The sequence below is a fragment of the Myotis nattereri genome, assembly GCF_964212035.1.
Source record: "Myotis nattereri genome assembly, chromosome: 15".
In the NCBI taxonomy this organism is placed as follows: Eukaryota; Metazoa; Chordata; class Mammalia; order Chiroptera; family Vespertilionidae; genus Myotis; species Myotis nattereri.
This window is the reverse complement of record NC_138090.1, coordinates 2,744,517-2,885,698: the sequence shown is the minus strand read 5'-3', so window position 1 is coordinate 2,885,698 and position 141,182 is coordinate 2,744,517. Positions and strand designations below refer to the sequence as shown.

Here is a 141,182-nt window from a genome sequence, read left to right as displayed (position 1 = left end):
CCTGCCCTCCGGAGCCAGGCTGGCTGGGCACGCACAGTGCCTTGATGGAGTCTCAGGCCACAGCATCCCCACCCCCGCCCCCCGCAAACCCGAGCCTCCCTGGGGTAGTCCACCAGGCTCCCCGCACCTGCCCAGGACCCCAAGAACACCCAGCCCCGTCCTGCTCACCCCCTGGCCAGGAACCTCCAGCTGGGCTCCCCGAGGCCTCCTTCGGGGCTGCATGATTTGACTGATTTCGGTTCCCCAAACAAGCCCCGCCCTCCGGCCTCCTGCAGCCTGAAAGCACTGCCTCCTCCCCACCCCTGGCGCCCTCTGCCTGGCAGACTCCTGCCCGCCCTTCCGTGCCCGCTCAGCTGCCACCTCCTCCGGGAGGGCCGCCGCGCCCACTTGATTTGGATGCACAGCCTGCCCTCCCCGGTCCAGCACAGGGCGCCTGGCCTGCCACTGCCGGGGAGGGACCCCTCTCCCCAGACAGGCCTGGCCACGCACTTCCAGCTCCCAGGGTGCAACCCCGCCAGCACGCAGGCGACACTCAGACCCCAAACTCCACGGCCCCGGCCGAATACAGCCGCACCCACCCCTGCGCCGGGTCCCGTGTGCCTGAGCTCTGGCGGGTCACGTCCCCCAGGACGCGGTATCTCCCCTGAGCCACGGGGATGAAAATGCCCCCACGCCAGCCTGTTCCGGCGTGACGTGACCTCGGGGCTATGAAAACCTCCTAAACGCAGGAGGAGGTCACCCAAGAGGAGCTGAGCCCACTCTGGCCAAAGCTCACCACCCGCCGCCACCACCGAGATGGGCGCGGGGACAGGGGCGCGGGCCCAGAAGGGGCTCCGCACCAGGTGTCGCCAGGGCTGGGCAAGGCCACGCCGTGACACGGACAGCTGAGAAATCCGTGGGCAGCGGCGGGTGGAGCCGGATGCCGATGGCTATCGGTGGGCACGCTGCCAGCTCCTTGGGGGACGGGGATGGCAGGAGCCACAGGTGGGCCACTGGGCCCCACGGGCCGGCAGGAGGCCTCCGGCCACGGCCAGGGAAGCCCCGGGGCCGGGCCTGCGGGTCTCAGATGCCTGGGACGTGCTTTTCATGCCTTTCACTCTCCCCCAAAACCTGCCCGGGCACTGCCACTCCGCAGGGGAGGAAACTGAGGAATGAGGATCGGCCCAGGGCCCCAGGCCGGCCGGGCAGGCGGAGCCGCACCCCAGCAGGACAGCCACGCAGCCGCCTCCCTGCTCAGCGGCTCCCGCCCAGGCCCAGCGCTGCACCTCCTCCCAGCACCGACCTGCGGGAGCCACAGAACCCAGCGCCCAGGTGCGAGCCGCCCAGCCCTGCTCCTCTCACGCTGCCGCTGCCCGGAGGGGGCCAGGGGGCCGGAGCCGCGGCTGCCACCAGTGTCACTGGCTCTGCCTGGAGGGGGCTGCACCCGGGACCCCCACACGACCCTGCTCCTCCAGCTGTTCAGATGCGGCATCTCGTTTGCTCCCGTGGCCCAGGCCACAGGAACTCCCAGCGCTCAGCTATGTACCTAAGTCTCATTTTTTTATTTAAAATGTTTATTTTTTTTATTGATTTCAGAGAGAGGAAGGGAGAGTGAAAGAGAGAGAAACATCAATGATGAGAGAGAATCATGGACCGGCTGCCTCCTGCACGCCCCCCGCACTGGGATCGAGCCTGCAACCCAGGCCTGTGCCCTGACCAGGAATCGAACCGAACCATGACCTCCTGGTTCTAAGTCGACGCTCAACCACTGAGCCACACCGGCCGGGCTACGTGGGACTTTTTAAGCAGAGTAAACGCTTCAAAGATCCTCCATCAGCACCTCCTCCCCGCCGAGACCCAACCCCCCCAAAGCCCCAACGGGGCTGTGACCACGCTGCCTGCTCCCGGAGGCCCCGAACTTCCCATTATCGTCCGACTGGGCCAAGCTGCCATCACGCAGTGAGAGTGCCCTGCCCCTCCCTCCCGGACAGGAGGGGGAGGTGAGGGACGGGGCAGCCACCAGACACCTCACCCTGACCCTGGGGTGGGGGATGGAAAGTCATGGAAAGTCCTGCCCGGCCGGCGAGGCTCAGTGGGTGAGCGTCGACCCGTGAACCAGGAGGTCACGGCTCCATTCCCGGTCAAGGGCACACGCCCGGGGTGCGGGCTCCGTCCCCAGTGTGGAGCGTGCAGGAGGCAGCTGATGGGTGATTCTCTCTCATCATTGATGTGTCTACTCACTATCCCTCTCCCTTCTTCAATAAAAATCAATAAAAACCTATTTTAAAAAAATAAAAGTTACGGAAAATTCAAAGGGCCGGTCACCTACCTCCCAGCTGAGGCCGGACTCGCGACTCGCACGCAGGGCCCTGACTCGGCCCCAGCCTCCTGGCACCCGGGAGGGGGGCGGGGGGATAGACCAGGGCCCAGCTCGAGCCCCCCCACACCCCCCTGCACCAGCCTCGCCACAGACAGGCACAGGGTCCTGCATGCAAACGTGACAGCTCCCGGGAGAGGTGGGGGTGGGGGTGGACACCCCTGAAGCCCACTCACGGGGTGACCAGGACAGGACAGTGCCCCCTGGCCCTCGGACTTCTCCCCTGTAAAGTGGGGACAGACGTCACCTACCACACTGCAGGGCAGAGGGGGGGCAGGGCTGGGTTAAAGCGATAGCGCCAGACTGGAAAGAGGGGTCCGCATCCCCAAAGCGACACCAAGCCGGACCTGTCTTCTCTTAAAAGCACCCCCCAAGCCTGTGTGGAGGCCCCACTCCTGCCCCATCCCACAGCGCGCTGCACCGAGGCCCTTCGAGCCCACCCCGCACCCGACACCCGGAAATGCCACTTCTCTCCCACAGAAAACCACTGCAGACCCCCCGCCCCCGCCCCGGCGTCCACACCTTCCCTCTCGGGCCGAGAATCCGGAACAATCGCGAGCCTCCCCTCCTCCACACCCGGGGCCACAGGAAAACCCCAGAAGCCCAGGGCCCGGCGGGAGGCGGGCGGACCTGCAGCCCCCCCCCCAGACGGCACCCCCAGACCCCGCACTTCCTGCTGGGTCCCCCGGGCCCCCCACACTTCCTCTCTAGCCTCCTCTTGTGGCATCTCAGTCTCTTCCTCAGCCTCGTCCAGGCAAAAGCACATCAGTGAAGTCACAGGATGGCTTCTTCCGAAACATACTCAATAGCTGACGACTGAACACGCGCATCCGCGGAGAGGCCGGGCCCACCGAGGCCACAGCAGGTGCCCCCGAGACAGGCCGGTCTGAGTCGCCCCTCACATCGCCCGGCTGTGCTCAGCGGCCGAGAGCCAGCGACAGCCCACGGTCACATGCCGTCCAGGCGGAGCGGCCGGACTCCGGCGGCCTGTCCAGGCCGTGGGCCAGGGGCCTGCGGCTCAGAGCCCAGCTGGCCCCCCGCCAGGGCTGCCCACAGAGGGAGCCCCCGGTGCCCGCTGTTCCCACCTCCCCGTGGCGACAGGGCAGAGGCGCTGCTCCCTGTGCGTGTCCATGTGTGCCCGTGTGCGGAGCGTGTGGGCGGAGAGTCCGGAAGGACCCATCGCCATGGTGCGCGCTGGCCCCGGGCCGGGGCCGGGAGGCCGGACAGAGGGAGCTGGCCCGCTCTGCAGGCCTCCGCTGTCTCGGCACGCATCCCTCCCAGGCTGGGTGTTTGTTTATTTTCTCAGCCTAATAAAATAATCCCGTGTTCCTTCCTCGCGCGTGTGCGGTCACTGAGCAAAGCAGGGTGTACTTGTCCGTGGAAAGTGACAGCCTGAGCGGAAGGCGGGCGAGTCTGTGGGTCACAGACTTCTCGGGGCGACGGGCCAGATGAACGACACCGCGGTGATACGGCACCTTCCCGTCGAGGCAAGGAGCCGGTGACAGGTTGTCTCTGGTCCTCTGTCCGGGGCCAGGCCACCCGGCTGTCTGCCCAGGAGGCCCGAGAGGCTCCTCCTCCCCCAGCCCAGACCCTGTCCATCCCCTGCCCAGCAGGCCCGCCTGCTGGGGCTGGTGTCTGGCGGTCCCCGTGGGCCGGGCCGTAGGACAGATGGCGCCCCGTCCCCACACCCCACGTTACCTGGCTCTCCTCTGGCGGCCCTGGGCAGCTGGGCCGGGGGCTGAGCCGGCTCGCGGGTGGCCGGGCCCTCGCCTGCCCCTGGCCGGCCGGCATCCAGGCTCCCACATGTGCAGGCTGCTTCCCCGACTACCTAATGCGGGTGAGTCACATCTGGGACCCACAACTTCCTGCTCGGCGGGGCCGCGGGGGCAGCGCAGCCTCAGCTCAGGGCCCCAGGGGTGCGTGGGGGCCCCCTCCCTGCCGCTGCCGAGCCCTCCGCCGGAGTGGGGGGAGCCGTCAGGCCCGGCTCCCGGCTCCAGTGACTTCATGGAAATTGGAAGCTTTAAGCTGGAACAATTTTCAACAAGTGAAAATAAAACACGCACCAAAAACCTCCATTAGGAGCCCCGAGACCGCGGTCGGAGGCAGGGAGCAAATGGATCCTTAACGAGCAATTAGAGGCGCGCAGCCTGGCACGCAGCCTCGCCCTGGCCCCGCCGCTCACACCCCGGCCCCGGCCTCAGTTTCCCCACCCCCATCCGGCTGCCTCTCCAAGCCCAGCTGCTCCCCCCCCCCCCACAAGTGGGGCCAGGCCAGGGCCCATGCCTGGAGTCCCCACGCCAAACTGCCAGAGCCTCAGAGAACCCCGGGCAGCCCTGGGCCCCCGGAGGCCAGGAATCAAACCTCACTCCCCTTCTGCGTTGCCAGGCCTCAGCTTCCCCACTGGGCTCCTGGGGGGCTCGGTGGTGAGGCAGCAGAGTAGGAGGGGCTGGGAAGCAGCGGGCAGAGGCCTCCTGAGATCGGGAAGGCCTTCTGAGCACGTGCCTGGGTGCTGGGGTCGCTGTCCACCTTTATCCTCAAGGAAACCCTTCTGCTTGGTCACCAAGCGGGGAGCGGAGCCTGGTGTTCCCAGCTGACACCTCCTGCCCTCGCCAGGCCCCCCTTCCGGCTCTTTGCCCAGAGGAGACAGTGGTCAGACTCTTTGCTGCCGACTGTGTGCACCCCCACCCCCCGCCCGGCCGCACCCCCCGCCCGGCCAGGCCTGGTACCAACTGGGCGCAGGCTAACTGGTTCTGCGGTCAGCACATAGGCACGGACCCATGGAGCGGGTCCTGCCCCCACCTCCCTTCTAGAGAAGAGGAGACTGAGGGTCAGAGAGGACACAGCACCCAGGACAGGCAGAGCCAGGATCCCAACTCAGGTCTGTCTGACTCTCAACCACACGGGCCACGACCCTCCCGGGAGCAAGGAAGGGCCTCCCTGGGGACCGGCTGCCTCGAATCCCACTCCGCCCTCGTCACAGGGAGTCCTGGGCCACTCTGTGCTCCCACACCTTCCGGACCAGCTTCCCCAAGGAGGGGCGGCCTGAGGCTCTCCGAGCACCGGACCGGGAAGACTGGTTTGGGCTCGCTCACGGTGCCAGGGCACAAAGCACAGGCCCGACCCTTCCCTGTCCCACTCGGCGGCACCCGGCCTCCTCCCTGTGGGCGGGACCCCCCGGGGTGCTGGGGATAGAAACGCGACTGGGACACAGCCGCTGAGATCCAAGCTCCCAGGTTGAGCCGTGGACCGATGGCACATCACAGAGATCTGGCGAGGCCCTGTGAAGGCCAGACACAGCCCGGAGCTCAGGGGACAGACCCCCCCACCCCCAGAGGAGGGGACCCAAGACGGGGTGTCCCAGGCCGAGAAGGGGGCCCGGACACTCCCTGGCTGGTGCGTGGGAGCCGAGGCGGCAGAGAGTGCACAGTGGGCGGGAAGGATGAGAGCACCAGCAGGAACAAGGCAGACAGGGTGGGCCGAGGGGCACCGCCGAGCAGGGAGCCAACAGCCTGGCCCCCTCGAGTGTCCGCCGAGCAGTGGGGGTGTGACTCAGCCGTGAGGGAGACGCAACCCTGGAGCTTCTGTTTCAACTACGTGGGGAGATGCTCTCGGTCATCAGGCTGGGGCGACGGGGCTGGGGGCGGGCACTGTGGTGCTCAGGCTCCAGGCGGCCCCCGGTGGCCTGGCCTCCTGCTGCTCACGCCCCTGCACAGTCACACAATCTCACACACACAACATAGTGCAGACACGCTGCGGGGTTTCTGAGGTCACGCGAGACGTCGCGCCTCCCCTCGCTACCTCCTGGACCAGCCGGTGGGGGAAGCCGGCCACCACGCGGCCTCCCGCCAAAGCCAGCACCAGCTTGCCACCCACGAGGTGGGTCCCCCGGCCCCGGTGCAGACTGGGCTGCCTCATGCTCACCGGCGCCGCCAGCTCAGAAGTGAGTGGGGGTCGCCTCTCCCCAAGACGCCCCCACGACATTCCTGCCAAACTGGTCCGCACCCAGATTCTCACAGCGGAAGCACAGCCCACTCTGTGCGGCCAGCAGCCTGCGTCCCTGCGCTCAGCCCGCCCCGGGCGTGTGTGGGTGTGGGGGGGGGGGGGGGTGACCTCGCTGAGGCAGGCTCAGCCTTGGGGTCCCAGACCAATGTTTCACAGAGGGGGTGGGAGGTGATTCCCACGCATCGCGTCACCGCGGCCTTCAGGGCTGTGGGATGTGCTGGGCCCCTGTGGAGGTGCTCAGGGACCCCCCTTCTCTTCACAGGCAGGAAGCAGGGTGTCCAGAGCGGAGCAGCTAGAACAGGGGCCTCCGGGCTCCTCACTGGAGGGGCTCAGGGTGGTGGGTTGAGCCGCAAAGCCACTGCGCATACGGTGTGTGCTAAGAAGTCAGCGCTGTGGCCTACGACCCCGCGCCCGGCGCCGCGGCCCCTCCTGTTAGAAAGAAACCTACGGGAAGCTGCCTGTCCCGGTCCCAGTGCCAGGGAGGAGAGAGGAGAGGGGACAGACCTACGGCCTGTTGGTGCAGCCAGGAGAGGGGACAGCCCTACGGCGTGTTGGTGCAGCCGGCCGGGGGCAGGGGCCAGCTCCCAGGGCCCCCAGGGTCCGGCTCGGCCAAGCCCGGGCGACGGGGCTGCGGCCAGGGAAGGGCAGCCCGGGTCAGGCCGTGTTGAGTCACAGCAGAGGATCCTAGAGGAGCAGATGTGAAAGCAACTGCTCTGCCAGCCCCGGCCTTGTTTCCTTTGAAAAACTTGGCAGCTGGGCGACACCCGCGGACGCCTGTCCGTCCCCCGCGATGGGAGCCCGGGGAGCGGGAGGAAGGCCCGCCCGCCCTGCGGATCCTGGGAGGGAAGAGCCGGGCCTGCGAACAGCAGCGGAGGGAAGGGCCCTCTCGCTTTCCTTCAACATCACAGGCATGTGTGTGAGTGTATGTGTGTGTGTGTGTGTGAGTGTGTGTGAGAGTGTGTGTGTGTGAGAGTGTGTGTGTGTGAGAGTGTGTGTGTGTGAGAGTGTGTGTGTGTGAGAGTGTGTGTGTGTGAGAGTGTGTGTGTGTGAGAGTGTGTGTGTGTGTGTGTGTGTGCGGGTGGTGTGTGTATGTGAGAGTGTGTGTGTGTGAGAGTGTGTGTGTGTGTGTGTGTGCGTGTGAGAGTGTGTGTGTGTGAGAGTGTGTGTGTGTGAGAGTGTGTGTGTGTGAGAGTGTGTGTGTGTGAGAGTGTGTGTGTGTGTGTGTGTGTGCGGGTGGTGTGTGTATGTGAGAGTGTGTGTATGTGAGAGTGTGTGTGAGAGTGTGTGTGTGCGAGTGTATGTGTGAGTGTGTGTGCGTGTGAGAGTGTGTGCGTGTGAGAGTGTGTGTGTGTGAGAGTGTGTGTGTGTGAGTGTGTGTGTGTGTGTGCGTGTGCGGGTGGTGTGTGTATGTATGCGAGTGTATGTGTGAGTGTGTGTGCGTGTGAGAGTGTGTGTGTGGTGTGTGTGTGTGCGTGTGAGAGTGTGTGTGTGCGAGTGTGCGTGTCCACATGTATATTTGCATGCAAAAAACATCTGGAAGCTGGGCCAGTGTGGCTCAGTGGCTGAGTGTCGACCCATGAACCAAGGTCACGGGTTCAATTCCCCATCAGGGCACAGGCCCAGCTGTGGACTGGATCCCCAGTAGGGGGCAGTCTATCGATGATTCTCTCATCATTGACGTTTCTATCTCTCCCTCTCCCTTCCTCGCTCTGAAATCAATAAAAACGTATTTTTTAAAAAAAACACATGGAGGGAGATGTTTAAACCATTGGCCATTTGGACACGGAAGGGACAGTTAGGAGGTAAGAGCAATATTTCAGGAGCCACGTCAGCAGGCTGGCGGGAGCCGGCGACCGCGGCGGCTGAGGGGGTGGGGGTCACGCTCCCTGTCCCCCTGCGTGTGTGACTCCTCCACAGGCAGCGCTGAAGCCTGGTCGCCGAGAGACGTGGCACCTGTCCTCTCATCTGAGACGCCCACCCGCCCGCCCGCCCGCCTGGGGCCTCGCAGCCCCTTCCTCCGGGAGGACTGTGCGGCCCTGCCAGGAGGCGACGCTCCAGGTGTCACAGCTGGTAACACCGCCACAGGGTCAGCCTGCTCCCCAAGGGAAGGGCGGGGGGAGCTTCCCATGCCCCATCCTCACCTGAACACCCATCACACTTGGCAGAGACAACCTCAGGCCCAGCCATCAACCTCCCAGCATGGAGCAAAGGCCTCCTCCTCCCCCTCCTTCCCCTCTTTCCCTTCTTCCTCCTCCTCCTCCTCTCTCTCTTCCTCCTCCCCCACTTCTCCTTCCCCTTCTCTCCTTCCTCCTCTTCCCACCTCCCCTCTCCTCCCACCACCTACACAGGAGCTTAATGGCTCCCAGCACCCGCCAGGCAGGCAGGCTTCTCACCCCCTCTCCTGGGAGCCTCCCTGTCTCATCTCATCCTCTGACCACAGAGCAGTTCACCGAAGGGGGCGGGGAGTGGGGCGCGCTTGGTGCCTGGGACCTCCACGCCCCCAGACGCGGCCTGACCACAAACGCGCGTCCAGCCTGCGGGCCCAGGAAGTGGAGAGAAGGACCCGCCGCAGGCACAGGCCGAGCCGCCGGCTCCAGGCGCAGTGCTCCGCCCGCACAGATACCGAGACGCCCAAGCGACCAGCACAGGGAACAGAGCCCAGCCAGCGACCCAGGCACCACAACCCCCGCGGCTCCACTCACAGAGCACGGGGGGCTTCCCTAGACGGCGGCGGGGAACACGGGTGCCCACGACGCTTCCTGATCGTGTGTCTTAAAGAGCCAGCTGGAAAGACGTGCGTCGTTACGGTAATGGCTGCTTCACAGAGTAGAGACTCCGGGGTCCCCCGACGGCTCAGGCTTCCTGGCTTTTCAATACGAAACGGGAACCATTTCTGTAACGAAGTGAAAGGCATTTCGAGAGAAGAAACCAGCTGTCTTTCTCCTCCTCCCCAGGAATGTCGCTCAGAGCCACGGCCCAGGAGGCAGGAGCTGCCTGGCGGTGGGACCCCCGAGCTCACACTGCCTCCTGGAGCCTCAGTTTCCCTATCTGTCAGACGCCACGCTGAGCTGCTCCCGCCGTCCTCGCGGTGAGGCCGGGACTAGCAGCCATGCCCACCAGGTCAGGTGAGGAGGCCTGGCCAGCCCGGCCCCGCCCCCACCACCTGTGCCCGTCGGCTCAGTCCGTGTCCCCCTGGGCACCCGCTGGCCCTGCACCCAGGCTGGTGCGGAACTAGGAGCACCCTGTCCTCCTCGCAGCCACGTGCAGAGCGCCCCCTGCTCAAGGCGGCCAGGCCACGCCCTCCTACCCTCCCACCACCCGGAGCAAGGAGGTGTGTCCCCGTTTTACAGGGGAAGGAGCCCGCCCACCCACATACACCAAACCCAGGCGGAGACTGCGGCCTGGGCCCCTCCGTGGGCCCCTCCTCCCCAGCCGTCAGCACACCACCCAGCACCCCTTCCGAAGGGCCAGCTGCCCCGCTGAGGGCTGCGGGCGGGGTCCCGGGAGGACGGGGTGCATCCATCCTGAGAAAAGGCCGCACGTAAACAGTCATCAAGTCAGTTAATATTGACACAACACTCCGACCGACAGTCCCCACCCAACGACGTCCTTCACCCCGAGTCCCACGCTGCCTCCGGCCTCCTCGGATCTGGACCTGTTCCTGGGCCTCTGGCATAAGCATCCTCAGCGTCTCCATTTCATACATGAGAAACGGAAGCTCAGAGAGGTTGACGCACTTGCCCGAAGTCACACAGCCAGGGAGCGCCCGGGGGTTCCCTCGGGAGCTCGAGTTCCGGTCCTCCAGACAGGAGGCCTCGCGAGTAATCGCCCCGTTAATGATTGCAGACAGCGCGCCCTCTGCAAACAGCTGGCCGCCAGGTGCTCACTAACCGCGGGAGTGCCTCCCGCACACGCCAGCTGGGCGGCCAGCTCCTGCACGGCCCCGCGCCCGCCCCCACCCCCACCCCCACCCACAGGGCCCCCACGAGCCCCTCTATACAGCCGGGGACAGGAGAGGACCCTGCAGGGCTGGGGCCAGCATCTCCTGCCTTTCTTTGTCCCCCTCTTCAAGTGGCCATCCGGGCCCAAGTGCCCATGTCCGAAAGCAGAGAAAGGCACCTGCCCCGGAGCCATGTCCCTGACCACGGACCCCGCGCTGAAGGGGACCCCTGAGGTCAGCTGCCCCAGGGGCTGAGCGTCTGAGGCCCACTGCACGCCCCCAGCGGAGGGGAGGGTTTACAGGAGGCAAGGGCTGGAGGGGGAGGGGAGGGAGCACTCACCCGGGGACACAAAGGACTCGGGACTCTGGGGGTCCCACAGCAGTACTGCAGAGAGGAGGAGAAGCCCGTCAGCTGATCCCCCAAACTCCACAGCGAGGGGGTCGTCCACTCCTCTCGGGACCCAGGCCAGGCACGCCAGCTTAGGAAGCCACCCTCTTTGTGGTTCCCAAATGGGGGTGCATCAGAGCCTGGAGGCTCCCGCCAGCCTTGCCGCCATCACCCCCAGCCTGGCCCCCTCTGGAGGCCGGCCACCATCACCCTGGCCCCCATCAACTAGCTCCCCGATGGCGGCCTCACGGCCAGATGCCAGCAGGCGCACAGGGAGAGAAGGGTGCCGCCGCGGCTCCTGGGCCCGAGGTCCAGCCGCCTGCTCGGGTTGGGGGCTAATTGGTACCGAAATGCCTCAGAACCCTGGCCTCCCGACCCCCGGGCCACCCTATTAAAATCAGAAGTTCGCACAGCCTCCCGACCCCCGGGCCACCCTATTAAAATCAGAAGTTTGCACAGCCTCCCGACCCCCGGGCAAACCCAGTGCCAAGTTTCTGACCAGCAGAGCTGCTCTTGAAACTTCTCCAGAACCAACAAAAGAGGAATAAAGTTTTGCTTTGCTTCCCGATCGCAGACAATTTTGAAAATACAGAAAGTGTAAACAAAGGAGCGAGGTATCAACAAAGTCCACACGGATATTTCCGCAGGGACGCCTGCAGTGCCCGCCGCCCTGGGGCCCCCTCTGCAGGTGTCTGGGGTCAGAGTGCAGCGCTCTGTGTCTCCCATCGGCCAGCGGGCGCGGGAGGCATGACTCGCCTCCCCAGTCCCGCCTCCCCCCAGGCCCCGGCCCCGGCCCAGGCCCACCACTCAGGCTCCCTTGCTGGACTCCACATAAGCCACTGTCACCCATCAGCAACCCCTTTGTGCCCAGCTACACAGAAAGGGGGCCTGAGAGGGGGTCAGCCTCAAAGCCCAGAGCACCCCGGGTTGGGCAGGACCAGGAGGAGGGGGGAGGTGGGCAGGGAGGTGGGCAGGCCGTGTGTTTTGCTCTTGTAGGATTTAACTTGAGACTCTGCCTGCCAAGGTAGGGTCAGCTCCCAATGGCCACTCAAACAGACCCCCCCGCCCCCCGCCCCAGAACCCCGGGAGGCCGGGCTCTGGTCCCAGCTCCAGGCCCGACCTTTGACGACCTCAGCTTTCTCACCTGTTAAGTGGGGCTCATCACTCCGGCTCTGACTCACAGGACCCCAGCATTCAAGGGGCGTCATGCCGTGGCTGTGTAAGCCACCTGCCTCATACGCTGGAGGGCGCCCCCTGCCCCCTCCCCCATAAGAGGCCAAGAGCACCCACTCTCAAAGCCGGAGGATCTGAGGAGAGAGGGCCCCACGTCCAGGCTCCGTCACCACCTCTGCCCGTTTCCTTCATGCAAAAGGTTAGGTTTGGGGTCCCCCCAGTGAGGATCCAAGTCAGGGGCCAGAGCCTGCCCACTGTCCCATCTGCCCCCTCCCCCTCGCTGGCAAGGGGCCTGCCCACTGCTGGCTCTGGGTGGATGGCTTCCCACCCCAAGCCCGGGCTTGCCCTCCCGGAGGCTTCTCCTAGGGGCTGTTTTCATAAATAGACACAGTGGACCCTTAAACAAGGGGGAGGGTGCTAGGGCTCCACCCCCACCCAGTGCAAACCCCACGGGTACCTCTGGCTCCCCCAGAACTTGACGACAGTTCCTGCTCTCTGGCATCCGTGGGACATTGGTTCCAGCCCCCCCCGCCCCCCAATACCCAACCCCAGGCGCCCAGGTCCCTCCTATGAAGTGGCCCTGAGGGCGTGGGGGCCGGAACAGAGCAGGCAGGCGGCTCCGCATGGGGATTCCCAGCCACAGGGTCGGAAGGACGCTCCGTCTGCGCGGCAAAACCTGGGGAGACCCTGGACTGCCCGTGTCTTCATTGAAAAAAAAAACCCGGACATGAGTGGACCCTGTTGTCCCAGGGCCAGCGATATGCCGACACTGCCCGTCCCCCCGTCCGTGTCTGGGACACGCACAAAGCTGCCCTCTGCCACCGTGAGCACAGGCCTCCCCACAGCAGGGAGCGGGTGCGGGCCTGGGGGGCAGCGGGGTGCCCTCTCCCTGGTCTGCCCTGTAGTGGGGGCAGTGGCACTGGGCCCTATCTGGGCACATTCTCCCTCCCCTTCCCCCCCCCCACCCCAACCCCGCAAGGGCCCTGGGTGGGGGACCGAGGGAGGGGACATGGGGAGACCATCCCCAGGCCCCAGCCAGACAGAGGCGTGGAGGGGAAGGGGGTTGGGGCCGAGGTCCCAGTGGGCCGGCATCCTCCCCCGCTGCCCCCCTCTCAGGCCTGGGAAGGCAGCCGGGGGAGGGGCCGGCTCAGCCCTCCACCCAGAGGAGCCCGCAGGCGCCCCGCACCCCACAGGCACCCCTATGGCGCAGGCTCGAGGGCCGGCGGGCGCATCCCCGCCCCTCCCCCACCCCGGGGCGCGCTCCAGCGCCGGCGGCACCTCCCCGCGGGCCCCGTGCTCACCTGCCCCGCGCACCTGCCCGCGCTCCTGCCCCGGCGCCGCCCGGGTCCCGCCGCCCGAGTGTCAGCGCCCCGGCCGCGGGCGGGACCGGCCGTGCGGGCTGGGGCGGCGATGTGGCCGCAGGCGCCCCCCGCTGGCGATCGGGGTCCCGCCCGGCCCGGCCCAGCCCAGCCGCGGGCGCAGGCGGCGAAGGGGGGCGCCCCGCTCGCTCCGGCCCCCATTCCGCCGCGCCCGCCGGGTCAGCGTGGGGGGGCCCGGGCGCCCTGGAACCCGGGCAGGAAACGAGCCCTTTCGAACCTGCTCTCCGGGGCGCGCACGTGTCTGGATCGGGACGCGCCGGGCGCTGCGGCCCCACCGGCAACACTTTCTAGCAAACTCCTCCCGGGCGCCCAGACCCGCCCCGCACCCCAGGAACGCCCCGTTTCTGGAAGGATCCCTCCTCCGCGGACTCATGCCCTCCCGCCAGGGGAGGAAGCTGGGGTGGCCACCTGCGGCCTCGCTCGGGCCTTGAACTCCGGGGCGGGTCCCGAGGTGGGATCCAAGCCCCCACCCCGCCCCTGCACACAGTAGGTCCACCTTTATCCACCTGTCTGTGCCGGCACCAGGAAGCCAAAGCCCGCCTGAGAGAGCAGGTGCCCTCGCCCTGGCCGGTGTGACTCAGTGGGTAGAGTGTCAGCCTGCGGACTGAAGGGTCCTGGGTTCGATTCCCGATCAGGGCACAGGCCTGGGTTGCTGGCTCCATCCCCAGCAGGGGGCGTGCAGGAGGCAGCTGATACATGATTCTCTCTCATCATTGATGTTTCTCTCTCCCTTTCTCTCTGGAATAAATTTATATATATGTATGGAAAGTAGGTGTCCTCACCCTGCCCGCGTGGCTGGAGGTTGCTGGTTGATTCCCAGTCAGGGCACACACCTGGTGGCAGGTTGGCGAGGCATCTGCAAGGGCAACCGGTGGGTATTGCTCTGTTTCTCTCCCCCTCCTTCTCTCTCTAAGCATGTCCTCGGGTGAGGACTTAAAACAACAATAAATAAATGGGGGAAAAAAAATAAAGTAGGTGTCACAACTCACCCCACTCGCTGCTTCCCACAAGCCAGGGCGGGCCCAGAGTGGGCGGCAAAAAAAAAAAAATCTGTCCCGTTTCTGCGGCACCCGGATGGGTGAGCAAGAGCCACTCCGCTCCCCTGAGTCACGGCTGGGAGGGCCAGGACGGGGGCTGAAGGGACCTGCAGGGCCAGCGGGCGGGTAGGACACAGGCCTGCGGAGTGTCTCCCTTCCGCTGCCCCGAGCGCCCTGGCGCCAGTGAGAACCCGGGTTCCCGCTGTGCTGAGAGGGGTCGCGGGCGCAGCTATTACGCCCATTTCTCAGGTCCAACCTCAGAGGCCCCGGCAGGAGCTCCACGGGAAGATTCTGGGGGGTCTACAGTTTAACAGGCACCCGGTGATCCTATGACCGCAGGTTGATAAAACCCTGGTCCACTGGGAACCCCGTGGAGGAATCCGGAGCCAGGGCCCCAGCTTACCTTAGCTTAGAGTGAACAGCCCCGCAGGGGCCTGGCTGAGGAACTGGGGTGGGGTGCTGGCAGGTGAAGATCTGCTTCCACTCCAGACGACGGGACACGGGGTCCCAGAGCCTCCGGATGGGGGCGCGGGGCCCTCTGGGCTGGAGCCGCGCCACTTTCCTGGCAAGGTCACCGCTGCGTCTGAGGGCTCACCCGGGAGATGTGAGCCGCGGGGACACCCGGTTCCAGAACTGGGCGCGATGGTAGGCACACCTGATGCTCATCACAGCCACAGCCCACGCCCGCACGAGGCCTCGCCCACCCTCCTCAGAACCACCTGCGGCTCCTGCTGGTGTCCTGCAGCCCAGGTCGACCCTGGAGAGGGAGGGGGCCCGGGCGGGGTGGGCCCTCTGGGCCCCCCAGAGTCCAGGAGCCCTCCCCCTCTGCAGGGAGCGATGCTGCGGCTTCCACCCACGTGTCACCTTTCCCCAGAGCTCTGACCAGCTCTCCCAACAGCAGACAGGAAACAGCGGGGGAGGGGGGTGTCCAACACACCTCCGCTCACCCTCCACTGCCCGGCAGCCCACCTGCGGGGGTACCTCAGGGCGCGGCCTGGTGGCAGGCTCCGTCCTCAGTGACTGCGAAGGGCCGATGTCGGAATCGTCCAGAGGCCTCATGAAGAAAAACGCACAACAAACACACACACCGCAGGCCCCACCCTGCTTCTGGTTGAGCAGGTCTGGCGTGGCTCCCAAGAATTGTACCTCCTCCGAGCTCCCAGCCGGCACGGATGCTGCTGGTCCCCGGGCAGCTGGGCTCTGAGACTCTGCTGTCCAAGCAGGGTGGGGGTCCCGGTCCCAGAGGGCCTGACCCCCAGGTCTGCGAGTTCTCGGGAAGGCTTCATCCAACACCCAGGTGGGCCTGGCCACGTGGCTCCGTGGCTGAGCCTGGACCTCTCAACCAGGAGGTCAGGGTTCCATTCCCAGTCCCGGGCACGTGCCCCGGTTGTGGGCTCCATCCCCAGTGTGGGGCGTGCAGGAGGCAGCCGATGGATGATTCTCTCCCATTAATGTTTCTATCTCCTTCTCCCTCTCCCTTCCTCTCTGACATCAATTTTAAAAAACCCAGGTGAGCTCAGTTAGCGACCAGATGGGCCGGATGGGCCTTCCGGGGAGAGAGGAGTGGCTGCCCCAGGTGGTGCTGGGTGAATTGGCCGCCGTTGGAGGAAAAGCTTTTGGATACCAGCTCCCACCGGACTACCACCACCACCACCACCACCAACAACAACAACAACCAACCAACAGAGGAAAGAGCCTTGTGTTTGAAAAGAAAACTTACACAGGAAGATGTTGTAGTCGTTCTGCTGGGAGAAGGCGGCAGAGGAGATCAAATCCACGCTGAAGGGCTGCCATTAAACGTGGACTGTCCCGCTCCAGGGGGAGGGGGCGTCTCCAAATGCCACAACCAGTGTGTTTGTTGCTCTCTTTTAAAAAAATATACTTGTTTTATTGCCAAAACTGGTTTGGCTCAGTGGATAGAGTGTCAGCCTGCGGACTGAAAGGTCCCAGGTTCGATTCCGGTCAAGGGCATGTACCTGGGTTGCGGGCACATCCCCAGTAGGAGATGTGCAGGAGGCAGCTGATCGATGTTTCTCTCTCATCAATGTTTCTAACTCTATCTCTCTCCCTTCCTCTCTGTAAAAAATCAATATATTTTAAAAAAATAAAATAAAAATAAAAAATATACTTGTTTTATTGATTTCAGAGAGGAAGGGAGAGAAATAGAAACATCAGTGATGAGAGAGAATAGTTGATCGGCTGCCTCCCACACACCCCCTACAGGGCATGGAGCCCACAACCCGGGCATGTGGCCTTGACTGGAATCGAACCCGGGACCCTTCAGTCCGCAGGCTGACGCTCTATCCACTGAACCAAACCAGCCAGGGCCTGTTTGTTGTTTTCATTACCCACTGTGGTGACAGCCCCAGAGAACACGTGCCCATTCGCCCTCCCAGGGGCCGCACCCACCAGGAGGACCAGAGCCCGCTCCCAGAGAGCGGTCAGCGTTTGCTGCCTGCCTGAGGCTCTCACACCCACACCCTTCTCCCGGCAACCCAACCCGACGCAGGGCACTGGCCGGAGGGGATGCTGGATGAACCCGCCATCTACTCCTGCTGCCTCCTCACACAGACTGTCAAAAAGAAAAGTCACGCCCTGGCTGGTGTGGCTCAGTGGATAGAGCATCTGCCTGCGGACTGAAGGGTCCCCAGTTCAATTCCAGTCAAGGGCACAGGCCCGGGTTGTGGGCTCCATCCCCAGTGTGGGGCGTGTGGGAGGCAGCCGGTCCATGATTCTCTCTCATCATGGACGTTTCTCTCTCTCTCCTTCCCCTTCCTCTCAGAAATCAATACAAATATAAAAAAGAACAGTCAGGATAGCTACCGGGCAGCTCAAGCACAGGCGTCCAGGGGGCGGAAAGGGAACACAGCTTCTGGCCACTACAGATCGAGGTGTTAGCAGACGTGTGTGACTCAGAGACATGGAGGTAAGTGAATAACACCCCCACACCCCCAAACCACCCACAGTTGGAAGTGGCGGCCTCGGGGGAGGGAGAAAGTGGGGAGCGGGTGGGAGGCCAACTGTTCGAACCCTTTGGCTTTAAACGATGACAAGCCTGCTCCTTGGCCCCGTCCCCCTGCTCCTCCCTGTCTTGGCAGGGCCTCCCCCCTCCCTCCCCGACCCCACCCCACCCCTGGGCCTTCATGTTTCTGTTTCCACAGGGGGTTGCCTTGTCCCCTCCCCTGCAGTCCTCCGGGTGACGCCTTGCCTGCCGTGTGAGAGCTGTTTTCCCCAAGTGGATTTTAGGAAAGCCCAGCGGTGTGATGGCACCACTGCCAACTGCCTTGCGTGCTGGTGCCAAAAAGTCACGCTGGGGACGCCGCCTGCTGAGCATCGAAGGGCAGAAACTCGGTTTGCAGCCGGAAGGGGGCAGGAGCGCGTCTGGGAATGGACACACCAACAGGCCACGGGTACCTTCAACAGCCCCTCCTTCCCTGTCCCCTGGATGTGGGCATTAAACATCGGCGTTTTAAAATCTCTAAGGGATCTCTCGTCGACAGCGTTTTAATCCCCTGTTTTCAAACAGGAGCTAGTTACTTGCTTTAGAAACATTCACATCTATTCACAAACTAACGCTCTTTCCAGAAGGATCCTGTGAGATCAGTCTGTTTGCGGTTTTAAATGGGTGTGTGTGTGTGTGTGTGTGTGTGTTGACAAGCAAGAAGGATAAAGCATTTTACTTACAAGGGGATAAATGGCCCCAATTTAAGTCAACGCCGTCGCATTCCTGAGCTCAGTGGGTAACACACAGGGCATCTCCTCACAGACTTCACTGGACAAGCACAGAGGAAAGTCTATAACCACGAAGTGAGCGCCTCACGTAGTGATTTCAAAGAAAATATCTCCCCCCAAAAAAATGGCAGCCCGGGGCTGCTAAGGTGTAGGGGCTCGCTGTGTGAATTCTCCCCCGGCTGCCCCGCACCCCTTTTCCAACCAAACTCTCCGGTGGATTTATCCCAACAAAATCCTGGCAGCCCTGCGTTCTCGGACCTGGAGCTGCACCCGACTTCTCACCAGCTTCCTCTTTGCTCGCCAGGCGGCCCCTCCTACTTTCAGACAGAGAATTATTTTTTTTTTATTTTTTTGGGGGGGGATGATAACTTATTTTTAGAGAGAGTTTTAGATTTAGTTGCTGCCATTACTGAAGGGTCTTTAAGGGATCGAGTTTGAGGTTGCAGGTGGTGGGGAGCTATCTGTATAACTGGGGTTTTTTTCCATCTGTTTTGTCCAGGGCAGCGTTTTCTAAACGCTGGAAATCGGGGAGAAGGGACCGGGTGGTTTCAGATGGCACGGGGCCTTTATGATCCTTCGATCCTCGCACGCACCTCGCAAGATGAGGCTTCTCGAGCAGCTCCTGAAAATGCACCTAAGACAAGATGAACCGGAGCCGTTTCTGTTTAGATCACTCGGGTTGGAAGAAAAGGGCCACCACGTGGCAATGCTGTGTAACAGCCCCGCTTGGGGGGAGCTGGGCCGCACCGGGCAGCCACGAAGGGGCATCTGACGTGTTCGTGCAGCAAAGCTACTCGCAAGCCAAAGTGTGCACCACAGAATGCATGGTGGGGAGCGGCAGAATCCGGCAGGGGATGCCTCCATGTAAAAGCAAAGGCCCCCGCAAAGTACATATGTGCAGACATGTTTATATATGTCAACGCATTTTGTTATTTATTGATTTAAAAGAGAGAGAAATTTGATCCACGTATTTACACATTCATTGGTTGATTCTTGCATGTGCCCTGACTGGGACTTGAACCCACAACCTTGGTGTATCGGAATGACTCTCTAACCAATGGCGCTGCCCAGCCAGGGCTGTAAATGCGTTTTTTAAATCTGGGCTACATCCCAAATCACCAAAGCGGCCGGCGTGCGGGAGCTCCGGGGGCCGAGGGGGCAGGGCAGCAGACCCGACCCAGGTGCCCCCATGTTGCCTGCGATCCTTCCCCGTGGAACTCACACTCTGGGGAGGTGGCTCGCTCACGCGCCAACTTCCCACGGGAGAGATGTATCTAACAGGATTATACTTTCTGCTTGTTTGTTCAGAGAGAATTGCTAGTGAATGTGTAAGAAGCGAGAACATACTTTCAACCATAAAGATTTTAAAAAATAATAATGAATGTGGGAGAAGCGAGCGGGCTGGAGCGGGCGGTTGTCTAGACTCCTGTTCACGCTGACTCAGCCCGGGACTCCGTGCGCTTTCCCGCTCGGGCGGTCCAGGCAGCCCCGGGGGCCCAGCCACGGCCACCAACTCCTCTGAGAGACGGTTTGGTGGCACGTGGCTACGGATCCTGCTTCCTCCGCTCTTGCGAGGAGCAAACCCTTTCGTGATTCTCACGGGCCGTGCGTTGGCGCATCCCCGCGTCGCTCAGGACCCCCTGCATTAAAGCAAAGGAGAAAGCCGGGTGGGCCCGTGTGAACGGGAGGCCGCTGCCGGCCTGGCGGTGGCCGGGGCCAGGCCAATGCCTGCCTTCGCCCAGGACCTGGCTGGGCAGGAGGGCACAGCAGCACCTGAAGGCACCCCACGCCACTCCCGGGGCACGAGGATGAACGCCCGCAGGAGGGCCCTCGCTGTCGGGGAAAAGCTCTCCTGCCCACGCGGGGGCTGTCTTGGGAATGACCAGACGAATGAGGGAAAAGCAGCCGTTCAGGCGTCACAGAAAGGCTCGGACCAGAGGCTGCGAAGGTGAAGGAGAGCAGAGCCTTTATTGAAGTGGGGTGATGAGGCGTGAGCCGGGGCGAGCCCTGGGGGGCAGCAGGGCGTAGAAATGCGATTTATAAAATTTTCAAGGCAAACGATGGGCATCTTTGAAGACATCGTCGTTAGCTAAAAAAAAAAAAAAAAAGCTCCCGGGATGCGATTCACTCATAGTTTCGATCACCGGTGCCTGCGGTGACGGGACCTCGGGACGTGTGGAGATTTCGTAAATCGTTTGTATCAAATCTCTTTTTTTTTTTCTGGTAAACTCCTTCGTGCTTCGGCAGCGGTAACTAGACAAGACTGGGGAGCTCTCGAGACGACTCAAACCTCCAGCACCTCCCAGGAGTCCGCGCTTCTGAGCACAGAAGGCAACGCTGATCGGAGGAAATAAACAAGAAGGTTATTACAGAGACACGGGCTCGCCACGCCTCTAACGCACCGCATCTACGTCCAGAGTCCGCTAGGAAGCCACCGCGCCTCCGTCCGGGACCCTGGGCGCCCCCCCCTCCGCCTCCCCCCCCCCCACCAGCAGGTGCGTGCGTGAGCCCGTGCTCTTACAGGGACCACGGAGACCTGGGGCGGGCCTTTGGGTCCCTTGGGGCGACAGGGCTTGCAAAAGACTCATGTTACCAAGGGACCCCTGGACGCCCTCTGTGGAAATCAGAGAGGGGGTCTTGAACCTCGGGGCTCAAGTGGAGGGACGAAGAGACGCCGCGGGCGAGCGTACCCAGAGGCACTACTGACGGGCCGTGGGAAAGCGAGTGCGTGGCACGGAACCCGGCCTGGATGGGGAAGGCAGCTACACGCAGGGAAGGCGCCGACCACCAAGCATCTCTCTCTCATCTCACAGGTGCCCCTGCCTCGTCCACGGGAGACAGGACCGAACAGCCTTCCCCAGGCCTCCCCCGACCCGCACCCACCGTCCAGGTAACGGCCAGTTTTACTCCACAGCCGCTCTTTACATCAGCACCTTTAGGATAAACCAAGACTCCAGCCCGGCCGGCGTGGCTCAGTGGTTGAGCATCGACCTATGAACCAGGAGGTCAGGGTTCAATTCCCCGTCAGGGCACGTGCCCAGGTTGCGGGCTCGATCCCCAGTGTGGGGTGTGCAGGAGGCAGTAGATTCATGATTCTCTCATCATTGATGTATCTCTCCCTCTCCCTTCCTCTCTGAAATCAATACAAATATATATTAAAAAAAAAAAAAAAGATAAACCAACACGCCTAGTGAATTCACCAGGCTGCCTGCCTGGCGGAGACCTCGCTGGCATCCGGCTGCTGTGGGAGAAGGAGCCATGGCCACAGGGAACTCACGGGCTTAAGTTAAACGAAAGAGGATGTGCAAATACCCAGCAACACTCGGCGAAACGCGCAGATGGCGGCCACCTGACTCCCTTGCTGTCTATCAGCTGCTCCTGCAACATCCCGGCATTTCTCCCATCAAACCAATAGGCGCCTTCAGTCCGTAACCCCCACAGGGGTGCACCACCTCCACCCCCTGGGCACCCTCTCTCCGCAGCGCCATCTCCTTCCGCTGGTGGGCGATGGGCCAGGTTCAACCTGACAGCACAGACTTCAGCCGCAAATGCAAAGGCCGAGAGCTTAAGAGAGAAAAAAATGTGCCAGGAAAGAGCAAGCCAAACACGAGCAACTTATCAACTCAGAACCGCGCTGGAGTAAATATTTGACTCTGGATAGCAAACAGGCCCGTTTCTAGGCAATTCTTCTGGTTAATAATTCTGTCAACATCCAATTCATTGAGCTCATTATCTCTGATGAAGAGAAGGGGCCTCAGGTGCAAAGTCAACACGCCTCACGAGGACACGCCTCACGAGGACACGGCCCACAGGACACGCCTCACGAGGACATGGCCCATGAGGACATGGCCCATGAGGACACGGCCCACGAGGACACGCCTCACGAAGACACGGCCCACGAGGACACGCCTCACGAGGACACGGCCCATGAGGACACGGCCGAGTTTCCGCGCCACGTGAGTGATGTCGCAGTAGGACCTGGCTTGTCGTGCTGAGCACCAAGCAGCATGCTAACGCGTTCATAAATGTGAACACGGATCCTGCCCATGTCCTGACAGAACGCAGGGCCTTGGCCGTGCAGTGTCGGGCCGGGAAGGCACCTGCGGGCACGCTCAGGCCTGTGGGTCTCCGCTGAACGCGGCTCCGTTCTCTAAGCGTCTCCCGTGAACCGCGCACGAGGGGAATCGGGAGGAAGCGTAGCTACGACAGGTAACGTTCCTCCTCGGGTAAGTGTCATCGAGCCGTTCAGCGGGCGCTTTGCTCACAGGGCGCCTCGGGGGAAGGCTGCCCCGGCCCCGGCGGGCAGGTCAGTAGGCGCAGGAGCCAGCAAGAGGATCAGCTCTCCCGGCCGTCATCGTGGGCCGTCAGTGTCGGTCCCGGCTGGACTGGCAGCGCCGTTTTCATAGCCAGCATCTACCTTCTGAAAAGTTAGCTGAGAGGCCATGCATTTCCCACCAGCATTCCTGATGAGTGACTAACACAATGAGAAACCAACAGCGTGCCCTGCCGGTGTGGCTCAGTGGATACAGCTTCAGCCTGTGGACTGAAGGGTCCTGGGTTCGATTCCAGTCAAGAGCACATGCCCGGGTTGTGGGCTTGATCCCCAGTGTGGGGTGTGCAGGAGGCAGCTGATCAATGGTTCTCTCTCACCACAGATGTTTCTCTCTCCCTCTCCTTTCCTCTCTGAAATCATTAAAAAATATATTGAAAGAAACAGCTCTACCACTTAAAAAAAAAACAACAACAGCAGCATGCTAGGATGGAAGGGACAAAACTCCAGATTACTATCAAAACTGACATGATGTCCTCATCACTGACAAAAATACTACCAAAGCTCTAGGGAGTTTTACAGAGTGACCTTGACAGCCACACCCCCTCACTGGGGAGGTCATGGCCGTGAGCACGTCACAGCCATACCGCATCCTGCCCGGCCAGTGTGGCTCAGCGGCTGAGCGTCAACCCATGAGCCAGGTCACCAGTTTGACTCCCGGTCAGGGCACATGCCCAGGTTGTGGGCTCAACCCCGTGTGGGGCGTGCAGTAGGCGGCCAATCCATGATTCTCTCTCATCATTGAGGTTTCTATCTCACTCTCCCTCTCCCTTCCTCTCTGAAATCAATAAAAATGTTTTTTAACATTGGGTCCTGCCGCTCACAGCGGTCATACTCTCCTAACCTGCCCACAGTCTGGAAACCCCAAAGCCTCGTCCACAGGGCACGGCAAACACAGCTCAAACGCAGCACTGCGTGGGGGAGGGGATGGGAAGAACACACGTGGGGATCCGAGGCGCCAAAGGGGGACTGTTAACACTTTCCCTGCCGCCCACGCTCTGTCTGAGCCCAAGCACAGAACCTAAATGTTAATGGAGGTTCCAGATGCGGGAGCAGTAAGACACACTTGCGACAGGACGGACGTACAGCGGGATCGGCTACGTGTGACGCCAGCCGGTCCCTGGTCCAAGCGAGAGCTGGAAGCCACGGGCCACCTCTCCGAGCGAGACACACGCTGAACCCAGCGCCTTCACGGACACCTCCAGCTGGGAGGGAGAACACCCAACCTTTCTCATCAACACAGAACCGCCGGGTCTGGGCCGACGCCTCTGACCACGGCACCTCCAACAACCAGCATGTACGTTTCTGATGATGCTTTAAGGAGCATCGACATGGACTGGGCACACACACATGCACACACATGGCCGCCGGCGGAATGGCCGGCAAAGGCAGGCCGTGGCTCGTGGATGCGGGCGGCTGTCTCCCTGAGGGACACGCACCTGGTGGGTCTGCCGAGTCTTTAGTATCAAGACTCGGAGGAGGGAAAAGGCGGGAGTCGCACGCACGGACGGGAGGCCGCAGAATAAATGAGCAGGCGAAGTGAGCGTCTGCAAAGTCTTTTACTTCGATTGAACAAGGAACGGCGCCGACGCCGTTCGCTGCAAGGTACACAGCATTCACGAGAACAGTGCTGGTCGCTGGCGGAAATGCACACGCCTCAGGTTCTCCTTCATGCTCTCTCTCTCTTTTAGAAAGATACTGTTTACCAAAAAGAAACGTCAGCAGTCCAGGAAAAACGATTTTCCCAATAAATGTACGAAAACCTAAGATTCCCAATGGAATCAAGATTATCTTCCCGCGATCACCACCTTGCAAACAATCACATGCTTGTGGGGCACGCCTGTCCGCACCCCAAGAGGACGTTCACGGTCGACAACGAGGGCGATTCCCTAAGAGAAACCAGTGCGGCCGACGGCACACGTGTCTCCGCAGGTACTGAGGGTCCGCAGTGGGCAGCTAACACTGAATTCCATTTTATTGTATAAATAATTGTTCCCTTAGCGGTAAACCGGAGTCTACACATTCGCAACAGTCCTAGGAAATAAATACTGTGATTATGCACACGACAGGTCATGACAAAACTAGTTTCGAAGAACAAACAGCAGCTCGACACCCTTGATAAAAACCCTGATCGGAATCAAATGGGCACCTTCAAATTTAAAACATTGTCAAGGTAACATCACATCGAAAGTCACATGGTTCGCACGACGTTGGAGTCTCCAGTTCTGGAACACGTTTTTCGGTTGTGAATTAAAATAAGGAACACGTTGGAAATGGTTGATTTCAGGGATGACATCGGTTCTGGTCTGACTTTCGCATTATTTTCTTTATAAAAAGTTGCACTCAGTGTCCATTCGTGGTCTGATTGGTCTTCAGTATTTCATTAGTGCGAATAAAAGAAACTCCTAAAAACCGACAGTACTTCATACGTGTGTATATATGTATACATAAAACAATCTCATCTCAGACATGGCTGTCATGGACAGAGCCACACACACTGATGCTAGACATGAGCGTTTCCACCTACAGACAGCGATTTCAAAATTTCACTTACATTCATTTGATCACAGTAAATATTCCCAAACTCAACGTGTGATGCGTGACAGAACATACATCTTGTTTGCACCCGAAGCTGACCACCACCGACATGTACAGTGTGATTGAAACAAGCCGATGTTTAAAAACGTTTTAATTCAAGATAACAATCCCATGGGAGGAGGCGGAAGACTGGGAGGACAAGAAGGATTTGGTCTTCGTGAGGCAATACAAAACAGACCATTATCAAAGACCACTTCGTTTGGAAAGATCGACAATACCAAAAGCATCAAGTGGATATAAGAAAATAGCTTTTGTCCGTGTGATTTACTTAAAGCTTTCAGGTAGGTATTCCCTCCCACGGGAGCATGAGCTTTAAAAAAGAGATGAGAGACAGGTGCAGAGCCCGGGCGGGAGGCGCCGCGTGCAGAGTCCGCAGCCGGGGCTCGCGCGGCAGGTGGGGGACGGACATGTGGCCTCTCACCCGATCACAAGTTAAAAAAAAACCGCAGAGGAAACAAACATGGAATCTCATACCTGCCCACTGCCCAGCCGACAGCACGATAGGGAGCGGGTGCCAGTTCACGTTCGGAGATGAGCGAGCTGTTCAGTGTTTACACGTAAGTACATAGTACGGATATATATTCGTTTGTACAAAATAAAATCAATGTCATTTGCCACCATAAAAACCTTTACTCAAGGGAGGAGACGTGCTCGCGGCGGCTGGTCCTGGGGGCCCCCCAAGGTCATTCAACACAGAGAGTCGAGTGCGAGAGCGAGTCACGTCCCTACGCGTGGGTGTTAGGATGACAATTCAGATTATTTTGCAAACTAATCCTGAGAAAAATCTGTTTACAATTTAAACAGTAATGTTATGTAAAAAGTCTTAACAAATCCACTATTACAAATATCGATTTCCTATGTGGTCATCTATATATACACACAGTAAAATGGTAAATATATGCAAAAATATTTAAAAAACACATGCACAGACCACTTCCCCCTGGGAATCTGGGCTTCCTCTGAGGCCTGGTCTCCGCCCCCACCCCCCGACTGCTCCCTGGCTCTGCACGAAGCCAGAGAAACAGACCTACTTTACATTCAGGCTTGGGACCCGAAACGACCCTGTTGTAGCAAATGACTGATCGAACGAGCAGCCGCCTCGCTGGCGTGCGTTTGGCTTTTGCCGCCGTCAGTCTTCATGATCCGTCCGTGACGAGCCGGGAAAACACAGTCGCTCAATCAACGCGTGGCTGGCGCCAGGCTCCTGAACGGTCCCGGAGGCCCCGGGCCGCTGTCCGGGCGTGAGGTCACTGCACACACAGGCGTCCGTGGCCCCGCCGACTACCTACAGAGGTCGGCGAGGGGGGCGTCCCTCTTGTGCTTCCTCCGCTTGCCGTGGAAGCACTGGTTAGTGGGTTTGCCTGGATGCGGCTTGTTTGCCACCAGGACACCATGGCTGGTAGGAGCTGTACCTGGGAAGCCTTTGCTGGAAGAACGGAAGAGCCGGGCGGGTCCGTGCTGCGGGAAGGAAGCGGGCAGAGACGTCAGTACCATGAGGCGCCCGCACGGCTCACCCCACCCCGGGAGCTCTCAAACCAGGGCTCCCCCCGAGCTCCGGAACCAGCGCTCTGTCCCTGGGGTGCCGAGCGCAGACCCTGCCCTCCCCCCAGAGCAGGTGGGCGCACTCCTCCCAGAAGCCTGTCAGCCAGGACGCCACGGAAGTGGACCCGGGGCTCCGACACCAGGTGCGCGGGGCTGGCCGCCCTCCTGCGTCACCTGCCACGTTCACTGCCCCTCGGGGTGATCCGATCGGGCCTGGGCCTGAGGCCAGGCCGGTGAAGGACCTGCAGGTCAGCGGGGACATGCGTGATGGGCACGCCCAGCGTGGGGAGAGGTGGGATGGCCTCAGGCCAGGCCGGGAGCAAATGGCTTCTCCCCATCAGGTGCAGTGCCCGTGATGATACAACTTCAGGCAACAAAACAGCTTAAAATAGAGGCGCTCTGAGGCCTTTATAAGTGAAAGCTGATGCCAAACACTGACCATTTCAGCCCAGGCACCTGCATCAGCCATGAACACATCCCAGGGCCTGCTATTCCCAGGAGTGCGCACGCGGCCACCAGTCACACCAAGCTGTCCCTGCAGAGACTTAGGTGCAAGGAGACCCTTTACAGCCGCTGCGGCCTCTCTGCTGAGTCTGGGATGAGGGCGGTGGGCCCGGCATCGCACCAGGACCAGGACGGGACGCCCGGAGGTCTGTGTCCCGGGCCCTGTCACTAGAAGCCCGTCGTGCAGCGCAACCTCTTAGAACTAAGCAGGTTTGCTCTTTAACCTGAGTCTCCTGCAAACCCACGCTGTACACATGTAACTGGCATGTAAGAAGCTGGACATGTGCTGCACTGAATGCTCGGTGACGCACACGTGTAACTGACGTGAGGAATGACAATGATGCACACGTGTAACGGACATGTAAGGGACAACATACCCTGCACTGCCTGTTCAGTGACACACACATGTAACTGGCATGTAAGAAGCTGGACATGTGCTGCACTAAACGCTCAGTGACGCACATGTGTAACTGACATGTGAGGAATGACAATGACACACACGTGTAACTGACATGTAAGGGACGACATGCTCCGCACTGGCTGCTCAGCGAGAAGCGTGCTCACCCACCTGTGACTTGCTGGCGCTGCTGGGTGTGGCGGGGGCCGGGGCGCTCTGCACCTTCCCCCCCGCCGGCGAGGCCTCCACGGCCACCTCCTGAGACCCCACTCGGCTCCCGGCGGACGGACGGCAGAGCAGCTGCTTCGGGGTTTTGCACGGCGTGGCGTCCGAGTCCTGACAGGTCGCACGGGTTACAACGTGGCATGTGAATGACTTAAGTCAACGTTCAAAAAGAAACCCATTTCGGCTAAGTGCTCCCGGGACCAATTTAAACATCTGGGAGCTGAAGGGCGCGCACAGAGGACTTTACGAAGAGCGGTGGTTAAGTTTTCCTCCGAACACTGAAAGTGGCTCATTTCCCCAGAGGGTGGCTGTTCGCTCCTCCCTCCCGGGCATGTCTGCCTCCGCCCCTGTGTCTGAGTCGCCTGGCTCGGCGTGGTCCTCCCAGCACCCAGGTCAGCTCTGCCCGTGAGGCCTTAGCCGCCCCCCCCCCCCCCCCCTACGCCGTGCAGGCGCTGTTGGCAGGGAAACGGCGTCCTTCCCGCATTCAAGCCCTCTGCCTCCCGCCTCCCCAGGCCAACATGCAGCACTGGGGGGCCGGCTCGGGTCTCAGTGCCGTAAACTCCATCAACCCGAGGGGAAGGGGAGCTGTGGGAGTGATCCCCAAAGTCCCCCGGGGAAAGGCGGAGAGCAGAGCAGGCTGCTGGGGTGGGAGGGGATGCCAGGGCCGCTGACAGGTCTGCGTGGGTGATGGGACTGTGTCGGGATCAGCTGGTGACGCTGCCCAGCACTGTGAGTGCACCGGAAGGAATCAGACGTTCTCAACGTGAACCTGATGTTACAGCCCAGCCGGTTAACACCCCACCAGGAGGCTCCGAAGCATCTGAGGGAGGGGCCTCGCAGAGCGACACACGCGCTCCACCTGAGGGTGCTGACAGCGGCGGCCACTGCCTTAGACACCCACGGGGACCCCCGGGTGGGGTGGGGGTGGAACTGGCTGACGGCGTCCCGGGGGACGCTCCCTCTCCCCCCTCTCATGAGGGCTGGGTTCTCGTGTGTACGCATTTGTAAAAACTCCGTGACTGTACGAGATTCCTCATGTGTCCATCTCATGTCAGAAGCAACACTGGGACCACCCTGTGCTCTGGCTAACGGGGGCATGCAGCACTCGGGGCGCCCACTGACCTCCCACGGGAGCCTGTCAGGGAAGCAGCAGGAATGGAGCCCCCCGTCGTACCCACTGCGTGCTGGAGGGGCAAGCGCCGTGTGCGCGGTGGAGCCCGGGCAGGGTCACTGACGTGCGTGCACGTGTGCGGTGAGCTTGTCGATTGTAACTCGACAGCGAGAAGCAGCGTGGACGTCTGAGATTCCCCAGTAACAACGCAGTGAGCGAGCCCCCCGCCCGCGCCCCGTACTCACGACGTCGCTGGAGCTGGACTGCGTGGTGGACGACGAGGACACGGGGCCCGACGAGGAGTTGGAAGAGTGTTTGCTGAGCGGCTCCGCAGTCTTGCCCCTGCATTTCCCGAGGGCGTCGCTCTCGCCCGAGAGGCTCCTGTGACATTTCTCCAGCTGCGGGGGCTCCACCATCAGGGTGACACCGTTTCCTGAGAGGGGGCGGAGAGTGGGAAACGTGTCTTCCCGCGAGTCACGCCCCGTGGGGACAGCGGGTGGCGACGGCGCGGGACTCACCGTTGCACGAGGGCTCGGGCCTGCTCGGCAAGCCCCACTGCTTGGAGATCCAGTCCCGGTAGGTGGCCACCTCGTCCGTCACCCTGATGATCCTGCCCAGGATGCTGCGGGCGAGAGGAGAGGGGGGTGAGCCTGAGGCCGGAACCGTCTGCTCGGGCGCCCGCCGAGGGGGGTATTACCTCTCCGTCTCGTTGTTGGGGTAGTGCTTGGCGATGGGCGACACGGCGTGGCTCAGCACCACGTAGGCATAGTCGAAGGCCTGCTTCACCTGCATGGCTCCATACGAGCTCCTCCCGACGTCATTGCCTGGGGAGAGGGGCAGGTCAGAGGGGCCACCACCGCCCCTCAGGGCTCTGCCTGCCACGCGGGCGATCGGGGCCCTGGCGTGGACGTCCCGACTGAGCAGTTAGAACAGGCGCTCGGGCCTCCACGTGCTCGGCCTGCCAGGCACCACCCCACAGGCTTCCTGCAAACAGGACCCGCCGGTTTCTCCTGCGAGAGCCCGGGCAACATGCTCCTGTCCTCCCAGCCTGTGAGCACCGCCCACGGGGCCAGGAGCTCCGCACAGCAAGGCCGTGGGGCCGACAGTCTTTCTGCAGAGCAGGTCCCATACACGGCTCCTCAAGGAGGAAGCACACGGGACTGTTCAGTCACGAGATGCCCAGGTGGCCGGCAAAGGCCGAGGCCACAACTTCCCTCCTGCCCACCTGTCAGAGCTCACGCCACGGCACAGGCGAGCGCCATGCTCGAGGCGACAGCGCAGGACGGCGGAGCTTCAGCCACACCGGGAGGCGCCGCTGCCCAGGGACCTCGGAGACGACGAGCACGCGGCCCCGGGGAGCACGGGGGGACCACCCTTCTTCCCTCCCACCGCTCGACGCTGGGGCTGCGCGCAGGCCACGCAGGACGGATGGGGAGAGGAAGCTCAAGGAAGACCAGCCGCCTCTCTGAACCCCTCGCTCGCTCCGCCCGGGAGTCTGTTACTGGGCCACGGCCCGAGGACCCGAGGCCTCGCGCTGAAGCCCGGGGAGGGGGGAGGCCGGAGCGGGTCAAGGGGTGATTGGTGATGGAAGGAGACGGCACCGGGGTGAACAGTGCCACGTGCAGTGACGGCCTGCAGAACTGTGCCCCCGAAACCCATGTAGCTGCTAACCATGTCACTGTCCATTAAACTAAAAAATAAAAGCCCTGGTTGGCAACAGCCTGGAATTGGGTGATGAGGACACGAGAAAGGAGACAAGTGGCTGTCAGAATGGAGACCAGACCCCCCCCCCCAGCCACACCCACTCCCACCCACACCACTCCCCTCGCCCAGGGTCTGCAGCGTGTTTTCTGGTGTGTGTGTGTGTGTGTGTGTGTGTGTGTTCTTGGGTTTCGCGGGTGTGTGCTGACTTCCATGTATCTGCACATGAGGTTTTCTGATGAACAGAGAATGTCCGCATTAGAAGCCGATCCTGAGTGTCTGTGGGAACAGCGCCAACTGCCACGCGGTGACCACGCCGCGCCCCTCCCCCGCCCGCCCACGGATTCCCTAACTCAGTACCTGGCTGTAAAGGGTCCTCGATGTAGAGCATCGACGGCCTGTAGCCATCCAGCATGTTCTTCTGAACTTCATCTTTGGCCACATATGAACCCCCATCCTTTATCCGGATGCCAGTCTTTAAATAATTGAAGTGCCGTCCATATAATTCAAAAAACTCTATTAAGAGAACACCATAGTTTGTGTTGGGGATGCAAGCATCTTCCCTGGGATGTAACTACAACCAGAAGGAGAAGAAAACAAGTTACGTTGCACGTCCTCCGACTTCCCGGGGGGTGACACATGACATCTGACTTCTACCCCCAGCACTGCCCGCTTCTGGTCTCGCGGCTGCTACACAACACCCCGCCTCCCGGGCAGAGCGCGGGGCCGCTGGGAGGCGGGGCGGACGGCGGCCCCAGGCTGGGCAGGGCTGGCCGACACGACGCCACGCCGAGTCCCGAGCAGGCCAGGCCGCTGGCAGCACTGGGCCCCATAAGCCCGCTCAGGGCAGCGGGACTTCCCCTCCCCTCGCCCCGCGGCAGGCCCAGCCCCGCGGGACTCAAGATGGGCGCTTAGAGGACATGGCTGTGCGGGGAGTTTCTACTGCTAGTCACCGTTACGGAAGCCACACCCCACCTTTAAAATGTGCAGTGAGAAATCTCAAAACAACAGAACACGTGGGATTAAAAACAAAGCAATATTCTTTCCCAGGGACTTTGAAATACTTGCTAAATTGCAAAAAGGTGAGAAGTGTGACAGGGAAGGTCGTAAGTGACCCGGGCAGCGGGCAGCGTCCCCCCGGGACTCCCTGTGGTGTCCCCGTCGCGCACACGGGCCTGCGAGCCGGGCTCACCTGCAGGAAGCTGACCGCCATGAGGAAGAGGCTGTAGGAGCCGATGCCGCCCGTGAACACTTCGTTCAGGTCCCTCTGCAGCAGGAACTGCTTCAGCACCAGGACCAGGTACGGCAGCACCGGGTACTTCTGCAGGGGAGCGAGGCGTCAGCGGCCCTGCGCGGGGAGCGCCGAGCGTGCTCTCGTCTGAGGCACGAACGGTCCCCCGTTCCCAACTGGCGGGCACCCTTCCCGCCCCATCTGAAGGGCGACTGTAAAAGCAGCCTCAGCCACGGGGGAGCACGGGACGTGCCCACGGCACACGGCGCCGGAGCCCGCGCTGCGCCCACGGCCGGCAACACCAAGCGCGTCTGATGACGGTCACTCCGGCCGCCACCGCGAGATGCTCAGTGGCAAACAGGTAAGAGAAGCAGCGCAGGGCAGCCCCAACGCCTCCAGCACCAAGTCAGCGGACGTCAGAGGGGCATTTCTCACGGGCAGCACCCCCAGGCAGACCAGGGGCCCCAAGACCAGAGCGGCCGGCCTGCGGCTCCCGGAGCGGGCGAGCCTTCCCCACGCAGAGGACGAGACCTGAGCCGGCGCCAGGGCAGTGCAGCCCACGCCCCTCGGGCACAGCCTCACTCAGCGCTCCCAGGAGCCAGGCCCCAGCTGTTCTCACGGCCCCCGCGGGGGTGGGTCGCCAGGGATGCCCAGTTCCTCCCTGGCGCTAAGAATGCAACGCTTCCATGAGAAAGAAAGAAGTGTGGACTCCTGCAAGTCATGTCCGAGCAAGCAAGCAGGAGAAGGAACAAGTACAGGAAGCAGCACTGTCCAGCGAGACGGAGGAAGTCAGAAATAGTCTCTTTAAATGAAGGAAGCCTGTCTGTGTGGGTAGGAAAAAAACCTCCAAAAATACTAAGTTCAAAAAAAGATAAGGGTGGCTCAGTTGGTTAGAGCGTCGTCCCAACAGGCAAAGGTTGCAGGTTCAATACCCGGTCAGGGCCATGCAAGAACCAACCAATGAACGCAATTTAAATGGAACAACAAATCAATCTCTCTCTCTAAAAACCCATACAAAATTTTTTAAAATTGTGGTTTTTTTAAAGTATAAGATAATGAGCGTACAGGGTGCCATTCCTTTTGTTAAAAATCCAAGAGGAGAATAAACAAGAAAAAAAAGTTGATGATATAAAGCCACTCTAAGCCTGTGGGGTGTAAGGTATCCTTTCACACCAGTAAATTTTTATTATTGCTATTAACTCAATTGGAAACATTTCTGGGAGAAGAAAATTTACGCACAGCCGGCACCTCCCACAGTGTGGGACTGGGGCTGGAATTCCTCTCTCTCTCTCCTATACTCCGAACGTGTACACAAGAATAAAGAAGTTAGCGTGCTGCTTATAAAACAGGGAAAGGCGAACCCGTAGAGCTGCTAAAAAAACTGTCAACGTCAGAAGAGATGTGGGCGTAACCACAGCAGCCAGACGCTTCTGCTCGGGTGTCCTGAGGGCGGGGCCCGCAAACTCTCCAGAAAATGGAGCAGTCGAGATGGCTTCAACCGCCCCCAACAGCGGGAGGAGTCTGGGGGGCCACCTTCAGGCGCCGGGGACGGAAACCCAGAGCAGTCAGTCACCTGGGAGGGCCCCAGGCTGAACTCTTATGATCAGAGCCCGGCCGGCGTGGTTGAGCGATGACCTACGACCCAGGTCACGGTTTGATTCCTGGTCGGGGCACAGGCCTGGGTTGTGGGCTCGATCCCCAGTAGGGAGCGTGCAGGAGGCAGCCGGTCCATGATTCTCTCCCATCACCAATGTTTCTCTCTCCCTCTCCCTCCCCCTTCCTCTCTGAAACCAGTAAAAATATATATTTAAAAGACGGACAGCTTCTGCCCCCAGCGTGGCTCCCGCCCTCCTCTCCCACAAGCAGAGCAGCTTTCTCAAGTGCGGCTCTCACTCGAAGCCACGTTGTAAGTGACTGATTCTTGGGGGGCTCCGGAGAGAAGCGCTCCCCGGCGATCGCATGCACCTCTCAGCGCCAGGACGGGCCCTCCCGCCACGCCCAGCGTGGCCGCCGCCTGGCGAGCGTGAGCCCTGACCTTGGTGAAGTCTTTGATCAGGTCCGCCGCCCGCACGCCGTTCTGCACGTTAAAGCTGATGTCCACCTTCACCTCCGTGAAGGAATCTGTTAACTTAATGATAGGCACCTGCACGGGGAGAAAGGGAGCATTAAAGCGCTTTGCCCGAACCAGAGGCAAGATCAGGGCGCAGGGTGAACGGCGTGAGGCCCCACCCCTCGGGACCTGAAACAGGAGGTCCTGAGGCCTGCGCGCCCCCCTCCCCGCCTTCCAGAAACTTCCCTCTGCGCAGCTGGCGCTTCCCCTCACCCCGCGTATCCTGTCGCTCCTACGGCTGAGTTTTGACACCCAGTGACAGAGCCCTTCCTGACGCCACGTCTGGGGAACAGCTTCCTACTCGCTGGCCGCCAAGCAGCCAGAGGGGCCGCGAGGCTGAGGCACCCACAGGCCCCTGCATCACGGTCAGTGTGGCCAGGAGCCCGGACAACCCAGCAGGAGGAGTGAAACGTCATTTCCCAAATGGAAAATGACGACAATTTTTACGAGACGTGTGGGATTCTTCATAAGAACAAGAAAAGCTCCGTGTGCACCACATGCGAGAAAACGCGGGCGGCACCCCGCAGTCCCAGCCACCCGCCGCCAGGCTTCCCGGGGCTGCCCAGGCCGCTGTGCCAGGACATCGCGTGCAGACGCCCGCGGCAGCTCCCCGACGGCCAGGCCAGGCTGGTGAGGACGGGGCACGACTTATAGAGCGTTACGGCCCGTGTCCCAGACACGGACTCGGACGGAGCAGAGCAGCCCCGGCTGGGCCGCTGAGAACGCCCGACAGACCCTGGGCTGGCTCTGCTCTCCACTGAACAAATCCCTGCAGGGCCCGCGGGCTGACGGTGCCCTCTGAAGGGAAGGTGTGACCGCAGGAGGCCATCTGTGTCACACACAGCCATGCGCCCGGCATGGTGCCCACTGACGGAGAGAAGGCACCGAGTGCCGGGCCCGACCGACCGACCCCACCCGGGCAGGCTGGGGCGTGAGGGCAGTGGGCGAGGGGGACTCACGGTGGCTTTGTCCAGGACTTTCACCGAATCCTCGTCGGCGACCTTGTGCTTCCGGAGAGCTTCCTCCAGGGTCCAGAGCGGGAGGTTCTCCCACTTCCCGAACACCACGAGGTCAATGTCACTGGGCAGAGCGAGAGGGGCCGTTCCCCTGAGCGCAAGGCCCGCCAGCCTGAGACCCTCACACCACCCACTCCCCCGGGCCCCGAGGAGGGCGCTGGTGACTTTAACAGCCGCCTCCTGAGTCATTTCACTCAGGCCAGGCCCCGGGAGACAGGCGACTGTGAAAGCAGAACCTCAAAAAGACCCGCAATGGTTCCTGTTCGTCCAGACTCTGGGGCTAGAATCTGAAGACTCTGGCTGTGCTGAGAGCTGTGCGTCAGTGAGAGCAAGACAAGGTGCCGCCACCGTGTAAACAAGGAGACACCCGCACGCGCGCCCTCTCCCACGCTCGGCCCGACCGCCGTCCGGAAGGAGACGCCAGGACTGCCCAGCGCCCTCCCGGGACAGAGGCTGTCCGGCCCTTCCCTGGGGTTATGTCTGTGCCCTTTCAGCTCGGAATGATGTGACAGCACCAACCACTCCGAGTGCAATGACACTGTTAGAAGAGCGACTCGGGATTCTGCGGGGCCCAGCCCCGAGACAGGGACGAGTGTTAGTGAACCCGAGTGGACGCTTACGGCCTTGGCTGGGCGGGGGGGGGTCGTCAGGACCCACCCACTGGGTCAGGTGCTGAACGCGGGGTCACGGTACAGCTCCTAGTGAAACGGCCCCCAGTAAACGCAGGTGCTTCGCCCAAAGGCCCCCCTGGCGTGTGAGTGGTTAGGGGACGGGCTGAGGCCTGCGGGGCCAGTGACAGCCCCATTGCTGGGCTGTGGGCAGGCGGCCAGAACCTTCGCCACCGCACAGAGAACCTGAGCTGCGCCCCAAACAGGCGCCCCGTCCACCCACCACGACAAGGCAGGCAGGACCTGTGCGCCTGCTGACAGCGGTCGGAGTGACATCCACCCCGGGGAACCCACATCGCATACAGAAATGTGAGTGTCTGCTTCATCATCCGCGTTGTTTCTACGCTTACAACCCAACAGGCAAAGCATGCACCCCAGGGACAGGCCCACCCCCGAAGGCGCCGTGCACTCACCTGGTGGGTAAGTACAGGCCCGTTTTGAAGCTCCCAAATATCTGGACCTGAAACAGAAACGACAGTAGGTTCCACGCCATCAGCTGAGCCACCAGCCACGGAGAAAGGCCGGTGTCTGCTGCCCTCTGCTGGCGCCTCTGAGCACTGCAGCGGGTTCTCCCCCCACACGCTCCAGGGAGCACAGGCAGTCCCTGCCCCCAAGACACAGTCCCTGCCCCCGGGACACTGGAGGGAGCGTGGCCGCAGGAGGAAGACGTGGAGCTCAGGTTGGGGTCGCGACCTCAGCATCCTGACATGTGGAGGTCATTCTTGGTGGGGGGGCTGTCCTGGGCACTGTGGGGTGTGAGCAGCACCCCTGGTCTGCGCCCACCATCTGCCAGGAGCACTCACCAGTCATGAGAATGAAAACTGTCTCCCACCCACAATGCCAAATGCCTCCCAGGGGGCACATGCCCCCCCCCCCCCCACAGAGAGCCACTGACTCAGGCCGACAGGAGAAGCCATGGGGCGGCAGCAGCTGCTCAGTGAAGTCTGCGTGTCCTCTCCTCTCCTCTCCTCTCCTCTCCTCTCCCACCACCTACAGCCCCTCATTTACCAATCGGAAAAACAAAAAACAAAAAAAAAGGCCCCTTCGCCACCCAGGACAGAGCCTAAGAAAAGCTACATAACACAGGAACGGAGCCTAACGCGGGCCCTTAGGACACACAATCGTACAACAGACCCTCAAGGGAGCCCTGAAAGTGCAGCTGACTCAGTGCGGGAACAAAAACCGCAATAAGCAGAGGCAGCCCTGGGCCTCGCTGTGCGCACTGGGGGGCTGTGCGGGGAGCCGGGTGGAGGTAGGAGCACAGAGAACAGCCTGCGGGGAGGGGGGGAGACAGACGCTGGCATCGGCCTGAGAACATGATCCCCAGACGACAGGAGCCGTTCCTCCGCCCTCCTTCCCTCTAAACGACACTGTTCATCTGCAGGCTGGAGCCACGTGGCGCTGACACGCCTCGGGCAGCAGAGCACACAGGCGTGCCCTCCTCACACCGCCTCCTGCGATGCCTCTGCCAGGCCCACCAGCCCGAGGGCCGGCCTGGAGCAGCCGACCCCATGACCCTGTGCTAACGACTCGGGAGCCCCGTGCTAAAGGCTGAAGGAAACTCCTGGCTGCAGATGCCGGCAGCTGCCCCGGAGGCCACGGTGACCAGCCCACACGTCCCCCGCCCCCGCCGGGCAGTGCTCACGTCAGCGCTGGGCCAGAGCTCCTTAATGACGCTCTCGATCCTGTTCACCACCTCCATCCGCATCTTCTCCTCCTCCGGCCTCGGCGACATGTACTCGTAGAAGTCGCTGATCTCCTCGTGCAGGCTGGGAAGAAAGGCAGACGGTCACACGGGCGGCCCAGCCTCAGGAAGCCACGGCCTTAAACAGCCTCATCTAATCAAGTCTGGTCACTCCGCTGATGACGTATCCTCAATCGCTACCTTAATTTTAACGCTGCAACTCATGCTGAGCTAAAATGGGAATGTATAGAACTTAATCAAAAATAGCAAAATAATTCCACAAAAGACGAAAGTCCAAGGAGTCCCGCTGGCATGCTGACAGCGGCAGCCGGAGACCCTGAGCAACCACTGCAGGAACCCGGAGGTCGGCCGGGCAGCCCTGACCCCGGGGAGGTCGGCCGGGCGGCCCTGACCCCGGGGAGGTCGGCCGGGCGGCCCTGACCCCGGGGAGGTCGGCCGGGCGGCCCTGACCGGGACAGAGAGGGACCCAAGCCCCGGACAGGACGTTTGGGACGCATGTGGCGGTTCTGCTCGCCTCGGGCTCGCCCTTCCTGGGGACACACCGATGGGCTGCCTGGAAGCGCCAGGCGACGTTCTGGAAGAGCACCTTAATCCGCCGGCACCTCCTCCGGGAGCCTGAGGCCGGAGTGCGGACTGGCCTCGTGTGCCGCCGGCCCGACGGTCGGGGCAGCACTGGCCCAGAGCAAGCCCAGTGCGCCTGAGTGACCTCTTCAGGAGGCCCTCCGCTGGGTTTTTACAAGGAAACTGGCCCATGCACACGCACACGCGCACACGCACACGCCTGCACTCCCGTGTTTCCTCTGCCAAGAGACCGCTCTGCCTCGGTGCCACTCAAACGCAGTGAGTCCCATCGAAAGGCCACGTCTTCTTCCCAACCCCGTTCCTTCTCCGGGGGCCCCCCTCCCGGGGTCACTGCTTCCCCTACATAATCTGCGGCGTTTCCCTGCGGCATCCTTCCTCATCCTCTGGAGCTAACGGGTCTCCAAATCCTATCCCCTCCCCCCACCCTCCAAAAACCCCAAACCCACTTCCAAACCAGGCCCTGCCCCCTTAGGGCTCCCATCCGCCTCCCTAGGCCAAGCCGGCAGCCCCACAGGGTCTCCGTGGGTGCCAATCTGGGCACCTGCCAACTCCCTCTCAGCATGCCTACCTGCGGCCTCCACCACAGTCCAGAGCAGCGCCCGCGCCCCTGCAGCCCTGGGCCCGGAACCCCTTCCCACGAGCCTTCCGCTCACACGTCCCCAGGGCTCCCGGGTACGACTCCGACGTCCCCAGGGCTCCTGGCCACTCCGCTGGCCCTCCTCCTGCCTAGCGGTCAGCACAGCCGACCGCGCGCTCACCGGCCTCCCCACTCAGACACCCCTCTCCTGGCTCAGCCCTGTCCCCAGCCCCAGCGCAGCCCAGGGACGCTCTCCCTCGTTCACCCGTGTGCCCACGCCCACGCCCACGTGGTCATACAGGAGACCGGCATACGTGTGCCTGGTCATACGGTGAGCTCGGCACCAGGGTCCAAGGAGATGGGGGCTCACACTGTGGGGGAACGACAGAACCGGAACGGAGGGCAGGGTGGCCCGAGGGCGACAGACGTCCTAGAAGGTGAGGACGCAACCACACTTCTCAGAAACACGTCTCCCCATGCACAGCACCGTGTGCACATGGAACTGGTCCACAGCCGAGGGGTGCAGGCCTTCCCAGGACGCAATGCCTCCTGTCTGCCTGGTGAAGTCGGCACATGTGCCAACGTCCTACAGCGCTGACCAGGAGCGTCAAAGCTAAAAAGAAAAGAAACGTACTTACCCTGCCCCCCCCCCCCCCAATTCTCACTATATCTTAAGATGTAAAAAACAAGGGAGAGAGAAGATGCGGCTGGCAGTGTACAGTGACGGAACAGGGAAAGGAGCCTCCATATCCGACTCCCGCAGCTGCTGGGCACTGGCAACCGTGGTCACGGCTGAAGAACGAATGTCACACTGTGTCCCCCTCCTGGGTGCGGGCCTGGCAGGAGGCACGGAGGATGAGTCCACGGGGTGAAGTTTTCCTTCCTTTTGCCTTTTAAGCGCGGCCCTCAGACCCGCTTTCCTGGAAATTAGAGCGTCCTTTACACGCCAGCGCCTCCATCCACGGACACGGATCCCTGGGTTTTGGGAGGACGGTTCTCGTTGGATTTCCGTCCCTCCCCCTCTCCTGCTATGAGAGAGCGGAACCTGCTGGCTTCTTCCCCCCGCGTCCTCCTTTGCCCCCTGACCCTGCCCCCACGTCTAAGCAACGGTGAGGTGACGGGAAAGAGAGAAGAGGCAAGAGGCTGTCCCTGGGAGCGCTTTCTCTAACTCGGTCATTAATGCTCTCCCTTCAGGAAAAACTCGAACTCCCCCAGCTCCCTGCGCGGATCTGACCAAATCTGGAAACAGTTGGGAATCTCAAGGAATAACCGACAGTTTTCCCTAAGACCAGCTCTCTCCAGAGAAAAGCTCAGTTAACAAACTCAGCCCCCAAGCGGGAGCCCTCAGCATTTGCAGAGGAAAAGCACAAATAAACACGGTGGCCCCTCTCCCGACCTCCAGGCCCAGGGCCACGGAGAAGGTCATTCACAGGAGCCTGCTCCATGCTGAGCTCTAACAACGAAGGCGCCTGTGTTCCACCCGCACAGTTCTAACACCAAATCTAACACCAAACAGGGTCCGTAATTTACGTTTCACCGACTTGTTTATCTCTGGGGGAGGCGGGGTTAAGACCAGCGAGGCTCTGGACATACACAAGTCACTGAATGCCTTCCCCGGCGGCCACGTGCTGGCGAAGGGGCCCAGAACCATCCGGCACCTCGCCTCCAGGCCCCGCCGCGCCCCCCGGGGAAGCCAGGTCCCGCAGGTCAGAAGTGACTCTGCTTAATAACCATGCACATCGGGGAAGGCAAACTCCCGACATGCACGTAGCATCTCCGGAGGCGGGAACCAGGAGCAAGGCCAACGGGGAGAGAGCTGTTGAGATCTCCTGGGCAAGTGCTGGTGTTGGCTGTGGAATCTTTAAAAGCTTCGGTGAAAAACGCAAGGACAGGCTGATTCACAACGAATTCACTCACAGATGCCACAAACATAACGCAAACAAACCCAGCGGACTTTACGAGGTCCTGTATCCCTTCAAAACTAACCACCACAAAACAAACTCCGAGAGAGATGGGAACCTGCAGCCGTTTGGAAAAGCGCGCAGGAACAGAGCAACCAAACACACCAGTCACCTGAGGCAGCGAGCAGCCGTGAGACCCCACGCCTGGCTCCGCCACTCCACCCCGAGGGCCCTTTCAATTAGCCACTGGGTGGAACTGAAGCATAAAGCCTACTGGGAATTCATTTAAAAAACATTTTAAAGTAAGTATTGTTTATTAAATTTATTGGATCAACATTAGTTAAGTTTTTATTCTTACTTTTTGTTGTGCTGGTCATTTTCTTTTTGGTTCACTGGCATTCTTTATATATTACTAGAGGCTTGGTGCCCGAATTCGTGCATAGGTGGGGTCCCTAGGCCTGGCCAGCGACCAGGGCCGATAGGGGCCTGCTGGCCTGGGGGAGGGACAGGGGAAGAGACGGGGGAGGTTGGCCAGCTGGTGGGAGGGACTATGGGAGGTTGGCCAGCCAGCTGGGTGGGGGGCAGGGGAGCAGGAGGGCAGGGGGGAGGGACCGCAGGAGATTGGCTGGCCATGGGAGGGACCAGAGGAGGTTGGCTGGCCATGGGAGGTTGGCTGTGGGAGCGCACTGACCACCAGGGGGCAGCTCCTACACTAAGCATCTGCTCCTGGTGGTCAGTGCACGACACAGCAACTGGTCGACCAGTCATTCCGGTCATTCGGTCGTAAGGTTGCTTAGGCTTTTATATATATAGATGGGTATTAACCTTTTGTCATAGAGACATATGGCAAATACCCTTTCCTGTTTGTCTTTCCATTTTGTGAGGTTTTTTCAATGCGTATAGACTGTTTATTTGCGTGGACTTATGCCTATGACTTTGCGAAAAGGAGCAGACGGCTGTGGTAAATGAATGTACTGGTAACAAGAAAGGGCAGCTCAGCTGCCCCTGCAGAGGGGGGTGCATTAGGGAGTGTGGGGGGCGGTACCTGCAAGGCCACGCCCACCTACAGGAGGCGCTGCCACTTAATGCCACCTGCGTCGGAATGGGCGCCCTGTGCTGCGCGCGCCCCCTTCCTCCTGTGGTATCATTTTTATTTTAAAATTCTGACATAAACGTCAAAAGATGAGCTGAACAAGAGAAACAGTACAGCAAACCGTCCTGTGCAGTTGTTAGCCATCAGCCCGCCGTCTCTGCGTTAGGTCTCCCTTTCCAGTTTCAAAGCTTTTCGCCCTGAGGTTAGGGAAGTATCTGACTATCAGAGAATGAGGAGACAAGCCGCAGCCTCGAGAAACTATCCACAAAACCCACAACCTGATAAGGAACAGGTATAGAAATATCCTCTCAACAAAACCACCCAAAAACTCGGCAAAAGACCTACACAGGCACCTCACACACACACTCACAAAAACAGATGGCAAACAAGCACATGAAAACATGCCTGGCATCACGTGTCACCAGGGAACTGCAATTAAACCACTGCACGCCTATCCCAACGGCCAAAACCCAGATCACTCCCTGACTGCCGGGAGCACGTGGAGCCGCAGGAGTCCACACACACACACACACACACACACACACACACACACACCCCGCGCGGGAGGGCAGCGTGGGCAGCCACGCGGGAGGGCGGCTGGCGGCTTCTTACAAAACTGAACACTCATATCGTCCGGTCCAGCAACCACGCTCCTGGGTGCTGACGAGTGAGCTGGGGACGTGTCCACACAGAACCCGCCGAGGTGACCACAGCTTTTCTCATCCTGCCAGGCCCTGAGCAGCCACGGGGTCCTTCAGCAGGTGGATCAACCGGCAGCCGGACAACGTGGACCAGCCGGTGCTGAGAAGGATGAGTGACCGGAGCCGGGGTGCACGGAGGCGCCTCACCTGCGTGTTACTAAACGCAGGAAGCTGACCGAAGAGGCTACACGGACGGTGCGACTCCAACTCATTCGGGAAAAGGCAAGACGATGCGGAGACGGTAAAGGGGTGAGTGTGCGCAGAGCTGGGGGGGAGGGGGCAGGGGCGCAGCGGGACTGCCCTGTAGACACACAGGGGTGCGTCGTCACACGTTATCCAACCCACGAGACGCACACCACCAGGAGCTCAGGACCCGGCAGCAAAGGTGGCCCCGTGGGAAGGGACGAGCCTCTCCATCTGCCACTCAACTTGCCGCGAACCTCAAACGGCTCAAAAACTAGAGTCTATTTACAAAATCCAACGTGTTTCTCTGGGGACTTTTCCTTTTATTGAGCTATCACTCACTCGTAACTTTTCAAACAGCTGCTCAGTGTCCAGCGCCCTTTATTTTTTTTTGAAAAGACATTTTATTATTATTTTACTATATAACATAGTAGTGAATATATCTGATTGCATTTTCTCACATGGCAAATGAGAACAGGACAGCATTTTACTGAAAACCTCAGTATCATCTGTCTTGTGGAGGACTCCGTTTCCTGCGACGCCTATGACACTGACCACAAGGACACCAACGGTGCGCAGTGGCAGAGAGCACCTTGCTAAGCCGTTCTATCGCGGGTCCGGCTCCAGGTGTTCATCTTTTCCTTCTAATCTGGTTCTCGGGATGTGATCCTGTTTCTCCATAATTCTGCACAGGGCCTGGCCGAGGGACAGGCTTGGTGTGTTCACACGGAATACCCACGGGAGGATGGTAGCAAACTTGCGTCCAGCCTTCAGATCTCAAAGCAAGTTCTACTTTGCAGTTACCGTCAGCTGGAAGAGAAGAGTACGTGGATTTATGACAAACACAGTATAAAGCTCCATTCTGGATTGGAAATAATGTTTCAAAATAGTTGTTCGATATCGCCCATTTCACTGCTGATACGGCCACGGTGAATCAAGATGCTTTATCAGGTGGGATGGAAAAACATTTGAAGAGAAAATGCTTTTAAAATTCGCTTCTAGGCAGACCTATTTTCACCCTGACGTCTGCTCACCGCGAGCCCGCCATCTTGCCTCCCAGCGCCCTTTACTGATGGAGAAAAGGGCGCTCCAGCCCGTCCCGTGGCCTGGCCCCTGGCCCCTCCCCCAGCACCTCTGTGGGGAGCCAGCCCTGTCCCTGCCGTCCGTCCGGTCCGTCCGGTGAGGTGCCGGGGAGGCTGCGGTTCTGGATGGAGCAGGCGTGGGACACCCCGTCGGTGTCACCCCATGGCCATGGCCCAGGGCGGGCACACGGCCCGCAGCCCGCGGGGCGGCTTCCTGAGGACGGCGCACCGACACTCCGCAAGGTCGTTCTCTTCTTTGGCCTCGAGCTGTACAAACAGAAGCGCGGGGTCTCCACAGCTGCACCCCCTTTTCCTCCAGCTGCAGGAGGGAAGCCCTGGCAACAGGGGAGGCGGGAGCCGGCCCGGGGAACGCGGCACGTCCAGGAGCCCCGGGTGCTGAGCCGCCCGGGAGCCGCTGCGCGACGGGCACCCCGGCACCGGGCAACATAAAGGCCTTCGCCTGGGTTTTGCTTAAACCAAGAGGATTTCCTTCCTCCTGCCCTTCAAAGCCCCGATTCACACGCAGCCTCGGTGCCGCATTCAACTCGGGGCGTGGGTCTGTCGCGGGCTTTCTTTTCGGATCTGCTGCCGTTCTGAATATTCTAGGGCTCAGGTCACCTGGCGAAATTCTTGTGTAAATCGATAAGCAGCTGATCATACAAAACCAGTCCTCCCCCGAACTCATCTCGAGCGTGTTTTCAAAAACGTCCTTGGCTGCTCCTGCCTGCTGACGCCTCTCCCTCAGAAGCAGGTTCACTGGTTTGTGAGGACGGCATTCCCACGCTGCTCCAGTCTTCCGTGCTCCCTGTGGCTTTCCTTCCTCTTCCCACGTCTGGCTTGCTTTTCAATCATTTGGGGGTTTTGATGCTCCAGTGAGTGAAACCCTGTTCCCTTCTTACACGTGTTCTGTCGTGTAGAAAAGCTGGTGGCGTTTGTGTGTGTTTATAACCAACCAGACAGGCTTCCAGCCCAACCATGACCAGGCCGACCAGCCGGCGCGCAGCCGCGTCCTGCCCGACGGGCACCGGGCGCTGCCAGCTTTGCGGTGCCCCGTGCACACTGGATGGCTGGCCACGCTTCATCAGGCGATGGGCGGGTCTGCACGGTCCTCGTCCGCTAGAGGCGGACGCTAACAGACATATGTCACGTAGGCTTGTCTCAGTCAAGTCACTGTCACCAGCATCTCTTCTGCTTTCGCCAGGACAAGGAACATGGTGGTTTCTTCCTTCCGTGGCGACAATGAGGACGAGGATGAGGATTAAAATAAAAGCGACAACTCAGAGGATGTGCCCCGTCTCCAGCTCCCACAAACAAGCCACGACGTTCATCGTGACAACAGAAAGGACGAAAGCCAAACAGCAGACCACCTTCATGTTAATCAACCGCCCCCTCCCCGCCCCCTGGTTCCAAACCGGAGAAGCTTTCCTCACAAACCACGAAGCAGAAACCACGCCTGACACTTCCACGGGGCAGCCACGCTGACCACAGAAAGACAGAGCACTTAGAGCATGGATTACACAACCCCCGGCCGCACATGTATGTTGTGTAAGCCTCAGACCAGATCGTTAGTAGTAAATGCCCGGCGCACCTGCCACTACCTTTCCCGTCTGCGTGCGCTGCGCGGAGGAGCCTCTGCCGACCCCCACGCAGGCGCCTGGCCCGGCTGCTCTTTCTAATGGGCTCCCACGCAGGCAGCCCCTGCTCACTCACCGACCGCTGCCGGCTCCACGCATTCAGCCCCAGCCCTGAGGCCAGGGAAAGCTGTGAAGCCCCGGGGACACACTAGGAGATCAGACAGCCCCCCAAATTAGTGTATACACACACACACACACTCACCCGGGAGCACCCCAGCCACCCCTTCTCCTCCGGCTGCGGGGGGAAGCCCTGGCAGTGAGATGCAGGCTACAGATCACCACTGAGGACGCCTGAGGCCTGCGCCCAGGGGAGCAGCGTGGAAAGCAGATGGCCGCGCCCCATGGAGGTGCCACAGGAAAGGGAAGGAGAAGCCCGTGGGCTCGCTGGCGCGGCGTGGCCGTCCAGGGCACCAAGGGCTGCCGGTCAGATCGCTGGTCACACAGCCGGTCACATGGCCGGTCACACAGCCAGTTACACGGCCGGTTACATGGCTGGTCACACGGCCGGTTACACTGCCAGTCACACCGCGGTGGGGGCACGAGAGGCGGCCAGTCTGTGTTCTGCTTGCACACTGGAGTTCCTCTCTCTCCCTCCCCCTCTCTCCATCTCCCTTCCTCTATCTCTAAAAATCAATAAAAATTATTTTTTTTAAAAGAAAAAACAAGCTCCTCCCCCCGAAACTGGAATGTCAGCATCTCCTTCGAATTGTTCCAACTGGACATCACAGGAACCAAGTCATGTGAGTCACACATGGAGCCGGGTCTCAGCGAAGTGGCGGACACATCCCAGCCCATCGTTCCCTGTGGGGACTTTCACATTGTGCTTTCATTTCAGTATCACCCCGAAAACACCCGCAGAAGCCTGTCCTGCTCACCCCGCGCCTCCCTGGGAAGGGGAGCCGCCCGGGATTCCCAGCCCCCGTGTCTGCTCCCGCCACACCACCGCCCAACGGGACCGGGACGGGTCTGCACTCCTCAGGCGCAGCCAGCCCTGACAGGTGCACAGCGCACACCCGCAAGTTCGGAGGGTTTCCGAGTGGAGGAGGTGGGGAGAGAACTGAGTGGGCACGTGGCGGAGCAAGAAAGGCACTTGGAATGCGCTCGCGACAGACACCACGGCTGGCATAGCGAGCTCACACTGGCAGCGGTTTGACTGGACTGAGTCATCTGTCCCTTAACACTCATTTCCACTTTTATTGGTTTTGTCATTTTATATGAATTTAACTTGTTAGTTCGTTTTGTTTTTATAGTCTTTGAGGATAAGCATGTTATACTTGTGTGCATTCTCACGTTCTATTAAGAACAATTTCAGCGACAGTGCTGAGAGCAGCCAAAGGGGAAGGACAACCTTGGACCAATGGGGCCGGGGAAACTGGACATCCACACAGAGCAATGACCCGGGACCCCTACCTCACACCACATACAGGACCCCTACCTCACACTACATACAGGACCCCTACCTCACACCACACACAGAAGTCAACCCAGGATGGAGCAAAGACCCAACCTTACCAACTAAAGCTGGAAACACGAAAAGAAACGCGGCGGAGTCGGCAGGGAACTTGGCATTTGGCAGGGCCGGATATGATATCACAAGCACAGGCAACAGCAACAAAAAAAGGTAGCTTGGACTTTGTCAAAATTGAAAACTTTCATGTCCCAAAGGACACTATCAATAAAGGGAAGATGAAACCAACAGAGTGGGAGAAAATACTTGCAAATCACATATCTGATAAAGGGTTACTATCCAAAATATCTGAAGAACTCCTACAATTTAACAACAACAACAAAATAATACACCACACAAAAATGGGCAAAAGAATTGACATTTCTCCAAAGAAGATACACAGATAACCAATATGTACAAGAAAAGATAGTCAACCTCGTTAGGCATCAGAGAAATGCCCATCAAAACCACGAGATGCCATTTCAACCCATTAGGACGGCTACGATTTTAAAAAAAAAGTGCTGGTGAGGATGCAGAAGGGCCAGCGCCCCCTGCCTCGCTGAGGGGATGTCAGATGATGTGGCCACAGCGGAACAGCTGGGCAGCCCTACAAAGGTTAAACAGTGTCACCATCTGACCCAGCAATGCCACCCCGAGGTGTAAACTCAAATTGCAACCAGAAATGCAGACACCTCTACACCAACACCCACAGCATTATTCACAACAGCCAGAAGGTGGCTACAACCCAAACTCCATCAGCAGGTAACTGCTGCCACCACAAAGCACAGTGAGAGGAGCAGGGGGGTCTGTAAGTCAGTCACAGGAAGACTGTGCAGCCAGGAAATGAATGACTTAGAAAAACCCAAACAAAGCAACTCGACACTTTAGTCATTTAGCACGTGGAGCAAGCTAACAAGCAAGTTGTTACCCTTTTAGAAAGACTGACAACAACCTTACCAGTGTGGCTCAATGGATAGAGCGTTGGCCTGAGGACTGAAGGGTCCCGGGTTCTGGTCAAGGGCACATGCCCTGGTGGCGGGCTCAATAACCACTAGGGGGCGTGCAAGAGACAGTTGATCAATGATTCTCTCTCATCATTGATGTTTCTATCCCTCCCTCTCCCTTCCCCTCTGAAATCAATAAAATATACTTTTTTTAAAAGAAATATTAAAACACTTATAGACCACATTCTGTTAGGACCCAAAGGGGACCTAGGAATCAAGGGTCACCACAACCTAGTCCGACAGTCCCAGTAGCTTCTCACATGTCACCAGGGGGTAAAATCTGCACAGCCCGTCCCAGCTCCCCGCCCCCCACCCCCCCCCCCCCGGGCACCGCTGGCTTCACAGGATGGTCTCCCAGCAGCCACAGGAGGTCACACACAAGCCCTTCCACCATCAACTTCCTCACCATGGGCACACGTGACCTGTCCTTCAGCTGCCCTTTGCCGAGGCCCTGCCTCGCTGCACAGCGGCACAGTCTGCACAGCGGCGGGCCGCCTCCGAGAAAACAGCCTCCCACTCGGCCGGCCGGCTGTGCACCTCGCCTTGCTGCTGGGCACGTGACTGACCCTCTGGCCAAGGACAAACACCAATGTCCTCACTCAATGTCACCAAGTCCACCGTTACCTCACCTTCAGATAAGGAAGTGATAAGCAGGAGGAGAGTTAGACACCAGCGCAGCAGTGCCACTCACAGGAGGACATTATGACTGACACATTTACACCCTCCGCACACACAGACACGCACCAACACACCCTCCGCACACACAGACACGCACCAACACACCCTCCGCACACACAGACACGCACCAACACACCCTCCGCACACACAGACACGCACCAACACACCCTCCGCACACACAGACACGCACCAACACACCCTCCGCACACACAGACACGCACCAACACACCCTCCGCACACACAGACACGCACCAACACACCCTCCGCACACAGAGACACGCACCAACACACCCTCCGCACACACAGACACGCACCAACACACCCTCCGCACACATAGACACGCACCAACACACCCAGGGGCAAACCTCACAGCCACTGCACCGAGACAACCATACGCACGGCGGTCAGACCTAACCTGCTGGGGGGGGGGGGGGGAGGGAGCGGAGAAGCCCTCAGCGAAGTTCCCCGCGTTCAGTGGTGACCATCAGGGTCTTTCCGGGAGCCTGGAAGAAGGGACCCTGCAATCCGGCGGGAAGGCCGCGCGGCCTGCTCCCGGCACGGGGTGCACAACAGAGACAGAAAGCCCCTCGGAGGCCCAGGGCAGGCAGCGCCGCGCAGGCCCTGGTGTTGGATGGAGGGAAGCGTATCTGCCCCTCCGATCGCTGCGCTTACCGGCCAGGCAGACCCGGGACAAGGCCGTGCAAAACGGCAGAAGCAGTGAGACCTCCCATGTGGATGGAAATTATTGTTTAAGGATCTTTTACAAAGACACAGACAAGAGTTGAGAGACTAACAAAGAGCTGACAGCTTATAATAAAGAGCTTCTCTGAAATGGCATGTTTGTGTTATTTTTGTAGTCAAGTTGATCAAAATTATAAGAAAAATGATTAAATGCACAACCTAAAGTTTCTAACACGATGACAGTAGGCAAGCACCAAGGAAATGCAGGACACATCACATTCTCTTGCTGTTTCTTGCTGTCTGACACAATTATTCTGGCAACCATTATCTGTTAATCATCCTCACATCACAAACCTAATTCAGCATTTCTGGCGAATGCGGCCCCGTCAGCACCCAGCACAGTGGCGCTGGGCAGCAGGCATTCAGGGGGCAAACCCAGAGCGGGCCCCGTCGCTGTGACGGTGACAAACAAAACCCGGACATGCGCTCTGCGATGCTGTGTTCCCACTCAATCATGTGCAAGTCCAGCAAATTCTCCCGAGCCCCCCTCCACCCACCACAGCTCGGAGGGGGTAACCTAGCATCCATCCCCACCCCGTGCCAGCGCTCACGGGGCCTGCGCACAGGAGGCACGTGCAGGCGTCCACGCGGTGCTGAGCAGGCCCACTGGAAACACCTTTGGGGTCTCTGATGGGAAATGGCTTAAAAAATGATGGTATGGCGCTGGCCGGTGTGGCTCAGTGGATAGAGCGATGGCCTGCAGTGATTCTCTCATCATTGATGTTTCTCTCTCTCTCCCCCTCTCTCCTCCTTTCTAAAATCAATGAAAATACATATTAATCTTTTTTTATTCTCCTCTCAGGAGGAAATAAATTCATGCCTTATTTACATAATTAAAATGAAGAAAAATGTCTGCATTGTAAACTGCCTGTGACTCACCTCATGTGCCATTAAGGAGTTCAAGTCCACACGCTCACAGGAATCTCACTGATGAAGGCCCGAAGACACACGGTCCTCGCGTTTAAACACAAACACGCTTCCCTCTCCAGCAATACAAACACTCCTCCTTGCTCACCAATAACAGATCCCTCACCACCCAAAAAACAAAACAAAAAAAGCACGTTCGGCACCAGACCACATTTCTAAAAAGTCTTAGACATAATCTCAAATTTCTTAATGAGCATTTTTACTTTTAATCCGCGCAGCTAGGGGATTCTGAACCTCTGCTTGAAAAGACCCTTTGAGCAGCACTTCTCAACCTGTGCTGCCTACGATTTTAAAAATATGATATGAGGGCCCCCCTCCCCCCCCCCAGACCTATAAGCCAGGATCTCAGGAGCAGCCGGGCTCCGGTCACTGGAGACTGCTTTTCACTCCCTCAGACGGAGACCCTGTTTGAAGTAACGGGCTGGAGAGATACCTGCCCAGCTCGCTAAGCAGAACACCACGACCTGCAGGGCTGTGGGGAGCAGGGCAGGCTGGGGGGCTGGGGGGAGCAGGGCAGGCTGGGGGCGCTGTGGGGAGCAGGGCAGGCTGGGGGGGCTGTGGGGAGCAGGGCAGGCTGGGGTGGGATGGACACCACCCCTGGGGTATCTGACACCCCAGGTGAGGCTGACAGGTACACAGGCCTATGAGAGACGAGCGCTAAGAACCTGCTTCCAGGTAAAGACAAAGTCACTTCACCAGCCATGACACGTGGTAAAGTCACTGAACCTGCCTGAGGTTCAAATTATCGATTAAAACAAATGGTGACGGCGCGTAGAGTCCCCAGAACTGACTTATGCTGCACAACTGGAGCTTGGCTCCACAACTTTGCAATTCTCCCCAAATGAAGCTCGCGCCCCCCCTAAACACTCCCATTCTCTAACCCTCCCCACCCCCACCCCACCCCCGCCCAGCCCCTGGCAACCACCAGTCTACTTCCTGTCTCTATGGCTTGGACTACTTCCGGGGACTCTCAGAAATACAATCATTCCACAGCTGTCTTTTGTGACTGGCTGTTTTTAACTCAGCAAGTCCTTAAGGTTTGTTCATGTTGTAGCATGTGTCGAATTTCCTTCCTTTTTAAGGCTGAGTAATATTCCACTATGTGTAGACACCGCATGGGTTGCTTCGTTCTGAATTTTTTAACCATATGTTATTTGGAAGTCACATTCAAGAGAGATATGTTTAAAAAAACACACCACACCACCCAGGCTGTGGCAGAGGCTTTTGCAGATGAATGCCCTGGCCCTTTGCAATCTACAATTACCTAACAAACTGCAGCTGGGTCAGAGAGACCCAGAACATCCAAAAGAAGGCCCAAGGCCCCACAGCAGCTTGCAGTGCTTCACAGCTGGGCCTCATCTCGGCACCTCCAAACCCCAAACAAAGAAGAGGAATCTGCAGATCTCTCCATGGCTCCTGCTGTGTAACCTCAGGCAGAGGCTAAATTAGCACCTCCTTAGAGATCCAGGAGCCAGTGTACCCAGTGGTCAGAGTGGGACCATCCAGATTACAACTCCTCAGATCCATAAAGGACACACTCAGGGAGCAGACTCAGTGAGCACCAAAGCCCCACTGAAGCAAGTCTTGCCCCAGAAGGGTGTCTCCAGCACAGAAGTTCTCCCACTGGAGACAGAGCTGATTCTCACAGCCAACTGGCCTGAAGGTCAATTCCTCCCAGTGATACCAACAACAATCAAGGCTTAACTACAACGAGACTGTGCACAAAGACCACAAGGGGGTGCACCAAGAGTGTCCTCCTCAGGTGATTGGGGAGGCTGAACCACTGGGCCCTAGAGGACACTTAGCACACAAAGCCACTCTACCAACACAGGGAAGCATAAAAAATGCGGAGACAAAGAAAAAGGACACAAATGACAGAAATGGAGGAAAGCAAACGACTGGATATAGAGTTCAAAACCACAGTTATAAGGTTTTTCAAGAATTTTCTAGAAACCACCGATAAATTTAGTGAGACCCTCAATAAGTCTAGTGAGACCCTCGAGGATATGAAAAAGGACCAACTAGAAATTAAGCACACACTGACTGAAATAAAGAATATTATACAGAGATCCAACAGCAGACTAGAGGATCACAAGAATCAAGTCAGCCCTAGCTGGTTTGGCTCCTGGATAGAGCATTGGCCTGGGGACTGAAGGGTCCCAGGTTCGATTCCAGTCAAGGGCATGTACCTTGGTTGTGGGCACATCCCCAGTAGGGGGTGTGCAGGAGGCAGCTGATCGACGCTTCTCTCTCATCAATGTTTCTAACTCTCTATCCCTCTCCCTTCCTCTCTGTAAAAAATCAATATATTTTTATAAAAAGAATCAAGTCAAAGATTTGAAGTACGAAGTAAAAAACACCCAACGGGAAAAGCAAAAAGAAAAAAGAATCCAAAAATATGAAGATAGTGTAAGGAGCCTATGGGACAACTTCAAGCGTACCAACATCTGAATTATGGGGGTGCCAGAAGAAGAGAGAGAGCAAGATATTGAAAACCTATTTGAAGAAATAACGACAGAAAACTTCCCCTACCTGGCAAAAGAAATAGACTTACAGGTCCAGGACGCGCAGAGAACCCCAAACAAAAGGAATCCAAAGAGGACCACACCAAGACACATCATAATTAAAATGCCAAGAGCAAAAGACAAAGAGAGAATCTTAAAAGCAGCAAGAGAAAGAAACTCAGTTACCTACAAGGGAGTACCCATACGACGGTCAGCTAATTTCTCAACTTTGCAGGCCAGAAGGGAGTGGCAAGAAATATTCAAAGTGATGAATGCCAAGAACCTACAACCAAGATTACTTTATCCAGCAAAGCTATCATTCAGAATTGAAGGTCAGATAAAGAGCTTCACAGATAAGAAAAAGCTAAAGGAGTTCATCACCACCAAACCAAGATTATATGAAATGCTGAAAGGTATCCTTTAAGAAGAGGAAGAAGAAGAAAAAGGTAAAGATCCAAATTATGAACAACAAATACACATCTATCAACAAGTGAATCTAAAAATCAAGTGAATAAATAATCTGATGAACAGAATAAACTGGTGATTATAATAGAATCAGGGGCATAGAAAGGGAGTGGACTGACTATTCTTGGGGGGAAAGGGGTGTGGGGGATGCGGGAAGAGACTGGACAAAAATCGTGCACCTAGGGATGAGGACAGTTGGGGGGATGGCAGAGGGTGGGGTGGGAACCGGGTGGAGGGGAGCTATGGGGGGAAAAAAGAGGAACTGTAATAATCTGAACAATAAAGATTTAAAAAAAACAACAAAAAAATCACATAAGCAGATTACAGTTCTACACCCTAACAAGACTAGACCTTAACAAATTTAAAAGAACAGAAACTATACAAAGTATGCTCTCAGAGCACAATAAGATTAAACTAGAAATTAGTAACAAAAAAGATAGCCAGGAAATCCCAAAATACAATATTTGGAGATTAATCACACAATACTTGGAGATTAAATAAAACATGGGCCCTAAACGAAGTCTCAAGAGATATTTCTAACTATATGAAAATGAAAATACAACTTATCAAAACTTAGGGGACACAGAGAAAGCAGAGGAAAATTTATAGTACTGAATGCAAACATTAGAAAAGAGAAGCCGAAGAAATCAATTATCGCCCTAGCCCAGTGGTTGGCAAACTCATTAGTCAATAGCCCCAATATCAACAGTACAACGATTAAAATTTCTTTTGAGAGCCAAATTTTTTAAACTTAAACCAGTGGTCGGCAAACCGCGGCTCTTTGGCCCCTTGAGTGTGGCTCTTCCACAAAATACCACGTGCGGGCGCACATACAGTGCGATTGAAACTTCGTGGCCCATGCGCAGAAGTCGGTTTTCGGTCTGGGCGAGTCTGTTTTGAAGAAGGGGCGTTAGAAGTGGGGGTGTCGGGAGACACGGCACAGGCGGGATCCGCAGCGTGGGGGAGGCGCTCCCGATTCACGCACGAGTTGAGGATGGGAGAGTTGGAAGGGGCCAACCTCAGCGAACGTACCTCAATCAGATTCAGGACGTTTTTAGCAAAGGCCAGCTTAGGAGTACCCTAATTAAGTTAATAACAATGTCCCTACCTATATAGTTTAAATCAGTGATCGGCAAACCCCGGCTCGCGAGCCAAATGTGGCTCTTTGGCCCCTTGAGTGTGGCTCTTCCACAAAATACCACGTGCGGGCGCGCATACAGTGGGATTGAAACTTCGTGGCCCATTGCACAGAAGTCGGTATTTTGTGGAAGAGCCACACTCAAGGGGCCAAAGAGCCGCATGTGGCTCGCGAGCCGCAGTTTGCCAACCACCGCCCTAGCCGGTTTGGCTTAGTGCAGCAGTTCTCAACCTGTGGGTCGCGACCCCTTTGGAGGTCGAACGGCCCTTTCACAGGGGTCGCCTAAGACCATCCTATATATCAGATATTTACATGACGATTCATAACAGCAGCAACATTACAGTTATGAAGTAGCAACGAAAATAATGTTATGGTTGGGTCACAACATGAGGAACTGTATTTAAAGGGCCAGAAGGTTGAGAACCATTGGCCTAGTGGATGGAGCATTAGCCTGTGGACTGAAGGGCCCAGGGTTCGATTCCGGTCAAGGGCACATGCCTGGGTTGCAGGCTCAGTCTCCAGTAAGGGGCATGCAGGAGGCAGCTGATCAATGATTCTCTCTCATCGTTGGTATTTCTACCTCTCCCTCTCCCTTCCTCTCTGAAATCAATAAAAAAATATATTTTTTAAAAATCAATTATCTAAGTTTCTACCTTAGGAAACTAAAAAAAGATGAACAAATTAAATTTAAAGTAGGACAAGTAAATAATTAAAATGAGAACAGAAATCAGTGAAAAGAAAAAATCAATAGAGAAAAATCAATGAAATTAAAAGCTGATTCCTTGAAAAGATCAATAAAATTGACAAACCTCTAGCCAAGATGAACTAAGAAAAAAAGGAAGGAGACACAAATTACTAATCTCAGAATGAAAGAAGGGCCATCACTCCTGAGCCCATGGACAGTCAGAGGACAATAAAGGCACATACGGGCGATTCTGTATGCCCACACAAACCCCTGCACACACGTCGATGGCAGCTTTAGTCATCGTTGTCCAAACTTAGAACAGTCAGGTCCTTCCGGAGGTGATGGGCTCATCCTTACACAGTACTCTCAGCATTTAGAAAAGCCCCTATGAAGCCAGGAAAGATACGAAGGAACCCTACATGCAGATCGCCTAGTGAAAATAGACAGTCTAAAAGGCCGCATGAACATTCTGGAAAATGCAGATGCTGGGACAGCTAGTTATTCACAAGCAAAAGAATGAAGATGGACGCCTACCTCACACCACACACAAAAATGAACTCAAAATGGGTCAATGATCGAATGTAAGAGCTAAAACTATAAAACTCTTAGAGGCAAACACGTGGATTAATTTCCGGGATCTTAGATTAGGCAATGGTATCTATGACATGACAGCTAAGGCACAAGCAACAGAAAAAAATAATAGGCGAACTGGAATCCGCTTACAGGAACTGCAATTTAGAGGAAAACAAGCAAACCTTCGTGCTTCAAAGGACACGCTCAGGAAAGTGGGGTGGAACGGGAGGGAATGTCTGCAAACCATCCATCTGGTACGGGGAGCATCATAGAAAGAACTCCTATAACTCAACAACGAAACTTTTAAAATGGTCCCAGGACTTCAATAGGTATTTCTCCAAAGATATACGTTTGCCCCTTACGCACAGGAAGATGGGCCGCCGTCATGAACGTCATGAGCCACAGGAAGATGCAGACAAAACCACACGGAGACTCCACTCCACACCCACGAGGGTGGCTGTCACCCAAAAGGCAGACAGTGAAAAGTGCGGGACGGGCGTGGAGGGCCTGGAGCCCTCGTCCACGGCGGGGAGGGGCGAAAAGTGTCACAGCCGCTGTCTGTGACCCAGCGATCCCACCCTCGGTATCCGCCCAACAGACATGGAAACACACGTCTACACAAAGACTTGCACACGAATGTGCGTAGCAGCATCAATAGCCAAAACGTAGAAACCCAAATGCCCATCACCTGTAAGTGGATAAGCGAAATGTGAGATATTCCTACAATGGAGTATCCGGCCATAAGGAGGATTAAGGACTGACACACGCTACCACATGCATGGACTTTGAAACGTTAAGTGAAAGAACTAGGCACAAAGGCTGTATATTATATGACTCAGTGTATATGAAATGTCCAGAACAGCAAATCTACAGAGACGACAAGTCTTTATGAGGCTGCCAAGGGCTAGGGAGTAGGGGCGGGGGTGATGAAACTGTTCTAGAATGAGATAGCTGTGTTGGTCACACAACCTTCTAAAACCACTTTAAAAGGGTGAATTGCAGCCCGGCCGGTGAACCAGGAGGTCACAGTTCAATTCCAGGTCAGGGCACATGCCCGGGTTGCATGCCACAGTTGGTCAGAGTTTGGTCCTGATACGCCAAGGCGGTGGGTTGGATCCCTGGGCAGGGCACACACAAGAACCAACCAATGAATGCATCAATAAGTGAAACAAAAAAATCAGTGTTTCTCTATCTCTTTCTAAATTCAATAAACTTTTTTAAAGTTTTTAATTCTTTCATCTTTTTTTAATTATTTAAGTTATTTTTTAATGGAGGTATAACTAACATATATCAGCTTCAGGTATATAACATATGGTTCCGTATTTGTCGATAGTGTGTTTTTCCATATGAACAACTGTAAACCCACTCTTGCCCAGCCCTGCACTGGGAAAAGATCCCCACAATAACTCCAGTGAACATCTGTCACCTACAGAGAGATTTCTTTTTCTTCTTATGAGAAATTGTAAGATTAACTCCCTTAGCCAATTTCAAATATGCAACAGAGTATGAGGTGCGGTCCCACGCTGTGCCCCACACCTCCAGGACTCATAACCAGAAGTCTGTACCTTTGGGCCCCCTTCACCCATTTCACCCCCCCAACTCCCACCACGCCCCACCCCTGGCAACCACTAATCTGCTGTCCGCATCTATACGGCACGCTGTCTGTGCTTAGATACCACATGAGTGAGGTCATGCAGGACTGACTCACTTCCCTCAGCATCACGCCCTCGAGGGCCACCGGGCTGTCACAAATGGCAGGCTGTCACTCTCTGTGGCTGGGCATCCTCCACTGCGTACGGCTTCACCACTCTATCCACTCACTCCCGCCAAGGCCCTCGCTGCTCAGGGCCATGTCTCAGCCACAATCAGCCGTATGCGGCGAACATGGGGGTGCAGATCCCTTCCAGTTAGTGTTTTCCTTCTCTTCAGATAAATACCCACGCGTGGGATTCGCTAAATAATATGGAAGTTTTATTTTTAAATTCTTGAGGACTCTCCATGCTGTTTTCCACAGTGGGTACACCAATCTACATTCCTGCCAACATGCACAAGCGTTCCATACGCTCCACAGCCTCACCCATAATTGCCATTTCTTGTCTTTTTTTATAATAGCCATTCCAACATGTGCGCGGTGGTATTTTAAAAAATTACTTAGCCCGGCAAGCGTGGCTCAGTGGTTGAGCATCGACCTTGGAACCAGGAGGTCATGGTTCGATTCCTGGTCAGGGCACGTGCCCGGGTTGTGGGCTGGATCCCCATTAGAGGGCGTGCGGGAGGCAGCCGATCCATGATTCTCTCTCATCGTTAATGTTTCTATCTTTCTCCCTCTCTCTTCCTCTCTGAAGTCAATAAGAATACATTTAAAAAAACATCATAAATATACCCACAGTAGGAATCCATATTGGCGAGAAGAACAAAGGATATAATGTATATATACATTGAAAAGTCTAAGAATACTGATACCAAAATGTTAATGGTAGTTATATCCTGGCCGTGGTATTATAGGGCCTATTTTTTCTTCCTTTGGTTTAGCTGTACTTTCTGGTTTCGGACAATGAGCATTTATTAGCGGCATGCGAGATACACGCTGACTTTAAAAACAAGCATATTCTAAGAAGCAGTGACTTCACACAAAGAAGAAAACGGAAGGTGAAGAGCTAACTCCCGGGACTGAAGACATGCAAACCCGACGCTCACCGCGGACCGAGCGCGGTGCTAAAGCCAAGCGATTGGAAAGGAGCTCTTACAGCTCCTCCACCCCAGCCCCAACGGACTCTCAGGCTCGTTTAAGCAGAAATTTGCAACACTCGACAGTGCCAAGCACAGTGTTATTTTGACAAAATCCAAGCAGTGACTGCACGGAGCTGCTCAGGGGGAAGCAAGAGCCCAGGGCCATCCCGGTGCAGAGAGCGCTCCCAGTGAAGTTTATTCTAGGACCGACCTGAAGATGGAAGCGTGTGCTCCACACGGTCTGGCAGCCTCGGTCAGATATAAACGTACAGAAAAGAGAACCACTCCCGCCGCCGAAAGCCACACGCCCCCGAGTCCACCCCCGAACAGAGGCGAGCCAGCAGACAGCGAAGTCTGCTCCGAGCCGGAGGACGGCCCCTCTGAAAGCAGCTCTGCAGTTCCCCGCTCACGTTTCCACTGGCAGCCACGCCCCGCTTCACACCAGCCACTGAAAAAGCGCCACGCAGAGAAACACTGTAAAATGCTTCACGGAAAAGAGAAAGAGTTAAAATGACTGTGAAGAGTCAAACCGAAATTTGGCCCTTTAAGTCCTGAGTTACACACACAACACAAATGGGTGCTTATAAAACTGGTGCAGTCGGGGTAAGGCTGTGGGTTGTAATGATGCCGATTTCCTGGTTCTGATATCAAACTGCAGTTATGTGAGATGTCACCATGGCACTAGGGGAGGGGAACATGGAATCTTGCTGTATATGTTTTATAAATTTGTGTGACTGTGTTTCAAAATAAAATGTAGCCCTAGCTGGTTTGGCTCAGTGGATATAACATCGACCTGCAGACCAAAGGGTCCCGGGTTCGATTCTGGTCAAGGGCACGTACCTCGGTTGCAGGCTCCTTCCCGGCCTGGGCCCTGGTTGGGGCTCGTGCAGGTTGCAACCCATCGATGTGTCTCTCTCACATCAATGTTTCTCTCTGTCTTTCCCTCTCTCGTCCACGCTCTCTAAAAATCAGTGGAAAACTACCCTTGAGTGAGGATAAAAGTAAGTAAGTAAATAAACAAACAAAATAAAATGTAAAAAATAAAACAAGTTGCCCTAACCCAGCCGTGGGCAAACTACGGCCCACGGGCCGGATCCAGCCCGTTTGAAATGAATAAAACTATTGAAAAAAAAGACCGTACCCTTTTATGTAATGATGTTTACTTTGAATTTATATTAGTTCACACAAACACTCCATCCATGCTTTTGTTCCAGCCCTCCGGTCCAGTTTAAGAACCCATTGTGGCCCTCGAGTCGAAAAGTTTGCCCACCCCTGCCCTAACCGCTTTGGCTCAGTGGATAGAGCTTCGGCATGCGGACTCAAGGGTCCCGGGTTCGATTCCGGTCAAGGGCATGTACCTTGGTTGCAGGCACATCCCCAGTAGGGGGTGTGCAGGAGGCAACTGATCGATGTTTCTCTCTCATCGATGTTTCTAACTCTCTATCTCTCTCCCTTCCTCTCTGTAAAAAATCAATAAAATATATTTTTTTAAATAATAAAAAACAATAAAACATGTAGTGAGCTATGCCTGAGAGTGTGAATGTCACACAGGGGGGTTTGCCGGCGCGGAGCCTAATGAAGGGGCGACATGGACGCCCTGAATCGCGCGCGCGGCTGGAGACACAGGGGTCTGCACACGGTCCCGGCCGCTTCCGCGGGCAGCAGGGCGCGAGTGGCGCCGAGGGAAGCTGCCAGAGCGGCAGGGCATCTCCCACGCACGCGGCCAGGACTGCTGCAGGCTTGAACGGGCAGGGTTTTCTTCAAAATCTGTACCTCCGATTTCCCTACGGCCTGCAGCCCCTTATGTCATCCGGGAACTTAGAGCACGGAAACAGGTGCAACGCCCGCTGCCTGGGTCCAAATGAATGAAAGCCTCGCTCAGAAGGCGCCCTCAACGCCAATCACTATGACCCCGGGAATGCACGATCCCGGGCCGCTTGTAAGACGGTAAGACGGTGCTGTGGCTGCAGCAGCTGGGCCCCTCGCAGGCATTCTGAGGGCGGCGGAACCTTCTGCTCTGCTCAGGGGCCGTGGTCCAGCCCGCTCTGCGGAAGGAGCAGACGGGATGCTCAGACCGGCGGCCGGGATCTGGGCCGAATGCTGCAAATCACCATCCTCACTGGCCGATAGCCCTTTCAACGTGACTCCACACCTATGTGCGCGTCGGTGATTCACACACACATCCCTGGCACCGTGGGTGTGATCCTGAAATAGCTGCCTCCACTCACTGCTACGCTAATGGATCCGGCCGACGGGAGGACAGAAAGCTGAGTGAAATCACGTACAACAGCTTGTTTTTCTATTTTCCATTAAAAAAAATGGCTCACACTTTTCTCTCCGCTCCAGCAGGTGTAAGAACATCTGATCGATCCAATACCAGCCACGGTGCCCAGAGTTTTCCTCCCGTGGGCCCCGGGGCCTCCTAACACCAGGGTTCACTGGAAGCTGGGATCCAAGGCACCCCGCACCCCGGACCAGAACTGCTCTCTCACATGCGCCCCCTCCCAGACCTAGACCCTCTAGTACCCCCTTTCTCATCCCTCCGTCCCTGCAATACACTAAACCTTCTGGCCCGGCCAGTGTGGCTCAGTGCTTGAGCATCGACCCATGAACCAGGAGGCCAGGGTTCGATTCCCAGTCAGGGCACAGGCCTGGGTTACGGGCTCGATCCCCAGTGGTGGGTGTGCAGGAGGCAGCCGATCCATGATTCTCTCTCATCGTTGATCTCTCTCTCTCTCTCTCTCTCTCTCTCTCTCTCCCCTCTATAAAATCAATTTAAAAAAAATGAAAATACACGCGCTACACCTTCTGTGTGAGCACAGGGTAGATGCCAACATCTAAACTTAACAACGGGCTGAAAGATCCCATGGCTGAAACGCCACTGATCCTGCCCCCACGGTGCTCGCCAGTCACGGATTTGGGTGGAAGATGAGCCGTGGCGGGAGTGCCGCTCAGCTGAACGCCGGCCACTGGGTGCTGGGCAGCCCCGGGGCTGAGTGCCACGTCCTGGTGGACTCTGCCCTGGTGAATACCGAGTGTCGTCGCGAAAGCGCGTTCCGGCGCCCAACGCCCAGAATGCAATGACCCGGAGGTTCCAGCCACGGAGGAGCCGCCGGGGCTCCCTCTGCACGCGCCCAGAAGTGATAAAATCATTCTGTGGGAGCAAGCACGAGGGACAAGGCCTCCGAGGTCCTCATCCCCAACCCGCGTGGGGCCGCCTGCCCGCCCGCCGTGGAGCCCAGCACTGACACCGAGCGCTGACCGCGCGGGGCAGCGGGGCAGGCGGCGGCCATGTCGCCAGTGCTGGAGAACAGCGGCCGCACCGTGGACTGTGACCGAGGGACCACGGCCCGGGAAAGACCCGGCCCCACTGCGCCAGGACCCCGACATCGCAGCCCCCAAATTCCCACTCCCTGCTGGACAGCTCCACCTCCGCATCACCCTCTTCTGCTCCAAACCAACAAGAAGACCAACATTTCCCCAGTCCCTCAAGGTCAAGACGGTAGCTGATGATTAAGTCCACATGGGTCCAAATCCTCTCCCTCCTCACCCTGAAGTTCCGCTCGCATTTCTTTGCTCTTCCTCCCATTCCCATCCATCACCCCGTCCCAGAGGTCATTCCTTACACCGAGGATTCCCACGGGGCCTTCTCAATGTCCCGCGGCCACATGTGCGCTCCAGAACATGGTGTTAGTCACCCAACCCTTGAAAAAAATCTCTTCGGTCCTGGCAGTGCGGCCAACTCAAACTTTGTATTGATTGATTTTTATTTTTACTGATCTTAGAGAGGAAGGGAGAGGGAGAAATAGAAACATCAATGATGAGAGAGAATCATGGATCGCCTGCCTCCTGCACGGCCCCTACCGGGAATCGAGCCCACAACCCAGGCCTGTGCCCTGACCCGGAATTGAACTGCGACCTCCTGGTTCACAGGTCCTGGTTCACAGGTAGATGTGCAGCCACTGAGCCAGGCCTTTTCCAATGGGCGGGAACGAGCATCAGGCACCTGACACAGGACGTTCCTGGGCACGGGGGCTCAGCCCAAGGACCCTGACTCCATAGGTTTCCTGTATTTGCACATTTCGTCCTCCCTTCTTTCTCCAGGGTGATCAACAATTAAATCTTTGACAAGAAAAGGGCTCATGGCTCTTTTTCATGGACAATCAGAGGAGGAGGTGGACTGCTTCCCACACCACAGCGAGCCTTGGAGGGACATGAACCCCCAGGAAAAAAAGCAAGTGAAAGCAACTTTCAAATGAAGACAAGGCGCCCGGCTGGTGTGGCTCGGGGGGTTGACGTGTCACCCCTAGACCCGTGGTTCTCAACCTTCCTGATGCCGCGACCCTTTAATACAGTTCCTCATGTTGTGGTGACCCCCGATTTCATTGTTACAAATTGGACATCATTAACGCACAGTGATTCATCACAAAAATAATATGTAATTATATATGTGTTTTCCGATGGTCTTAGGCGACCCCTGTGAAAGCGTCGTTCGACCCCCAAAGGGGCTGCAACCCACAGGTTGAGAACCGCTGCCCTAGACGAGAAGTTTGTAGGTTTGATCCGCAGTTGGGGCACGTATGGCGGGTCCATCAGTCAATGTTTCCACAGACCTATCCTCAGGTGAGGATTGAAAAAACAATTTTTTTTTTAAAAGAAGAAAAAAGAAGTGCACACACTCCCTGGGCCTGTGGGGACACGGGGAGGGCTGTGGTGAGCCAGGCAAACGTAACTGTTTGAAGCAGGACTATGAGAGCTTCAGGAGGAAGCCTAAGTAACTTACTCTACATTTAAGAAATGCCCATTCTAGCTAGTGGCCTAGCGGGTGAGGAGACACATACACATCAAAGAAAAAGTAGACAGGCAAGCTCTACCCTCAGCACGAAGCAAGTGCTTCAGGAGGTCAAGAGGGAACCAAAAGAATCCAGAGCGGGGCGACGGGCCAGTGGGATTTGAACCGGCCACAGAGGGTGCGGGCAGGAAGTCTACCCGCTCGGCTGAGGCAGAGAACGCTGAGACGGAGATGTGAGAGCGGCACCCAGCCACCCCACAGCCCCAGCCCCTGCCCTGTGCTCGGCTCTCCTGTCCCTCCCGCGGAGGCCGGGCCGCCACAACCGGCTCACCTATTAGCTCAACGTCAGCCGCGTACCGGGGCTCAGAATGCTGGTAACAGTTTTACTATATTTAATCTCAGAACAGCCTAACAATGCACTCTGAACTCAGATGTTTTAAACATCTGCATTCAAAACAGCAAAACTCCCCCAACAGTCAAGAAACTAGGATCCATAAATCAAACAAGAATCTTTAAGCACCCAGACACTCTAACAAAAACACTCTTAAATAAATAAAAAAAAATTAAAAAAAAATATGTTGAACTGCTGACCTCTCAAAGGAGGAAACAAATAAAGGGAAAATCTGATAAAGTGATAAGTAGTGTTAAAACAGGTTTATAACCAGTTTTTAAACAGTAATCCCTCCGGGAAATAGACGTTCCTCTCCTTAATCCCTGTGAGGACAACGTGCTACCTGAACAAGACCAGACTGCTTCAAGTTCAAATGCGACCCTCTCATAGCACCTTCAACAATCAATGGCCAGAAGCACCTTCAACAATCAATGGCCAGAAGCACCTTCAACAATCAATGGCCAGGAGAGGACAGGAGGAGGCAGCCAGCATTCTGCATGTCTAAGGGATCTTTGCTAGACACATACATAGAAGCTTCAGGAAATCAGAATTAGGGAACTTCAAGTTTTTCGTTGACTAGGATAACTTCACTGGCGCTTATTCCTGAACCGGCACCAAGAGAAGAAACCGCCAGAACCCCTCGGGTCCATGAGCGCGTCACGGAGCCGCAGGTGGACGCTCCGCCCGGCGACACTCGCAGGATGGAACCAGGGGCCTTTGAGGAGAGTGGACTACCGTGGAGCTCAGCAACGGAATCAACCCCCAAAGGGCTCCCCTGGGGAGGGGCAGTGAGGACAGGTCTGACATGCTCCCCAGCGCCAGCCCTGAAACGCTCGCTTGGCCGCATTTCCCTAAAAGGTGTGAGTGTAACAGTAGCGCCTGGCAGAGCCGGCCCACCAGAAGCAGACGGAACCCACCACCTCATTTCCCCAGGCCCGGCACACCCGCACGCCTGCCCAGGCCTGAACGGGTGAATCTAAGCGCAGGCTCCACCGGGAGGGCTGACGGTGCTTCCACTTGCCTGCTGCAGCCCCATAAGGCAGGACATCCTCCCCAGAGTGAAAGCAGTCTGAAAGCTCATTCTCCACACTCAAAGTAAATGCACGCATGCACACACACACACGCACACACACACTCACGCACACACACACTCTCACACACACACTCTCCATGACCTGTCCTACCCAGCAGAGGGCTTTTCCAGAGGGAACCTAGCTGAAAACTTTCCCTGCTCCTGTACATAATTTCACTAGGGGTCAGGGAAAGACTGCATTTTGTAACATTTTGTAACCAGCTGAACTTTAAACAGACTGGCATTCGTGGTGCAACATTCCCTCATTAGCATACAGTTACCCCTCGAATGAGAAGCCCTGGCAGTCCCTGGCCATGCCAGCCAGGAGCTGGGGCCAGAGGCCATGAACTCCTAGAAAGTTCTATGGGCGGCAGCAGAAGAGCTCCCCATCCCCACCAGCCTAAACTTAGCCCTCACCCCATTCCTCACTCCCCACAGCATCTGGCATCGCTAAAATGATACATTTTGAAAATTAAAAAAAAAAAAAAATGAACCGGATGGAGCAAAGGGCCAATAGCAGTCAAAGCCTCACTGGGCTGGCGATTCCTGTTTGGGATTGGGGGAGGGGGAGGAGCTTTCTGGATGATTCTATTCTTGGCAAGGAAATTAGCTCCGGGTCCTGTTCCACCAGAAGGTCCCAACGCAGGACCGTTCTGGGGGAATGAATGCTCTCCCCGTGCCAAGCGGCCTCACCCTGGGGAGTGAGGATGGGAGCCAGGTGGGGAGGGCTGCAGGGGGGAGTCGGGGAAGGTGTGTGTCACTGTTTGGGGGGTGGGGGGCGCCACGGGGAGGGGCGCTGTGAGGGCAGAATGAATGGATAAGGTCGGAGAAGATGTGGACAGTCTAGACTAGAGGGAGCGTGTGGATGACTAAGGGCGGTGCAGGGAGGGCGTGGATGGCTGAGGGGGAGAGGGGAGTGGTGCGGGCCGCTAAGGAGGGTTAGGGGAAGGTGTGCATGGTGGACAGATGAAGGGACGTCCATCAGGCCCCTGGGAGGCGGCGGTCAAGAAGGCCCAGCAGGGTGGCCTCGCCCGGGCTCCCCCCACCCCCCTCTGTGGGCGTGTGCCCCGCTGCGCGTGTGCAAGGGCCGGGCCGCCAGGCCGCAGGGCCACCACTCACCCCACGACTCCCTGGTTGTAGTTCCTCCGCTTCCAGGGGGTCCCGCTGTACGCGCCCCCGCCGCCGCCGTCCGCCCGGCAGCCCCCCGCGGGCCGCGCTCCGCTGGGCTGCAGCAGGCTGTAGTTGAGTCCGTAGGTGCTGGCCTTGTTGTCACGCTTCCGCTTGTTGCTGCTGCCCGAGGCCGGGTCCGTGGGCTCCGCGGCGGGGACGGCGGCCGAGTGCGGGGCCGGGGACGCCGACGGGGCCGGGGACGCCGAGGGACCCGCGGCTGCCCGGCGGGCCCAGGCCGCGGGCTGGTGGTGGTTGTTGTTGTTGTTGGTCGTCTCCAGGGGCAGGAAGTCCCGCTGCTCCGCGGGCAGCGCGGGGCCGCCCAGCAGGCGCTCCCCGGAGCGGTACATGCCGGCCGGGGCCGGGGCCGGGGCCGGGGCCGCGCCGCCGGGGCTGCCGCTGCCGCTGCCGCCGCCGCCGGTGGCCGTGCCGCCGCCGCCGCTCGCGCCGCCGCTGCTGTGACAGTGGTGGTTGAAGTAGAGGTTGCGCAGCCCCTGGGTCGTCTCCCAGATCTGCATCCACAGACTGTTGGACGGTCCGAGCTGCTCTGGCTGGAACCAGGCGATCCTCGGATCCATCAAACGGCGGCGGCCTCGGCCCCCGCCCCTCCCGGCCTCCCGCAGGGCCGCCCGCCGCCGCCGCGCCTCGGGCGCACGCCCGGCCTCGGCTGCTGCTGCCGCCGCCGCTGCTGCTGCTGCTGCTCCCGCTGCTCCCGCTGCTCCCGCTGCTGCCCGGGCTGCCGGCGGCGACGCGCCCGCCCTCGGGGACTCCGCGGGCCCTCCCCCCTCCCTCCGCCCCTCCGCTGAGCCTGTCACCGAGGTCCCCGTGCAAATGGCGGCCGCGGCGGCGGCTCCGGAGAAGGGTGAGCGGCGGCGGCGGCAGTGGCAGTGGCGGCGGCGGCGGCGGGATGCGCCTGCTCCGTAGCGTCCTCGCTTCTCCGGCCCCAGGGCGGGGCCTCGGCGGCTCCGCCCCGCTCGCTCCGCCCCTCCCGGCCCCGCCCCCTCCCGGCCCCGCCCCCGCGCCGCCGTCCGCCGGGAGGCCGCGTCGTGCGTCACAGAGGCCGCGGCGCGGAGCGGTGCCCGCAACCGCCCGGCCCAACCGTCCCGGAGCCGCCTGGGCACCGAGCCGCACGTACCTGGGCGTCCGGGTGCCCCTCGCGCGCGCGCCGCCGCCGCCGCCGGTCTCGGTTTCCGCGTCCCGGAGCCTGGAGGAGGCCGGACGGAAGTCGGCGTCAGCTCCGCGGGGCAGGGGCGGTGGGAGGCGCCGCCCCGCCCACGGGCCCTCCCCCGCCCGCCTCCCGGATGTCCTTGGTGTCCGACCCCTCCCGAGGCCCCGGCTCAGAGCACACCTGCCTCGGGGAGGAAGTGCCCGGCCCCGCGCACGTGCGCTCGGCGACCCCGGACGCGGCTGCGCTGGTGCCCGCGCCACCGACCCGCGCGCCCCGCGCCCTCCCTGCGCCCGCCCAGCCGCGCCCTGGCCCCGGCGGAGGGCCCCAGCCCCCCTGCGCGGCTGCACGTGCAGGATCGTTGCGTGTGTTAGCCGTGGGCCCAAACCCACCCTGCGCGGCCACGCACACGGGTGCACACGCGCGGGTGCCCAGGCGCGGAGACGGACATGCGCTGCTGGGCTGTCAGGACACCTCGCCCGCCCCGAGGTGCACCGCCCTCTTGCAAAGGCCTTGGTTCAGGATGAAGGAAAGCCCCAGACCTTTCAGACGCACGTGGGGACCAGATACTGTTGGCATCGGTAGAGGTTTCCCACGAGGTGGTGATTTGCATACCTTCCCGATCCCTGTGGCTAAGACACGGACAGGGAATGTGAAGCATTTCAAATGATCAGGAGAAAAAAAAAGAGAATGGGCACATCTCCGGTGTGGCTCTAAGGTGGGTCCCACGTCCACCAGTCCCAGCACCAGATGTGGGCCTTCTGTTTGGGGAGCTCCATATCCTGGAGAGTTTTTTTGGCAAATGATGAAAAAACCATCAAATAAGGAAGCATTGCTCTCCCTTCTTTCTTGCTGAGAGAATAACGTGGCTGTAAATACGGAAAACCTACAGAAAGCCCTATAGAATTGTGGCCCCTTGGGTGTGTCCTGAGAATCCCCTCGCCTGGAAAAGGAGGAGGAGTATTTTTATGCTGTTCACCCTGACAAGCGGAACAAAAATAAAGCATTGCATAGAGATTGGTTTCTTTTGAGGACTTCAAGTTTGTTTTAAAAATTCAAAAGGGAAAAATAGAAAGCCGAACAAAGTAAACATGACAAAAGCTCCCGCCATCGAGAAACCACCACCATGAAGGCTGTGACACAGCCTTCCAGAAACCTCTCCAGGCGCCCGTGTACGTCAAGGGACCACAATCCTAGAGGCTTTTTCCATTTTCACTTACCTGACTTTAAATGGGACTCGGGCTTTTACAATATTTTTCCAAATGCCCAGGAACACATTGACTGCCGCCGATACCTAAGACCCACCCCCAAAACAGTATCCACGTGCAGCCCACGCCAGAATGAACATCCGTTGCACCGAGTGTTCATTTCCTAAGGCAGACCTTAAGAACGACCAAATGCGCTCAGAGACGTAAAAGCACTTCGCACGGCGCGGGCTGAACGGTCAGACGGCCCTGTTCTTGTCCACCCGCAGGGAATGCTGACCTGTTAGCCTGGTAGCACACTCACGTTTCAGCGCATTCACTCAGAACAGCCATGCACAACGGAGCTAATTGCTGCAGAGAAGATAAGTAAGCCACCAGGGCCTTTGGCTGCCTGCCATGAATTTGCTGTCTGGTTACGGAGGCAAAGGTGGTAAGTATTTAAAGTCACATGGCAATTTATTCAGTTAATTCAACAACTATGTCTCGAGCAGAGATTATGTACCAGAATACGGTGATACAGCCGTGACCTAACCTGGCGAAGTCCCCGCCTTCGTGGACCTCACATTCCAGCGGTAAGGCAAACGTGTCAGGTCAGACCGGGGTTGAGTGCTACCAAGAAAAAGAAAGTAGGCTAAAGGGATAGTGACTGGGCTAATTTTAGACGGACTGGTCAGGGAGGGCTGCTCTGAGGAAGTGGTGTTTGAGCAGGGACTTGAATGAGGCAGTGAGTCATGTCCATCTAGGAAATGATCCGTCAGGATCCAGGCATGAGCCAGTGCAAAGGCCCTGGGGCAGGAATAGCCTTTGTGGACCAGATGATGAGGCCGTGTTGTTGAGTGTGGGATGTGGTGCCATGACTTAGAACCATAAAGTATCTTGTGGAGGTTTCCTCAAAAACCGTCCAGTCTCCAGTCAAACAGTAGGGAACTTGACACACACAAAAATGGGTTCACTTTCTCCGACAGATCCGCAGTGTCTGTCTCCAGGTAACCGGCTGCGTACGAAGGACAGACTAATTTCAGTCGTACATTTTGATCACTCAACCTTTTCATTTTGCTTTTTAGAACAAGAGAGTAGCCATGATAGTCTTCAAAACTCTCTGCATTATATTGATGCGCAAAAACAACACAGCTGTCACACACCCAGACATTTTCATGCACTCAGAGGGGTGGGGGGCCCCCTCAGCCTGGCCTGCGCCCCTCTTGCAGTCCAGAGAGCCCTCGGGGGGGGATGTCTGTCAGCTTAGGCCTGCTCCCCGCTTAGCATCCTTAGCGCTGTGTTCACCAGCTGTGAGCCCCGCTTCTGGCTGAGCGGTGCTCCCCCTGTGGGAGCACGCTGACCACCAGGGGGTGCAGCTCCTGCGTTGAGTGTCTGCCCCCTGGTGGTCAGTGCACGTCGTAGCGACCAGTCGGTCCGCTGTGCGGTCGATTTGCATATTAGCCTTTTATTATATAGGATGTCCTGTTCATTCTCAGGATTCTTGGGGAAGAACATGCTGAGGTGTTGGTCTCAACTTGAAAGATTTACAACTAAGGTTCTGCAAGTCAAAAACAGAGCCAAGAAATGAGGAGAAAGCAAATTACCAAAGAACCCGGCAGATTTAAGTAGGATTTTTATTGGCGTATTAACTCGCACGAAACAGGAGGGGGCACGGCACATGCACTCTTACGGGGTGTGATTAGTGACTGGCCTGGGAGTGAAGGCAGGGGCGGTGTACCACTAAATTCCCGCCCTCCGGAGTCACACAGTAGGGCTACACGTACCTCCGGGACTCAGCTTATGAAGCACTCCTCCCCGGCATTAGTAGCCTAGGGGTTAGGCCCCATTTAGAGCCGTCCCTCTTTTGCACACAGTATCTACATTATTACGTTGTGGGTTTTCTCTCCTCCTTCATGAAGGGAAAACAAAGCAGACTCTAAGTAGGGAGATCTTTTTCAATGAGACGGCAGGATGACAGGCAGCGGGAAGGACAGTCCCAACTCCTCCCGGCGCTGTTTTTAGAAACACGTTGCTCAATGGCGTGCCATTCTGGGATCCCCGGAGTGAGTACGTGCATGCGTGAGTGCATGCGTGTGTACGTGGGTGGATAACTTTATAGTATAACGCATACACTGTAAAATTTGTTGGTTTTAAGTGTGAAATTTTTTTTGGTAAAGTCAGGAGTTGTGCAGCCATCGCCACCATCCAATTTTGGAATATTTCCTATCAGACCCCTCCCCCCCCAAATCTCTAGGGCTCATTGGCAGTCAATCTCTTTTCCCAACCCCCGCCCTGGGCAACTACTAACCTTCTTTCTGCCTCTAGAGACTTGGCTTCGCGGGTAACCTCTGATTGGAGTGGTGTTTCCATAGAAGTTGACCTTGTGGCTGTAAAGCCCCCACAGAGAATTGCTTGCCTCGCCTACTGATGGTGGGAGACACAACTGTTCAAGTTTCCGCGAGGCTATTAAGGCAGCTCTTTCTTTTTTTCTTTTTAATATTTAATAAAAAAATATTCCCTTCTTTTATTTATTTGCATATTTGAGAGAGAGAGAAAGGGAGAGAGAAACATCACCGATGAGAGAGAATCCTCCACCCGCTGCCTCCTGCACGCCCCACACTGGGGATCGAGCCCGCAACCCGGGCCTGTGCCCTGACCAGGTTGAACCCTGACCTCCTGGTTCATAGGTCGATGCTCAACCACTGAGCCACACCGGCCGAGCCCCTTTGGGCATCTTGATGGTCAGCTTTGGCTCGCACTTGCAGCACCCAGTGTTTCTCTCCCGCGGTCGGTCGGCCCCACGGAATGAAGCTCCATGACAGCAGGGGCCCGGTGGGGCCAGATGGACTCCGGATGATCCCCCCCATGACCCCCAGTTCCCGGGTTCCCCTCTTTGTGTAACCCACTCCCCTTCCCTGAGGGTGTGACCTACCACCTGTCTCTGGCCAGCAGAACATGGAGAAGGGACGGCAGACTCTGGCCTCCGGGGCTCACATGGGAGCAGGCGCCCTGGGGGTGGGGGGGGCTGACCTCTGACCCACATCGTAACCCAGCGAGCAGACGGGCGCCTCCCACCGCGGGCTGAGCCCGAAGCAGACACTCCTCCCGCCGGGCCTCCCGGGGAAGACCCAGCCCAAGGAGAGCCGAAGCAGAGCCATCCATGCCCAGGCGCCCGGCCCCGGGACTGACAGCCACTACACGCCTGTCCTTCCAGCTGCCGAACTCATGGTCACCTGTTACTCAGCAACAGCAAAGGAGCGCCGCTTGCTTGGTCCCCTGCTCTCTCCTCAGTCCTTAGGACAGGACCCAGCGCGCAGTAGGCGCCCAGGAATGACCTGGTGGGTGAACACATTGCCAGGGAAAAGCAGAGCCACGACCCGCTCCCGGCTGTGCGGTCTGCGTGTGCCCGTGCGTCACAGGAGGGTGCACTTGAACTTGCCTGCCGCACCGGCTTTCAGACGTGCGAGAGCCAGGCCACGGGGCCTTTTCTAAGGTAACATGCCAGCCGAAGGGTTCCAAGCCTTTCCCTTATTATTACTGTGCATCCGCCCTAAAAGGCATCTCATTCAAGAAAATGTTAGTAAGTGACAGAGTTAGGCTGGAGTCTTGGGGTGGTCTAATAACAGGCTTTGAAAAGTGCAGCCAAAATAACGGGGGAGCGGAAGTCTGCAGGCTGGGGACACACGGAGAGAACCCATTCCATTGCGAGGAAGACTGAGCCAGAGGGCAGCAGAGCTCTGAGAGGCCCTCCGCGAGCCACGAGCAAGCTGCCGGGTCACCACTCGCGAGAGATGGAACCGTGTCACGCTTGTAACCCCTGACCTGCTCTGAAACTAGCCTAGGTCCCCCGGGTTCCCTGGGTGCCTCTCCTCGGGCCTGAGAGAATGTCGGAGGCACCGATATTCCCTCCCAGTAACTAGTGAGGGACGATGGCCGCAGCAACACATGGTGGGTGACCCTTGTTCAGAGTTCCAAAACGGCACCTGCAAACAGGACCACAACGATGCTCGGCGATGAGTCGGCATCGGAGAGCGGCCGGCTGCAGAGGGCGTTACAGCGCTTACCGACCTCCTTACGGCAAATCATAAGGAGCTTTGTGTGAGCGCATCTGTGGGCGACATTTCCATTCCTCACAGGTGACGCGAAGGCCAGATCAGCTCGATTGTTCCATCTACTCAAGCCGCCCGTCTCGCCAATGTGGCTTCAAGGTCATGACTTTGAATCCTGTGACGGTCAAAAGCTGTAGTCGGCCTCTTGGCCAACATCACATGCTTCCCAAGAAACATGAATACTTACCCAGTGTCCTTGTCATTCATTCGTTCCTTCATTCATTCATTCATTCATTCTACCAACGCTGAGCATGGGCACACAGAGACCAGCCCTGTGGTCCTCCGGTGAGTGGTGTGTCTCTGCTTGGGATGTGTCGTCGTAGCCAAACCCGTGTGCAGTTGGCGGGAATGCCAGCCCTGGAGGACAGGTATGGAGGAGGCAGCAAACGGGGCACCTGGCGCCCGGGGCAGGGATGTGGCCGGGTGACCCATCCTCGGGCTGCCAAGCGGTGAGGAGGAGGAGCAAAGAAGGACCGGGGCCAAAACCGGTTTGGCTCAGTGGATAGAGCGTCGGCCTGTGGACTGAAGGGTCCCAGGTTCGATTCCGGTCAGGGGCATGTACCTGGGTTGCGGGCACATCCCCAGTGGGAGATGTGCAGGAGGCAGCTGATCGATGTTTCTCTCTCGCCGAAACCGGTTTGGCTCAGTGGATAGAGCGTCGGCCTGCGGACTGAGAGGTCCCAGGTTCGATTCCGGTCAAGGGCATGTACCTGGGTTGCGGGCACATCCCCAGTGGGAGATGTGCAGGGGGCAGCTGATCGATGATTCTCTCTCATCGATGTTTCTAACTCTCTATCTCTCTCCCTTCCTCTCTGTAAAAAATCAATAAAATATATTTAAAAAAAAAAAAAAAAAAAGGGTCCCAGGTTAGATTCCGGTGAAGGGCACATGCCCAGGTTGTGGGCTCGGTCCCCAGTAGAGGGCATGCAGGAGGCAGCCGACCAGTGATTCTCTCTCATCATTGATGGTTCTCTCTCTCCCTCTCTCTTCCTCTCTGAAATCAATAAAAATTTATTTTTTTAAAACAGGATATAAGTATTCTTCTGATGATACTACTATCCTTAAATAAAATATAATGCAATTGATAGTAATTATTCCAATTTTAAGATATTGTTTGATGTTTTATTTAAAAGATAACTATTGACCACTTCACACCCATTAGGATGACAGTTATCACAGAAAACAATAAATGTTGGCGAGGATGTGCAGAAATCGCAGCCCCTGAGAACTGCTGGTGGGGATGTAAAATGCGCTGCTGCTGTGGGAAATACGGCAGTTCCTTGGGGCGGGGGCGGGGGGGGACCTAGCATATAATGCACCAATTCCACCCAAAACAACTGAAACCTGAGATCTAAGCAGATATGCAGGGTGTCCGCAAAAAGAAGTATACACACACTGTCTGTATTCTGTTACATTTTGAAAATGGAATGTATTTAAATAAACACTGCATTTATAAGTATTCAAGGTAGGTACATTTTTAGAAACACGCTATACTAACCCGAACCCTAATGCTGATGCTTGCCCTAGCCCTAACCATGCTCACCCTAGCCATAACCCTAAGCTTGTGCCCTAGCCCTAACCATGCTAACCCTAGCCATAACCCTAAGCTTGTGCCCTAGCCCTAACCATGCTAACCCTAGCCATACCCTAAGCTTGTGCCCTAGCCCTAACCATGCTAACCCTAGCCATAACCCTAAGCTTGTGCCCTAGCCCTAACCATGCTAACCCTAGCCATACCCTAAGCTTGTGCCCTAGCCCTAACCATGCTAACCCTAGCCATAACCCTAAGCTTGTGCCCTAGCCCTAACCATGCTAACCCTAGCCATAACCCTAAGCTTGTGCCCTAGCCCTAACCATGCTAACCCTAGCCATACCCTAAGCTTGTGCCCTAGCCCAAGCGCTAGCCCTAGTCCTAGCCCTAACCCTGGTCCTAGTCTTTTTTTAAAAAATATATATTTTTATTGATTTCAGAGAGGAAGGAAGAAGGAGAGACAGAAACATCATTGATGACAGAGAATCATTAATTGGCCGCCTCCTGGAAACCCTCTACTGGGGATCGAGCCCGCAACCCGGGCATGTGCCCTTGACTGGAATCAAACCTGGGACCTTTCCGTCCACGGCCGACGCTCTATCCACCGAGCCAAACCAGCTGGGGCCCCTAGTCCTAGTCTTAATCCTAACCCTAGCCCTAGCCCTAGCCCTAACCCTAACTATACACCCATGTTCATAGCGGCATTATTCACAGTAGCCCATAGCTAGGAGGCAGAAGCCACCCCAGTGCCCACCAACAGGTGAATGGATACACGGCATGTGGAAGGAGTAGCATTCAGCCTTGAATGGAATATGATCCGGCCCTAAAAAGGAAACCGATACATTCTACGACATGGATGAACCTTGAAGACATAATGTTAAGTGAAATAAGCCCATCACAAGTCAGCAAATATATTATGATGCCACCCACATGCGGTGCCCAGACTAGTCAAGTTCAGAGACGCAAAGCGGAATGACGGCTGGTGGCTGTCCGCAGGGAGCTAATGTTTAACGGGATTGTCTCGGCTGGGGACACGGAAACACATTCTGGAGAGGGATGCTGGGGACGGTTTCACAACAATGTGAATGTCCTGAGAGCCACTGAACTGTGCACTGAACAAAGCTTAAAACGGTAAGCGTGTGCATGTTTTATCTCTCTCTCTCTCTCTCTCTCTCACACACACACACACACACACACACAGGAACACAGAAATGTAACTAAAAAGAACTACAGAGCTGCTACTAAGGATGATGAAGGTACAGCCGTGAACAAAACAGTAAACATAGTCCCTGCCTTAATAGAACTTACTGTTTAGTGGGGAGAAAAACAATCAAAACTAAGAATTTAATACACACACGCCCTAAGGCACACACCTTTATAAATACACAGAGTATCTTTTAAAAATACAGATGTGGTCCGGCAGGTGTGGCTCAGTGGATGGAGCGTCGGCCTGCGGACTGAAGGGTCCCAGGTTCGATCCCGGTCAAGGGCATGTACCTTGGTTGCGAGCACATCCCCGGTGTAGAGTGTGCAGGAGGCAGCTGGTCGATGTTTCTCTCTCATCGATGTTTCTAACTCTCTAGCCCTCTCCCTTCCTCTCTGTAAAAAATCAATAAAAATATTTTAAAAAAATACAGATATGGCCCCGGAGGCGTGGCTCAGTGGTTGAGCGTCGACTTATGAACCAGGAGATCACGGTTTGACTCCCGGTCAGGGCACAGGCCTGGGTTGCGGGCTCCAAACCCAGTGTGGGGTGTGCAGGAGGCAGCTGATCCACGATTCTCTCTCATCATTGATGTTTCTCTCTCTCTCTCTCTCTCTCCCTCTCCCTTCCTCTCTGAAATCAATAAAATACATATTTTTTAAAAAACCAATAAAATATGGATGTGCATTTTGTTCTGTGATTTTCTTTTCACTCAGTGCTAGAGATCTCTCAACGGTAGTTCAGGTCTACTTTCCTCCTTTTTTAACACCCTATGAATCCCACTGGGAGAAGACACAGGAGTGATTTAGCCACCTCGACAGATGGGCGTTTAGAGAGTTTGCTACTATAAACACTCAGAAGCCCATGCCGTCTTTCTTAAAAGCAGGTATTTTAGCCGTAACCGGTTTGACTCAGTGGATAGAGCGTTGGCCTGCGTACTGAAAGGTCCCAGGTTCGATTCCGGTCAAGGGCATGTACCTAGGTTGCGGGCACATCCCCAGTGGAAGATGTGCAGGGGGCGGCTGATCGATGTTCCTCTCTCATCGATGTTTCTAACTCTCTATCTCTCTCCCTTCCTCTCTGTAAAAAATCAATAAAATATATATATTTTTTTTAAAAAAGCAGGTATTTTAATAACAACTTTATTTTTAAAATTCACCCCCAGACCCACCCAAGCAATCCAGGTGTCCTCTTTGACGGCTGCAGAAAGGGAGGCCCCGTTCAGATGAGCTGGTTCCCTACGCTGTTCGTACCTGTTGTCTACCCTGAGATTTCCCAACCGGAGTGCATTGCTCTGATTTTCCAGTTATTTTGTCATCCCTGTGGGACAAGAACTTACCCACTGTCTTTTCAAGGGCAATCTCACAGTTGGTTCAGCAGTATTTCCATCCCCCCCCCCCGCCCCCCTCCCCCACACACAGACTGGGTTTCAAAACTTAGCCTTGTAGGCAGGGGCTTGGACCTCTGCACCCAGCAGCCATTTTTCACATTTTAGGGCAAAAGATTTCCCTCTCACATCTGCTGCCCAGGTAACTGGGCCATGACTTGGCAAGCGTGGGGGGGCGCCTTCCTATTTTTCCATGAGCATTTTTTTAGTACCTTTTCTTTTTTTTTTTTTAACTGTTCAAACAGCTATATTGTTCTGATTTTATTAAGTGGATCTTAATCCATCAAGTTAATTCCTATTAACTACAGATTTGGACTGACTGAAGCAATTTTTATATCTGCAGAAGGAACTCAGTTTGATAAATGGGCATGAGAATTACCTTCTATCCCAGGCAAGAAATCTAAGATACTCGCCCTGCACATCGACTGGCCCTCCTCCCTGGGCGCAGCTCATGCAAAAACTCTTACACACCCCAACAGTAGATGGATGGACTTGCTCATCACACACACACACACACACACACACGCACTTCCTCCTACAATACAAGTATGTCTTGCGTTGCTTGGGCTATTCCCAGAAGCAGACACGGCGCCAAGGTTTCGAATGCAAGCAGTTTCCGTGGAAGGCGATTCCAGGAAACACCCGTGGCGAGAGGGAGGTCAGAGGGGGAGGCGGGCAGCAGCAGAGGCGTGGCTTGCAAGCGGGGCCGCTGTGAGTAACGAACACTGAATCCGGCTGCGGAACTCCGGGGCCTGGCTCAGGGCATAGTGTCGGCCCGTGGACGGAAGGGTCCTGGCTTGGTTTCTGGTCAAGAGCAGGTACCTCGGTTGCAGGCTCAGTTCCTGGCCCTGGTTGGGGCACAACCAATCGTCGTGTCTCTCACACATCGATGTTTCTCTGTCTCTCCTCCTCCCTTTCACTTTCTTAAAAAAATGAATGGAAAAATACCCTCAGCTGAGGATTAACAAAACCACCAGAAAGGAAATGTAACTTCTGCCAATAGAACGATGGAACATGCCACCTTCTGAGTTGCAGAACTTCTGTTACCCTGTAATTCCAGGTGAGAGTGAGGACCAAAGGGGAGCACTTCCCTCTTTCATTTGGCTTTAGTGTTTTGTTTTTTTGGTAGTTGATTGTGTTATTTTATCAAATTGTGAGCTGCACGAATTCGTGTAAATTTTAAGGATGGAGTTTTTTCATTAGCGTGTGCAATGTTTTCCAGACTGTGACGATTTTAAACATTTCCTGACTTTGTACACTAATCTCTGATAGAAAAGAGAAAAAAAGGCAAGTAACTACTTGAACCATCTCGGTGAAATCACTCGAGCGCACGCTAATTCCATAGTCTTCATTAAAAAAAAAAACACAAAAAAACATACTTCAGTTCTTCCTATTTTACTTGAATAAGTTTAAGTGTCTTTATGTTACACAAACTCAGGAAATTGGTTCCTACAAATGACAGTGGGAAGGTGTTTTCCTGGTATCACTCAGACTTAATGTGATTGCAATCAGCAGTTCCTTTACTCAAAAAGAATTTGTCCTTTTCAGGGCCAGGCATACATTGCTGAAAACATTAAAATTTTAGGGCAACTGTGTTCTCATAAATAGGATTCCCACATGAAGCCAGAGGCTAAAAATACATTGAAGCAAATACTGGAAACCACTTGCTTGTAATTTCCTCACTTGGCATAGAAAAAAACAGCTCGAGTTAATTCCGCTCATGAAAATGAGGAATTGTTCAATTAAGCGGGCCCAAACAGTTTCAGTTAAGGATATAAATTTCTCTAATAGGGCAAAATTTGAGAATCTTCTACAAGACACGAGTTTCCTTTTGGTTAAGTAGTAAAATGAAGGTATACTGTTAACTCAAAAGAAGGGACAAGAGTAAAAGAACATGTTAGACCTTGAAATTCTCAGTGGGTGTTACCAAGGGAAGCAGTAAGCAGGCCTCGGGGTGAGAGCGGAAAGGGGAACCTCCTTCGAGCCCAGCCGGCGTGGCTCAGCGGTTGAGTGTTGACCTATGACCCAGGAGGTCACGGTTCTTCTTCCTTTTAAAAGTTGTTTTGGATATTTCAAGTACTTTCCCCTCCACATAATTTTAGAGCCAGCTTGTCAATTTCTATAGAAAACCCTGCTAGGATTTTGATCGGGATTGCCTCGAATCTATAGATGGAGTTGGGAAGAAATACCATCTTCCCATCCATGAACATGGTATACTTCTCCCTTCATTCAGGTTTACTCTCTCTCAACAATGTTTTGTAGTTAGCGATGTCTCAAGGACACTGAGAGTCATGCTGGAGGTCCCTGCTTAAGTCTGGTTTTTAATACCCCACACATATTCACAGCAATGCCCATTAGCAAGCAAATGCCCAGAAACAGGACTATCTGGTATTTTTTGAAAAGATTTTGTAAGACACAAAGCTTTTGATTAAAAAGTTATTTATTAAAAATATTTTCCTCCAATTCTGATGACATATCAAATTAAACAAGGTTACAAAGCAATAATTGATCTGATCTGTTTATATAGAGGGTGATAATGACCTCATTAGCTCTTTCGTACATTCTACTAAATAGTGGAATACAAATTCAATTCATTCACTTCACAAAAGGTAAACATAATTGATATACTTCATACCAAAAGTCTTTCATAAAGCTTGTCTTCAAATTTGTTAAAAATTCAGCTAGTATAAAAGGATACTGACTACAGTCAAGTTTCTGTGCTGCTCACAGAGCACCACGAGGCCCCTCCCAGCTCCCAGCCTTCCCGGGTCCCATGTCCGGAGACTGAGGCGGAGAGAGCATGGGAAACGCCACCCCAATCCCAGAGTTCAAGGAAGGAAGGGTTTCTGACAGGCTTCGAAGTTCTGAGAACTTCAACACACAGAATACAGACACTGAATAACGGAAATGCACACGCACCAGGGAACCTGTAGAGTTGAACACTTTGGGACGAGAACTGCTCTCTTTCAACAGGTCAAGCAGTCAGTCTCTTCTCAACAGTCTCTTGATAAGCGATGAACCTCCTCAAGTTCGTCTTCACGTTATTGAGAACGCACAGCTGATCTGGACTGTATTTGCCTTTCCCTTCTTTTCGGATCTGCCAAAAGAAAACCATATACGAATTGGTGTCAATTACTAATTCCTTCACATCAAGAAAGCATTTTGTTTTGGGTGTATTTATTTTCAGAACGAGCCAGCTGCTGGAATTGGTGAAACATTTTCATTTTTAAAAAAACTTTTATTGTTGAGATTACAGATGTCTCTCTTCTTTTCCCCCCCATTGGCCTCCCCCATCCACCCAGTTCTCACCCCGCTCCAGACCTTCAATCCTATTGTCTGTGTCCATAGGTCATGCATATATGCATATAAGATCTTTGTATAATACCTTCCCGCTCCCCACCCCCTTCCGTCTGAGAATCGTCAGTCTTCCATTTTCATGCCTCTGATTCTATTTTATTCACCGGTTTATTCTGATCATTAGATTTCTTATTCGTTTATTTTGATTTTTAGATTCAATTGTTGATAGGTATTTGTTGGCATTTTGTTGTTCTTTTTTCCCCCTTTTTCTTTTTGTTCTTCTTCCTCTTCTTAAATACCCTTCAACATTTCATATAATACTGGTTTGGTGGTGATGGACTTTCACTTTTTCTTGTCTGTGAAGCTCTTTATCTGAACTTCAATTCTAAATGATAGCTTTGCTGGGTAATCTTGGTTGTAGGTACTTGCTATTCATCACTTTTAATATTTCTTGCCACTCCCTTCTGGCCTGCATAGTTGCTGTTGAGAAATCAGCTGATAGTCATTCCTTTGTAGGTAACTAACTGCTTTTCTCTGGCTGCTTTTAAGATTCTCTCTTTGTCTTTTGCTCTTGGCATTTTAATTATGATGTGTCTTGGTGTGGGCCTCTTTGAGTTCCTCTTGTTTGGGACTCTCTGTGCTTCCTGGACTTGTAAGTCTATTTCTTTCACCAGGCAGGGGAAGTTTTCTCTTTATTTCTTCAAATAGGTTTTCAATATCTTGCTCTCTCTCTTTTTCTGGCACCCCCATAACGTGAATGTCAGTACACTTGAAATTGTCCCAGAGGCTCCTTACACTATCTTCATATTTTTGGATTCTTTTTTTCCTTTTTGCTCTTCTGGTTGGGTGTTTTTGCTTCCTCATATTTCAAATCATTGATTTGATTTTCAGAATCCTCTACTCTATTTTTGAATCCCTGTACATTATTCTTGATTTCAGTCAGTGTAGGCTTAATTTCTGACTAGTCCTTTTCCATTTTTTTGGAGGTTTCTAGAAGATTCTTGAGTAATTTTATAACCATGGTTTTGAACTCTATATCCGGTAGCTTGCTTTCTTCCATTTCTTTCACTTGTAACATGTTTCTTTGTCTCCACATTTTGGCTGCTTCCTGTGTTTATTTCTATGTATTGGGTAGAGCTGCTACATCTCCTTGAGTTGGTAGAGTGGCCTTGTTTATTATGTATTCTATAGGGCCCAGTGGGTCAGCCCCCGTCATCAGAGCTGGGAGCTCTAGGTGCACCCCTTTGTGGGCTGTGAGCACTGTTTTGTTGTAATTGAGACTTGATGGCTGTTGGTGTCACTGGGAGGAATTGACCTCCAGAACAATTGGCTGTGAAGACCAGCTGCAACCACAGTGGGGGAGCTGCTGTGCAGGAGGCACCTCTATGGAGCAGGACTTGCTTCAGTGGGGCTTTGGTGCTGAGTCTGCCCCTTGAGTGTGTCACTTATGGATGTGAAGAATTGTAATCTGGTTTGGTCTCACACTGACCACTGGGTACACTGGCTCTTGGGTCTCCAGAGAGGGGCAGTCAGCACTGCCTGGGGCCACCCAGCAGAAGCTACGAGAGATCTTCCAATTCTTCCTCTTTGTATTGGGTTTGGCAGTGCCCAGATGAGGCCCAGCTGTGAAGCAAGGCAGGCTGGTACTGGTGCCGGGTCTTGGGCCTTTTATTGATAGTTTTGGGGCTTCCTGACCCAGCTGTAGCTTGGGTGGGGTTGTAAATTAGGTAGGACCAGGTCTTAGGGAATCACCAGGACAGATCAAACAGAAATGGCTGCCAGTCAGCACTGTGACCAGGGAGATCCCAGCATAGGAACAATGATCCCTGTGAGCACCTCCGACTGGGAGAAAGCCACCCCCCCGAGTTCCTGCCCTGATGCCAGACAATCCAGTTCCTCCCTGTGTGTGTCTGTGTCCCCAGAGCCTCGCCCTGGTGCTGAGCTCAGAGGGAAGCGGGCTTTGTAGCTCAGCTCGTGGCGCCACCTCTGAAGAGGAACAGCTGGGTCTCTGGCAGCCTGTGTGTTACCAAGCCCCGGGCCCCGGTTTTTACAGCCGGAGTTCTTCCTGCCTGTAGGGACTTCTTTTCCCAGCTCTGGGAGCCTGGGCTGGGGGTCTGGTGTGGGGCTGGGACCCCTTGCTCCTCCGGGGGCCTCCGCAGAGATGATCCTCCTCCAGATTAAAAAAGCAGCCCACGTGGGTGTCAGACCAGCCTGTTCTGCGCCTCCACACCTCCTACCAGTCTCTGCTTTCTTCTTTACCCCTAGTTGTAGGACTTCCATTCAGCCAGCTTTCCCGCGGTTCTGGATGGTGGTTGTTGGGTATTTTAGTTGTAATTTTGATGTGGTTGTGGGAGGTGATGAATACAGGCATTTACCTACGCCGCCATCTTATTGTCAAGCCGCCGGAGTCAACATTTTCACTTTCAAAGTAAATGGAGTAACAGTACATGAGCCATAAAAATAAATTAAGATCATGCACCTTTAATTTAATTAAATTTATTGCAATGACATTAACATTATATAAAAACAAACCGCTGTTAATGTTCCTAAACCAACACCCACTACAGATGTGACCATGGCAGAGGATGGGCACAGCCTGGGTTTATAGTTTCTTTTCTTCTGGAAAAGAAACGTTTTGTTTTTTAGTTGATTTCAGAGAGGAATGGAGAGGGAGAGATAGAAATATCAATGATGAGAGAGAATCATGTCACCTGCCTCTTGCATGCCCCCTACTGGGGATTGAGCCCGCACCCTGGGCATGTGCCCGGCCAGAATCAAATGGTGACCTCCTGGTTTATGGGGTCAATGCTCAACCACTGAGCCACACCGGCTGGGTGAAAACTACTTTATGTCTTAAAATTTTTTCAGGAAATTTAAATTTGTAGCCATACAATCATATCCACCTAAAACTTATCGCAGAGTTCTCTCCATGAGGCCTGAAATTCTATTTTAAAAGCTTCTTAGATCAAAGAAATACATATTGGAAAACAACAAAAAGCAGAATAACTTTCCATCAAAACCTCTATTCTCCCCACCAAGACTTAAGGGGGAATATTGAATTTAAAATATAAATACGAAAAACACAAATATTTTTGTTTTAAAAAACGACATAATTTAAAAATTAAGATTTAGGTAAGAAGGGAATGGTAAATTTAGACGCATGTGGTTCAAGCTGTTTTAAAATTCTTGGTGTCACTCCACCTGCCCCCAAAAGAGGTTTGGAAAATTATTTTTTGACTCAAAGTTAGCTTTGATGCTTCAGATGAAAGAATAAATAAAACAGCGAATGGAAGTGGCGCCATTCCCCTACAGAGACCGGTTGCGAGTCTGTCTTTTTCTTAGCGCACCAAAGGGAAGTATCCATGACAATGAAATCAACTGTATGCACTGCAGGACACACAATCAGGGTGAAGATGTGAAGCTCTGAGGGCCCCAGACCACAGCGCACCCACAGGAGGACATGACTGTGACATCACTGAGCTCACAGAAAGGAGAACATCAGCCGCCATTTGGCTCAAGTCCCAGCGGCTGCACGTTCTGGGTAACTGAGCAGGGACTCAGCCCACAGCACTCAGCCCTGGGCCCCAGTGCTCTAGGCAGCAGGGAGGCGGCTGGGAGGGGTCGCACCGCCCCTTCCCCCAGGAGCCCCTTCCCCCGGGAGCCCCTTCCCCCAGGATGCTGAGGCGTTAGTAGCATTTCTCTCGTACCTTCATCTTGAAGACTGGCTGGAATTCCTTCAGGGCAGATAACAAACGGATCTGCACCGAGGCCCTCTCAGCTTCGCTGCCGTCAGCGAACACATCGAAGAGGGCGTCCAGCGCCTCTCCCACCACCACCAGCGACGGGTCCTTGGTGGCCACCTCCAGCAGGAAGCACCCGATGGTCTGCGGCCGACAGAACGCACCCGTCACCCGGCGCTCAGGGCCGTTCCTGAGCACTGCTTCACGGTGACAGCGGTTTATGCACAAGGTTTTACATAAAACGCCAGGGGCAAAGGAGAGCTTTTAAAAGACTTAACACATATTTATAAATACACCAAGTAAAATATAAGATAAATGAAACATAGTAGAGCTTATATTACTAAATAAGATGAAATAAGGCCCACAAATGACATAGGAAAGATCGACTTAGAAAATTATTACGTTTTCCTTGTCTCCCTCAAAAAGGCTTTCCCCACGGTATAAAAATGCATAGAAATAGTCTCTGCAACAAAAACCCTGCTTTTTAAAGTGTAAGACAAACACTCACAGGCAATGAAAGAAACTGAACACAACAGTCTCAGGGGGCTCTGCTGTGCTGACCTCTGACACCCACCTCCCCACAGCCCGCCCACCGCAGCCTCCCCCCCCCCCCCCCCGCCGCCCCGAGGGCGCACCTGGTAAACAGGTGGGAGGGGACAGGCTGAGCGCCACACTGGCTCCACTGTCAGCAGCAGGGTGACCTCGGGACAGGCTGCTCACTGCTCGGGCCTGTTTTCCATCTGAATGTGCGTGTCTAGGAACCCTTCAGGCGGCGTTTCTACTTCACACCCCGCACCACAGGGTGCGTTTCACTAATACTCTCCAGGAAGCAGCTCCTTAACGTGATCTCGTCTCATGATGTCCAGCAAGGTTTTGAAGCCCCACACCCCACACCCCACCTCTAATCACTGAGCATTTGAGGTCGGAAGCCACTGTGTTACCTTGAGAGTTTCAAGTGCACCATCTTCTTTGGCAAGGACGCTGCCTGTGATTCCCAAAATGCTCACCACGTTCACTCTCACCCCGACGCTGCCGCTCTGGATGCCGGCTCTGCACAGCGTCATCAGCTGGTCGGGGGTCATGCACTGTCGAAGGAGAAGACGAGCATTTAAGGTGAAGCTCAGCCCACTCCCACAGCACGCGTGACACGCCGAGGGCATCTCCACAGGCTGCCTGTCCTGAGGACAGCAGCTCTCAGCAAAGATGATGCTACACTTTCTGGTCACTCCCAGAACCGCTGGTCGTGGAGCCAGGGGAGGCCTGCGTCTGGCACTGGCGCCGTCCAGCCTGCAACGCCGCGCACCTGTGGAAGGGCTTGCGCTCCCACTAGTCCGTCTAAAGGCGTCCGTTCAGGTGCACACAGGCTAAGGAGATTCCAACTGCTTTTCATATTATTTGAAAACGTAACAGGATCACGTAGCTTTAATAAAAACTGGCTGAACCTATGCGCACTCCGAGAGGGGTTATGGCGATGGCGAAGGACTGTGGAACCATTAGCTGACACAGCACTCTGCCGTGCAGGGATACTTCCGGTGTGAGCTAATCTGCACACATGAGGACAGGGGAGAGTGCGACGTCCTGCTGCCTGGGAGAAGCAGCACAGTGTGGGCACCCAGGGCTCGGGACCGGGACCTGACGCCCTGGGTTCGAATCCCAGCCCCACTCCTTCCTCCTGGCGATCCAGCCCAGGTCCTTAGACCTCGGAACCCTCGTCTCCCGTCAGCAACTGGGGGCGATGATCGTCACAGAGCTGCTAGGAGGGTTAAACAGTGCGCGCACAGCACTCACTAAATGTGGGCTGTCACTCTGTCGAAGAGACCGAGCTGCTCTAAACCACCGAATTCATCTCTGAACGAGAAGCCCGTCGGATGGGAAAAGCTCCACTAACTCTGGCGCTTTCAGAGCGGGCCGGCCGGTGGGGAGAAGGCGTGTGGCATCATGGCCGTCTGACTCCCAGTGGAAGTGCCTCGTGTGGGAGAGCCACTGGGCGGCAGGACAGCTGTGTCCAGGCCGGAGCTGTCCCTCAGCAAGTCCAGCCCTCGGTGTCCTCTGCTAATAAAGCCCTCGGGAGCCAGGCTCCTGCAGCTCCATGCCCAACACGCCGCCAGCCCGAGAACGGACAACCTTAACCCAGAGGGACACTTTCTCAGTCACTGAGCCTGAGCTTGAGCAGTTCCTCTTAAGCATTCGGCTGGCCCCGCCAATGGCCGCCTGGCACCATGGCACATCAGTGAAATGCCAGAGGCTCCTGCAAGCCCTGCAGGGAGGGCTCGCTGACCCTCCCAACAGCCACGCGGCAGGCCGGGCATTCTTCCCATTCCCATGTCACAGAATCAAAAAGTTACGTTCTTGAAAAAAAGTTTCCGATGTACAAAGAAATGTTTGAAGAGTACGTATGAAGCCAGCAGCACGCACTACGTTTAACATTCCCAGTCAACTCTGGGGCCAGGGGCAGCGTGGCATGTGTGGGATGTCCTGGGGGCCCCGCCATGGAGTCCAGGAGGAAGACCCGGCCGCTGGGGAGGAGGTCCAGGCCTTGGGAAGCCGGGGCCCTGGGACAGTGAGGTCACCCGGGGTGGTGACGGGACTAGTGAAGAGGAACGGAGCCCAGCAGAGCCCTCAAGGCCCGAGGAGCAGCCGGGGGTGGCAGAGGACCGACCAGACAGGGAGCGTGCTCTCACCACCCATCACTGATAACCAAGTTCATTTGTGAGCCTGGGGTAACGGTACTGTGGTTACAATTTTAAAAAGTTCATTTACGGGTGAAATAACCGGCTAAGACCCGGTGACGGTGACGATGCGTGGGGGTTCCTTACGCTATTATCTTATGACCACACACTACCATCTCTGCTTTTGGGAAAGTCTGACAATTTCCTGGATAAAAAGTTAAATGTTTCAGGGAAAAGGCGCCTCGCATGGAGGTGAGGTGGTTGGCTGTGCAGGGTCAGGAGGGCGTGCTTGGAAACGTCTGTAATAAAATGCTGTTAAGGAGACAAACGAGGAGCAGAGAAAATCTTTACTCACCGTCAAGAAGCTGCACCAATGAGCCAAAACCGGTTTGGCTCAGCGGATAGACTGTTGGCCTGCGGACTGAAAGGTCCCAGGTTCGATTCCGGTCAAGGGCATGTACCTGGGTTGCGGGCATATCCCCAGTAGGAGATGTGCAGGAGGCGGCTGATCGATGTTTCTCTCTCATCGATGTTTCTAACTCTCTATCTCTCTCCCTTCCTCTCTGTAAAAAATCAATAAAATATATTTTTTTTAAAAAATAATAAAAAAAAAAAAAAAAGAAGCTGCACCAATGAGAAAGCCTGCGGCCGCGGTGGGAGGAGGGGCCGCGGTGGGAGGGGAAAGGCTTTAGTCTCACGTTAGGCGCCTCTGCTCTCCTCGTACTGTACAAGGGCCACGTGACGGAAACGCCCTTCACCAGCAGTGAGGGCATCACTTTGCCTCCATAACCAGGCTCCTGGCGGGCTGCACAGAACAGCGGCCACATCTCACCTGAGAAATGTTGTTGGCGGCCATTGTCTGCAGAAGGGCCCTCAAGGCGCTGCTGATGGCTTCCAGGAAGTCCACGTGCTTGGCAAAGTCTGAAACAGGGTGAGGCGTGAGTGCCTTTCTCCGAGGCAAGCGGCTCTGTGCAAAGGGGACAGACCCAGACCGAGCGTGGGAAGCGGCACACGTGCCATCGTCGCAGACACGCTGTGCGGTGGAAGCGAGCTCCTGGCAAAGCCCTGCCAGACCGCAGCGACTGAAAGGACCGTGACAGGGCCTGTCCCCGGTCCTGCCCCTCCCAAGTCCCGCTCCGCCCGAGCGGGGCCCACAGCAGCCCGGCGACTGACCTGGCTGAGAAAAGAGCAGGGTGGACAGGTGCTGCGCCAGGGCCTGCAGGGCCGGCGCCCCGCCCAGGTGCTCCACCTCCAGCAGGGACACGAGACTCTGGAGACACACGAGGGCTCGCCATTGCACGGTGTTCATCCTGCGGCGGGAGCGGAGAATGTCATCTGCTTCTCTACGGGGTTCCCCACGGAACCCAGGCCCCCTGCCACCCTGCGCTCCGGCAGTCAGCACAGACTCCATCACACCGCCCGAGCCTCCAGGCCCCGAGGCACAGCCACTTCCGGGGCATCAGGCACTGGCTTTAGAAAACTCTGGCCACGGCAGCAGCTTTCAAATCACCTGTAGCTGGGAAGTGTGCCCTCCCTCCGGGAAAGCCCTTCAATGCACGTCCAGTTTAACTGTTTCAAGCCAACGACCGTGCACCCAGGTGAGAAATGCACGCGGCTGGCACCCCACAGCCCCCTGTGCCTTCCCTGCCACACCCCGCCGCTCCAACCGCTGAAGGTCACCACGCCCGACATGGATGGGAAACAGTTCCTTGCTTTCTTCACAGGTTCACCACTCATGCACGCATCCCTAACACACAGCCTGGCGCCACCTGCTTTTGAACTTTGTAAAAACAGAATCAGCCCAGCTCAGTGGTTGAGAATTGACCTATGAACCAGGAGGTCACAGTTTGATCCCTGGTCAGGGCACATGCCCAGGTTGCAGCTCAATCCCCTGCAGGGGGTGCAGGAGGCAGCTGATCCATGATTCTCTCTCACCATTGTTTCTCTCTCTCTCTCCCGCTCCCTTTCTCTCTGAAGTCAATAAAAATATATTTAAAGAAGCACCTGAAGCAGTGCGTATATTCCTTTGTGCCTCCCTTTCTGGCTCGATGCTGTTTCATCCCGTGGGGACAAGTCCTAGCTCGGATTCTGCTTACTGCTGCCTGCATCCTACTGCCTGACGATGCCAAACGCATGGACCCATCCTGCCGCCGATGGACGCCCCCTGCTGTGCACACGCTCGGGTCTCAGTGCCCTAAGCACACGCCTCTCAGGGCACACACCCGGGAACAGAACTCGGGAACCGGGGGGGCGGCAGCTCCGGCTGAGTGGTCCCCCTTTCATAGCACAGCGACGGCAAACGGCTTTGAAACAGACAAGGTCTTACTTTCTAACCAGAGGTTTCCACGTGGGGTTCCGGGAACACACGTCCACGGCAGCGCTGCTGGGAAAGGCACTTTTCTCAAACACCTGGACTTGAAAAGGCAGGAAAGCGAAGTTGAACAGTGGACTCCTTACACAGGCCCCTGACAGAGCCGGCGCGGCAGCTACGTGAGACGGCGGGCGGCTGAGGCTCCTCAGCCCACGTCCAGGCCTGCATTCGGCTTCGTCCCCGGTGACCCAGTGTGAGCTCACTCCCCTGCACACAGAGCGAGCAGCCTCCCAGGCCTTCCCCGCGCCCACGGCGAGCCCGGACCGGGAGCCAGTACCTTCCTGGGGATGTGGAAGTTGGTGAGGGCGGCGTGCGTCTCGTGCGAGAGGCAGAGGGGAGACAGCAGCTGCCCCCCGCCCTCGCCCAGGGAACTCTCCATGAACGCCTCGCTCTCGTCACTGCTGGAAAGCTCTTCCTCCCACTCATCGTCCGAGGGATCTGTGGAGAGTGCAGAGCACGCGGGGCTGGGGTTGGTGAGCTGTGGAGCCCAGGGGAGCAGGGCCGCCCGGGAGCAGGGCCGGGGACGAACCTTCGCTGCAGCACACGTTGACGATGATCTCCAGTGCGGTCTGCTGTGCTGTCAGCAGTGCCGTGGCCTCTCTCAGCTCCTCGTTAGTGGGCTAGGAAAACCAACACCAGCTCTCAGAGTCGGGGAAAGCATGTTCTTTTCATAATATGTTTTCATTGATTTCACAGAGGAAGGGAGAGGGGGAGAGAGAAATATCCATGATGAGAGAGAATCATGGACCGGCAGCCTCCTGCATGCTCCCCACTGGGGATCAAGCCTGCAACCTGGGCATGTGCCCTGATCGGGAATCAAACTGTGACCTCCTGGTTCATAGGTCGACGCTCAATCCGCTAGCTGGAGAGACGGAGAAATACTCAGCCCCATGAACTGAATTCACCCTGAAACTTAGCCGGATATATTAAGTAGCTGAGCACTAAGATGAAACAGAGCATTCATTTCAGACGCCAGGCACTGACACACGACAAACCCGCTCTCAGATGCCTGGATGTCCCCTCAGGAAAGACTGCACCCATGAGAACTCCCAGCAGCCCTTCACGCCCGCAGAGCTTGCTGAGGACCAGAAGGCTGCTTCCTGGCTGCCCTGAAGATGCAGCTGGCATTCCTTTAACACTGAAGAGAGAGGGGGCACCCCCTCCCCCGGGAATAAATTAACACAACCTTGTCAATTACCATCCTTAAGAGGGGCTGGAGAGACTTACACAACCTTAATTTACAAATCACCTATGGAAAGTGAAATAGCTACACTGACATTCCAAACCCGTGCATAAGCTAAAAATCATGTAAACTCTACTGTCTGAATGACGGATGCATTATAATTTATTACGCATTTCACTAGTGTGGAATAGTTCAGATTACTTGGGATATCTTATTTGTCAGATTTATGGGTCAGAGCTTAAAAACTAGAGACCTGCCCGGCCGGTGTGGCTCAGTGGTTGAGTGTTGACCTATGAACCAGGAGGTTGCTGGTTTGATTCCCAGTCAGGGCCATGCAGGAGGCAGCCAATGGAAATTTCTCTCTCATCAATGTTTCTCTCTCTCCATCCCTCTCCCTTCTTACTAAAAATCAATAAAAACATTTCTTAAAAATCAAGCAAACAAAATAACTAGAGACTGCAACATAGTCCCGATTTCCTTCTAGAAGGTATACACTCCCTTTGTTATCCTCAAGCCGCTTCCTGTGCAACAATGTAACTGTAATTTCGAAACAAGCTCTTGAAAAATAAAGGCAAATGGCTAACTGAAGAGATGTAGCTCATTTAATATTTGTATTCCTTTTATTGCTGGCAAGAATGAACGTAAAAATTATTCCTCTTTGCTGTGGGTATGGTATTCAACCAAACCAAATGTATATACGAGACAGGCTGTTGCAGGCTCTTACCCACTTCAAAAGGCACGCAGATCTGGCTTAGACGCATCTGAGTTAGCTTTTGCCTTTTCATGCAATTCTCCTGCTCGGAACAGTTCCCCGCTGCTCACTGCTATCCAAGTGACAGGAGGCACCAATCTAGCAGAAATGTTATGATAGCAGAGATCGGCTTCATAACACTGGGCAGTGGAGGGGAGCGTGGGCAGGGACATCGACGAGAACAGACTGCGGTTTGATGGCCGACAGCTGTGGACGTGGGGGAGCGAGGACCCTGGTCTGTGACCGCAGCTTCTTGGGTGAAATGCTGCGATTACAGGGTCTGATTCTAAAGGACTCCCGCAGTGAGGAGGACCGGAGCTAACGGACTATATGTCTGTATTCCCGGCACCTACCAGCATGATGGCTGGCAGCCGACGGGCACCTAAACGCTGGCTGGCCGACTGGCATGTTAATCACCCAGTCGACTCAGTTATGTCAATAGACTTTAAAAAGCAAGCTTCTGTTATAAGAAAACACTGCATTTTATAAGCAGCAAAATTCTATTTTTAAAGAGTACTTAGGGGAGTAAATCTCTAAATACCAGTTAAGTATCCATACTTTTTGTTGCTGTTAATCCTCACATGAGGATATTTTTTCCATTGCTTTTCAGAGAGAGAGGAAGAGGGGAAGAGATAAACACATTGATGTGAGAGAGGCAAGACACCTCGACTGGTTGCCTCCCGCACGCGCCCCGACTGAACCCGCAACCCAGGTATATGTCCTTGATTGGAACTGAACCTGAGTGCCTGCAGTCCGCGGGTAGATGCCCTAACCACAGAGGCAAATGCTCAAGGCGACACGCTATGACTTGCAAGAAACTCAAGGGCAGTGTTCACCCCACACCTGACACAATGCTGTGCACCTAACAGCTATTCATGGGGCTAGAAAAGTAGCTCTAACTACATTTTCCTTTTAAACACCACCAGTTCATGTTTAAGAGACTGTGTGAACACAAACAAGTAGTATGCTGACAGATGTCTTTTCAGGCACATTAATTCTTACTGGGCACAGCCTCACAAAACTCTAAGGCGTTCCCGTAGATCAGCCTCAGTTTCAGGTCGTTTGACACGAAGGAGGACCGGCTGGTCTGAAGCGGTACAGTGTGGGGACGTTCGTGCCTTCTTCCAGCTCAGGCCTCCTCCCCCCGGGATGGCGCCAGCGGCCTCCTGCGCCTCCGGCCTCCAGGGCCTCACAGTGCCGTCTGCTCTCACCAGCCTCTAAGGCGGCCCAGGTGCCTGTCCAGAGTGCTGACAGCCTCTTCCATCCTCTGCCTCCTCTACACAAACTGCTCCCGGGGAGGCCTGCGCCCAGCCCTTGCGGTCCCAACACAGGCATGACAGTAAGTCACTACCGCGCGCCTCTCCTCCCACGATGGAGGCGGTCCCTGAAGACAGGAAGTGCGTCTTAATCATCTTCCCTTGGTCAGCACCTGGCCCGAGCCTGGCACCCGGCAGGGCACAGACGTGCACCTGAATGAGCAGGCTCCGCTCCTCCATCCTCCTGACCACCCGCTCTCCTCCTTGGGAGTGTTCTCTCTGCTGACCAGCGCGGCTGAAAAGTTCCCCGCACCCTCACGCCAATGTCACACCCACTGGCACGAGCGGGCACCATCACCCAATCAGCAAACCCACCAGCCATCGCTCGTCTTCCCCGTCGCCCAGCCTCTTCCGTGCAGCAGCAGTGGGCACAGGGCCATCTGGCCGGCTGCCTGGTGAGGCTCAGCACTAACACAACAGAGACGAGGCCTGGCCAGCGGAGCTCAGGGGCTGAGCATCGACCTGTGAACCAAGGGGTCAAGAATGGATTCCCGGTCAGGGCACATGTCCAGATTGCGGGCTCGGTCCCCAGTGGGAGGTGTGCAGCAGGCAGCCGATCTATGAGTCTCTCTCATCATTGATGTTCCTATCTCTCTCTCTCTTCATTCCTCGCTGAAATCAATAAAAATGTATTTAATAAGTAAATAAAATAAAAGGGACAAAGATGCCCTGGGTTGGACAATCCAAGCAGAGTGACAATTCCTCTGCTGGGTAAGTCGGGAGACGGCGTGTAAAGGCACTGAGCAGACAGCAGCCGGGAAGATGACCATGTGTTTCTAACGTGTTGTAACAGTTCGCTCTGTCCCGTCTTTGAAATCTTCTGTATGTAAACGTTTCATTCTAAACAGGCTTTTTCCCCTGTAGGAGGAGGAAGACAGCACTGATTTTCACTGAAATCCACTTTCTAGTTAACTCTGCTCTCACACTGTCCGACAAAACGTAGGGTAGCTGTTGAAAGAAAACCTCCGTGTGACCCCGTTTGGACGCACAGACCTGACTTACCGGAAGTAAATCCGAAATGAAAGTTTTCCTCCTGACCCTTCTCTTGGGAGGAGTTTCCTCCATCTCGTCGTCTTCGGTCAAGCCCGCACCGCTCGCGCTCTCCAGCATCTCCTCGGTCTCCGCGGCGGTTCTCAGCCTCTGCGTCTCCGCCTCCTTCATCTGAATGACCACTGCGCCCGCGTCCATTTCCAAAACTTCGGATAAGATCTTGAGGATGGCGCTTATGATTTCTGCTTGACTCTTGGACGGAATAATGTCCTTTAGATTCCACACTGTGCCTGGGAGAAAATGAGTGCAAGGACAAAGGACTCGCCTTCGAAATCTGATAAATACGGTTTCCACAAGACTGGTTCTCTAAGCTCAGCTGTAATTTCAAAAAATCTTGATCCCAGTGCCTTTGTTTGGTTTCTAGTACATGTCAGCGAGCTGTGCACAGAGGAGCTCCTGTTACTACAGCCCCTCGCCACCTCTCCCCTCCTTGGCTCACAGGCCCTCCTCTGATACACCGCCTCGCAACAGGCCAGGAGCACCGATCGAGTTTCTTTGAAAATGATAAATTCAGTTGCTTCTTTCTTTCATCTTAACCTGAGCTGCTCTCTGAGGCAACTTCTTATATTCCAAGAGTGGAATGCAATGTATTAAAAATTCCAAGGTCTCGCGAACGGACCAATCATGCAGCACGTTCTTATCAAAACAGAACGAGAGCTACCATTAAGTAGTTAGGCCAATGGTTTAAAGAGTGACTGTTAAAAATACTTCCTGGGCCCTGACTGGTTTGGCTCAGTGGATAGAGCATCGGCCTACGGACTCAAGGGTCCCGGGTTCGATTCTGGTCAAGGGCATGTACCTTTGTTGCGGGCACATACCCAGTAAGGAGTGTGCAGGAGGCAGCTGATTGATGTTCCTCTCTCATCGATGTTTCTAACTCTCTATCTCTCTCCCTTCCTCTCTGTAAAAAATCAATAAAATATATTTAAAAAAAAAATACTTCCTGGGTACATACCCAAAAGAACTGAAAGCAGGGACTCAAGCAGGCATTTGCACCCCCGTACTCACTGCAGCATGATTCAACAGCCAGAGGTTGGAAGCCACCAGGTGTCCATCCACAGATGAATGGAAAAACCAAATGTGGTACATACAGCCTGGCCTGTGTGGCTCAGTGGCTGAGCATGGACCTATGAACTAGGAGGTCATGGTTTGATACCTGGTCAGGGGCACATGCCCAGGTTGCAGGCTGGATCCCCAGTGGGGGCCATGCAGGAGGCAGCCAATCAATGACTCTCTCTCATCACTGATGTTTCTCTCTCCCACTCCCTTCCTCACTGAAATCAATAATATATATATATATAGTGAGTGGTCACGTCTTAGATGCCCACAGCCCATTTCTGATCTTCCTAGTTAGTAAGGGACCCTGAGAGCAGCATTTCTCCATCAGACAACAGTATTCTGTTACATGGAAAACAAGTCAACTCTAGGAGGCTTCCCAACTATGCACACCGCTTGAATTCAGGGTCTCCACTTCAATATTAAAAATTTCCGAGTGAAGAACAGACATAGTAAGCACAGAAGGCCCGGATTGGTGAAATCAAGGAGTTTCAGCCTCCCGTCTCTACAAGTTACTGAGAAGCACCTGTCACAGCCGGCTAAACATTACCTGCCACCAGTGTCTTCAACAGGGTGTACGCCATGGAACTGACAGGAGCCCGCATGGCGGATTCCAGCACGGGCAGCGCGGAGGCACTGAGCGACTTCAGTAGCTCTGGGTTATCTTCCGTTACCGTCTGCAAACAATAGGCTAGGAAGACAAGAATGAAATGCTCAGAAACAATGAATTCTGCGAGGGTAGCTCACACCAAAATAGCTCCATTTAACTCCTCCCCTGAATTCAAACAAGACAAATAAATCTGTGACAAGGCTAAAGACACAAAAATAGAAGTGAGGTTTTTCTTTTAAAAGCAATGAACTAACTTTCCTGAAACTCTTACTGTAATAAAACCCACCCTCTGAGATTAAAAGTCACCTGCCAATTTCCTTGTTCCACTGTTTATGAAACTCCACATTTACTCAGTCTCCCCCTTGCCAAAGAGTCCATTTTAAGAAAAAGATTTTTAAATTTCCGCAGTAGTATTTGCGCCGCCCCCCCCCCCCCCGGCTTTTTTTCTTTTTTTTTCTTTTTCTTTTCTGTGCTCTTAAAAGTACCCATTAGAGCCAAGAGAAACAGCATTAAGGAGAATGTGCTTCGTCCTTGCCAGGAGAATGCATAGTTAAATAAAGGATGCCTGCCAGGATTATGGGCAGAAAAGGGATGCTTTTCATCAATTATTTCTCCGCTCTACTCCAAGTTCTCCGGTTTCGGCTCCTACTTCACCAATGGCTCTCTAACCCCGTGGGCAGGAGGAGGGAGGCGGGCAGCTTTGCCATCCCAAGGAAGGGAAGCAGGCCTGCGAGAAATTTCAATCATTTGTTTTCCTCTCTCAAAAAAAGGCCCAGATTTACCAGTTTTATGCCAAAGGTAGGAGACAGCAGCCCGGCTGGTGTGGCTCAGTGATTGAGCGCCGGCCCATGAACCAAGAGGCCACCGGTTCGATCTCGGTCAGGGCACATGCCTGGGTTGTGGGCTCAATCCCCAGTAGGGGGTGTGCCAGAGGCAGCTGATCGATGATGCTTCTCTCTCATTGATGTTTCTATCTTTCTAGCCTATCCCTCTCCCCTCCTCTCTCTAAAAATCAATAAAAACATGTTTACAAAAGAAGGAGGAGACAGTGGTGCAAGGCATTTAAATAGGTCCAGAATCCAATGGCCTTTGGCTGCGAGGCCTGGTAGCTGTGGGCCACTGTTTCTCCGCGAATGGCAGCCAGGAGCTCAGGAAGGGAGAGGCTTCTATGAATGGTAACAGCAGAAGCCTCACAGGCTCAATTAACTGCTTCCCTCCCGTTCCGAGTGAAGAGCAGGAAAACTGTGTAAGTACTGACCACAGATTTTAAAAGATTCAGAACAGAGCTCAGCTATGCATTTGCACACGAGAAACATGCTACATCTGAATAAACATTTTCAAACAAGGCCGGCCACACGTAAGTAGATCATCACTGTTTCTTCCCTTACCTGCTGAAATGGCCAGGTCGACGTTGGTGGGAAACCTGCTTAAGTACTTTAATACCATCTCCAAGCACCCTTCTTTGTTGAATACAGACACTGCTCTGTTACTGCATTCACTAAATTGAAGGGGGGGAAAAGTGTTACTATTCACATTTTCACATTAAGAAATCAACCACAGGAATTCATGAAAAAGTCAGTCAGGTTTTATAACAGAACCAGAGTTGGAGTCAAACACCCGCCATTTTATGAAGAAACCACTGCCCACTGTCCTCTCTGGACAGGAACGCAGCGGTGTCTGCGTCTATTTCTCCACCCAGTGGGCTCTTCCGCCCGTCTCTCTGCCCGACCCCCGTCTGCTCACAGGCGGGCAGAGCTGGAAGAGCCTGAGAAACCACTTCCTTCCAGAGGAGGCCCAGGCCCCAGAGGTGCGTGACCTGCCCAAGGACCACACCTTCTGTGCGTGGTGGCTCCTAGGGCCGGCCCACTGCGCTTCCCACCGCGCCGCAGTGACAGTAAGTGAAAGGCCTCTATGCTTCTCCCCAAAGGCACGCAATTTTAAGAAAGTAGGATTAAATTTTAGCCATTCTTTCTAGACTCTGATAATTTCAACAAGCAGAATTTAGTCTGTAATGGAGATCCTGCTATAATATTTTTAAAAACCGTACTGTTAATAAAAAAATCAGAATTAATGTTATCACTGCTATTATCATATGTACTAAATACAGGGTAAACAGAGCTAACTGTAATAATGACAGCCATGCTTCCAGAGAAAATATTGCCCCATACATACCACATACCCATATCACATACTAATAGCTGACTACAGCACTAAATCCAGTCCTACGAACTGAAACATGAACTGTTCCTGTCTTCCTCTCTCTCTAGTTACTGCACTCCAAGAACCTGCCCTCAAGAAGCCCACAGCCAAGTCAGTACAGCCAGGAGGGTAAACACACATGCACTGAGACAGTAAAAGTACACATGTATGAAAGTATATTTACAATATAAACTATAAGCAAACATGTCAGTGGCATGACACAGAGAGGCTCACAGGCATCAGGAGAGAGCTCACTGAGATTACACTTTCAGGCTCTTCCCGGAGAACTTTCTAGAGAATCTCCAAGTTCAACAGTTTCTATAGGTTGAAGTTACGTGGCCCGGTGTTGTGGCCCAATGGCCGGTGTTGTTGACCCTATGAGTCAGGAGGTCAGGGTTTGATTCCCAGTCAGTCGGGGCACAGGCCTGGGTTGCAGGCTCGAGCTCCAGTGTGGGGCGTGCAGGAGGCAGCCGATCAGTGATTCCCTCTCACCACTGATGTTTCTCTCTCCCTCTCCCTTCATCTCTGAAACCAATAAAAACATTTAATACATAAATAAAGTCATGTGGTGCGCTGCTGCCCGCTCCGATGCCGTCTCCTCCCGTCGGTTCTCCCAAGCTGCCGGGGGAGCACGTGCACTAGTTCCCCATGACTCTCCTCACGTCGGCTCCCCGTGCTGCCGGGGGAGCGCGTGCACTTGTTTCCCATGAACCAGAGGCAATTGGGGCTGCCGTGTCGGCAGCTTTCAGATCTGACTGAGTCTTGTCTTCTTACTAAGAAGTACCCGTGCTTTTGGCCAGAAGTTATAACTGCTGCTGACTAAACAGAAGGAGCTCTGGCAGCGTCTTGCTAAAATGGAGAACATAAAGTGGGGGAGAAAAAAGGAGATCCAGGTTGTGTTTCTAGCCATTTCCACTCCTAAGAGCAGGTGCACCCAGGCCGCGGCTGCGGCAGTCCTGGAATGGAGCGGGGAGGGGGAGCTCCTCCCAGGCACCTGCTTCCCTGTCGCACGGCCACGCAGGGTGGGGGCGTCAGGCACCACCGAGCTGTGTGGTCCCTGTCTCGGTCCAGATGCCAGACCACAGCAGCGACTGCGCGGGCCTCTGGCTTTAGGACAGCTGCCACTGCAGGTACCCGCCGGTGGGGGAAGGGTGTGCGGCGCGTGCCAGTGGCCAAGGCTCCCGTGTTTTGGTCAGCAGTAAGGACTGGGGAGAAGCGCGGAGAAGCAGGAGAAGATGCAGTGATGAGGGACCAAGCCGGGAGGGAGGACTCAGCACCTGACCTGACCGAGCACCCAGGGCCAGCGTCCGGGTTACAGGCGCACAGCGGAGAGCAGAGCGCCCCCGGGGCTGAGCCGCGCTGTTGGGGGGGGTGGGGGGCGGGCTGAGCGCCTCACCAGATGTTCCACAGCACATTCACGGCCTCGTTGGCTATGTTCTCAACAGAATGTCTGTGCGGCTCCTTCTCTTCCCGGGCAGGCATCTCGTTGGAATCCAGTCCCGCGCTACACTGTAACCAAACATCAAAAGTAGCACCTGGTTCAAAAGAACAATGAAACCAAACGGCTAATGACAGCGAACAATCACAAAATCTAAACATCAGAAATCACAGTGGTTCACAAGCCTGCTCCCCTTTGGCAAGAGGAACAAGGAGTCTCGGGTTCGATTCCCAGTCAAGGGCACGAACTTGGGCTGCAGGATCCTTGCCCCCATCGGGGTGCATGTGGGAAGCACCCAACTGATGTGTCTTTCTCACATCGATGTTTCTCTCTCTCCCCGCCTCCCTACCACTCCTCCACTCTCTGTGGAAATTAATGGAAAAAATATCCTCAGGTGAGGATTAACAAAACAAACAAGACAAAACAATAAAAATGTAAAATCAATACGAAGTATTCAATCTAATGTGATAAAGACAGTAAACAAGGCAAAGAAAACCAACACACGGTAAGGTCTGACATCCACGCAGTGCCTTCTAAATGCAAGGCACCAGTCTACGCACCTCACATACACGGAGTCACTCAGCCCGCACCACAAGCCCGTGAAGTAGAGGAACCACTGTCCAGTCTTCCACTACCGGCGGGAAACTGAGGTTCTGAGAGCTGCTGGGGGGGTAGTGTGGTGTGTGGTGCAGCTGGGACTCAGACCCAGGCATCCTGGCTCCAGAGCAGGTGCAGGGGACCACCCTGTGTACTGCGCCTCAAGCAGCATCCACGGCGTCCCCTAAAGCAGGGCCTCTCGCCTCGGCACGGCCGGCGTTTTAGACCCGACGAGTCTCTACTGTGGGGCTGACATGTGCACTGGAGGAGGTCTGGCAGCATCCTCGGTCACCGCCTGCCAGGAGCAGCCCCTCCCCCAAGCTGTGACCATCAAAGACGGCTCCTGTGGGGCAAATCACTCCTGGTGGGGCCACTGCTTTACAAAGGAACAGGCTGGTGCCTCTCATAGAACTGGATGACCCTGGAGAGCACCGAGTGAAAATCACCCCTCAGGACAGCACCGTGGACCAGAGGCACGCCAGCGAGAGAGCGCCTTGATCCCGGAGCTCGTATCACGCAAAAAAAGTTGGCACGGTATTAAATCTGGGAACTTAATGTCATCTTTCAGGCAAAACAACAAAAACCAGATATTTTACAGATGCCAAGTGGACAGCTGTGAGGGTTTAACAATATATAAACGAGCACCCCGTGCGTAAAGAAGGAATGCTAATTATTCTGTTGTATGAAGTTTAAAGTCTAAAGGAGTCTGTCTATAGTTTTGGGAAGGTCTTTTCCAACTATTATATAAATAAAGGTAGTGGGGACAAACTAGAGACTGCTATCAACGATGATGAGAGATCAGTGTTTCCAGGAAAAGAAATAAAATTCCCATAGGATGTTTTGAGGGAAGACAACATCACACCCAAGTACTAAAACAAAAACATACAAAAAACCCTGAGTTTGCATACTCAACGCTCCATCTGACAACTGCCCCCAGGATTCTGTAGAAGCTGCATACCTCCCGGAGCAGGGCGACCAGCGGCGTCATGATGTCCTTCGTCACCATGTCATCGCAAACCTCAAAGCCTCCACAAGCACTGAGATTCCTACACGAGTTTAAGACACGTGTTACTTTCAGAGCACATCACAAAGCACCATGAAGCCCTCCAACGTATTTCCATTTCTAACCATTAAGGTTTCCCAGACGAAATTGCTTATTATTTTGATAAGATGTTGCAGAACCAATCCCTGGATTCCCACCTGTTCTGACTACTGTCGTACACGATGCAAACAAAGGACTTAGTCATGCAACAAGTCCGTCTGAGAAGCGCGGAGGTGCGCGCCTACAGGGATGGGAGGGGGAAAGACTTTTCCTATATAATGTGAATAAGTCACAGCCTAATCTTACGTGAAGGGACCCTGTCTTGGAACCTACTGAGAAGGACATCCCTGAGGCACCCCTGACCTGCGAAGCCAATGAATGAAACACAATAAATAGAGGCAGAGCTATAAGGACTACAAACACCAACATCTACTCTTGCCCCCTCTCCAGTCCATTGGCTGCACAGCCGCCAGAGTGCCTTTTTGAAAAGGTAATTTGGATCATGTCACTCCTGCTCAGAACGAATAGGTCCTTTGGTCCCGCACCCCCAAGCTCTTGTCCATCTCTCCAGCCTCCTCTCCCATAACACCGCGCCCCTACCCGACGCAGCCACACCAACCTCCATTCTTTACCCGTGACAAGGCCTCTGCTGCCTCCCTTCTCTGCTGCTCCTCCCCGGCCCCGGCCCGTTCCTGGCAGCTGTCACCTAGAGGGCCTCCACTTTAAAGTAACGTCTCACCCCCAACTCATCCTCCTCTGGGTTTTCTCCAGAGCGCGTCTCACTCTGGCGGCGGGGATCTCGACTGTCTCGCCCCATGTGCTGCCTGATCACAGTCCCCTACACCCAGAAACCCTGGCACATTTGTACTGGGAGCCTTTCCTGACTCTCAGGACGCTCTGGAGGGTTCCTGGAGAGGGGACAATGCGCGCTAGGCCCTGAGGGAGGACGCTGGGCAGCCGGGAGCCTCTGGGGTCTGAGTTCAAATCCTCCCTCTGCAAATGGAGCCTCTGGGGTCTGAGTTCAAATCCTCCCTCTGCAAATCCTCCAGCTACCCAAGACAGCTGCGCCGCCCGGCCCCGAAGCCCCGCCCCGGCCGCCCGCCCCGCTCACCTGAGCGCGCCGGCCGCCGTCTCCCTCACCGCCAGGCTGGGGTCGAGCAGCAGCGGCCCGAGGCGGCGCACGGCGTCCCGGCGCGCCAGGTCCGGGAGCACCGGCCGCTGCTGCACCAGCCGCGCCAGCCCGGCGCACGCGCACTCGCGGACCTCGGCGCTCGGGTGCTGGAGCTGCGGAAGGGAGCGGGGTCAGAAGAGAGCCGCAGCCCGCGCCCCTCGCCCGCCCCGCTCCGCCCCTCGGGCCCGCGAGCCCGGGTCCCACCTTTTCCAGCAGCTCCGCCGCCGGCCCGTCGTCCTCCTCCAGCTCGGTCCCGTTCTCCGCCGCTGCCAACTCGGCCTGACAGTCGCCGGTAGGGGAGAACTGAGGTCTCTTGAAGCGCTTCGTCCTGCTCTTGCCCATGGCGGCGTGCAGACCGAGAGGGGGCGGCAACGGCGAGGCGGGGGCGGCTGCCCGGCTGGTGGCAGGGCCTGGCCGAGGAGGCGGTTCGCGCGGCGGCTCACCTGGGCGGGCGGACAGCCGGGGCCCACATGGAAAGCACTGCGCAGGCGCGCGTCGCGGCGCGAGGGAGGAGGGGCTGCGCGAGGAGCGCGCATGCGTAGAGGAGGTGGGCGGGGCCGGGCCTGGCTGAGGGGCGGAGTCCCGTGGGATTTCCTGGGAAGGAGGCTGGATTTGAATGGTAATACGGGATGCACCTCCCACCAGCTGGTGCGGTTTATTGCAACTGAACCCCGCCAAATTATCAAATTTAATTTCCATAATAATCAAATGGGATTAAGGATACCTAACTAGCAAGGTTATTGTGAGGCTTAAATGAAATTATGTAAAGCACCTGACACCAAGCCTAAGGTACAGGAGGTGCTCAAAAAGAATGAACCACGATTTAGTGTCCCTGGTGCCTAGCACAACTCCTGACTTAGACAAATCCCACCTAATATTTCAGAATGGACTCCTTTAAGAAGTTCCTTCATCTTCCTGCCTCAGTTTCCTCATCAGTGAAATGGAGACATCAATAAAATATACCTAATGCAGTTGTCATAGGATTGTTAGTGTTAAAGGTGCCAAGAACAGAGACTGGCTCATAAGCACTACATTAGAGGCAAATGTCCTTTCTCTTGCACTTAATCCACTATTCAGAAGTTTGCTTAGTTCAAAATACAGACTGAATTCCCTCATGGTGATTTCAACTGAGATACTGACATTGGGTAAGGTTGTAACAGTGGGGTCTTTTTTTTTTTTTCACTTTTAGGATTTAACAGATTTACTAAGCAGTGACTTTGTAGCCAAGTGCTTTACATGAATTAACATGTTTAATACTCTATATAAACTGGGGAGACTGACCAACCCTACACAGGGCTGGGCACAAGCAGGTTTACAGTCATTTGTATGGAAAATAATACAATAAATAATAATACAAGAAAAACTGTGTTTTGCGTGCTCACAACTGCAAACTTCCTTTTGCCCCACCCTACATTTTATCTACGCAGGAGAAATGAGGAAAGTTGCAAGGAGCAGATCTGAGATTCAAATCCAGCCTGGCTAGCCTGTGTTCCTAACCATAACATTGTAACAGCTCATGAATTAAGTCCAACACACACGCACACACTCACACATCCTTTCAAGCTGAGTCCAGAGACGTGGGTTCTGGTGCTGCCTCTGTCTTTACGAAGTTATTGGGATCTAAAGTCACTTTGAAAACCTGAGGCTGTCTGCCCCGCCTGTGAAATCAGAGGACTGGCCTCCACTAATACCCACCTGGTAGTGTGGAAGCAGGTACGAGGGTGAGGGCAGTGGTGAGGAGAAACTAACTTGGCAACAACTCTTGGGCCTATTTCAACCAGAGCCAAGGTTTGCTTGGAAAACGAATTTTTCTGTTAGAAGTAAAAGTGTGAAAAACCTTTTACAAAAGTTTCTTTCTTGGAGACTCCAAAGAGGCTGGTGCCAGGAAGCCTGGGAAATCCTCTCCAAATGCATGCAAAGTGTGTGCATGAACACAGCCTATCTTTCTAGGGGAGAAGTTGCACGGCTTTAATCAAAATACTCCAAGTAGCTGATAACTCCAGAAAGATCTAAGGACCTAACAAGTTCCTCTTTTTAATCGTTACTGCTGAAAGTATTACAGATATCCCCTTTTCTCCCCACTGACCCCCACCTTTCTCCTCCCACTCGCTCCCCAGGCCTTTACCACACTATTATCTACGTCCAACTTATCCTCTTGCAGGAAGCTGGAAATGCAAGTTTGAGAAAACCTGCACTTCCTGATTAAGAGCCAAATGTTATTAGACAATGAGGAAGACAAAGTTATAGCTGAATAAATGGGGTATGTACAAGTGCTACTGGAAATTTGCTCTACTGACAGGATTAAAATAAAATATCTCATTTGGAGCTAGCCTGTACTGAGTTACAATAAACCAAGGGAAAAGCCCAATCACCGATTATATATAAAGTCTTTATTTTTATGCACATATTTACCTACAAAATTTACAGAAAATAAAACAACGCAGAATAGAGAGAATACCCTCTTAAGACTTCTTAGGAGCAGAGGGTTTTATTGCTACAGTTCAAAGAATAAAACCTGATGCACATGAAAGCCAGGATGAACACGTTTCATGAAATGGTAGCCTGGTTAAAAAGTCTGTCCTATTACTGTCCTATTTACAGCTTTACGTCAAATGAAATTTAAAAGATTACTCTTGAAATAATTTAAACCTCAAAATCTTCTAATAAACAGGTAAAAGGCACCTCCAGTTCTTTAAAATATTTACAGCAATCCCAATACTTTGATTCTAAGTTATATAGTACATGTGGCTAGTATGCATACACAGTATGTCAGTAACACTCTCCAAACAGCGGGAATGGCGCTCTCGTTTGTGGCGCCGCCGCCAGCTCCCCTGACGGACTGGATGATCAAGGGCACTGCGATCCTAGTGCAACGGCACGCTGCCCACAGCATAAAATCCCAATTACCTAGAACACTAACCGTCACATGCCCGGACAATACATAATTTACAACTAAACTGGTATTTTCAGAAGCCTCTGGAGTGTTCTTAAAATTGTTTTTAAAATAGAAAGTAAATTTAGCATGAAATGAAAACAATGAATAGGAAAGTATCTCCCCAATAGTGGCTGAAGTTCACTATCTGGTTTAACAAAAATCGTTTCTCAAAACATCTGTGATTTCTTGCAACATAACGAAGATGAGTTTTCCTCAGTCCAAGCCCGACTCGGGGGTTTCCCGCATTCTGACCGAGAGAGGAGTGGAAGGACAGGCACCGCTACACTAACAGGAGGTTTTAAAGAGCCGTAGAGGCGGCAAGCTGGCATTCCTGAAATACTGGTGCAGGAGAACCGAGTCCACATAACGCTTTCCTCTTTGACATTGGCATTGATTTGCTATTTACAGTAGTTTGCAAAAATACATTATAAAAACTGGATGAGGTTCTGTTTCTAAGTTTAACTTAGTAACATACACACATACTTCACCTGCAACAACCGCTGCAGGATCTGAAGTACTAAAGTGACACTAATACTGATACGCCAGCAGCCCGCGGTGCCAGCGCTGATCCTGGGAGTCCCGCCGTCAAGCTATCTGGGTAAATATTGCACACGTCCTGTCGGCTGTCGCTCTGACCGTCCACATCCAACGGCACAGGGACCCTGATGGCTCTGCTGTGCCACTTCTCCGAAGAAAGGCTGCTGTAGGTCCCGGCACAGTGACTGCAGATTGTCACTGAACATGAGGCCTGGGTTTCAGAATCAGTTTTCCTGTCTGTAACAATAAAAAATTAAGTTTTTAAATACACAATTCTGTTAAAAACACCACCGTTTATCTATAAACCTCAAAGGGCCCTTGAAGGGTATTAGAACACCTCTCTATGTTTAGTCAAGATTAAGCAATAAAATTATCTTTCAAAGTTTTCTCTGCGTGGAGCTTTCTTCCCAAGTCTTTATTATGTGAAAACACACACGTACAATCTTTATTTGATGTATCCCTGTCCCCTGGTTACTTAAAAATCAGCCAATCAACTGGATAAAATAAATTTAGTGTAATTGGACTAATTTATGTGCTTTACCGCAGTGCATAAAATACGAATAAAACGATGTATCTGACAAAAGCATTTCTCTTTTTCCAGCAGTAAATTTTACTTTTTATTAATTTTTTCAAAGCTGAACTGAACTTTTATTTTCCCGACAGTAAACTTTAATTCCCTCAAGTTACAATGTTAACCAACGGCTGGAATGTGAGAAGAGATGCATCATGATTTTGCATCAAGAAAAATTAAACTGTCAGTTCTACCAATTTAATGGTAAGACACTGCTGATTGAATACATCTCAATTTCAGAGGCTGAAATAGTTAAAAAGTCTTAGAATCAATGCGATAAGGAATATTCCCACTATTAATTCCATGGAGACAATTATTGTTAATGCTTGTTTAATTTAAGCAAAAACAGAGTCCTTTCACATGTCCGTACTTTTCAAATGAAGAGAATACTTACGTCATCACAAGACATGTTGTACTCTGCTAATATAGTTCGACACCGCGCGGCGATACTGACATCGTGGTTAAAGGAAAACCCGTCATTTATAAGAGGCGTCAACGACGCCCCACTCGCCGAGAAGGCGCCTCAGCTTCGTTCCGAGCAAACTCAGCGTGTAAAGGATACATGGAGGGAGCGACAACCCTCTTGTGAATCCCAGCAAAGAACAGGCCGATCAGGGTGATGCAGCTAATGGTGAAAAACGGGTGATTCCACAAGGACGTGAGGAAGGACACCTGAGAAGAAGGGTTTGCCATAGAAAAATGTTAAAAATCTCCAACAACACAGATTCCGTCCTACCTCTCCACTCATGCATACACATATGTAACATCTTAGTCATCTAAGATACGGGCATTTGAAGACTGCCAGTAATGCCAGTTCTCTGTATGTCTATGCAACAAAAATGAAAACACGTATGTTTTATAACTTCAATGCAGCAAGACAATATAGTAATATTCCCTCCATTCATTCCAAATACCCGAACCACTACAAATTCATTCCTGTAATAAAAAGCCACTCTCCCACAACTATCTACTGAGCCCGCCCAGGGCGAGGCCGGTGAAAAGCAGACGCTTCCGTCCCCCGAGAGGGACACGGTGCTGCGCAGGGCTTTCCCAACATCGGAGGCAACTCGTGCGCCACGACGAGTCTTGTGGAGTGAAGAGGACTGGATCTCAATGAAAACACAAGTCACACGTGATCTAGTTAAGAAGTTCCCTGTTAAACAGCTTCCTCAGGACTTGGGCAAACTGTGCCCTGCGCAGCCTGGCCCCGTGGAATGGCGTCCTGCCGCATGGGCACATATGCTGCCCTCTCCCTCTGCTCTCCACCCGGCTAACCCTGCACATCCTCCATAGCCAACTCCAGCCTCCCCTTCCTCCCTGCAGCAGCGGTGCACTTGCTTTTGAAGCCACCGAGACTCCGATGGCCGCGGGACCCTCCAGCAGGGAAAAACGGGCGGCTATCCGTAAGGAAGCAGAGTTCAGGAAAAAAGGGGGAGTCAGATCTGGATCCTCAGGCGATAGCAGAAAACGGGACCACACACACACTAAGACCATGTGGAGGGGCAGGCGTCCAGGAGCCACGTTCGGAAAACAAGCCGGCACTGAAACCGGACTCCTGGGGGCCAGGGAAGCAGCGGAAGGAGAGAAGCCCGCTATCGGGTCTGGCAACACAAATCGAGTGGACCAGGAAGTGAGGGGCAGCGACGGCATCAGGCTCGGGGCCTCTGCGCCCCGGCACACCACGAGGTGCGCCCGATTCAGGACAAGCCTGAACTTATGAAAGCGCCTGGCAGGCGGCCTAGCATGGTCCCGGTTAAATAAACTTGTCACACGAAGCCACGAGAGGCTGGAAACGTCAGGAGGACGAAGCTCCCAGAAGGATGAGCTCCCGAACAAAGATCACTATTCCCGAGGCCTGTCTGCTCACAACCTGAGGACAGTGATCCCCACGGCCCGCTGTTTTACGCGCCTGCGCGGTGTCGGCACGGACCGGACCGTTTGTGCTTTCGTTGTAATGAGATCAGCCGGTGCCAGCCTCCTCGCCTCCGAGGCCACAACCGACCGCCTCCAAGCAGCAGCGTCCCCTAGATCCGGGGGCCCGTGTTTCCCGGTTTGCCAGGTCCCTCTCCCGCGTCCCTCCGGCCAGCCACTGGCTTTGCGTCTGCATCTCAGGCCACAGGCACAATTGCTATTGAAAAGGCTTGTCAGGTTGGAGCTTATTAAATACTAAAATATACAGAGCCAACCCTTAGGCTAATCCTCACATTCTCACCTAATTTAGAAAATCATATTAACTACAGAGTTTTGGGCCGATTTCAAATTACATTTAATTCTGTGTTTTATTAAGATCTCAACTAGCTGAAAATCAGCTTGTATTTTTCCCAATTAGAAGTCGGCTTCATTTCCCAGGACAGACCTTTTTCAATCTTCTTGCAGCTTCCTTCACTCTTCCCCTACAGATGGGCACCAAGTGCAGCCTTAAGATCGGGTTTTTATAAACGAACACACAGGAGAGTTTCCGTTCTGCCACAAAAGCCCTCTATTAACATAAAATTCCATCACCAACCTCCCCTGCTTATTACAACCCACCCCAGTGGATCCAGGCAGGAGACTACATGCGAAGGAACCCCGGCTGCCTGAGCTGCCACGCGGCCTGCTGACAAGCCTTCCTAGCAGGCTTTTCTCCTGTATAAAAGGTCATAAATACACCTACTGAAATGGGAATACACCTAATTCCAGTTTATAATGGGGAAGTGGGATTAAGATTTGTGAAAATTATACATTTTTACATAAATAACGTCTTTACATAAATTTAAATAAATTTACATTATTACATAAATAAAGCTGCAAGGGGGGGGGGGCGGACGGACGGACTTCACTGATATATTGGAGACGACTGCTTCTCTAATAAAAAAGCCCGAGCTGGAAATGAAGAGCCAGGTTAGTAGAAAGAGGCAGAATTTGAGAGGCACGCTGCCAGCTTTCATCAAAGGATGCTTCGAGAAATAACATTATGAACCCTGTTATTGCATTGGTATAGGGATACTCCCGGCAGTGCCCAATGGGAGCTCTCTCAGTGTTTCCCATATTAAACTTCAGGCAGGAAATTTTTTTTGGAGATAAACGCTAAGGAAATAAACGCTTTGCTAGCTAAGAAACCTATACGTATATCTTCCCAGACAATGAAACCGTGGAACTGGCTGTGACCTTATGGATTGGGTGCCTCTGAGGCTAATCTGTAACTCGGTTCTGGAAACTGCTGGTGCACATGGCTACACTGTCAGTGGCCTGGGATCCTTCCTGGTTTTGTCCTCCAAGTCGAATTAATTTCTAGTCTTGACTTTTTATGACATTTATATTGTGCTATTTGATCACTTGCTTCCTACCAGGCCGCCTCAATGCTGTATGGGCTGAGGAAAGGTATTCACAAAGGGAGCTCACAGGAGAAAATGTTGTTTTGTAATTCGTGAGAGCTGGCCCCAAGGACACGAACTGAAGCAGAACCAAGACTATGTTACCCGGGGACGTAAAAATAGGGACAGATGAGACACGGAAAGCTGCACGCAGGTTCAGAAATGCGTGAGGAGGAATCACAGTGGAGTTATGTTTCTCAGGCCTTTTCCCCTGTAAAGATACGTAATTCACAATCGCCAGCCCGAGGTTTCCTGCAGCACGTTAGTGTAAGGCATGTTTTTAACATGATGATTAATATCACTGTTAGTAGTAACAGGCAGCAGCATCTAACACTTCCAATGAACAAAGCACTGTTATAGCCAGTATCGCATTTAATGTATTAAAGATTTTAAATCAAAACTTCTACCTTTTGTGTCTCGGGGTCTATTAACCAGTTCCAGGCACCAGTAGCCGTACAGACAGAGACCACTATGAGAAGCACTGATGAGAGATAAACACAAAATTAGTAAGGCATGAGCTGGGAGCGGGTGACACTGCCGCCACCAGCTACTGGTCACTGACAGCCAAAGGCAGCGCACTCGGGGAAGGCATCGGGGGCTGGCGTGGACCGGGAATTCTAAGCCCGTGACCCGAGTCACTGCGGGTAATACTGTTCCCCTCGTTCCTTTAGTCGACGTGTGAAAGTTAATGAAATTAAAGCAATAAAACAAGATGGTAAAACTTTAAGATTCTACGTTATAACTTCCAGTGTTTTGTACTGATTTTGCAAATTCAAATAAAAAGCGAAACAAAACCCCTCTCATTTTCCAATGTAACCAACCAAACAAAGCCCCCTTTATGAATGCACCGTGAATTCCCACTAAAGGGTTTGCCTTGCAGACCACTGCTGTTTCATTAAACAAAGGTCAGTGTGACGAAGTGTGTATGGAGCACACGGACCGGGATGGGATTTTCTTTAAGGGACTCAAAGGCAGGCTGGGGTAGAAATGACAGACAGTAAGTCTTAGATAAGGTTTCTCTCTCCCCACTTTGCTAGAATTATTTTTAAACGTTCTAAATAAATCATAAGTAAAACTTGGTAAGTGGCATTACTGAAAAATAATAAAAAGGCACCAAGGCCTAGTTAATATTCTGATCAATACAGTTACTGACTTCCAGCGGGGACACACAGTTTTAAAATGTAGAGCTTAAGCTTCAGAGAGCAATAGAAATATATCAAATCCTTAACTGTCTAGAAGTCCTGGCAATTTATTTTAAGAAGAAGTAAATCACAGAAAAACAATCTCATTTTAAGTATTTAATGACAATCAAAATTTCAAAATTAGTTCTCAGCTCAGAACAGATTAAATTCAATTTCCTATAATTCTGTTTCCAATAAGAAATATACTACAGCAGTTTGATTGTAAATAAGCCAAGGAGGGGTGCTCAGACACCTCCTTTTACACACACATTAAGCACGCTGTCCCCTACAGGTAAGCGCTGAGACCGCAGACCAGGAGCGGGGAAGCATGGCCACTGGGCTGCATTTATAAGCGAGGGCAGCAGCACACATATTCTAAAAGAGTCTCAAGTAGCAGCGAAACAAGGTTTTGGAGGTATTTCTAAGTAAACCAGAGAAGCGGAAAGAATCACTACTTGTGAATTCTGGCCAATGAGAATTCTCAGGGCCTGGGACTAAAACTTGGCAAACAGGTGTAATAAAAACCACATGAGAAATCTTGGCCTGAGAGACCTGCACCTTCACTACTTTTGGCCCCACCACTGAGTGGCACTCGGAGCCCAGCACGTCCCGATGGGCGCTGTGCTTCTGTCTCGGCAGGAAGCAGGTTCAACAATAAACCTCCAAGAAATGAAGACTGTCCCAACGTAAGTCAGCAAAGCGTTCTGCTTGCCGACGGCATCATTTGTGCATTTGCCTGTATGTGCTTATGTTTCCACTGGGCAGTAACCTCAATCCTTTCTAATCATATTTTGCAATATTCATGATATTTGTGAATAGACAGTAAAAATTTTTTCTAGGTTAGGCTCTTAAGCAGCATAATCATGCTGTCAAAACCAACGAATTTCATAACCTTCGCAAGTACAGAGTGGGGCAAAAGTAGGTTTACAGTTGTTCTTATGGAAAATAATCTACATAATAAAACCCTGAGCAACCGTTATGGCGGAACAACCAGAACCAGAACCAGAACAACTGGTTGCTATGATGCACATTGACCACTAGGGGGCAGACGCTCAACGCAGGAGCTGCCCCCTGGTAGTCAGTGTGCTCCCACAGGGGGAGCGCTGCTCAGCCAGTAGTGGGAACATCTAAGGAGCAGCTAGCCGGTGGGCAGTAAGGAGCCAGGGGTCCCGGACTGCAAGAGGGATGTCCAACTGCCAGCATGGATGTCCTAAGCCAGCAATCGGACATCCCCTGAAGGGTCTTGGACTGCGAGGAGAAAGAAAATACCTGGGTACAATAGAGGGAAACTACAAAAAATAACAAAGCAGAGAACATCTTAAAAGTAGTCAGAAGAAAACGGGCAGGCAGACATCCCCCAAGGGGTCCCAGACTACGAGAGGGCGCAGGCCGGGTTGAGGGCGCAGGCCTGGTGCATGAATTTTGTGCACCAGGCCTCTAGTGAAAAAATAATACAAGAATAAACTGTTTTGCATTCACAACTGTAAACCTATTTTGCCCCACTCTCTATATGATAAATATTTTTTTCCTTAACAAAACTTTATTCCAATCATTTGCAGGTAAATTGCAAAACTGCTAAACAGGCTACTGAAAATTTTATCATATGTGTTGTCTATCAAATTTGTACTATTTGTTCAATAAAAAAATGTCTATTTTAATGGGAAAATCAAAATTCAACCACAAGGATTGTTCTTCAGCCTGGGTGGCGTGGCTTAATTGTTGAGTGTTGACCTATGAACCAAGAGGTCACGGTTCGATGCCGGGTCAGGGCATATGCCCCAGTTTCAGGCTCAATCCCCAATAGGGGGCATGCAGGAGGCAGCCAATCAACGATTCTCTCCCATCCCTCTCTCCCTCTCCTCTCTTCTCTGAAATCAATAAAAAATATATTCTTTTAAATATTAAAAAAAAAGAGATTCTTCTTCAGGGGGGCCAGTTCCCTTTCTTAAAAATTTCTTTACAGTGCATTGTTTACGATGCTGAAGACATTTAGAAACTGTGGTAACAAAAGGAAACACCTATGGTTCAGTAAAGCCAGTGTTTTTGTTATTCAAGCTTTACATAAAAGTAGATCATTGCGAGGCAGAGAGAAAAAGTATCCACTGTCAGTCCATTTCCCCTTTAAAAAACAAAAGCATCCGGCACTTACTTCTCCAGCGCCCAGTGGCAGGTTGCAAGCAATGAATGTATTCCGTGAGTCGCCTCTCGAAAGCCTTGAGATCTAGGCAGAAAGATTGCCGTCCCCGTTAGCTCCTCCTGCTGGTGCGGGTCCCGGGAGATGAGGGATGGACGCTGCACCCCAACTCACAGGCATGGCCGCACCGCCTGCCCCCTTTCCTACCGCGGCTTTAAGCGCCTGACCAACACATCCCGTCTCCTTAGCTGCAATGTCACACCTAAGGGCACTGGCTGGTTCACGCTCAGAAGCTTCGGGAAATGGTATGTGGGGCAGCGGCAGCCTCCAGCGGGGTCAGAGGCTAGGAGCTTGGGGGGTGCAAATGGAAGCGTCAAAACCCGGTGGAGTTCTGGTTCTGCTGGAGCCGCGGACTTCCATCAGACGGAGGGACCTCGTCCCCCCACACCCAGGTCTCCCCCGCCTCCGGGGACGCGGGCACCCGATGCCCAGGGCTCGCCCCGCCGTCTAACCAACGGCCAAGCCTCTGCGACTTGGAACCCGCTAACGGGGCTCAGGACTGACGGGGCGCCCGCTACCTGCAGGCGGCGTCCGGGTCGCGGACAAGGGCATCGGAAACCACCGAGGGCGCAGGCAGCCCCCTCCCCTCCCGCCCTCGCCCCCTCCGAGCGCGGGGAGAGGGGACCTCGGCTCCCCCGACGCCCGGACGCCCTCTCAAGCCGGGGGGCGTCCAAGGTGCCCCCGCGAATGAGCAGGGTGGGAGGTGGGAGGTGGGAGGTGGGAGGTGGGGGGAGGTGTCGCTCCCACGATCGCGCTTCTTAAACTTTTTAAAAAGGAAACCGAGAGGCAACCCCTGACCCCGGCAGTTACCAGAAACCACGGCAGGAATTGGGGGTCCAAACTCACGGGGTTTTCAGAGTCAAATGCAGGTAAAAGGAATGAGGGGTACAACCCACGGGGTTTCCAAAATAAAGATGAAGGAGTGAGGGTTCCAACCCGCGGGGTTTTCGGAGTCAAATGCAAGTAAAGGAACGAGGGGTACAACCCAGGGGATTTTCGAAATCAAGGGCCGAGGGCTACACCGCCCGGGCTGATCGGAATAAAGCGAGTGCACTCGCAAACGGAAGTGCGAACGTCCACCAATGAATTACAAACAGACCCGCACGGGGTCTCGGGTGGAAACCCGGCCCGGGGGCAGCGGCCGCGCGCGCCCCCCAGCGGCCGCGCGCGCCCCCCGCGTCCGTCCGGGTCCCGCAGCCCCTCGGCCCCCGGGCCGGGCCCTCGCGCCCCCCGTGCTCCGGGCCGCGTCCGGCCACCCCACGCGGTCTCCTCTCCCCGGGGCGGGGTCCCCGCGGCTACAGCCCCTCCGGAGCCCCGCCGGCTTCCGGGGCGAGCCCGGGCCGCGTCCGGGCGGCCCATACCTTCCGCCTGCTCCAGCGAGTTCATGTCGGCCGGCAGCTCCGGTCACGGACGCGCTCCCGCCCGCATCGCAGCTCCGCGGCCCCGCCCGGCCCGCAACACCGACTCCCACCTCTAACCGCTCCTCCCGGCCCCTCCTCGTCGCTCCGCCCCTTACCTAGACCCGCTGCGCTCATAGGGCAGCTCTGTCCCACCTCACAACTAAGACGGCTTCCTATTGGCTAACTTCCGCCCTGGCCTCGGGGCCCGGGGTTGGACGGTCAGCCGGAGGGGCCAAGAACGGCCGGCGTCCGGGCTGGTGTGACGCTAGCGCCGCCTCCTGCCCCGGGGAGGAACTGCAGCCTGACCCAGCCGGTTCTTAGGTTCTTCCTTTCTAGTTTGCAGCTTGATTCTTTCATTCCTGAAATATTTATTGAGCGCCCACTACCTTCCAGGCAGTGTTCCGGTCGTTGACAAGGGCATCAGAAATCAAGGAGCTTGCCCTCCCTCTAGGACGCATGCGGAAATAGGTACAGAACTAACTAGAACCCCAAATAATGGAGATAGTACCTCTTTCCTAGATAGCGAACCCCGTAAGCAAACATTTCTCCTTTGATTACTTTTTTCTCACGACCACTTTCATAAATCATAAAGGAGGCAAACAAAGCACCCCAATACCTAAAACTCTAAAAAAAAAAAAAATCTGTGCAACTAGACTACATTTATATTTGATTCAAATGCTCTCCTGTTTGCCTGGCCCGTGTGTCTGGATGGGATGTGGCTCCAAGTTTGAGCGGTGACCTATGAACCAGGAGGTCAGGGTTCGATCCTGGTCAGGGCACATGGCCGGGTTGTAGGCTCCATCCCCAGTGTGGGGCGTGCAGGAGGCCACCGATCCATGATTCTCATCATTGATGTTTCTCTCTCTCCCTCTCCCTTCCCCTCTGAAATCAATATCAATATAAATATATATTTTAAAATGCTCTCCTGCCCATTTCCTCGTGGTCATTCATTCATTCTAGAACTATTGATTGCATGATGCTGCCAGGTACTGGATCAGGAATATGAGCGAGACAGACAAGATCCCTGTCCTCGAAGTGGGAGGGTTACACCAGGCCATAAACACTCCACCAAGTAATTAGTTTCAGATAAGGCTGGTAGTTCTACCAGGGAGGTAAGGGTAATAGGATACAGTGAGATAAAGGAGGGTAGCAGGAGCCAGTGCTCAGGGGGGTGGGGCATTTGAGTTGAGAATCCCAATGGATGAGAAGAAACCAGCCCTACAAAGGTGAGGCCCAGAAGGTTCCACGCAGCATGTTGGGAAGTTTCCATTGAGGGTGCCTCCCTCTGGACCAAACCCTTTCCATTCATCACCCCACTGAGCCCTCCGAGGAGATCATTTTTAAACTTTGGGTCAAAACCCCTGAGAGGGTCATGAAATCCACCTCCCGAGCCATGACTGTTATTTCGTTTGCAAGGAAAGAAAGTAAAATAAAAACGATCCGCCTCGTGGAAAGGCGGCATAAGTATTGTTTCATGAGCTTTTCTTTTGGTTGTGTGTGCATGCCTGCTGGGTTCCGACCCTAAAATAAAGCATATACTTAACTGAGGGTTCCAATAAAACAAGCAAACAAACCAACCACAGTTTCAAAGTTGGAAAGCCACCAAGCTAGGTATCAGTAGGCTCACTGGACAACTGAGAAAAATAAAAATGAGTTTGCCCAGACCTTGCAATTATTGTCAGGGCCTGGATTTAAGCCCCAAGTAGCATATCGCCCTGCCCTCCACCTCCAAGTCTGATTCCTCACGGTTCCACTGGGCACCCAGCCGTGCTTAGAGAGGGGCCAGTGAGAAATCTGCCATAGGACAGGATGCAGAGTTGGCTTGGTATCAAGCCAATGGATGAATGAATCTATTATCTCAAGAGAATAAAGGCCAAAGCCCAGTGATCAGATAAGGTTGTAGAGAAAGCGGAGCATCCATGCGTTGCTCGGGGAAAGGTGCCGCCGCTGTGGGAGTAAGCATCACAGTTCCTCAAGAAATTAAACACACTGCGGAGTTCTCACCCGGTCCTGCAGTCCCACTCCCGGCTCTCCACCCGGAAGAATCAAAGTCAGGCTCTGGAAGACAGAGTTACACACGCGTGTTCATTGCAGCACTGCCCACGAGGGCCTAACGCTGGAAGCAATCCAGATGTCGTTGATGGATAAAGTGTGATATCTGGCCGTAACCGGTGTGGCTCAGTGGATAGAGCGTCGGCCTTCGGACTGAAAGGTCCCAGGTTCGATTCCGGTCAAGGGCATGTACCTTGGTTGCGGGCACATCCCCAGTGGGAGGTGTGTAGGAGGCGGTTGATCGATGTTTCTCTCTCATTGATGTTTCTAACTCTCTATCTCTCTCCCTTCCTCTCTGTAAAAAATCAATAATATATATATATATATATATATTTTTTTTTTTTTAAAGTGTGATATCTGTCAATACCTGCCACGGGATATGACTCAGCCTGAAAAAGGAAGGAAATTCTGACACGTGCTGCGATATGGATGGACCTTGAGGACATTACGCTCAATGAAATAAGCCAACCGTAAAAGGAAAAGGACTGCACGACGCTGCGTCCACCAGATACCTAGAGAAGTCGGCTCAGAGAAACGGAAAGTGGGACAGGGGTTGTCCGGCCCCGGTGGGGGCTGGGGAGGCATTGTGTAACCGGGACAGAGTTTCGGTTTGGCAAAGCGAAGTGTCCTGGAGGTGGGTGGGGGTGGGGGTTGCACCACAGTGTGAAAATGGCCAAGATGGTTAATGTCCTGTGATGTCTATCTTACCAAGATTTAAAAATGTTTAAAAAATTATCCGGCCCGCGTGGCTCAGTGGTTGAGCGTCGACCTCTAAACCAGGAGGTCATGGTTTGATTCCCGGTCAGGGCACATGCCCAAGTTGTGGGCTCGATCCCCAGTGAGGGGAGTGCAGGAGGCAGCAGATCCATGATTCTCTCTCATCATTGTTTCTATCTCTCGTATATATGTATATATATAAATTTATATATATATATTTATTTTATATATATAAAGGATATATATATAAAGAAGAAATATATTGAAAATTTTTTTTAATATATTTTATTGATTTTTTTACAGGGAGGAAGGGAGAGAGAGAGTTAGAAACATCGATGAGAGAGAAACATCGATCAGCTGCCTCCTGCACACCCCCCACTGGGGATGTGCCCGCAACCCAGGTACATGCCCCTGACCAGAATTGAACCCAGGACCCTTCAGTCCGCAGGCCGACGCTCTATCCACTGAGCCAAACCGGTTTCGGCTGAAATTTTTTAAGTTTAAAAATTTGTATACTGACCTCTCGTTAAAAATATTGGTCTCTCGCCCTAACTGGTTTGGCTCAGTGGATAGAGCATCGGCCTGCGGACTGAAGGGTCCCAGGTTCGATTCCAGTCAAGGGCATGTACCTTGGTTGCGGGCACATTCCCAGTAGGGGATGTGCAGGAGGCAGCTGATCAATGTTTCTCTCTCGTCGATGTTTCCAACTTTCTATCCCTCTCCCTTCCTCTCTGTAAAAAATCAATAAAATATATTTAAAAAAAAAAAATATTGGTCTCTCACTGGATCAGGTCCTCCTCCGAACTGTGGCAATGTCCTCTTTTGTAAAAGGATTCTGACTCGGTCCCGAGACCCTCTCACCTTCGCAGTTTCTGAAAAATGTATCAAAAAGGCTTTATGAAGACTGATCAAATGAGAACTAGTTTGACCTGGTCCTCCTTCACTAAGGGTTAACCAATACCCTCGGAAACAATTGGGGAAATTGTCATGTTGGTAATTCAATGCATCTTTCCCAATACATTTTGAAAAATGACAACGCCTTTCACCTTATTACATACTTCAAATACATTTTCATCAAGAGCCAGGAGGAGCGGATTTAGTTCATATAATTTGTAGACATGTTTACCATCTACCCTCATTCGCAAGGCCAGTCCTGATTGTCAGAGTACAAGGAGCACTTCTGTTCGAAACCTTCCCTTTTCAGAAAAAAAGAAAAAAGAAACCTTCCGTTTTCTTTCTTTAAAAAAAAATTTTTTATTGAGTTCAGAGAGGAAGGGAAAGGGATAGAGATAGAAACATCAATGATGAGACTGGCTGCCTCCTGCACGCCCCCTACTGGGGATCAAGCCGGTAACCCGGGCACGTACCCTTGACCGGAATCGAACCCGAGACCCTTCAGTCCGCAGGCCAACGATCTACCCACTGAGCCACTCCAGCCAGGGCAGAAACCTTCCCTTTTCTGTGCAAATCCCCCTTGCAAGTCAACTGGAGTCAGATCGCTTATAACCAAAGCAGCGCCACTCCTAACACAAATCTGTGCAAGACAAGAAAGCCAAGCCCGTGGGTCGGATTCCAGGTGCCTGCATGTCTCCCTTCCTGCCCCCCGCCCCGCACCCTCATGCTGACCAGGTGGCGCCCTCCACCCGCTGCAAGTCTCCCCACGCGAGCTTTGCTGGGCCACAGGCTCCCCGCGGGCTGGAGGAGCTGACAGCCCGCAGTGATGGCGAACCTTTTGAGCTTGGCGGGTCAGCATTTTGAAAAACCCTAACTTAACTCTGGTGCCGTGTCACATATAGAAATTTTTTGATATTTGCAACCATAGTAAAACAAAGTCTTATATTTTTGATATTTATTTTATATATTTAAATGCCATTTAACAAAGAAAAATCAACCAAAAAAAAAATGAGTTCGCGTGTCACCTCTGACACACGTGTCATAGGTTCGCCGTCACTGGTACAGGGAGGCATCGTTTTGTGAAACTCGAGTTTCAGTGTCGTGTGTGTGTGTTTCTACGTGTATATACGTGATCTAACATGGATTGCAACTGTGGGAGGGGGTGAAATAAAAAAAAGTTCGTCCACTAGAAGAACTGAAGCTGCTGGGCCCAGAAATGTGGCCTTTGCCTTGTCCCCAGCGTCTGAGCGGTTTCTGGCACCCAATATTTGTTGCATGAAAGAAAAATGAAAGAAGGAATGCCCGATTGAAAAAATGAAAGATAAAGGAAATGAGAGAGAAGGGGACGGGAGAGGAGCGACTGAGCAGGAAAGGGAAAGTTAAAGGAACAAGAAAAGAAACTGAACAGTGAGCCGAGAGGCGCGTCTTCCCGCCGACAGGGGGCGCTGCGGGCCGCCGGTGCTGCCAGGTGTGGTGCGGTGGGCGGGGCCTCACGGGGGCGTGGAGTCTCGTGGGCGTGGCCTCCTGGGGGCGGGGCGTCGGGTGGGCGGGGCCTCCTGGGGCCGGGCGTCGATGGGCGTGGCCTCGTGGCGGTGCGGCCTCTCGGGGGCGGGGCCTTAGGTGTGCGGGCCCAGGTGAGAGCGGAGAAGCTGGAGGAAAGGGGGCGCAACTGGAACCACACCGCGGCCAGGTGAGCGTCCTCCGAGGCCGGGCGGGCCGGGCCTGGCCTCACTGCAGTCCCTGTGTCCCTGACCCCTCACGGGTGGGAGCTCGGGGAGCCGGAGGCGGGGCCAGCACTCAGACTCGGTTTCCAGCTCCTTAAGGCCTCAGTTTCCCCAGCTGGTCAGTGGGCAGATGGGCTGCACGTGTTGCCCCGGAATGAGCCTGGGGGCTCCAGCCGCCTCTCAGGGCCCCTCCCACCCCAGGTGTCCTCACGCGGTGCGGGCGGTGCTCTCTGGGGAGAACTCTGCTTCTCCATTCGGCACCCCCTCCAACATTGATTGAGGCCCCACATTTCGCCGTGCCGCCAGGCTTCCCCGTTTCCTGTGTGCACAGTGGGAAGGGCTGGGCTCGGGGAGACCTTGCAGTGACCAGAATTAGTCACTTTAGCAACTTCACTCATTCTGCAGCTGTTCATGGAACACCTTCGATGTGGCGAGCCCCCTCCAGATGCTGGGGAAACCGTGGGCGGACAGGCAAAGGTCCCTGTCTTCCGGGAGCCCGCCTTCCTACCTGGGATTCCCTAACGCACACCTGGTAGGTGAGCAGCGCTCCTCGGCACGGCCAAGGCCACCACGGAGAGGCACGGCCCAGACACGGCAGCGCCGAGAGGAGCCTAAGAAGACGCGCGACTGGATGACGTGTATCCTGGGCCAGGAACAAGCCATTAGGAAAAAACGGAGGTAATCGAATAAAGTCATTAACAGTGTATCAATACAGGTTAATGTGAGACGTTAATCATAGGCAAATAGGCTAGATGGGAACCCTCTTATGTGGGTACCATCGTTATGGTTTTTCTGAAAATTTAAAACTGCTCTAAAAAGGAAGGTTTATTTTTAAAATGTGTGTGTGCGTGCATGCCTGGGTGAGTGTGTGTGTGTGTGTGTGTGTGTGTGTGTGTGCGCGCGTGCACACACATGCCTCTCTGTGTGTATGTATGCCTGGGGGCGTGCATGCCTCTCTGTGTGTGCATGTCTATGTGTGTGCATGCCTCTGTGTGTGTGTGCATGCTTCTGTGTGTATGCATGCCTGGGGCGTGCATTCCTCTGTGTGTGTGTGCATGCCTCTGTGTGTGTGTGTGCATGCTTCTCTGTGTATGCATGTCTGGGGGGGTACATGCCTCTGTGTGTGTGCATGCCTGGGTGCGTGCATGCATATATGTGCATGGGTGTGTGGTATATCAGATGGCAATGAGTGACGTGGAGAAAATGAAAGCCGGGTCAGAGGGCAGGGAGCACAGCTGGTGGGAAATGGGGGGGGGGGGGGGGCGGGCTGCTGAGAACCTGACACGGGGCAGAGTCCTGGATGGAAGGGAGGGAGCCGGCCATGTGGCTATGGAGGGGAACCCAGGGAGCAGCAGGGGCGAGGCGCTGGGGGTGCAAACAACTAGGGGGCTTGCTGATTGCCATGGAGGGAGGGGCTGGGAGAATAGGTGGAGGAGGGAATTGGGTCAGTCAGGTTGGGGGGGTACACTGGGTGGAAGGAGGGATGGGCATCCCGGTCAGGACTTGGCATTGACTCTGGGCCAGATGCGGGCAAAGCCGTGGCCTGGCCGCCTGCCCTGTGGCTCGGAGCTCACCTCACCCCACCCTGCCCTCATCTCGCACCCTCGTGGCCTCCTGAGGTTATGGAGCGGGGGTCCCAGAACTCGAGCTTTAGGGCCAAGTCCTGGCCCCACTTTTTTTTTTGTAATCACCACCTGAGGATATTTTTTCCAGTGATTTTTATAGAAAGAATAGAAAGGGCCCAGCCGGTGTGGCTCAGGGGTTGAGCATCGACCTATGAACCAGGAGGTCACTGTTCGATTCCCGGTCAGGGCACAGCCTGGGTTGCTGGCTCGATCCCCAGTGTGGGGCGTGCAGGAGGCAGCGGATGGATGATTCTCTCTCATTGTTGATGTTTCTATCTCTCTCTCCCCCTCCCTTCTCCTCTGACATCAACAAAAATATTAAAAACAAGAAACCAGAGATCTTTAAAAAATAATAATAATATCCGTTGCATGGATGTACCTCAATCTGTCTATCTGCTCACTGGTGAAAGGTATCTTGGTTGCTCCCAGTTTGGGGTGATAATGAAGAAAGCTGCTATAAACGTTTGTGGGGTGTGTGTGTGTGTGTGTGTGTGTGTGTTTTCAGGTCACGTGGTGTGTTTGCTGAACAGCATGGTTGCCCTGTTTAGCCATGTACTGACCCCTCCTCTGTAGAGCATCCTGGCAGGAGCCCCAGGCCTGGCTTCGTTTGTGTCCCTTGGATAGCACCACGGCACCACGCTCTCCCTATTTCTGGAGGCTCCCTGGAAATTTCTCCAGAGGAGTGTTAAAATTCAAATTGTTTTCAGTGAAATTTGAAATTATGATGGAACTTCGAAGAGTAGACTCTTAAAAATCTTTTTAATTTTAAAATTGATCCCCACTGGGTCCTATCCTGAGAACTTAATAGATCGGCTGTCTCATAAGTGGAGGTAATTGAGATACAACAGTAAAAAGTTAAAAATAATCGTCCCAGCGTTCCTGGAGGCTTCGGGAGTGACATGCACATTTAATTTGAAATCGCGGGGAGAGCGCGAGGGCTCTTTCTGGCGGCGAGCGGGGTTTTCTGTGCGTAGAGACAGCAGAACCCGACGATTTCTGAGCAGCACCAGGACGGGGGTCACTCTGACACCTTTTGGTGCTCCAGAAGGAAGAAAACGAAGCAGGGACGAGGCTGGGATGTTTCTCTTCAGATTTACAGATGTGTGATCTTGGTGTATGATGTGCCTCTGCATATGTTTATTTATTTTTTAAAATGTGTTTTTATTGACTTGAGAGAGAAACATGGATGAGAGAGGAGCATCATTGATCAGCTGCCTCTTGCGCGCCCCCTGCTGGGGGCAGGGATGGAGCCCACAACCTGGGCATGTGCCCTGACTGGGCATCAAACCGGAGACGTCCTGGTTCCTGGGGTGGCACTCAGACAGCTGAGCCACACCAGCTGGGCCGTTTTTAAGGAAGGGACAAGAGCACATGAGGGCGCTGGGAGGGCGTTTCTCGGGCCTCTGGGACCCTAGCCGGGCTGTGCGCCCGCCTTTCGCAGCTTGGGCTGCGGCCCAGCTGGCCCAGGTGCACTAGGGGTGCACGGAGCCTTCGCTGCCAGGGAGAAGTGGGAACTCTCCGTACCCCGTGCTGGCTGGGCAGACTGCTGCCTGAGGCTCTGGCGTTTGAGAAGGCCAGGTGGGCAGGAGCTGGCGCTGCGGGGGAGGCGGGCAGGGTGGGGTCCCCCGAAGGCTCGGGCCGCTCTGCCAGGGGGGTGTCTGGAGGCCTCCCCTCCCCCGCCGGCCGCTGGGCTCCAGGTCCCCCCGCGGCGTTTCTCCTCGGAGCGGCTGGCTTTCTTGGCATCGCCCACCCAGTTGCTAGGGAGCCGAGCAGGGCACATGCAACTTCCCTTTGACTTGCTCGCCTGCAGCCATCTGCCTGCTCCTTCGCGCCCGCAGACCGGCCAGGAGCGCGGCGGAGGCTGGCGCGGCATCTGTGCTCCCTTCGGGGACGGGGGCCTTTCTGATGCTCCTTAACCCCCTCGGCCCAGGCGCTGAGCAGCCCCGGGGCTGGGCCCCTCGCTCCTCCAGGCCCAGGACTGTCTCCATCTCCGGTGTGAGTCCCAGGCGCGGTAACGGCATGGCCCTCCAGTGAGGCGGGCGGTCTGCGCCAGTCAAAATGCCCTTGGCATGTGGATGTTTGTAACCTTCCTCGAGGTGTCTCATGCCTCGTACGGATGCACGCGCATCACTTGGGAATCTTCTCTCGTGAGCTCCGTTGTGGAGCTCCTGCCGGATCCGGTCATGGCGGCAGGGAGTCACCTACATGAATGGTGATGTCCGTGCAGCCTCCAGCAAAGAGAAGTTTAAAAAAACAGACTTTTATTTATTTTTATTAAAAACTATATATATATATTTTATTGATTTCACAGAGGAAGGGAGAGGGAAAGAGAGAGAGAAACGTCAATGATGTGTGAGAAGCACGGATGGGCTGCCTCCTGCTCGCCTCCTACTGGGGGCTGTGCCTGTAATCCCGGCATGTATGTGCTCTGATCGGGAATCGAACCGTGACCTCCTGGTTCATAGGTGGATGTTCAACCACGGAGCCACGCAGGGCTGGGCAAAAAAACTGACTTTTTAAAAATATATATTTTATTGATTTTTTTTTACAGAGAGGAAGGGAGAGGGATAGAGAGTTAGAAACATCGATGAGAGAGAAACATCGATCAGCTGCCTCCTGCACACCTCCCACTGGGGATGTGCCCGCAACTAAGGTACATGCCCTTGACCGGAATCGAACCTGGGACCCTTTAGTTCTCAGGCCGACGCTCTATCCACTGAGCCAAACCGGTTTGGCAAAAAAAAACCCTGATTTTTTTAAAAAAAGCATCAAACACCACCCATGGCCTGTGTGGCCCAGTGGGTTGGGCACCATCCTGTGCACCGAGAGGTCGCAGGCTCGCTGCCTGGTAGGGGGCTTGCAGGAGGCGGCCGGTTGATGTTTCCTTCTCACATTGATGTTCCTCTCTCTCTCTCCCTCTCTCTCTTTCCCTTCCTCTCTTTCCAAAAGAAATCAATTTTAAAAACGGCTTAAAACAAGAGAATTACCCAACGCCGTCTGCTTCCCCTCCTTTCAGATTCACGAGGCTGAAGCCGCTCTCTGCCGTGCGCTTCCGGCTGTCCCTGTGTCAGGGCTGTGTTTTCGGCGGCCGGCTCTGCACAAGCAGGTGAGCAGGGAAACCAGACGGAAATAGGAACGGGCCCACAGAACGGGGCTCCAGGAGGAAAGAGGGGAGCCATTGTTCGCGCTTTTAAGATCCAGCGTGACCGAAGATTGAGTCACCTCTGCGAGCCCCCGGGCTGGGAAGCTAATGTATGGACGGCGGGAAATAATTCCTCCTTCAGGGTAATTTTGTCTGTGTGGGTTTTGGAGCAGTAAGCCATCTAAACCTTTTCTGCCGACTTCTTATTCTCCCCAAGAGGGCTACTTCCACGGGGGCGAAGACGTGCTCAGGTAAAGTTCTATTGTTGCGGCTCAATTTGCTAAAAGCTTTAGGAGCCATTCAGGTGTGTTCTCGCTGTGCAGACTTTATGTGTTTGCTAAAATTGGCGTTATTAATATTTGCTATTCCGGAAGTCCCTCAGGGTCAACTCGATCATATTAAGCCACTCTACTCTAACTTGCGTTTCCAAAGTCATTTGGGCTCCGGGAGCTCACACAGGCCTGGGGACCGGAGGGACCTGGCCACCCAGGCCCGGACTCTGGGTTCTGCAGTCAGCCCCACCGGGGAACCCACTCCTCCCCTCCTCCCGCGCACCCCACACACTTTTGGTGCTGCCATCTAACCATGGGTGTATGCACCCGAAATGCAAATTTATTTTATTCTGAGTCAAAGCAGTACTCCAGAGGCTCGTATACATATGTCACTTTAAGAAAGGTGTTTTTTGCCTCAGTTGGTGTGGCTCAGTGGATAGAGTGTCCGCCTGCAGACTGAAGGGTCCCAGGTTCGATTCCCGGTCAGGGCACAGGCCTGGGTTGCAGTCTCCATCCCCAGTAGGGGGCGGGCAGGAGGCAGCCCATCAATGATTCTCTCTCATCGTTGATGTTTCTAGCTCTCTCACCCGCTCCCTTCCTCTCTGAAATCAATAAAAGTATATATTTTTAAAAAGGTAGTTTTCCCCAAGGAAGAGAGAGAGTAAAAGTGTCTGTAAGTGACATCACTTTGCCAGTGGCGTGGCTCAGTGGTTGAGCGTCAACCTATGTACGCTCTCTCGGCCACGGTTTGATTCCCGGTCACGGTTTGATCCCTAGCCGGGGGGCGTGCAGGAGGCAGCCGATCCATGATTCTCCCTCATCATTGATGTTTCTCTCTCCCTCTCTCTCTCTCTCTCTCCCTCTCCCCCCCTTCCTCTCTGAAATCAATTAAAAAATATTTTTTTAAAAGTGAAATCACTTTTCAGAACTCTGCTATTCTCCCCCTCCTTCCCTTGTTTTTATTTTGTTTTATTTTTTGGTTAATCCTCACCTGAGGATATTTTTTTCCATTGATTTTTAGGGAGAGTGAAAGAGAAGGAGGGTGGGAGGGAGAAAGAGAGAGACAGAGAAAGAGAGAGGGAGAGAGAGAGAGAGACGTTGATGTGAAAGAGACACATGGATTGGTTGCATCCGTACACACCCCAACCGGAACTGGGTAGAACCTGCAAGCCAGGTATGTGACTGGACCGGGAATCAAACCCTCAACCCTTTGGTACACATCTGGGTCAGTGCTCTAACCACTGAGCACACCAGCCAGCCGCCCTCCCCACCCCAGCCCTCCCCCCCACCTTGTGTTTAACTTAAGTACCGCCCACTGGTACATTGTTCTGGAACTTGCTTCCTTTACTTATTCACCCTCATGGTTTTGACCTGTGCATAATATTCCAAAGTGTGCAAACCAGTTTGTTGTTGTTGCTTTTCATCATGTTGGCTATTTATTTTCTTATTTTGTTTTTTAAACATATTTTTATTGAATTCAGAGAGGAAGGGGGAAGGAGAGAGAGATAGAAACATCCATGATGAGAGAGAATCCTTGATCAGCTGCCTCCTGCACGCCCCACCCTGGGGATGGAGCCTGCAACCCGGGCCTGTGCCCTGACCGGAATCGAACCGCGACCTCCTGGTTCATAGGTGGACGCTCAGCCACTGAGCCACGCCGGCTGGACTGCAAGCCAGTTTTGAAGGTGACCTCGTGTAACTGCCGTTCCCACTCAGCGGTGGAGTCCTTGTAAGTAACTACATAAGTCCACATGGCAGCTCCGACTCTTGCCTGGGAGCCACGGCGGTGATCTGGCAAAAGCCGTTTTCCTGGGACGGCATTGGAATTGATTTTTGTGTGTATGAACCTTGACAGGGCCTCTCTCTTGCCTGCATTGAAGATGAGGTTGGTGTCAGATTAGATGAATAATTCAGAATTGAAAACCACTTTCCTTGCCCGCAGAAGCCGGGCAAGTATAGGAATGGGGGGTGACTGTTCGCGGAGTGAGCTTCCCCGTGACCTTTCCTGAGCGGGAGACTTCGAGGCCTGGCCCCCTAGGCCATCTTCCCCAGGACAGGTTTCCGGGGCCCTGGTCCGAGAGGGACCCAGAGGCCGAGGTGGAAAACCCTGGCTTCCATCCATGAGGGCCTCCTCCACATCAGGCGCCCGGATGAACTCATCCAGGCCTCATAGCAGCACAGAGAGGGACTGTCCTCATATCCCCACTTTACAGGTGAGGAAACTGAGGCATAACCACGTTAAGTAACCTGTTCAGGCTTCTCAGTTAGTGGCAGAGCGGGGATTAAAACCCGGCAGTTGTGCTGGCCGGCGTGGCTCAGTGATTGAGTGGTGACCTATGAGCCAGGAGGTCACGGTTTGATTCCTGGTCAGGGCACACGCCTGGGCTGCAGGCTCGGTTACCAATAGGGGGCGCGCAGGAGGCAGCCAATCAAGGAGTCTCTCTCATCATCGATGTTTCTATCGCTCTCTCCCTCTCCCTTCCTCTCTCTGAAATCAATAAAAAAAACCAAAACATACTGATAATAATAATAAAAAACCCTTCCAGGCTGCTTTAAAAAATAAACAAAAAACTTTCCCAGGAGCCTACGATGGCTGAAGTATAGCTTATCTTTTTCTTAGTGTTTTGGGGGTTTTTTTAGCCATAAAAGTTCCCATCCGCATCCACGCCACCCATTTCTCGTTCTCCCCTTTCTCCTCTCCCGCCTTCCCTGTTCTCCCTTCCCTCTCTGTCATCAGCTTAATAGGATGCTGGCCAATGGTGGAGCGAGGGTGTGCAGGTTTGCATGGAAACGGTACACCACGCTGCCACATGCTACGATTTGGAAACAGCATGTACTGTTTGCTTTTGAAACCCGACAGGCACCGGCTGCCGAGGGCCCCGTCTCTTGCATCAGCAGACGTTAACATCTGTACCGAAACCCAAGACGGCCTGAACAGCGTGGACTTAGAGTGGCTGTGCTATCTTCTGATTGTCTTTTTGTCAATGCGTCTCTAAGCGCCATCAGGGCGTCCCCTGGATGTGAAGCAGGCTCTTTGCAGTCCCGTCATCTGCTCCTGGAGGATGTCATGGTGTGGGTGGCTAACCGACACGGAGACTTTTTTTAAAAAAAAAAAAATGTTTTCATTGATTTCAGAGAGGAAGGAAGAGGGAGAGAGATAGAAACATCCATGATGAGAGCAGAATCATGGGTCGGCTGCCTCCTGCAAGTCCCCCACTGGGGATGGAGCCCACAACCCAGGCATGTGCCCTTGACCGGAATCGAACCTGGGACCTTTCAGTTTGCAGGCTGACGCTCTATCCACTGAGCCAAACCGGCTAGAGCGAAAACTAAGAATTTTTTTTTAAACATATTTTATTGATTTTTTACAGAGAGGAAGGGAGAGGGATAGAGAGTTAGAAACATCATCGATGAGAGAGAAACATCGATCAGCTGCCTCCTGCACACCCCCTACTGGGAATGTGCCCGCAACCAAGGTACATGCCCTTGACCGGAATCGAACCTGGGACCCTTCAGTCCGCAGGCGACGCTCTAGCCACTGAGCCACACCGGTCAGGGCAAACTAAGAATTTTTAAATTTAGTTGAGAGACTATAGCTCTGTAAGACAAAGAGGTCGTATCTAGACAGTTCAGATAGGAATACACTATTTTAAGGTTTAACCTGGACAGACTCAAGTGCTGCTTTGGAAGCGAAATTTTCTTTTGGAGCAGAATTTTAGTATTTAATTAGGATGACTCCTCTACAGAGACGGACGTGGAGCCATAGTTCAAGCCCTCGGCCACTCTCATGTTCCGATTCTGTTTCCCTTTAGTTGTTGTTCACGGAGACATTCTTAAGGTTCCTTTCACGTATGTGGTGAACTTGAAGTAGAGGCTCTTCGTCTTGGAGATTTTAAAGCGTCTTCTGGTTACAAGCCAAGCCCTCGAGGAGGGACTTTGCAGTTTGCTTGTTCTGAGTTAAGTGGGTGAGAAAAACAAATCACTTGTCCCGGCAGGAACAGGTAGCTGGAGTCCCGGGGGCTGGGAGAGCTTCAGAGACGGGGTTCGTTTGCTAAGCGGCAGCGTGTGGGTGACTCCTGGACACTTATATTCTGCGCGTGTCTCAGGGCAGGGAGGGAGCCCGTGAACTCACGCCGATGGCTCTGCTTCTTCGGGATGGAATTGGCACGTGACCTTATGTCAGTCGCAGGGGCCCAGCGTGACCATTTGCCACGTGTCTGTACCGGGTAATGACCCTCACCGTCAGTCTGGCCGACATCCGGCTTCTCTGTGATCGTGGGCACCTCTAAGCAGAAACAGCGGAGCGCTTCCCGGAATCTCCAGAGTTCTCTGTGCAGCGCGGGCGCTGGCTGATCATTGGCTGTCTTCATTTTGCCAGGCTTTTTTTTTTTTTTTTAGAGAGAGAGAGAGAAACATCAGGAGAGAGGAGAGGGTAAATGTTTGTTGGGGACAAGAAATCAGAACTGCCCATTAGGAGGGCAAAGAAGCATTGCTGGCGTGTTATTCTGCGCTTTTCCTTAAAACCGGCCTCACTGGCCATGGCGTCGGAGTGTTGGCTGCAATGCACTGCACAGGGCGCTTGTGGACGATTTTGGACACGTTGAAATTTTCCTTGAATTATTTCCCCAGTGCGGGCTCTGCTCATGCTCACTTGGCATCTTAACTGTTTTATGTGATGACTCTGGTTATACTTTTTCATTGCCCGCCCCCCCACCCGCCCCACCCGCAAATTCCCAGCCACGCCCATGGAGTCTGTCCCCCCCAAGCCATGCCCATGGAGTCTGCCCCCCCCCGCCACGCCCACAGAGTCTGTCCCCCCCCAGCCACGCCCACAGAGTCTGTCCCCCCCCAGCCACGCCCACAGAGCCTGTCACCCCTCAGCCACGCCCACAGAGTCTGCCCCTGCAACCACGCCCACAGAGTCTGTGTCACCCCCAGCCACACCCACAGAGTCTGTCCCCCCCAGCCACGCCCACAGAGTCTGTCCCCCCCCCCAGCTACACCCACAGAGTCTTCCCCCCCAGCCACGCCCGTGGCCCTGGGTGTTGCACTCACTGCATGATGCTCGCCCTCCCCAGGGCCTCTGGGCAAATGTGTTGGTTTGAACTTGAACCCCTCTCCTCTCTCCTGCGCTTGCTTGTGTGATACACGTTCGGGAGGGTTTGAAAAGTCAATGTTTGACTTGCATAACCTTATTTGAACGGCCTTTTACACTCCCCCCGCTGTCGGCCGGAGGGGGCTGCGTGGCTGGCTCGGCGGCCAGAGAGACCCCGAAGGGACTCGCTGAAGAGGCACCTTCCAGGCTGGGCACCCGGCCCCCTCCCGCAGGGCCCGGGCAGGGGCTGGCAGTGGGGGCGGAGGTTAACTCGATGGGACGGATGTTGCTGGTAGAGCTCTGCCTTGTCTCCTGAGAATCGCAGCGAAGGGCACCGCGACCCCCGGGGACTCCGTCGCCTCGGATCCCGCACTCCAGCGGGGAAAGGGTGACAGCCATTTTATAAAAATAACATTTCTGACTATTAGAGGATGAGCGGCGCTCCAGGCGGAACACGTGGGAGATTCAGCAATGTCACAGGCGAAAAGACACTCACCCCCGGGGTGGCTGCTGGAGCCGCCTCTGATGTTTCTCTCCACCAGTTTCCTGGCACATTGACAGCGTGATTCCCCCGCGTGGCTCCTGCTCCTTCCACTCCTCAGCACCGCGACCACCGCCCCCTGCCAGCCTCCATCCCTTTTCCCTCCCCCCTCCCCGGGCGGGCATTTCTTTGGGGTCTAACTTCCCGTTATTCCCATTATCTGGTGATAAACGTCTTTCTCCACGCGGCCTTGCTGGCTTCTCTTATTATTTCCTGAGGATAAGTGACGAGAAATGGAATTCTTGACTCGAAAGGAATATACATGTAACACCGAAATAAGAGTCGATCAATTTACTAGATGTCACGCATGCAGAAGAGGAACTTTACATTGCAAGCCCCAGCATCGGTGTGAATAGCTGGGCGCTCTCCTGGAAAATCCCACAGTGGTAGGGCCACGGGCTGTGGGCCACACTGCCCCGGGGGGCTGGTCCCTGTCCCCCCACTTAGCAGTTGGGCACGTATCTGGGTTGCAGGCTCCATCCCTGTCCCTGGTCGGGGTGCATGTGGGAGGCAACCAATCAATCGAGGTGTCTCACATCCATGTTTCTCTCTGTGTGTCTCTCCGCCTCCCTTCCACTCTCTCTAAAAATCAACGGAAAGCCCTGCTAGTGTGGCTCAGTGGTTGAGCATCAACCTATGAACCAGGAGGTCAGGGTGCGATTCCCAGTCAGGGCACATGCCTGGGTTGGGGGCTCGATCCCCAGTGGGGGTGTGCAGGAGGCAGCCGGTCCATGATTCTTATCATTGATGTTTCTCTCTCTCTCTCTCTCTCTCTCTCTCTCTCTCTCTCTCTCTCTCTCTCTCTTTGTCTCTCTCTCTCTCTCTCTCCTCTGAAATCAGTAGAATAAATTTATTTTTAAAAAATCAATGGGAAAGTAGCCTCAGGTGAGGTTTAACAAAAAATAAAATTAATTCCTAGGTCACAGCAGGCAGCGTGGCCTGGCCGGGGAACATGGTTTCAAGCTGGAGGGTGTGGCCCTTTCCTGGCCTGTTCTGTGGCTCATGCGAGACGGCATTTGGAGGGAAGGTCAAAGGCAGCCATCGGAGGCCCTTATCATGGCGAGGGGGGTCATCTCCAAGGACCCTCCACCTCAGCCAGGGCTGGGCAGCCCCGCACCTTGTCCCTGCTCACCTGCCTGGGAGCACCTTGCAGGGGCGGCTTCCTGAGAACCTCCAGCCACCAGAAGGGGGCGGACTGTCACTTCCGAAGCCGGGACACCAGGGGTCCGCGAGGAGGCGGGCGGGAGGGGCCGGAGGGGCCAGCCTGCCGCCCTGGCCAGACCCCCTCAGGGCAACCTGTGTCCCCGTAGGCTGGGTCTGCTCCCCCAGAATTTCAGGGATGGTCCTGCTCAGAAGACCGCACCCCAACCCATGTCTCAGATCAGCTTTCCTAGCGGGGCAGCCGGACAGGCTTGGGGTGGGCAGTCTGGCTGGGAGTGGGGGCTGGGGGCTTGTTTCTTCTCCCCCTCCCCCTCCCCCTCCCCCTCCCCCTCCCCCTCCTCCTTCTATTGATTTCAGAGAGGAAAGGAGAGGGAAAGAGAGAAGCATCAATGGTGAGAATCATGGATCGGCTGCCTCCTGTACCCCCCACACTGGGGACTGAGCCCACAACCCAGGCATGTGCCCTGACCGGGACTCGAACTGTGTTCTCCTGGTTCACAGGTTGAAGCTCACCCACTGAGCCACACCTGCCGAGCAGGGCGCTGGTCTCGAGGCTAAAGAACAGGCACCCCGTCTTTTCCTGGATTGTGTGTTTACTTGGGGTGCTGGAGGGGCTGGTGGGGATTTGGGGTGGGTTTACATCCCCTCAAGCCACCCCCAGGCCTGGTGACGGCTAAGAGAAGCGCCCAGACCTCAGAAACCTCCAGAGCCGCCGCTGCCCTGTGTGGCAGGCGCAGTGACAAAGGCCTACGTGCCCCGAACCGCGTGGCTCCGGGCGGCCGCAGGGTGCCGAGGGCGGCGCTGTCCTAGGGTTCCTGGGCGCCGGCCTTCCAGCAGCCGCCAGCCTCCCAGACCTCGGCCCCTGCCCAGCCCAGGCCCCTGCGGCCGCCCTGAGCCGGCAGCTCTCAGACGCTCAAACAAAGAGAATTTTAAAGTGACACAAGCTGGACACGCAGCCACGAGAGGGGGTCGCGGCGGGCTGCAGCTGGGCGTTTGAAGGGAACTGGGCTTCCTGCGGCGAAGTTGGGGTTTCACAACGGAATTAAGAAGCCCCCCCCAACCCAGGCCCATCCGCAGGGCCAGGCCCCACTGTGTCACCGGGCTGTGGGGGAGGGGCAAGCGCTGATTTTTTTTTTTTTTTTTTTTGGTTAATCCTCACCCGAGGATATTTTTTCCATTGATTTTTTAGGGAGAGTGGAAGAGAGAGGGAAAGACAGAGAAACATCGATGTGAGAGCCCTGACCAGGCCGGGGAGGAGCCTGCAACCGAGGTACATGCCCTTGACCAGAATTGAACCCAGGACCCTTTGGTCCTCAGGCTGACGCTCTATCCACTGAGCCACACCAGCTAGGGCAGGCGCTGATGTTTTCACGGCAGGGCGCACGTCCAGTCTCTTGGTCCCCGGTTTGCCTTTGGGCCCTTGTGCATTGTTCTCTGCCTGGACCCTCCGCTGCCGTGTGCGGCCAATTCGTCTGCACCCTTCCAGGCTCAGCTCCCATGTGACTTCTGCCAGGAAGCCCTCCCTGACCACCAGGACCCTCCGCTCTGTGCGGTCATAAACCTCATCGCCAGTTTCTGTCGTTACTGGTCACGGGCTCGCTTCTGAGCTGCACAGCCCGGCTCAGTGCTGGGCACACAGTAGGTATGCAACCACTATACTACCTGGAAGCAGCAGGCGGGGCCCATATGGGCTCTCGGGCGCTGCTCCTGCAAGGCAGGGGTATGCCGGGGGTGTGGCTTGACTCTAAGTCAAGGGCACACACATGGGCCTCCAGCCGTGCCCGTGGTCGCCCCAGCCGCCCGCGCCCGCCCCTTTTCCTCCCTGGCCATGCGCCTTCCTCACTGCCCACGGGCCTGCTGCCTCCGCAGGGACCGAGCTGGTCAGGCTGCAAATTGCCAGATGCCCAGGGAGCCGCACGGTCCCAGTCAGAGGCGGCCTGAGAGCCCCGGGCTTCGCTTCCCAGGCCCCGTCCACTTTCCCGTCCTCAGTCCTGCCCCGGAGCCCCCCTGACTGGAAGGTGGGGCCCCTCGCCCACCAGTCCCCACACTCACAGCTCTGGCCTCCTGCCGGAAGCCCCGGGGCTGGCGAGCCATGGGTCCCTTCAGGAGAAGGCCCAGGTCCTCTTGCCCGGCCCCAGCTTGGGCCCCCGGGGAGGCCGCTGGTAAGGCCCGGGAATGACCATTCAGCTGCTCCCCTGAGCCACAGACGTGGGGGCCCGAAGATGATGACACATAGCCCTGCTCCCCAAACCCCAAGCCGTCCCTGGAGTTCTCATCCTTTCTGCTCAGGAAAATCTTCTTTAAAAAATATGTTTTTATTGGTTTCAGAGAGGAAGAAGGGAGAGGGAGAGAGAGAGAAACATCAATGATGAGAGAGAATCACTGATCAGCTGCCTCCTGCACCCCCCACACTGAAGATTGAGCCCAGACCCTGGGCACATGCCCTGACCGGGAATGAACCGTGACCTCCTGGCTCATAGGTCGACACTGCACCACTGAGCCACCCCGGCCGTGCCCCCTCCTCCCAGGCCTGGCTCCTTTGGTCATCCAGACCCGTTGGTACCTCTTTGCTGGCGCCTGGTCTGGCCGCCCTGTTTAAAGTGCCCACAATGTGAGGGCAGGCATTTCCTCTGCTCCGTTCTATTCTCTGCTGTGTCCGCAGCACCCGGCAGGGAGCCTGTCCCCTCACCGACCTCACCACATACTTGCTGAAGGACCAGGGAGTCCCCACGGGGGTGCCCGGCCCTTGTCACTCTACGTGTGAGCTCCCACCCATCGCTGCCAGCGGGCGGGTGGCAGGGTGACGTTGGGGACCAGTGGCAGCGCCAAGGGCGGATGTGGCTCCCAGAGGCTGCTCAGCACATGCTGGGGTTTCTCTCCCTTTAGGTCTTTTCTGCCTTTCAGCCCGCAGGGCCGCCTCCCGCTGTGGGGTGTGTTACCGGAAGCCTCAGCAGGCCTCTGGGCGCCCCTCGGCATTTCCAAGGCCCCCCTGGGCAGTCCCGGGCCCAAGCTCCCACATGGGTCGCAGCCTTCCTGGCACCTGCGTCTGGGCCCGCTCCCGCCCCGGGCGATGGTACCCCGCTGGAGCCTGTGGCTGATGGAGAGGTTGCCGAGCAGCCAGCTCATGTTGCGCGTCATCCCAAAAGCAGATCCATGTTAGCCGGCAGATAAAATAGGGCCGCGTCCTCAGACCGTGTTGGACAAGCAGTGCACTGCGACCAGGTTGGCGGCGGGCGGAGAACTCGCTGCTGAGCCCTCAGTGAGGCCTGACGCAGACCCTCTCGGGGCCTCCCGGCTCAGCATCTCCGGCTCCGCGGCTGAGCCCCCCTGTCCAGACTGGAGGGCGCCTGCAGGGCAGGCTGCAGGCCGCGGGGAAGCGGCCAGAGAGGGCCTCGTGGGGGATCAAGAGCAGGAGCCTGGGGCTGGGCCGGCTGGGAGGGAATGCCCCCTCCAGGGGACGCGGCCCCCTCTGCTCCTGGGCCCCAGCCTCCTTCCCTTTGAAATGGGAAGCACCTTCCCGACCCACAGGGCGCCCTGGGCGAGGTCGGAGGAGGGGTGGGCAAACGCTTTGAAACGGAATCCATTTATTTTAAACAGGCAGGACCCTCCCATGACAAAAATGGTCAAACAAAGCAAAAGGCCACCCCGCCACAGAGGGTAAGGGTCCTTCCCGCCCCTGGATCCCTCTCCTCTCCAGAGCCCGCCCTGGCCGTGGGGCGCTGTGCCCGGCCTGGAGCCCCTGGGGTGGACAGAGAGGCACCGGCTCTGTCTGCACAGGCCCCTCCCACGAAGCAGCCCCGCCGCCCTGGGTGTGGTCGGGGGAGGCTCAGGCCCCGGAAGCCGAGCCAGTGTCCTTTGGTGACACTGAAACCCATGTTTCCGCCCTAGGCTACTGGGGAGGGGGTTACCACACAGGGAGGGGGCCCCCAGCAGCGTCTCTCCATGCTTTCAAACCCAGACTGTCCAGAGCCATTGGGTCCGTCCCAGGTGGGCACACCCCTAACCCACACTGGGTTGACCAACAGCAAGTCAAGGTCCCAGGGCACTGCCACCCAAGGCGGGGCTCCCCTGGGCCTCCTGTGAAGAGGAACCCAGGAGGATCCCCACTCTGCCTCTAGGCTCCGCCCATCCCATGCCGAGGGCAACCCTATGGACTGCATCTCCCCCTCCTTCCCCAGTGGGGAACGGTGGGCGTGCTACTGAGCTTCCTGTCTTGGAAAGGGTACATAGCTAGGCATAGGTCATCTGCACATACTAGAGAAACCTGGAGATCCTCGTGGCTTCAAGAGGATTATTTCCTGTGAAACAAGCGCAGCTGTAGACAGCCCGGGGTGAGGGGACGGCTGCACCACCCTCACTGGCCAGGCTCCTTCTTGGGTTCAGCCCACCAACCTCAGCGTGGGCTTCCGCCCTCAAGGGCACCGCGTGGTGCATGATGGCTGCCAGGGCGCCGGCCATCACGACCAGGATCCCAGGAAGGTGAAAATGCGGAAGAGCAAACAGGAGGCTCCTCTCAGCCCCGCCCCCTCCCTTAAAACACTCTTCCCGGAAGTCCCGCTCACTTCTCATGGGTCAGAACGCGGTCGTTGGCTGCAAGAGAAGCTGAGGAATGAGTCTTGTACGCCAGGGAACAATACGGCCCACTACAAACCAAGGTTTGATCATTTGTAAGAGGAGAGGAAGAGGGAATGTTAGGGAAAGTGAAGAGCAGCTTCCGCCACAAGGGTTGCAACCTACATCTCAGGTCCACACGCACGTGCTGGGCACCTTGTGTATGCCAGGCCCAGGCTGGGCTGTGGCCATCAGGAGAGAAAGAAGAGAAATGATCCTTTCGCTCAAGAAGCCAACAGTCTCCAGTGGCTGGTGGACCGCAGCTGAAATGCCTTTCGTAGTTAAGGGTTGTTTCAGCAACCGCGTGTTTAAAAAGAAAGCTGTCCAACCCGCCTGGCTCAGCGGTTGAGCATCGACCGAGGAACCAGGAGGTCACGGCTCAATTCCCCATCAGGGCACAGGCCCCGGTGGCCGGCTCCATCCCCAGTGTGGTGCGTGCAGGAGGCAGCCGGTCCATGATTCTCTCTCATCATTGATGTTTCTCTCTCTCCCTCTCCCTTCCTCTCTGACATCAAACCAGGCCCACCCGCCTTCCAGAAACCCCCCGCTCTTCTCTGAGGGAGAGGCTGAGGACAGGACAATGTCTTGTGCAGCTTCTCCCTTCTCCCATGGACATGGGAGGTGGCTCCGGCCCATGACACATGGCGCAGGGAGGGCTGACAGAGGCGGGCACTGCTCTCTCCCCTGGAGGACCCCGTGTCAGCTGGAGGAGGCCCTGTCCAAGCCCCCGGCCCCCCACCCCAGGCTCACCGGGGCAGCGGCTCCTCCGTGCTCCCAGCCTTCTCACAGGCTGCCCCTGGAACCTTCCCGGGAGCCCAGGGCTGGCGGATCTTACTGGAACCTCCTTCCCTCTCGCCTCAGCGCCGTGGGAGCTGCCTGCGTTCTGGGTGGCCTCCCGCCCGCCCAGCCCAAGGGCGTCTTGCAGCTATAAACGGACTAAATTGAAAATGTTACTGAGGGCTGGAGATAAAAGAGAGAGCTGGGTGTCTCCATGAATAAAACATGATTGGGAGGCCAGTTCTTGGAAAAATAGAGAGAATAAATTGTGGCGGATCAATTTTATCTAATTTCTTGGCCGAGCTTCTGACATGCAAATGAATGCATGCTCATAATTTATGAGTGAGCTGCGGAGATTACGGGAGGGGAGGCTGCAGAAAGGGGGGGTGTGGCCAGGGATTTAGCAAAAGTCCACTAGCCTTCCCTCCTGGAAACCCTCCCAGGGCCCGGCCGACGACGTGGCTCAGTGGTTGAGCATCGACCTATAAACCAGAAGGTCACGGTTTGATTCCTGGTCAGGGCTCATGCCCAGCAGGAGGCAGCCAATCAATGATTCTCTCTCATCATTGATGTTTCCATCTCTCTCCCTCTCCCTCCCTGAAATCGATAAAAAACAATATATTAAAAAAGAAAGAAAAAGAGTGAAAGAAAGAAACCCTCCCAGGGAAGGCGAAAGCCAGACCGAGTCCTGGGATCAGGGCCTGCCTCTGTGGCCAGTTCCTCTGGCCACTCGCTCATCCCAACCACACCAGTGGCCAGGCCTGGCCACAAGGCCATGGTGAGCCCCCCCACCCCCGCCTTTGCTCAGCTGGTTCCCATCTCCCAACACCACATCTCACCAGCCAGGCTTCCCTCTGGCCTGGGTTTCCAGCCCGAGTCTCCCCTGTCGGCCCCGGGACCCACCTCGCCTTCTGTGCTCAGAGCCCCATGTTTGCCCCCTGGCTTCGCGCAGACCCGCTGGCTGCTGCCGCCTGCAGATGTGTTGTCTTGGGCCTGAGCAAGGACTGTACCGTGTTTGAGGTGGGTGCCAACATTAAGGAACTGGGAGGTGTGCCCTGCACTCGGGCGTCTGGCTTCCAGGGAGCGATCAGAATATCTGGCTGTGCGGGCTTGTGTTCTCGCTGGCTGGAATCAAGAAGTAACCCTGGCCCTTCAAGACCGGCTGCACACCCTAGTTTGCCGCAGACCCCCCCGCTCCGTATTGCCTCTCTCACATGCCATTTATTATTGGGTTTGCTCTGTTGCTTTGCTTACAGTCATGTGCCCCGTGATGACCATTCGAGGCCGGGGATCGAACCCGCAACCCAGGTATATGCCCTTAACTGGTAATCCAACCTCTGACCTTTCAGTGTGTGAGCCGATGCTCTAACCGCTGTGCCACCGGGCTGTACCGTCTCTTTCGACACTCCTTCCTGTCCCTGCTCACTCTGAGGCTGCCAAAATGCCTGCTGGTTAGAGCGAAATATCAATTGGCTGCCTCTTGCACGCCCCCTACCGGGGATCAAGCCACAACCCTGGCACGTGCCCTTGTCAGGAATCGAACCGGCAACTTTTCGGTGCACTGGATGATGCCCAACCAGCTGAGCACCACCGGCCAGGGCTGGACCTGGTCTTTATTGACCTCTGCCAGGGGGGCCCTGTGACTCCATGTGCAGGCTCAGTGGGAGGCCTTTCAGAGCCTAAGCTTGTGGGCTTCTGTGGGTGGGAGGCCCAGCTGCAGGGCTTCCCTGGACAGGCTGGGTCAGAATCAGTTTTCTGATCTGAGAAATGGGCACACTGCTCTGTGCACCGCAGGCCTGAGCTGAGGATGACCGTGGGAAGGGCTGAGCACTGACTAAACGCTGTCTGCTTGGTCCCTGTGCAGAGCTGGCTGGAACCCCGAAGCTCATCTCCGGGGAAGGCTTCAGACGCTGCTAAAGGGACCTGTCCCTTGAAAGCGGAAATGGGCTTTTTCGTCCCAAATCCGTTCCTTGGGGGAAGTCTTCAAAGAGGATCCTTGTAATTTCCCGTCATAAAATTTTATGTGCAATTACAAACCATGAACTGTGAGCATTAATTGGGCAGACTGCGAGATTGTCTGTTTTTAAAACATGGACTATTTTAAAACCTCCCAGACCACAAGACACTGGCCTGAGGACATGAACTTCTAGAAGGTGGCCGGGCGGCAGCTGCCCCCCGCAGTTCCCCTCGCAGTATCTGCGGTTCCCCAGGGAAAGGAGGGGCCTGTGGAAAGCGAGATGGGGTCCAGAGAGTCGATTCATGGAGCTGTACCTCGAAGATGGGGTCACTGGGCTGTTTGTAAGCCTCCGTGGTTAAAAACGTGAGATAATTCACGTGAAATAAACAGCGTGGGTAAGGGGCCTTGGGACGATGTCTCTGGGTCCAGGTCTCTGCCTGTAGCTGTGGCGGGGGGGGGGGGGGGGGGGGAGGGGGGCGGGGAGCCTCCCTGGTCCCTCGCTCTCATCAGTGAGGCTCTCTGCTCCCCCAGCACGCTCCCTCCAGCAGCAGCTCCTCCTCCCTGACCCCACCTCACTATGCTCCTGCAAGGAACCCCCTCTTCTCTCCCTGGTCCTCCCTTCTTAGCATTTCTTTTTCTTTTTAATATATTTTTTATTGATTTCAGAGAGGAAAGGAGGGGGAGAGAGAGATAGAAACATCAATGATGAGAGAGAATCATGGACCAGCTGCCTCCTGCACGCCCCACGCTGGGGATGGAGCCCGCCACCCGGGCCTGTGCCCTGACCGGGAATCGAACCGTGACCTCCTGGTTCATAGGTCGATGCTCACCCACTGAACCACACCGGCCTGGCTCCCTTCTTGGCATTTCTCACACAGTGGCCTGGTGGCCTGCTGGTGGCCCCGTTGGCGGGAGCCGCTTGCTGGCGGGCAGGCTCCCAGCTTTGGTCCCGGGACACAGGCTGCGTGTGGTGGCTGTTGGATGAATGAGCACCCACCATGTGGGGAGGAGCGAGGGCTGATACTCCTTGTGCCCGGGCTCTGCACTTTCCACTCTAACCCGGAGAATATGCCCATTTCGGGTCTGCAGGTCCAGGGGAGGAGGGGGAGCCTCGTCACCAGCCGCCTGGATGCCGGGTGTGTTACCAGCAAGGCCAGTGGCAGCCACGCCCGGGATCCGTGTTCCCTGGGCATCTCAGGCCCTCCTACCCCGGGTGGGTACCTGGCTTCCATCGCCTCAGGGACGTGGGCCTGAGGCTCAGTGAGCTCCAGCCCTTCCAGAGGTCACAGGGCACGGAGCAGAGCCGGGCCTGGTACCCGCGTCTGACCGGGAGCAGGAGAGATGACGCCCCGACTCTGGGCAGCCGAGCTGAGATGGAGCTGGAAAGCAGGGCGGGAACCCCCTTGCAGGAGCCTCGGAGATCGGAGGTCTCTTGGGCCCGGAGTCTGATTCTCCATCAACTCCTGGCTCCTGGGGCGCCGCTCGGAAAGAGTGAGGCCAGCCAGGCTCAGGCCTCCTGGGGTCCCTGTCCCCCGGCTCCCTGCGTGGCAGGGGCCCAGGAGGCGCAGGGCACCCGGGGGAGAGGGCTTGGCAAACTTTTCCAAGCGACTTCTCCTGGGCTGAGGACACGCCTGCTGCTTCTCTGGGCTCCGTCCCCCCGGGGTGCAGGGCCCTAGGGAGGGGGCCGTGGGTGATGGGGCCTGTCCACGCCCAAGTGCCCCGGGTGCCCCTCGGGGTCCCTTCCCAGGAGGGCCCCTGACCCCAGGGCCTCTCTTTCCAGTCCTGTCCCGCAGGGACCTGTCCCCTCCCAGGACGGGGCCCCGGTTGCTGGGTAGAGGCCACCGAAGGCCCTGGGGACCACGAGGAGCCCGGAGAAGGCCCGGAGGACCGCTGCTCCCAGGGCCCGTTGCCAGGCCCCCCAACTCCGAGACTGGAGCTGAACTCCCTGAGCTCCTGGAGAGCAGGGCCTGGGCGGAGAGGCCTGGGTGCAGAATGAAATATCCACGTCGTGCCAAAACCGGTTTGGCTCAGTGGATAGAGCGTCGGCCTGCGGACTGAAGGGTCTCAGGTTCAATTCCGGTCAAGGGCATGTACCTGGGTTGCGGGCACATTCCCAGTGGGAGGTGTGCAGGAGGCAGCTGATCAATGTTTCTCTCTCATCGATGTTTCTGACTCTCTGTCTCTCTCCCTTCCACTCTGTAAAAAATCAATAAAATATATTTAAAAAAAAAATCCACGTCGTTAAAGGTGGCGGCGGCCGGGAGCAGGGGACAGGCACCTCCTAGACCAGTGATGAACCTTCTGAGCTCGGCGTGTCAGCATTTTGAAAAGCCCTAACTTAACTCTGGTGCTGTGTCACATATAGAGATTTTTTTAATATCTGCAACCACAGTAAAACAAAGACATTTTCGCTATTTATTTTATATATTTAAATGCCATTTAACAAAGAAAAATCAACCAAAAAATGAGTTCGCGTGTCACCTCTGACACACGTGTCACAGGCTCGCCACCATTGTCCTAGACCATCTGGTTACTGGGGTTCCCAGCAGAGGGAGCCGGCTCCTGGGGGCCGCTGGTGGAAGGTGGCGGCTCCTTCCCCGCCTGGAGCTCAGTCACACGGTCATTCTTCAGCCCGGTGTCCGAGCACCAGGGCTGCCGGGCGCTGGGCAGGCTGCCGGGTGGGGGTGGGGGGCTGTCCCTGACCCGCAGGAGCCGGGAGCAGGTGGGCAACAGACGCGTGACGTGTCTTCCCCAAGTGATGGGGGCTGTGGTGGACGTGATCCAGAACGAGGGACGGAAAGTGATGGGGGGGGGGGGTTGTGCATGGAAGAGGGCAGTCAGGGAGGCCTCCCTGGGGAGGGACACTTCCCCGAGGCCTGACGGATGCACTGAGGCCCCAGCAGGGCAGAGGCTCCAAGGCGGGAAGTGAGCAGGAGGTCCAGGCACAGGAAGGTGGCTGCCGGGCCCATGCATGGTGTCAGGGGCATCTGGAAGGCGAGGTCACCGGGCACAACGTCAGCCTGGGCCAGGCTGGCTGTGGGTGCAGGCTGACTCTTCCTCTGACTGTCACAGAAACCACTGGAATGTTCTAGCAGAGGGCTGATGTGATCAGCTCTGCACATGGGGAACCTTGTCCGAGGGAACCTTATGCAAGGGGAACCTTATTCGAGGGTAACTTTGTCTGAGGGGAACCTTGTCCGAAGGGAACCTTGTTGGAGGTAATCTTAGTCAAGGGGAACCTTATTTGAGGGGAACCTTGTCCAAGGGGAAGCTTGTCCCGGGGGAACCTTGTTGGAGGAACCTTGTCTGGGGAACCTTGTCCCAGGGGAACCTTGTTGGAGGACCCTTGTCCCAGGGGAACCTTATTCGAGGGGAACCTTATATGAGAGGAACCTTGTCCAAGGGGAACCTTATCTGAGGGGACACTTATTCAAGGGGAACCTTGTTGGGGGAACCTTGTCCCCGGGGACCTTGTTGGGGGGTGGTACTTCCTGGGACCCCCTCCCAAGTAAACAACTTGCGGGGACCCCTCGGTTCAGCTCTGCGCCTGGGGAACACAAGCTGAGACGCCGGAAACCATTCAATTCCAGCGGATCCTCGTGCCAGGGAACCCGCGTTTCCTTGTGGACTGCAGGCCATGCAGCACCTGGGGTGCAGCTGGGGGGCCTGTCTCCGCGGGGGTGCCCGGCCGGAAGGCGCTCTCAGGGAAATGGAAACATTGTAATTAGCGTGCGCAGCCCTCTCTTCTGATCGCATTAAATTGGTTCCGCTTGCACAGGGCAGAGCGCATGGAAAAGGCAAATTAACATGTTACGTGTTAATAGGCTTGGATTAAACTGGGCTCCAGAACCCAGGGAGGCGGCGCAGGTCCCCCTGGACGCTGTTGGGGGTTCGAGGGGCCATTTCCTCCCGTCGAAGCCGCTGCCGCGGAAATGACTCGAGGAGCCGGGGGATCGGCAGGAACCGCCCCGTCTGGGCACTGGGCCGGCCTCTCTGCACCTGGGGCCACAGGAGAGGAGAAAGGAAGCGGAAACCAGGCTGTGGCTCAGTGGTAGAGCTTTGACCTATGACCCAGGAGGTCAGGGTTCAATTCTGGGGGGGGGGGGGGGCACATGCAGGGCTGCGGCCTCCATCCCCAGCGGCAGGCATGCAGGAGGCAGC

At 55.2% G+C, this 141,182-nt stretch overlaps 3 protein-coding genes across 6 annotated transcripts; all 3 read right to left on the bottom strand.

Moving 5' to 3' along the window:
- Positions 1–23,877: 23,877 nt before the first annotated feature.
- TENT4B (terminal nucleotidyltransferase 4B) lies at positions 23,878–65,790 on the bottom strand (the record flags this gene model as incomplete). 3 transcript variants are annotated; one of them, XM_081108005.1, is made up of 12 exons in its annotated part: positions 23,878–26,393; positions 27,550–27,714; positions 28,960–29,147; positions 29,233–29,336; positions 29,412–29,538; positions 30,776–30,989; positions 31,608–31,736; positions 33,682–33,789; positions 34,716–34,836; positions 35,854–35,900; positions 37,086–37,209; positions 65,165–65,790. In XM_081108005.1, 12 exons carry the CDS (start codon positions 65,788–65,790, stop codon positions 26,217–26,219), a joined length of 2,130 nt encoding a protein of 709 aa, XP_080964131.1. In that variant the 3' UTR covers positions 23,878–26,216. The 3 variants fall into 3 exon arrangements, with proteins under 3 accessions (XP_080964131.1, XP_080964132.1, XP_080964133.1); XM_081108006.1 differs by having other exon boundaries at positions 28,960–29,032; positions 29,241–29,336; XM_081108007.1 differs by lacking the exon at positions 31,608–31,736.
- A 12,424-nt stretch (positions 65,791–78,214) lies between these two features.
- Positions 78,215–100,760, bottom strand: HEATR3 (HEAT repeat containing 3). Its single transcript, XM_081106875.1, has 15 exons — positions 100,487–100,760; positions 100,223–100,395; positions 99,028–99,115; positions 97,431–97,543; positions 95,224–95,333; positions 93,776–93,916; positions 92,122–92,399; positions 88,399–88,489; positions 88,147–88,307; positions 87,825–87,907; positions 86,672–86,808; positions 86,331–86,419; positions 83,771–83,914; positions 82,797–82,973; positions 78,215–78,889 (listed from the first exon to the last, which is right to left on the bottom strand). Exons 1-15 carry the CDS (start codon positions 100,622–100,624, stop codon positions 78,767–78,769), a joined length of 2,046 nt encoding a protein of 681 aa, XP_080963001.1. The 5' UTR covers positions 100,625–100,760; the 3' UTR covers positions 78,215–78,766.
- Positions 100,761–102,650: 1,890 nt separating this feature from the next.
- On the bottom strand, positions 102,651–112,560 carry CNEP1R1 (CTD nuclear envelope phosphatase 1 regulatory subunit 1). Of its 2 annotated transcripts, XM_081107987.1 has the most exons (6): positions 112,415–112,560; positions 111,009–111,080; positions 108,086–108,159; positions 104,888–104,997; positions 104,720–104,774; positions 102,651–103,991 (listed from the first exon to the last, which is right to left on the bottom strand). In XM_081107987.1, exons 1-6 carry the CDS (start codon positions 112,437–112,439, stop codon positions 103,950–103,952), a joined length of 378 nt encoding a protein of 125 aa, XP_080964113.1. In that variant the 5' UTR covers positions 112,440–112,560; the 3' UTR covers positions 102,651–103,949. The 2 variants fall into 2 exon arrangements, with proteins under 2 accessions (XP_080964113.1, XP_080964114.1); XM_081107988.1 differs by lacking the exon at positions 111,009–111,080 and having other exon boundaries at positions 112,415–112,545.
- Between the last annotated feature and the right edge of the window lie 28,622 nt (positions 112,561–141,182).

Coding starts and splice junctions, on each gene's coding strand:
- HEATR3 (XM_081106875.1), bottom strand. CDS start 100,624: ATGGGCAAGAGCAGGACGAAGCGCTTCAAGAGACCTCAGTTCTCCCCT. Junction 92,400..93,775: donor GTTGAAGACACTGGTGGCAG/GTAATGTTTAGC, acceptor ATTTTCTCCCAG/GCACAGTGTGGAATCTAAAG. Junction 88,490..92,121: donor TCATTTCGGATTTACTTCCG/GTAAGTCAGGTC, acceptor TGGTTTTCCTAG/CCCACTAACGAGGAGCTGAG.
- CNEP1R1 (XM_081107987.1), bottom strand. CDS start 112,439: ATGAACTCGCTGGAGCAGGCGGAAG. Junction 111,081..112,414: donor CTCGCTGGAGCAGGCGGAAG/GTATGGGCCGCC, acceptor CTTTCTGCCTAG/ATCTCAAGGCTTTCGAGAGG. Junction 103,992..104,719: donor ACAACATGTCTTGTGATGAC/GTAAGTATTCTC, acceptor TTATTGTTACAG/ACAGGAAAACTGATTCTGAA.